This window comes from Bufo gargarizans, chromosome 10, assembly GCF_014858855.1.
Source record: "Bufo gargarizans isolate SCDJY-AF-19 chromosome 10, ASM1485885v1, whole genome shotgun sequence".
NCBI classification, from domain to species: Eukaryota; Metazoa; Chordata; class Amphibia; order Anura; family Bufonidae; genus Bufo; species Bufo gargarizans.
The window spans coordinates 109,889,423-110,033,601 of NC_058089.1; the positions used below are offsets into that span (position 1 = coordinate 109,889,423).

Here is a 144,179-nt window from a genome sequence, read left to right on the forward strand (position 1 = left end):
CAGCAATAATGTCCCCCATAGTGGCCCCCAGCAGCAATAATGTCCACCATAGCGGCACCCAGCAGTAATATTGCCCCCCATTGTGGCCCCAGCAGTAATAATGCCCCCAATAGTGGCCCCCAGCAGTAATAATGTCCCCAATAGTGGCCCCCAGCAGTAATAATGTTCCACATAGTGGCACCCAGCAGTAATAATGTCCCCCATAGTGGCACCCAGCAGTAATAATGTCCCCAATAGTGGCCCCCAGCAGTAATAATGTCCCCCATAGTGGCACCCAGCAGTAATAATGTCCCCAATAGTGGCCCCAGTAGTAATAATGTCCCCCATAGTGGTACCCAGCAGTAATAATGTCCCCAATAGTGGCCCCCAGCAGTAATAATGTCCCCCATAGTGGTACCCAGCAGTAATAATGTCCCCCAATAGTGGCCCCCCAGCAGTAATAATGTCCTCCATAGTGGCACCCAGCAGTAATAATGTCCCCAATAGTGGCACCCAGCAGTAATAATGTCCCCAATAGTGGCCCCCAGCAGTAATAATGTCCCCCATAGTGGCACCCAGCAGTAATAATGCCCCCCATAGTGGCCCCCAGCAGTAATAATGTCTCCCATAGTGGCTCCCAGCAGTAATAATGCCCCCCATAGTGGCCCCCAGCAGTAATAATGTGTCCCATAGTGGCCCCCAACAGCAATATTGTCCTCCATAGTGACTCCCAACAGTATTAATGTCCCCCATAGTTGCCCCCTGCTGTAATAACTTCCCCCATATTAGTGGCCCCTGCAGTAATGTCCCCTATAGTGGCCCCCTGCTGTAATAACTTCCCCTATATTAGTGGCCCCTGCAGTAATGTCCCCATAGTGGACCTCATCCACTTGCACGCACAGAGGCAGTCACTCCTCTCTTGATGCTCTTGTGAGGACGCTTACACGCAGGTCCTTCAGCATCAAGAGAGGAGCGACCACCTCTGCGCGTGCAAGTGGATGAGGTGTTTCATTTTTTGTTTAACCCCTAAAAGGCCTATTTTGCACTAGTGTTCTCATTTTTAACCGCCATTAGACTGGTGCATTCCCATTGAGTCCCTTTGATGACGTTTCTCACTGTCCTGTGAATGTAACCTAAGTGGAAATGGAGACAATAGTCCATTCTGGATGTCACTGAGAGGACCTTCAGCCACATCGTAAAGTCTGGAGCCGATAACCATCACTGTGCCACATCCTGACAGGCGAAAGGATGAAGACCCTGATGATGACTCAGAATATCTTGTGCCATCGGTGTGACATCGACAGGGATGTGCCGATGATTCAGCCGCAATCTGCTGGAGAGGAGGAAACAGGCCTGGAGAGGAAACGTCTGATGACCAGGCACCGGCTGATTAGACGGCGCTGCCCGAAAACCTCCACTTGTAATCAGTATATTTAGCCGAGTGATGTCTTGTTTAGAAATGACATTGGGCACACGTCACTCCTCCCCATCATCTTAAGAACTGTCCGTGCTATAGGAATGCCATGCCACGCAGTCACTGACGTCTTACCGCACATCCATGAGAAGTAGGGCCAGGACACGGTATTTTGGTGCACTTGGCACAGTAGGCAAATTGCACAAAAAATATAAATAAAAAATGTAACCCCTTAGGGACCGGGCTCATTTTCACCTTAAAGTGCCCTTACTTTCTACTGAAGATATTTAAACACATTTTAAAAGAAGTTGTCATGGTCATAACAACAAATGTAAATCCAGTGACTTACAGGTGACTTCTTTTTTTCTGTTCTCCATATGGTCCAGACCATCATGTACAGAGGCATCTTCGCCCTGGGGTTTCTGCTATAGAAGACACCAGTATTAATGACTTTACATTAGGGCCCTGGTTTCACCTCTCACTTTGACTTATTCTTCTGCAGTCTGTCCCCACCCTTTATAATAAACAAATCCCCTTTCTAGCTGCCCCTTATAACACTGCCATCTTGTAGCCGTCACCAATACCGTGCCCGCTGCTGCCCAATGTGCCCACATTACTGTACTGACATTGCTCCCCAATGACCCCAAGTACTGTACTGCCAAAATGAAGGTGCATGGACATGCGGATACAGAATTAGAAAATGATGGGCCCTAAAGCAAATATTAAGGCAACAAACCCCCAGACCAGAACCCAATACAGATTCAAACCCCCAGGTCAGAATTCAAAATTAACAGGGTTGTTCTGCTATGTATTATTATTATTTTTTTAACTGCTTAGAAAGTTATAAAATAATAAAAGTAGTGATACCTTACTGATCCTGCCTCTTGCTTCCGAATCACCGGCCGCAGCAGTCCCATGTCCAGGAGGAGAGGGACCTAGAAGTACAGAGACCAGAGGAGACATGGGAATCAGCAGCAGGAGAGCGGTGGGAGATCAGAAAGAGATCACTACTCTTATTAGTTTATGATATTCCAATCAGTTTTCTAAATAAAGTTTACATGGCTGGACAAACCCTTCCTACTTAAGATGCCCAGATGAGACCCAAAAATCAATACAGACCCCATAATTAATACAGACTCCCAGACCCCATAATTAATACAGACTCCCAGATGAGACCCCCAAATCAATACAGACCCCCACACCAGACTGCAGAATTAATACAGACCCCAGAATACAGACTCCCATAAATGACCCCAGGAATAATACAGACTCTCAGACCAGATCCTAGAATACAGACTCCCACACCAGACCCAAGATTATAGTGTGCCACACCAGACCCCAGAAATAACACAGACAACCAGACAACACCCCAGAATTAATACAGACCCCTAGACCAGAACCAAGATTATAGTGTGCCACACCAGACCCCAGAAATAATACAGACTCCCACACCAGACCCCAGAAATAATACAGACAACCAGACAACACCCCAGAATTAATACAGACCCCTAGACCAGACCCCAGAATATAGTGTGCCACACCAGACCCCAGGAATAATACAGACTCCCAGAAAACACCCCAGAATTAATACAGACTCCCAGACCAGACCCCAGAATATAGTGTGCCACACCAGACCCCAGGAATAATACAGACAACCAGACAACACCCCAGAATTAATACAGACTCCCAGACCAGACCCCAGAATATAGTGTGCCACACCAGACCCCAGGAATAATACAGACTCCCAGACCAGACCCCAGAATTAATAGACTCCCACACCAGACCCCAGAATTAATAGACTCCCAGACCAGACCCCAGAATTAATAGACTCCCACACCAGCCTCCAAATTTGTACAGATGCCAGATGAGCCCCTAAATTCATGCAGACCCCAGATCAGACCTTAGATCCAAAGGATTAACTGGAAGGACTGAGATCAATTTACTTTTAATAATATGATCATTTTACTGCCTGAAAAAATAAAGTTTAAAATCAATCACTTTATTGAAAAAAATACTCAAAGTCTCGTGATGTGGCTTGTCCACACTAATTATGTATCATTCTGGGCAGGAGCACTGGGGTATAAAAGGTAATCAGGTGTATGTGTTCTTCCGGGGGATTATCTAGATACAGTAACCATTTCAGTACACACTAGTGAAAAGTACGGCACCATACACCACAGTGTAACATACAATGCAGCGAGTACTGTATCTAGATAATCCCCTGGAGGAACACATACACTGATTACCCTTTATACCCCAGTGCTCCTGCCCAGAATGATACATAAGAAATTAATATGGACAAGCCACATGACTTTTCTTCAATTATTTTCTTCAATAAAGTGATTCATTTTCATTTATTTTGTGCATGTAGTAAAAAGGACCCCAGATTTGGCCCCATTTAAACCATGTTGCCCCTAACTCCCACCAATAAACCTCAGACCAGACAAAAAATAAAATAAATACTCACCTCTTGTCCTGTGGTCCACTACGCGCTTCCTCCAGGCTCCGGGGCCCTGAGAAGAAGAACAGGGAGAGGTGAGTAGTGCTACACTCACCTCTCCCTGGGTCTTCCATCCTAATGACCGCTTCCACAATGGAAGCACTCAATAGTTACAATTAGCAAGTTGTTGGTTTTTTTGGTTTTTTTATGAAAAAAAAGTGCCCCCCCCCTTCCCCTTGTGGGTAGCGGGGTGGTGCCCTAGGCGGGCGCCTATCCGTGCCTGTCTGTCATCTCGGCCCTGATGAGAAGCCTCCAACTGAACGGTATGGCAGCAGGCTGTGATATGAAGTCCATACAGGAGCCTATATTCTGCTGATGGGTCCGCGGGGTAGACCAAGCCTTTATATATTGGATATTTCCTAAGGGCTCATGCACATGGCCATTGCTGTGGTCCGCAAACTGCAGATTTGCAAAATACAGATACCGGCCGCGTGCGTTATGCATGTTTGTAGAACGGAACGTCCTGCTTTCTATAGAACTATCCTATCCTTGTCCATAAAATGGACAAGAAAAGGACATGTTCTATTTTTTGGGCGTAGTCCCATTGAAGTGAATGGGACCGCATCCAACCAGCAAAAAATGCATGGTTGTTCGGCCTTGAAGCCGACAATAGGTTGCGCAAATATCTCTGCAATGTACCAAAACATGACAGGCTTAGGCCTGTGATGGGCCGCAGCGTTCACATGACCAAGTCTCTTTCTGATCCTGTGGGGGCACCATGAAGCGGCTGGGAACAGAGCAGCGGCAGGACCGAGGACACATGAGTGGGGGTTTTATGTTCAGAGGCAAGGGTTACAGTCCCAGGGGCTGTCGCTCCAAAGAAGGACAACCTCTTTAAACTATTTTTTAGAATATACCATCATATATCTGAAATCTCAAGCTTTTGAACCTCATCTCTGGTATTGCAGGCCAGCTGCTTTAAAGTGAATGGCCTGACCTGAAGTACCACATACAACCTGTGGACAGGTGTGGCACTGTTTTTGGAAGAAAACATCCATGTTTTTCTAATCCTGGACAACCCAAAGAGGCATTTTTTGTCTTTGTATATTCAGATTTGTGTCTCACTTTCTAAGGTGTGTGCAGAATTCCTGGTGAAATTGTGGCAGACCTGAAAAACATAGTTTCAGTGGAAACTGGGGGGAAACAGACCTGCAACTGGTAGCAAACCTAAAGTTTGGGAATTAAAGGGTTTTTTCAAGATTCTGATATTAATGAATTATCCTGAGGTTCGGCCACAGTCTGACACCTGGAACCCCTGTCAATCATCTGAGGAGGCTGTAGCCTCCTTGCGGCTTACCAAGCACAGCGCCGTACATTGCATAGTGGCTGTGCTTGGTATTGCAGCTGAGACTGAGCTGCGCCTATGCCACCTGACCGATGGACCTGACGTCACTGGCCTAAGAAGAGGCTAAGTCTCTCACTGGAGTCACTGCCACCTCTTCAAATAGCTGATCACCTCTTCAGGAGTCGGACCCCCGCCAATTTCATAATGATGCCCTATCCTGAGGATAAATCATCAATATCAAAATCTCTAAAACCTAAGGGTCATACAAACACCAGACCCTTCTGTCTTGGGAGCAAGACTCTTCTCTTTTATGTATGGCAATGCCCCAATGCCCAGTGGCCTCCATATAATGACTCCAGCCTTCATCCTATTTCGGATCCCATTTCTTACATTTCTGCAGCAGAAAACAGTAAATACGACGATAGGAAATGAATGCACAGCAGAGAGAATTTTTAACTATAAAACCTGCTAAAGTGTTTGGTCCACACACGTCACCATGCCCCTGCAGGCATCCAGCCATATTTAATGTGACAGCGATCATCCTCCCAAGAGATGGCTTTGAAAAAAAAAAAACTCAACCGCACTGAATAATTAATTAAACAAGCTGTTTTTTTTTCTGCCTTGGCCTAGGCAAAGAAATTCCGGTCTGACATTACTCGCTACCTCTGCAGTAGAGCGCCCGTCTCCTGTAAGATTAGCTCCTCGTTCTCCGTATTCTCCTGCCCAGTTTTTGGGACAGGAAGTAGATGTATGACAGTTATCATTGCCAGCCATATTGGCCCTCCTGGGGCTGGGTTCTCTGTCACAGGGTCAACCCCCAGTTCACCCGGGCTGTCAATACCAGGCTCTAATCACAACTCATTTTTGGATTCATTGGAGGTCCCAACGTAGCTCAGACATGTCCAAAAGTCTCCATGCACCGAGTGTATGGCATAAGAGTGTCCCTTTGGCATATGGTAGGCTGGCATGCATTGGCATCAACTCTTTTTAATTCTTTTTTCACTGTATAGAAACAGATCTAGGAGTAGAAAATACATATATCAGGCAGTAACGTTGGGAGCCAATGGCCTATATATGTGCCTTTATGTTGGAGGCCTCCATTAGAGGTATATGTTAGAGAATACCACCCATAAATACCCCCGCTATGCCAAAAAAACTGAACTTTCCCCCTTCTATCCATCTGTACAGAGACATGCTTGACTGAATATACCTGTACAAGCTGATGGTATAAAATATACATAGCCTTCAATATCGCTGTAGTGGCTAGTCACTGAGATGCTGGTGGCTGAAAAATGATGTACTGGCTTGATGAGCCCAATTTTCTGTGGTGACATTGGGTTGCAACGTACTTGAGCGCCTCTCTCTGGACATGTTCAAGATTGGTATTCCTCGATGGTAGCCAAGATTAATGCTACTATGGACTGCAGGTTGGCCATAGGCTTGTGAAGTGGTTGAACACAACTATTTAGATAGAACAGGGCTGTGCTACAAGATCACCACAGCGGAACGTAGGCCATTGGAACTTTCCACGGAGTCTCTATGCACGTTTTAAACACGTGGACAGAGGTTTCCTTGCATATACAGAGACTGCATGGTCTGGTCAGCAGGTGGAGTTGTCAGGGAGTCCCCTCACAATGTGGAAATGACTTCACATGGAGCCAGGGCCAAGAGGGAGTGCGGTCCTTAGTAGAAGTTGTGTTGGACATGATCAGAGGTAACCTTGCACTATGTATGAACTGTGAGAAGGAGAGCCACCATAGCCTACATTGCCATCTGTGAGTTGGCCCTTGGACCCTGTATTATAGTTGTTTAACATTGAAGAACTCTGCTTTTCGTTGGAGAAGACTGAAATCATGGATGGCGCGTGGGTGATGTCTACTCTCTTGACTAGTGTTGAAGTCATAATGTACATAGGTCAGATTTTCATGCCAGATTCAACAAGTTTGAGCCACAACACCCAGCATCTCAACGTACCAGATGTGTTCTCTTGGATTAGTTACCGTTATGTGTTTATGTTGATTTTAGGAGTGTTTTATATTTTAAAATAAAATGTGTTTGTGAAACATATAAAGCCGGCCATTAATTGAATACTTTAATACTGCGGCTAGGTGGCATAGCAGGCTGTGCTATTTTTTGGTGAGAGCTTCATAACAATTGTATGCATAGTTACCTTTTGGCTTGGGTTGGCCTCCAGTGCCTTCCGGCCCATGCCCCTGACTCTTAAACGCATAAGCTGAACTAACCATCATTAAATTAACTAGACATCCATACTGCTGTACAGTCTTCATGGGATGGCATTGCAGAGGAACATCCGTTACATTCTTGACCCCTTCTTTTATAAATGTACCCTCTATTCCAAATAGAGTATCTGAAGATACATTATAAAGGTAATGTTGTCTAGACAGCCCAGTGCTCATCCAATGCCCTCAGCAACGTGCATGGAAAAATTTGACGCGGCCTTCAGAAGTGTGCAGCTGGAATAATGAATAAAGAATTTGGACAGAGAGCTCCATGGGGCTGCCGTCTAAGCGATTTCTGAAGATATAACCCATTATTTTCAGATTCAAAGTGTCACGTCCCTCCCGCTGAAGTTTAATGTACAAAACTGGCATGGAGAGACGCTGCCCGTCTGCTTCACACTGTGACCTACCTGATCTGGGTCACCTCGTATGGAGAAGGTAGCCTGTGGGACAGAAAGAAATAAGTAATTAAGATGTATCTAGGACAACGTGTACTAAACAAGCAAAAAAAGGACAAACTTTTACAAGCAACATTTGACGTCGGCATATGGTTTGTGTAATTCTGCTGGAAATAGTCACAGATTATTTTGGTTTTGTCTCGGCAAGATTATATTTTGAGTATATATTCATGGAGGCCAAGATATGTATATTGAGATCTATATGGGTTTATAAGAACAAGGGGTATATGGCTTTATAAGGGAAAGAAATATAAGTTCTTAGGAATAGAAGGTACATGGCGGCATGGACCAAGAGGAAAAGATAGAGATAATAAGAATAACATGAATATGGTTTTGTAGGAATAAGACATATGGGACTTGACGAGAGGAAGAAATATATGACGATAACAAGGTATACAGAGTTGCCAACGATCCTACATTTTCAGAGACAATCCTGGCCAACTCGAAAATAGAAGGAGTTTCCATAAAACCTGCCCAGAAGTAGGTGTTCCAGTGCAGGTTTGGAGTAAGGCTTAAAGGTCCTGAATTAACCTACAAAAATTTGAGTAAGAATGAATATTTGTTTTAAAGGGTTTTCTGTGAGTATAATATTCTTGGGATAGGTCATAAATTTCTGATCGGTGGGAGTCCGACTCCTGGCACACCCATCAATCAGCCGTTTGAAGAGGCTGTGGTACTCTGTGAGCGCTGCGGCCTTTTCCTAGGTGTAGGGGCAGCTCAGTTCCATTCAAGTAAATGGGGCTGACCTGCAATACCAAGCACAGCCACTATCTAATGTACAGCGCTGAGCTTGGTATGTTTTGAGGAGGTTGCAGCCATCACCGGAGCACTGCAGCCTCTTCAAACAGATAATCAGCTGGGGTGGCAGGAGTCACACACCCACAGATAAGATATTGAAGACCAATACTGGTTCTGCCGCACAGGGACCTGGGGGAAGGGGGCCCTTTCCAGTTGTAGAGCAGCAGTGGAAGTATCCTAAGATTTGGGCTTAAAGCTTAGTGGTGTGCCAGGAAGGAGTTTATCACTACATGGGGGGGCCGCAGACATAACCGTGCTTGGGGCCCTAGAAATGCCAAATCCATCGCTTGATATATCTGCTGTTATAGGAACAATGGTTGTATAAAACTAGAAGGGTATAGGGCATTCATCCAGTGAATATAGCCTTAGGATTTGTTCACAAATACCCCAGTGGCTTCCATTTATAACCAAATCCATGGCGGCATGATAGGCCCCTCATATGGACTTCAGGTGACCAGTGAATGTTATAATATGTGGTTTTACCATAGCCCTGAATGACATTACACGCCATGTCACATGCCAACGGGTGATAACAGACAACTTCAAAAAAGATTAACTTTTTATTTTTCCTCGATTTAAAATTCACTGGCCCGAACCAAGGCGATCAATAGCTAATTTCTATTTCCATAACAGAGCTGTACATAATGGACGTGTCGTATGTTTCTACATTTATTTTCAGAAGTAATTACTAGAAGGACATCCATCTCAAAGATCAGATTGGGGAGAAGAAACCAAACCGCTCTGACAGGTTGTTCATCAAAGTCAAATACAACATGCTTATGGCAAAGTGACGAGGCACAGAATAATAATAACCTATTCCAGCTGATATTTACATTGTGCCGAGCCTGGGAAGAAAAGTCCCGAGCAGGAAATATTCACATTTCATTAAAAAGAACAGACAAATGCTGAAAACCAAGACCCTTCTTCTTCACTGCTGCCTGCTGGGGGGGATGAGTAGAATAAATGTTCCAAGGGGTTACTGAGACGTACGACAATATTTCACAGTTCAGTAAGATTAGCTTTCCTCAACTAAAATCACTGAGATATCACTGAGACATATAAGAGAATATCATCGGAGGTGATTGGACCTTCTACCCATGGTCAAGATGGGATCAAACCACAGCCATCCAGAGATGTCTACAACTTGGACTTTACTATTCTAGAAAGACCACTGATTTTAAGTTTGTTACGGGAGTTCTGGCTTTTCCAAAAATCTGGCAACCTTCTGACCTGTGGAGGCAAGATGGTTTTCTCAGCACTTATCCCTCCGTCCTGCCACCAATTCCACCTTCTCCTCTGTGCTCATTTGACCACCAGCACTGGGTGTGGGCTGTTCCGTTCAGGTCCCGACCAGATGTGTTCCTGAATCTTCTTGTTCAGCTGAATTTACAGTATGCAGCGGAACAGGAACACATGTAGTCGGGGCCTGGGAGGCCGCATTCAGTCCCAGTAGTCACATGAGTGCAGCTGAGACTGTGGAATTCACAACACAACTGAGAGGTAAGTACTGACGAAACCATCTTACCTCCACAAGTCAGAAGTTTGTCTAATTTTTAGAAAAGCCCAGAGAACAACTTTAAGGTTGCCCCATACATTAATTGTCGGTAAATCACTAATTCAGCCCAACCCTCCATGCACATGACATGTTGGGCATGTTGAAATCTAACATCTGCCATCAGATGAGAATCAGGTGGCCCGATAAACAAAAAGCTGTCGCCCATGTAGGTTTCATATAATGTGAATGGGCACAGGCTATAAAGGGCAGTCATGAGACCCTTACCAACCACTATCGGCTTGATAAACTTGATTTAGTTTAATACAATGCATTAGCGGAACATGTCAACTTTAGGTGGTATTCAAAAGCAGAACATACACATTGGGTCATACACCAGTTCGCTGTACTCAATTTTGTATCAGAATCAGCCAAAAATCAAATGTGTTTAAAGGCCTCCAAACTTCCCCTGATGACAGCTGTCACAGGAAAGAGGAATCGGGCATGCTGGGTTTATATATGGCAAATCCTACGTTCTTGAATTATCTCTTTCCTTCAACAGTTTCTTAGCTATAATTTCTTCTCAGTTTCCAAAAAGTGACTTCAGGATATGCCAGTTATTAAATCTTCCACAGCTTGTTTACAAAAAATGGTGCACTACAATGGTAAATGCAATTGACAATATATGGCTAAACCCTCACACTGATATTAAAATGAGACTTTCGCCAATATAATCTTATATCAAGAACATACTGGAGCCCGCGCATCCCGTCAAGGTATCTCAAAGTTGCACGGGACCTAACGCTAACCTACCTGTGCCATATGGGCAATTACAGGGGCATAAGGTCCAACACACAGCGAACAACTCCCAGTTACCTCCAGCATGAAATCACACATTCAATGGGAGGAAGGAGGAGGCTGTGAGTCCTACCTACCACTGACTCATTTTAATATCAGTGTGAGGGTTAAGCCATACAGTATATTGTCAGTTGCATTTATCAGTGTAGTGCACCATTTTTTGTAAATCTCTGTTTTATATAGCCAATTACATCCACACATTTGGCTATCCTGTGTAGGATGTCTTTGTGGTACATGTGGTCCGCTGCGGGCATCCTTCATTGTATGCATGTTTGCCGGGGATTGCCGCTATCAACGGACCACATGTGCAGGATTTGCTCCCCCGGTTAGAAATGTGCAACAGAATATGGGGTTTTGAGCTTTTTCCACCTTTTGAGATCACTTTATTCTGTTATTCTGCTTCCACAGCTTGTTACCTATTTTTCCAGATTTGTGGAAGGTAAAATGTGTCTGGTTATGCACAGATTTTCCATTTAGGAGTCTAAGAAAATACGAGATGAACCTTTTAGGAGCTGCTGTTTCCTGGAGTCATTTTTGGAAAACACAAAAGGAAGAGAGTTAAGAACCAATACAACTAAGAAATGGATGGAATAAAAAAAAAAAAAAAGATTAAATGAAGAACTCAACACAAGGGATTTTCCATGAATAGACATTGCAGGTCTTTCGTAAGGAAGAGCCAAACATGTATGATCAATGAGGGCTTGATCCTTGGGGCTCCCATTTCTCAACAGAATGAAAAGTCCCAAAAGCTCTGATGGGCTATGTGGCCTTTTCCATATTGTGTATACATCTGTGTTTGGTAATACAGCTCAGCCCCACACAACTTCTACTCATACTGGGAGACCACATGGTTAGACAGATATTGGTCAAATATTGATGGCTTAGTCTATGGATAGACGATCAATGGAGATATTTAATGCAAATAGCTCTAATTGATACATATATATATCTTGGTCCTGGTGGCCTCAGTTACCCCAAAGTCCATGATTGTAGATATTTCACTGAGTATTGCGAAAATGACCAAAAAGTTTGATAGACTTCTACTTCCTTGTAAGTCACAGTCACGTAGTGCTCAATTCTAGGCAACAGGGACAAAAAAAAAAAAAAATCTGAAATAAAGTTATCTGGTTTCCTCCATGAAACCCATAGGCTTGAAGCCTCGGTAATGTGAAGAACAATCAAAGGAAGGAAGTGTACTGGGTGGGATCAGGCTTGTTCCAAAGAGGAGTACGCTTGATATTTTGGAATTCTCAAACTCCTGAGCTGACCTGTGTCTTTTGTTCCTTCGTGGTCCTGTGACTGGTGGATTATTTTCTCTATTTTTAACATTTCAAGTGGATCTTTTTGGGATTGTGTATATCCCACAGGTAAGTGGTCTGGTTTTAGTTGGATTCTATAGATTTTTTTTCTTAATCATCTCTGTGCTTACTGTATGTGTACAATGGTTTGAAACAGCTGTAGGATCAAGTGGGGTGCTTGTTGTTGGCACTGTACCGTCAAGACAACTCCTCTTTTGAGCCCCTCTTTCAGTATCCATTTTAAAGGGGGTTGGTCCTCATTCTGATGGCTGGGTCTTTGCTCTGGTTTCTGTTCTGAATGATAGTAGCTGCTAATTGGGGTCTTGTCTTGAGAATTACCATGATCAGATTTTTGGGAAAGGGGGAGACCACAATGTAAATGCAGTACTAGAGGAAAACTAAGCATCGAGTGTCATTCAAATCTGATGACATTCATTGTTTTAATGGATATCTGTAGAGATTCAGAGCAAGGATCTGTGATGGACCCAAATCTCAGCTTTAGTTATTAGACAGCAGGCATCACAGAGCATAGGAGAAAGGGCTGCCCCAGGGAGAAAAACCTCTCATTTTTGGTTAGTACATTTGACTGAATTTTTACTGGACTTTGTAGAAGACACAGGCATGTGGTTCTCCAAGAGTTGTGGCACTACAAATCACATCATATCCTATCTACCCGAGATGGACTTACACTGTTTAATCAGAACCTGTGCTAAGAACCTCAAAGTTAAGGGTACTTTCACACTAGCGTTTTTCTTTTCCGGTATTGAGTTCCGTCCTAGGGGCTCAATACCGGAAAAAAACTTATCAGTTTTATCCTAATACATTTTGAATGGAGAGCATTAGCTTTAGGATGCATCAGGATGTCTTCAGTTCAGTCACTGTACGTTTTTTGGACGTAGAAAATACTGCAGCATGCGGGATGCCGAAGATGCAGACCTTTAAAAATGTGAAAAAGATAAATACCGGATCCATTTTTACGGATGACAACCGAAGAGACGGATCCGGTATTGCAATACATTTGTGCATCCGGATCGGTCTACAAATGGTATCCGTTTGCATACAGATTGGTTCAGTGCAGAACATACAAAAATAAAGGACAATTTATAAATATAGATAGAAATACAAATAACTGGCACCCCCCATAGAACTGCCTGTTCTTGTCCGCAATTGCAGACAAGAATAGGACATGTTCTATTTTTTTCCGGAGCCGCGGACCGGAAGATCGGGGGTGCGCTGCGGAAATTCACATCCATTCCTGCCCCATAGAGAATGAATGGGTCCGCACCTATTCCGCAGAATTGCAGAACGGGTGCGGACACATTCACGGACATGTGAATTGTCCCTAAGAGTAATGGGTTGAGCCTGGTGTAACATCTATGGGCTTCAAAGGGATGTATTGTTCTCTCCATTGTAATGTAACTGGACAACCCACCATGACCTTGAGTGCCATAATAATTTGGAGTTTTTAGTCCTACAGGGTCACACATACATTCACCATGTACCTGTAATCCTATGTCATGTCACTGCATTAATAGTACAGTCACCAATCACATTTATATATAAGCAGTAAGTGACCAGACCTGGAAAACCCGGTAGGTAGGCAAATTGTCCCAATGGCAGGAGAAGCACATAAAACCCTAAAATAATCATAGGACTCCCAACTGAGTAAGCAATTTACTTTTACATTATCTTTAAAATTCTCCTGGTTGCCATGGGAAACAGACAGCACTTTAGCTTCACCTTTTTGTCAGACATGTGACCCAACCGCTTACTGGCAACTGAATACCCACAATGCACTGCTCTCCGAGAACAGGAAATGATCATTCTCAATTGACTCTTGAGGTGGGCATACATGTAGATAAAAATCAGCTGAACCCGCCAACTCTCTCATATGTATTGGGCAGGGTCGGACCGGCGCACCAGAGTTCATGAGGATTCTCCGGTGAGCCAAAGATCTGATCTTATAATGGGCCTCCAAGATCCAGGAGAAGAAATACATTTGGATTCCTTTGGATTCAATCACTTGCCAACTGGGTCTCTTTTTTTTATTCAAAACCTATTAAACTTTATTGATTCTATAGGGGTTGGGCCTTGAGAATAATTTCCTCTGGTGGCCCCAAGGAACCCTACTTCCTCTGGTGGCCCCAAGGAACCCCAGTCCGACACTACTTCCCGGACGGGAGAAAAGAAGGGTTGGATATGTTGTCTTTCAAAATGGCTGATGTTTACTTCCTACAACATATGGAGTCAGGCATTAGCTCGGTTCCCTCCCCGGCACGCTCAGCCGAGTATGCATGTGTATAGTGGAAATGGGAAGATTCGCTGTCAGCCTAAAAGAGTTCAACCGACAGGTATTGATGGCGTCTGACCCCCTTTTGCCAAGCTGTGAATCTAAATTTCAACAAGATCAGTCAAGCAAAGTAATTCCAAAGATTGTGATTTTTTGAAAGTTATTTAAAAATAGATTTTTTTTTCCTCTTTCAATTTCCTGGGGGAGCCTTAAAATTACCGACATTGCAGGGATTGTTAGAAGAGAACGCAGCATTGTGACGTCTCCGGGTGCAGGTTACACAAGGCCGGAGACATATCCTGCTTTTGTTTGAATAGGAAACAGGATGCTTAATATAACGGAGCTTCAACGGATGGAGAATCAGAGAAAATGATCTTCACTCCTGAAAAAAAAAAAAAACAACTGAGAATTAATTATCTAGAAAAACAGACAATTAGGGCGTGTTCGCATTCGTGTTATGGAATTCAATTATAGGGTTCCGTTATGACAGGGTCATAACCGAATATAACGGAATTTTAGGACAGAATGCAAAACTGAGCCCTTTAAGAGGCATCCTGTTTTGCTCTGTCCTAATACATGTCTATGGGGACAAATAACGGTTCCGTTTGGTTCCATTATACATGACAGAAAAAATAGTCCTGTCGGCCCCATAGACATGTATTAGGACGGAGTAAAACAGAATGCCTCTTAAAGACTTCCGTTTTGCATTCTGTCCTAAAATTCCAATATATTCCGTTATAACTCTGCTATAACGGAACCCTATAACTGAATTCCATAACACGAATGCGAACCCGCCCTAACTGATATACAGTATATACACTCTATGGGGGACATTTTTGAAGACGGGCGTTTTCCACACCTGCCTGAAGTCCCTCTTTGCTGCCAGAGGAAGCGGCAAAGTAATGTAGAGGCGCAGGCCTCTACATAATGCCTCATTCACACCCCAGTGATTTACAGACGTGTGCTGTGCGTATTCTCCACAGACAGCACACATACCGGCTCATTGTAATGTGTGTATTGACATATCCGTGTTTTAGCACGGTCAGTGGTTTTAGCACGGAAGCACGCTCAATTTTGTCCGCGTTCACGGATCCATCACACCTATTATAGTCTATGGGTACGTGATGCCATCCGTGTTTTATGGACCATTAGGAGGAGATGCTATGGTAATAAATTTTCAGCTGTGCAGTGTCCGTAAAATGCAGATAGCAAACAGAGAGCAAAAACCGGCACGCGGACAAAACACGGATCCTTCACGGATGAACCACTGACCATCTTATAACGGATTTCATCATGGACACAGATGTGTGAATGAGGCATAAGTTTGGCACTTGGTCCAGCCGGTCATGCAACAGACGTAACTCTATGCCAGCCCTCTTCATGGTGTAATTTTAAGCCATTTTCCATGCCAAAAACCGTCATGGAAAATTATGGGTGCGACTCCCGCCTTCAGTTTGTCCCAGTCCCAGAGGTGGGAGCATGTGCGGCCGCCCTCCATTCTTTTATCTGGGAGTGACGAAAATAGCCCCATAGAAGTCAATGGAGCTGTGGCCGCATTCATTTCCAGCACTCTCTCAGCTATTTTCAGCACTCTCATAGAACTGAATGGAGGGTCGCTGCGCATGCGCAGTGTGCTCGCCTTCATTTTGCAGTGTCCGTTCTAACAATAGGTGGGACCTGCTCCTATCAGACATTGGGAGCATATTCTATAGATGTGTCCCCAATGCAGGGCCGGTTTTAGACAAAGTGTGGCCCTGGGCAAAATTTTAAGTGGGGCCCCAAAATAAGTATTGCACAAACAACACATTCACACATAGCCTGCACTGATTGCGGATTACACATGGTTAATCCACACAGATTCTCATACAGAGAAACTGCAGTGTAAGGCTACATGCACACGACCGTATTTTGTTTCAGTGTCCGATCCGTTTTTTTTGCGGATAGGATGCGGACCCATTCATTTCAATGGGTCCGCAAAAAACAAGGACAGCACACAGTGTGCTGTCCGCATCAGTATGTCCGTTCCGTTGCTCCGCTAAAAAAATAGTGCATGTCCTATTTTTTTCTAGTTTGCGGACAAGGATAGGCATTATTACAATGGATCCGCAAAAAAAACGGATGCCATAAGTAACATCATCCGTTTTTTTTGCGGATCCGCAATTTGCGGACCGCAAAACACATACGGTCGTGTGCATGTAGCCTAATACAGTACCCGCAAGGTGTATAAGATTATCTTTAGGATAGGTCATCAATATCAGATCGGCTGGAGTCCTTCTCCCGGGACACCTGCCGATCAACTGTTGGGAGGCCAGTGATGTCACTGTATATCAGTCACATGGCCTAGTTGCAGTTCAGTCCCATTCAAGTGAATGTAGATGAGCTGCAATACCAAGCATCGCTGCTGTCTAATGTACGGCGCTGGGCTTGGTGAACTAGAAAGAGACCGCAGTACTCACCGGAGTTCTGGTCAGCGCCGTGGCCTCTTCAAACAGCCGATCAGCAGGGGTGTCAGGAGTCCGGTCCCCACTGATCTGGTACTGATGACCTATCCTGAGGATAGACCATCCATATCAAATTCCCAGGTAAACCTTTTAACTGATAAAAACAAGAAGCAGGTTGGAAAGATAAACAAATATAGCCTTTTAAGTGTAACTCTCCTTTAAAAACACTTTCTACATGTCATAGTGACCACATACCTCTTGCATCCAGGGACATCTCCTGTCATGTAGGCATTCCCTTTCCTCTTCTCCTCCGTTTGACCCAGACCGCCATGACAAATTCTTTCAGTCGCATCTCGTCTCTACAGAGTTTGTTACACAGACATGTTAGATTTCTCAATTTTTCCATCAACCCCCCATCCTAGTGTCCCCACAGTGTCACCCTGCTGCCACCCCCAATACTGTGCCCGTTGTGCCCCCCAATGCCCCAGGTACTATACTGCTGAAAAAATAGTGACCCTAATAGACATAATTGGGGTCATTTATCAAACTGGTGTAAAGTAGAACTGGATTTCCAAAAGAGCTGTCAAAAATGAAAGGTGAGATCTGCTTGGTTGCTATGGGCAACTAAGCCAGTTCTACTTTACACCAGTTTGATCATTTACGCCAAATGTCTCTATAGTGTCTACAGCAGCTATAATGTCCCCTAGAGTGCCCCCAGTAATAATAACACCCTATATTGTGCTCCAGACAATAATCCCTGTATAGTGTCCTCAGAAATAATAGAATTGCCCCTACAGTACCTCCCCAATAGCAACGCCCCCCCACGCTGCCCAATATAGTAATCCCCCCACAGTAATTTGCCCCCACACACAGTAATTTCCCCACATAGTAATTTGCCCCACACTGCCCCACACAGTAATTTCCACCATACTGCCCCCATATAGTAGTTTGCCCCCACACAGTAGTTTACCCCACACTGCCCCCATGCAGTAGTTTACCCCACACTGCCCCCACACAGTAGTTTACCCCACACTGCCCCCATGCAGTAGTTTACCCCACACTGCCCCATGCAGTAGTTTACCCCACACTGCCCCCATACAGTAGTTTCCCCCACACTGCCCCCACGCAGTAGTTTACTCCACACTGCCCCCACGCAGTAGTTTACCCCACACTGCCCCCACACAGTAGTTTACCCCACACTGCCCCCACGCAGTAGTTTACCCCACATTGCCCCCACACAGTAGTTTCCCCCACACAGTAGTTTCCCCCACATTGCCCCCACACAGTAGTTTACCCCACACTGCCCCCACGCAGTAGTTTACCCCACATTGTCCCCACGCAGTAGTTTACCCCACACTGCCCCCACACAGTAGTTTACCCCACACTGCCCCCACACAGTAGTTTACCCACACTGCCCCCACGCAGTAGTTTACCCCACATTGCCCCCACGCAGTAGTTTCCCCCACACAGTAGTTTCCCCCACACTGCCCCCACTTAGTAATTTCCACCAAACTGCCCCCACACAGTAATTTACCCCACACTGTAGTTTTCCCCCACATTGCCCCATATAGTAATTTGCCCCCACATAGTAATCCCTCCTATAATACTTTGCCCCCACATATTAATTCCTCCCATAATAATTTGTCCCCACACAGTAATCCCACCATAATATTTTTCCCCCACATAGTAATTTTCCCCCATACTGCAATTTCCTCCCCCAATGTACTGTCTCTACATGTCCTCCTGTGTGTCCCCCCATGTCCCCCAAAGTTGGCACATAAAAAAATATAAAATAAATAAATAAAAGCTAAATACTCACCTATGTGCCAGGCGCGCTATGGCAGGCGCGCACACTTCACTGTGCTGCGTTCCGGCACAGGTGCGTGCGATTACGTCATCACGCATGCCTGTGCCAGGATTTCACTACCACATAGGCCTCAGGCCTACTAGGCCTAAAGCCTATGGCGGTGATCGGCAGCGGGGCAGGGACCTATGTGCTCTCGTGCCCCACCGCAGTATGTGGGCGTTCGGGTCAGCGTTGGGCCCCCCAGAGGTGCTGGGCCTGGGGCTGCCAACCCGAACGTCATCCACCACTGACTGGAAGGGGGTCCCTTTGGTGACGGGGGCTAAGGGCAATTGTCCAACTTTCCCCCCTAACGTCGGCCCTGCCCCAATGAATGAGATGATACAACCCCTTTAATAATATATTTGGCTTAAGTGCAATGTGGTTTACACCTAAATGTATAAAAGTAGACAGAGGGTTACCTGGTTTAGATTGCGACTTTTTTGAAACTTTAGCAAAAGTCACACATAATAAATGAGCGATTATCCTGGTCAAAGCTCACCTTTAGCTCTTTAACATAGACCACTTTGAAATGTCCCAAAAGTTGACCAAATGTCATAGAAAATGCCACAATCGGCATGACTTACGACTAGTGTTGCGCGAACTTGGGTTTTAAGTTCGGCGTCTAAAGTTCAGGTTCGGGTTATCGAAGAATCGCATTATGGAATTTAGAATCCATAACGCAATTCTTCGATAACCCGAAACCGAACTTTAGACGCCCTATAGCCAAATTTTCATCCCTGTTCATACCATTGGACCAAAGAATTGCCAAATATATTCCCAGGTAAGGATAGAATAATGGATCCTGATATTTATTTGTTAGCTCTTGCAAACCTCCACCCAAGTGCCATGTCATCCTATGAGTACATGTTCATCAAAGACATTTTTGAAATATCACAACATGAAAGACGTCTCCAATAATGTAAACCCAGCCCAAAGAGAATGTGGGCTAACAATATCAGAGTCTTCGGGAACCTATATTGTACAAAGACAATGAACCTTTGGATACAGAATTCTGCTGAACCTAAACAATAAGGCCGGATGTCATGGAAGGTAAAGGCTGCTCCAGAGTATCCTGTTTTTCTTCAATAGAGGAAAATTAAAACAGGATGCGGCCTAATGACTGTGGGCACTGAACTTTTACCAGCACCTGGTGTAGGGGGCATATGGGGGCAGGAGAGCATGATATCATATAACAGCATCTACAGACAAAAATGAAAGACTAGTCAAGTTCCGGCATGGCTGGTGAGATCATCATTGTGTTGGAAAACTGCAACTGACCTTACCATAAATGATTCATGACTAGTGTTTAGTGACCTATCACTTGTGAGGTAACAATGGAAAAGGTTTTACATAGGGAACTTTCCAATGTAATCTGATTGTAGCAGACAATGTGAGGCAGGAACACATATTGAAGAGGCAGAGCTCCAAAGCTAAATCAAAATGGCCGTCCTTCCTCATGCATGTCTTCCACCATTAAGAAGCCAAGTTTCTTCTCAATGTAAGACAGGAGAATACAATGAGGAGAAAGGACTTCACAACAAGGTCATCCTTTCTTGTACATGTCTTAAGTTATCCTCAAGCAAGCCTTCTTACTCTATGTGCTGGGACTACCCCCCTATGCCGCTCTGCAGAGCTTTGTGATCTAGAATGATCCAGGACTATGTCTTCTACATTGTATTCCTTTCCCTGGTAGCTATAAGTGATGAAGGTGCATATGAATGCAAGAAGTTGCTGAGGGTGTAGCTATAGAGAAGGCACTCGTAACAGTTGTCTTCAGCTCCTGGTGCCAGGGGGACCCAAAGACCGCTATGCCCCATAAGAAGACCCCAGTATTTTAAGGGGCACATGAGGGGTGCTGTTGCATGTTTTGCTTAGTTACACCTCTACTTCAGGTCTTGACACTTCCAGGCTGTGTCTTCTGTTCCTTTACAGTGACCAAAACATATTTGTCCCACTGATTCACAAACAGGAAGGCTTAAAAGTGATTCCCTAAGGAATCTGAAAGACGCCCTTAAAGGGGTATACCACGAAAAATGATTTATCACCTAGCCGTAGGATAGACAGTGCTCCATCAGTGGATGAAGCATCCCCCTGAAATTCCTTGATTTCATGCTGCATTATATCACATTGCTTCGAGTTTGATCTCGGCCATTCGTTTATAGCTCTAGTCAGACACGTTCAACATGTACAAAATGTACTGAAACTAAGAAATGCTGAACAGTAGAAAAGTTTGAAGAATTCTGGAGCCTGAAAGTTTCTGCAAACTTAATACACAGTTGTAGGAGCCAAATGTTCCTAAATCAGCTAATCAGCGGCAGACACTGAGGAAGTTAGTCTGGGGAACAGAGTGTGAGGACTTTCAGTTTTTGTATTGTTGTGTTATCTCATGAGAGTCTTATCCAGTGTGAAGCAGTGGACAACGTTTGAGATGAATCTGGGTTGTTACAGATATCTATGGCTGTTTATTAGGCCAAGTTACATGTTGTAGCAGGTAAAAAAGAACAAACCTATGAGACCAGGTTTGCAAATTTTGGTAGGTTTTGAACACCATGGGGGTCATTTATTAAGACCAGCGTTTTAGACACCGGTCTTAATACCCCTTTAGCTGGCGATGGATGTGCAGAATTTATGTAGAGGCGCAGGCCTCTACATAACTACAGCATATCCAAAGCCTGTCTAAATCTATGACACCTCCCTTGCTGGCGTAGATTTAGACCATTTTCTACGCCTAAAACAGGAGTAGAGAATGATAAATTAGACGGGTCTGCCGGCATGCCCCCTTCCCCGCCCACTCTATGCCTCCTTTTTTAGACCTGGGAAAAGTTGCAGATTGCAGCGCAAATAACCTTTGAGACAGTCGCATATATCTGTTTGTAAATGACCCCCATGTGTTTGAGGATCATGTACCAAGCTGACCAGAACATTTGACTGTAGATGTAGTCTTGTAGAATGAGATGGAATGCATATTAGCTGATTCAGGCCCGGTTTGCAGGTTAGGAACAAGGGCCCCTTTGTTGTTTTCAAGGGTCAGCCATAGTCAAAAATTCACAATTATAGTCACCTTAAAGGGTCCCTCATCAATTGTCTGATCAAAAATTATCACTGCTGCTGCGACCTGCAGTGATCAGCTGTTGACTGTTGGGAACCTTGGCCAGGGGTTCACCTAGCCTTTCTGCTGCGTGAGGCAAAAACTGAAACGGCGCCACCCCAATGCCAATTTCTTAACCTAACCCCTTTGCCACAATGAAAGTGCTCATTGCCCATGGCCCTTCCACTGCCGCCCTTTTGACCCTACCTGGTGCTGCCTCACCTGGCCTCATTGATGGTTCACCCTGATCCCTGGCAATAAGTTTTCAATTTTCCTGCAGCACCACCACAGGGTATAGTAAGCATTACAGAGTACCCATTCAAACCAATGGGTTGTCTGTGTAATACAGGACAGGACTGGTGCTCCAGAGTGAGAGATGCTCTTTGTAATTGCTTACCTCTCTGGTCAATAGATGATGATCCTCAATATAGGGCCCTCTACTATTAAAAATCAACTGGGTGAATGAAAACTGCTTTTCTAAACTGGACAACTCCATTATAGGCTTATTATCTTCCAACCACATAAATAGCCTAAGTGTAGCTAGAACTGACCTAACCATATATTGAGATGAACATTGAGATTAACTAAAGCAAGGATGTATATAACATAGAGGCAACCAATTTAACTGATATAAGAAGGGGAATGGTTTGGAGTGTGGGATGTGTAAGTCTACTCAATGCTTTTCCTTTCAATATGAACATTGAAAGATGGGATGGGGTTGTGGAGATGCTGAGATGGAGATATAGTGAGATGTGTTGGCATGAGACAGCATCACTGGGTGGTGGGCAGCCAATTTTAATGTTTGCTGGATCTAATTCAAAATTATGACCTTGGTGGCTATACACCTAGTAGCCTTTTGAAATGTTAGCAAGTCTGCCAGAAGTAGAACTCCACCAATAATCCAAGTCATCGCCATGGCAAAACATATTAGCTCACGGCCATGCTAGTAGCTTCAGGTATGACTTCAATTTATCAGTAGGTAAACATTAGGCCATCACATAATAATTAATATTTTGGTGGGTTTGATTTCATTTCACTGTTTGGAGAAAGATGTAGTCAGACTTTGACAGGTTGTATGATCTCTCTTTGAGTGCCGTTTCTGTTTTCAAATCAAAAATAACTTGGCAAACAAAGTATCTGCTTCCGGACCACACTGTTTCCCATCCTCCTTATCTCATTGCACTGACTTTCCTTGACTCATATCCTCAAGTAGGAATTTCTATGATGTCATGCTTAAGGAAATTATTCAAGACCCCACGTAATGTACTGATTTTCAGCCTTACCTATTTCCCAAGTGATTCACCGAACCCTTATCTACTAGAAGGATTGGTGGTGCCCACCCTTCAGGCACCCTTCAAAGCATTATGATGATATGCTTCGAAACATATTGCCTAACTGAGCAAGATGTCACCTTTAAATGTTTAGTTGATGTGATTAATTTCTGTACAAATCTTTCGTAAAACCACAGCTTCTTCCTGCCATCCTATCTTCAGGACAATCCAAGTTCTTGAACCTTGGATTGGTGGAAACTTGCAGTATACTGATATGACAACCCATTTTCATAAACCCTGTTAGGGCATTGTGAGTTTATCAGGGGAGGTCCTCAGTTCAGGATCCTCATGTCTTGGCCAAAGTGAAGAGCAGTTAGAAAAAAGTATCTCTTACTCTAGAGACATGCCCGAGGTGGAAAAGCCCTTTAAGTTGAGTTATGACATGGCTGAGAATGGCCTAAGCAGGTTGGTGGTGAGGGGGTCTATGTCCATCAAGTTTCATACTGTGGGAGAAAGTAGCGAAAGTAGTGGAAGGTATGGTATCAAGCCATAGTTAAAACATTAATCCATATGCCTCTGTTATTTGGGTTAGTCTAGGGTAAAGTCTCAAAAATACAGAGTGTATTATTACCAATGTACAATCTTCAAGTTTATTGAGATGTAATAAAGAAGCCATAGACTTCTATGGACCCCTACTGTACAGTACTGTGACATGCTTGCTATAAGGACACATGGTAACGTACTATCCGTAGAGCCAATACAGTGTCCCACAGAGCTCCTTTTGATCCATAGTGCAGACCGATGGCAACCCTTTGTGCTGCTGTAGATGCCTCCACGAGAATACCTCCATAATATGGCATGCAAAGGAGCCACTCAAAGGCACAATATTGGCTCATAGAATACTATGGGCACAATATTACAGATATATCAGGAAGGAGGTCCAACACCTGGCAACACCACCGATACCACGGCCTCCTCACAACATACCAAGCACAGCACCATATGTTGTATATTGTCTCTACATGGTATTGCTTGAATGGGCCATGTGAGCTATGGACGTGATGTCACTGGCCCAGGAAGAGGCCACAGAGCTTACCGGAGCACAGTGGTCTCTTCAACCAGCTGATCGGCTTGGGTGCTGGGAGTCAGACACCCATCGATCTGATATTGATGACCTATCCTGAGGAAAACCCCTTTAATATGCTTTCTATGATTTGTAAGGGTTTGGGGGGGATGGGGTTGTGCCACATCCTAAAATTATGTAAAGTGGAACCTGCGCCCTCTGCGGTACATGATGGGCATACAGAAGGATATAATTTGGACCGACCTCATTATGCAGCCGCCCTCTAATAGCATGTGTGAGTGTCTGCCTCCTGAGACAGATGGCATTCTGAGTTCCCATAAAATTAGTCGTATGGCTTACAAGCCATGCCGGTTCCCTCGTATAATATTCAGATAGGCGCGTGCTTTTATCTGAAATTGCGTGCGCTAATTGATTCATGGGTTCTCGGAGATTAGTCTTGTTGTGCTTGTTCAAGTGATTTAGAATGGCCGTCTACGTTATTTCCCATTGCACTTCTGCAAATAATAATATTCATAAAATAATGCAACCCTGCAATCACTTAAAGCAGATGTCCCTTTAGAAAATAACTCGGCGGTTACATTAGGCATTTGTTTTCCAACTGATAAAATTAGGACTGCTTTTAGTTTTCCTTCCATGTACAAATAACCATTTATCCTGGTTTTCTGTGCTGTTGCCTAGCAACCCTTTATAGTGAAGACAACTTTTATTGCTTATCTGGATTGGAGGCAGCGGGGTCAGGATTTGGCCATACCTATAGGCATGAGCCCAGGCTATTCATGTTGATTTTAGGTTATTATGTGGTATAAAACACATTCAACATCCATAATGAAGACTATAATACATGGTTTTGTCCATGTTGTTTCTGTTGTTCTTCCAGGCTTTGTTCTTCTTCACTTTCTTGGGTACATTCCGAATCATTATTTCACGCCTACCGATCCCCTGAGCCATTCTGATGCTGCCCTGGTCCCTGCTCTTCTTCACTTCCTGGTCCTGGCTCCACAAGCCATATATGGCAGTAAAGACCCTCTAAAGCAATCACTTTCTGAGGGCAGACTCGCCTCAGCCTGTGATTGGTTGTCCCCAGAATGTCGAGCCAGAACCATGAAGTGAAGAGCAGTGGGAATCGGATGGAGCTGGCCAAACCTAGGCAGATGCCAGGGTCCATTGGCTCTGGGGGGGCCCATGGTGATCTGAATGGGTCACGTACGGCATGGGTGACAGGTCACCACTGTGACTAGTGATTGGCTGCAGTGGTTACAGGTCACAAGACCTCTGTCAACAAGATGTTGATTCCGAGGGACTTGGGACCTGTGGAGGTAGCTATGGAGCGATGGAGCAGGAAACCAGCGGCAGGGACCAGCTAAGTATAAGCACCATCACAGGTCAGACCACTTGGTGAGATCTGTTATAAAAAACTTTTGCACAACGCCTTCAGGAGCCCCGGCAAATGGCTACATTTGCAAGGGAAAGTTGGCATTGGCTGATAATTTCCCTTGCAACACTCGGGTACAACCTGGCGGCCATTCAGGAGAATCGCTTTTGCCAGTGCGTTGTGTGTTTGTGGCTCATATAGAGATGTCCCTCTATCATGTCGTTAACATGTCTTCTTAGCGCCACTGGTGAAGATCGGGAAGCCAATTATGGTTATTTTATTGTGACACTTGGTTTTATCCTTTATTAAAGTTGTGGTTCTCTCCTTGGGTCAGTCATTGTAAGACATGGTGATTTTTGGTGCAGTTGGCTGTGCCCAACCAATATGGCGATGGGGGAGTCCAGTACCAGATGCCATTTATTGGTGGGTAGGGCAGTAACATGGTAATTGGCCCAAAGAAACATCAGAATGAATATGCGTATGGACGCAACGTTCCTCATGTGAACCCTGTGACAGGAACTCTATTTAAGGCCTCATGCACACGACCGTTTTTTTTTTAAGGTCCGCAAAAACTGGGTCCGTAGGTCCGTGATCCGTGACCGTTTTTTCGTCCGTGGGTCTTCCTTGTTTTTTGGAGGATCCACGGACATGAAAAATGAAAGAAAAATCTAACTCAAGTTTGCCATTGAAATTATAGGAAAAAACGGACACGGATCACGGACACGGATCACGGACACGGATGACAATCTTGTGTGCATCCGTGATTTTTCACGGACCCATTGACTTGAATGGGTCCGTGAACCGTTGGCCGTGAAAAAAATAGGACAGGTCATATTTTTTTCACGGCCAGGAAACACGGATCACGGATGCGGCTGCCAAACGGTGCATTTTCCGATTTTTCCACGGACCCATTGAAAGTCAATGGGTCCGTGAAAAAAAACGGAAAACGGCACAACGGCCATGGATGCACACAACGGTCGTGTGCATGAGGCCTTAGGGACAGTCTTCCTGCCAAAGGGTTGGTTGGATGAACAATAACCATGTCAGTCCACTGTATTAGATGGAGCTGGTGTCTCGACTCAACACCTGGGTGTCACAGACGCCCCTCCTGGGTGTTGTATTGGGAAGTGATGAGGAAAGACTCTCTTAAGGACCTGCAGAGACAACTGCCTCATCAACCTGTATATCTGGGAAGCGAGTCAGCTGTACTTATCCGCCATAAGGAGACACCACCATGAAAAGGAGCACATTGTCTGCCATTCCACACATATAATTAGGGATTCTGATAGCGCACTTAGATTATTGTAATAAGATGCAAATGATAGAAAATAGGAAATAGAAATGATAATGTGAAATTTAAAACGTGTACTCCCAGTCCAATACCTCAACTACATGGATCTTAATCATAGCACCCGACCCCCTCTGACTGTCCTTTTAATTAGTAGGGCTTTATTTTAATTAATCTGCATATTCCACACCTTTCATTAGCATCTTATTAAGCAGGCAGTGCAATATTAGACCGCGCACGTAACAGTATGTAAAACAGGAGATGAAATGTGATAGCGAGTAATTTGGAAAATTGAATTTCAAGATCAGATATCTCAGCACATTATACACTGATGAATCCACTCGGGATGGTCAGACATGCATCGCTTTATTACCGGCAAAGCAGATAGTAGATTTACACCCTTAAAGGGATTGTCCACCTTCTATTAAGAGATCACTAGCTGATTCGGCAAGGGTCCGACACCCCGCGTCCTGACTGATCAGCTGTTCTACAATAACTCCAGTGCTGGAAGCAGACAGCAGCTCTGACTACTTTGCAGTGGACGGAGCTCATCACTGCACCAGTGCTCCCATTGACTTTAATTACTTCAATGGGAGCAGTGCCGCAGTGACCAGCTCAGTCCACCACAAAGTAAACATAGCTGTCGGCTTCCGCTGCCCCTGCCGGGTGTTGCCGGGTGTTGGACTCGACCAACGACCAGCTAGTGATAGGCTATCACTTCTTAAAAGGTGGACAGCCCCTTTAAAGGGGTCATCCCATCAAAAAATTTCAACAGTTTTCAAAACAGCAACTGGATCTGAAAACTTTTGTCGTTGCATGAAATTAAAAATGTAGTATCGCCACTGAGTTATTCAATAAAATGCATCTGTATAGCGCCACCTGCTGTTTTTTTTTTTCTTTTTTCTTTGTCCGGCTCACTGAGATGGCCGCACATGCTCAGTTTCTTTAGGATGCTTCCTTTGGATGATTGGGGGTCCGGCTCTCAGCCCATCGTAGTTGAAGAGTAGCACTGTACTTTTAGGATTGAGTGTCTGGTATTACAAGTTGCTACAGTTTGAGTCCATAGCTGTAATACCGAGCACAACCACTACCAAAAGTATGGAGTACAATGAGTACAATGAGGGGGAGCGGGGCTCCGTGGAGCGCCACAGCCCCTTTAATCAGCCGATCGGTGATCTAATTTTGAGGTCTATAGGCCATTTATTTTAAAGAACCAGATAACCACTTACACGTTGGTCCTTTGTCTGTACTCAGAGGCCTTAATGAAGGGCATTTGCAAACAGTGACTCTCTGGAGGACCTGCCCTGTCCTGCATTAAAAAGACAACAACTTTATTTGAATGGCCAATGTGTAATGCGTAATTTTCCCAGTGGCGGCGCTGCAGGCAAACTGAACACTTACTGCTAGGTTTCCTAATTACTGCTGATCGCTGTGATCAAATTGGACAAACCTTTAATAAACCCTGTCCATTATCCTATAGAACTGCATCTGGCGACCATAAATAAGGAGTTTTTTTTAAAGGGGTTTTGATGTAAAAAATGAAAATCCGATATCACATAGCACATGACAATATCTTTCTAACAAAGCAAGAACCAGCCCTTTACCTCACATGGTTCCAGAGATCTCCCCAATTGCTCTGCTAGATTATCTTCAGCCCGGCAGCTGAGAGGGGCGAGTCCTTTCTGCTGCAGTTCTCTCTATGTAACTGTCAGAGCTCCTAACAGAACATATGTAGGGGCAGTTTTAAACTGAGCACGTTCGACCAGCTCAGTGAGGCGGACAAGAAATAAGAAAAAGAACAAACAGCAGGTGGCGCTGTATAGATAGATTTTATCGTATTGTATTACATGCAATTACAGAAGTATTCAGATAAAGGTGCTGGTTTAAAAAATGTAGAATATTTTCCGTGACTCAACCCCTTTAACGGGGGGTCTGAAAAAGACAAAATGAGCACCCTGTTGTTGCAAGGGCTCGTTTTGGCTAAGAACCCTTAGTTTATATTGGCCATAATATAAAAAGGGAGACTCTTTTCGTTATGCAAGTGCTACGGTATTAAGTACGCCTCGACCGCCACACTATTAAAAAGCCGCCTCTCCGTGCCGAAGCCGTAGCCACTTGGCAGTTTGCTGAATTGATTGATAACTCTGCATCATATTTAACATTTCAGGTTCAGAACAGTAATTAAAAGGTGAATCCTATTAAGCACAGACTGTATAATAGCTAAGAGAGAATAATTTCTTCGGAGAATTATCTTCGCCGTTGAAATTAGCAGTCACACCGAAGGAGACGTCTTGGATTACCTAATGCTCGTAGGAAAATTTCACTTAGCGTAATTATAAAGAGCTGAAATCCTCCCACTCCCTTCTAAGAAGAACAACGGCAATTTGAAAGACGTGGGCGTCACCTCTCCAGTTACTCCCCAGAGCGGGAGTACCGCCGTGCACACTCTCGATATAAAACAGCCCATTACTGGCAGAAGAACTCATAAAATCCCAACACTTTTAAATATGCTTTGTTGACCTTTTAGCACATTTTTATTGAAGAGCCGAACGTTGTGTTTTTTTTGCATCGTATAATTGCGCCAACCTTTACCTATAAAGGTCTCGCCACTTGTATTATGTGAAAGCAGAGACAGGACGCTGAAAACTGATCAACTTTAGAAGCAATGTAGCAGATTTACTAATATTATCTGCTGAATTATTACACTGGCTGATCCATCTGGTGCACCTTTAGACTGTCTATAACGCCTATTAATTGGCTTACTTTACACCACAATCATACGCCATATTGTTGGCACAATTTTTTGACCCATCTTAAGACTCTCCCAATTTATGGCAGGTCATGCCCTTTTCCCTCTAAGCAGGGGCAGACTGGGAACTTACAGTGGCCCTGGAAACAGGGCCACTTTCTGCTGCCTGAGGTGAACACTGAAACGGCGCCCCCCGCCCTTCCCAATGCCAATTTCTTAACTTAACCCCTTTCCTTCAGCCCATGGTCCTTCGGCGCTCCCCTCTTGCCCCTACCTGGCACCTCACCTGGCCTCATTGGTGGTGAACCCCTGCCTGGAAAAAAAAAACGAAAAGTGGCCCTATTTTATAGCGGGGCCCAAACTGACGGAAGGCAGGGTAAACACAAATAGGTGGGGCCAGCAATACCCTATTGCAGCACATTATACCACCCCAGCAGAGCCGAATACTGGGGTGCATCACATAATACTGCCCAGGAAGTGCAAAATACCTCCCCAAAAACTGGGGGGCCAAGTAAAGCCTTAGTCTTACCCCAAATTATAGGCCCATAAAAGCTGCAGGAGTCATTAAATAATCATTAAATATATTCAACGCCTACCAGTACAGTATATCACAATTGTCTTTCTTGCACAATTCTTGGCATGAACCACTCTGGATAAGGCTCCATTCACACGTCCGCAAATGGGTCCGCATCCGTTCCGCAATTTTGCGGAACGGGTGCGGACCCATTCATTTACTATGGGGACCGAATGGATGCTGACAGCACACAGTGTGCTGTCCGCATCCGCATTTGCAGAGCGTGGCCCCGATCTTCCGGTCCGCAGCTCCGCAAAAGATAGAACATGTCCTATTCTTGTCCGCAGCTTGCGGACAAGAATAGGCATTTCTATAGGGGTGCCGGGCGGGTGTGTTGCGGATCCGCAATTTGCGGGTCCGCAACACACCATGGACGTGTGAATGGAGCCTAAAACTGCTCTTCTAAAACAATGTACTTGGATCTCCTGCAAGACACCTGAATCAGCATGGCCACCTACTGCTGAGCGTGCAGAGTCTCGGCCCAGGTATTATCTCTGATAACGCGGACGCCGTATCGCATTATTTCCAGTGTCTGCCGGTGGAACTTAAAACATTGTTTTTGGTAGATTAAAAGCTCACGTTAAAGCAGCTGTAATATCATCTCTCCCCGATCAAACCAATTTGCAGCCTTCAATCTGTAAATGTCTCCGGGCTGCTGACTCATGAATCACACAATTAATGAAAGCAGCCAACGCTTGACAAACCATTTGTTTTTAAGGCACAAAATCAGATTTAGGTCTATAGACGTCAATACTGAGAAGTTAATGTATGTAGCGCCAGTGATTTATGTTATTATACCAGTCATAGTGGGCTCCCTGTCTACCCCAATCGTGGCCCTACACGTACACCCAGATTATAATGCCCCCCCACCAGCTCTATACTGGTCCACGTGGATGCCAGAGACCACAAAATAAACAGTTCGGCACTCATAATGGGTTATTTCAGGGAGAACTAATAAAGAGTCACAAGTCAAAGTTGGGATAAGCCTGATTTTCCTTACTTTTTCCAATGACAGTTATGGTTATACTCCTGAACTGCAAAGACTCCTTTACAGTTAAAGATATATTCACTTTAGTGAACTGCAAAGACTCCTTTCCAATAAATTAAATAGCCACACTGCTGAACTGCAAAGAATCCTTTCCAATTAAAGAAATATCCATACTACTGAACTGCACAGACTCCTTTCCAATTAAAGAAATATCCATACTACTGAACTGCAAAGACTTCTTTCCAATAAATAAAATAGCCACACTGCTGAACTGCAAAGAATCCTTTCCAATTAAAGAAATATCCATACTACTGAACTGCACAGACTCCTTTACAGTTAAAGATATATTCACTTTAGTGATCTGCAAAGACTCCTTTCCAATAAATTAAATAGCCACACTGCTGAACTGCAAAGAATCCTTTCCAATTAAAGAAATATCCGTACTACTGAACTGCAAAGACTCCTTTCCAATTAAAGAAATATCCATACTACTGAACTGCAAAGACTCCTTTACAGTTAAAGATATATTCACTTTAGTGATCTGCAAAGACTCCACTCCGGTGTCAGAAGTAGTCACACTACTGAACTGCACAGACTCCTTTCCAATTAAAGAAATATTCATACTACTACTAAACTGCGAAGATTCCTTTCCAATAAATAAAATAGCCACACTGCTGAACTGCAAATAATCCTCTCCAATGAACGTAACAGTCACACTTCTGAACTGCAAAGACTCTATTTCAGTGTCAAAAGTAGTCACACTACAGAACTGCAAAGACACCTTTCCAATGAAAGAAAGAGTCACACACTTGAGCTGCGAAGGCTCATTTCCAGTGTCAAAAGTAGTCAAACTGCGGAACTGCAAAGACTAATTTCCAATTAAATAATTAGTCACACTCCTGAACTGCAAAGAGTCATTTTCAATTAAAGAAATAATCTCACTTCTGAACTGCAAAGACTCCTTTCCAAGACTTATGAAGTCGGCCTTCAGTTCATACAATTATCTCAATGTTCAAACTAACCTGCTAGAAAATATATTTTTAAACCACATTAGACTTTTCTCCTTCTTCACAATATTAATATTCCTCCTCTCCAAACTTCCCTAGAGTGAATTAATAAAATCCCAGAGCCACAATGAGAAATCGTAAAGAATAAATATTCTCACAGAGGAGAAAAAAGGATTACTGCCAGATTGAATAAATATTAGAAATATTATCTTTATTTTCTGCAAAATACTCCCAGGAAATCGAAGAAATCCTGAAAACTAAGATAAAAAAAAATATCCACCTGTAAAGAGGGAAAAAAAATGTCTGCATTTTCTAAAGTTTTCTAAATTGCGTATCCCAGCTCTCACCTCTGGAAATGGCAGATTTATTAATTGACTGGTTACTCCGGGCACACAGTAATACGACTAATAAAACCGTACTGTCTGCCGCCACCAATTTTTTCCCATTGACTGCAATAAGCGGTCAATATTAGAGCTCGTTTAACCTTCCATTAACCTTGCGTGGAAAAATCTAGAAGCCAATACTTTCCGTTTTATGAGGATGGGTTTATTATGAACGAGTTGGGTTTATTCAGCTTAATAGCCTCCGCTGGGAATTGTAAATGAAATGTCTTTCAACAAAAATTTCATGGCCTCTCCAGCCATCGTTTTTGTAAATACTCTACAGGGATTTACGGTATCACAAAGTTAAATCGATTGTACTCCAAGAGCTCGCAATAGATAGTTCATCATGTTCATCGGTGGCCCCCTAAAAATCTTATCCCACTGTTTCCCAGTGATATCTGATTCTAGGAAAGCTGGGTGACAATCTATATGACATAACAGCGCACATAGGGCTAACCCTGTGGCCATCCACCTTGGTTGTCACAATGCTGTCCCATAAAAGGGAAGTATTCCTAAATGTGCAGAGGTAGCAGTCACATCTAACTTAGCTGAGCATACTGTATGTTAAAATAAATTATGTACAGCACTGAGTGCAGCACTTACCACATTGCATCTCAATATCTATACCTGACGTCAGGTCTCACACCCCATAATGATACACATGCACATTTGGTTCAGCCGAGCATGCATCTGTTCTCTGGTGGTGGTTTATTCCCGGTGAGCATTAAAGGATTGAGCATGTTGGATTTCAAACCTTCTTTCGCCTTCCATTGGGAAAGAGCTAAGACACATTAGATTGTCGGCCTATCACTCTGAGATTTGACAGTCCCTGAGATATCAGAGGTGGTAGCAATGACGTAGTAGAAGCCAGGGACACCAAGTGAAGTAGCCCCACCCATGGTGCACCGAAAACCTTATTTGCATAGATATAAAAAAGAAACCTTTCACATGGATTTAGTGGACCAGATTTACACACTAACTCCTACCATACATTGTGGTAGGCTTACTTAGAAACTGATTTTGGATGTAAAAGACTCCCTTGATGCTGCAAACCTCCCATAACAGGGTACGCCAGTCAAAAATCACCCAATATGTTCCTCTATTACAGGTGTGCCCCCTTCAGTGTCTGCCATAAATGCTAAACTAAATGAAGTATTTTGTGACTGCCAATGATCAATCTCCCCAGGGTTGCCACCAAAGGCATAATGCTTTTAAGACTACAGGGGGCAGCACTTTTCCATCTAGAATTCGGAGATCGACCCCTTAAGTTTATGTCATAGGTTTGTCCACCTAATAGATCCATCCAAGCACTTGCTTTGGATTCTAGCTACAACATTTGTAGAAAACAGGTATGGACATTAAGATGTCCAAATCTCCCCAACGTCCCTTCTCACTAGACTGAAGTGGCTGATAAGAAAGGACAACAGACTGCAGGCACTCGTACAGAGCTCCTATATAATATACAAATGCATAAAACTTATCTCTCTTTTACAGGCTGCTGGAAATCCAGCTATGATGAAGTTGCCTTTGCTTCATCTGCTGGTTAGCATCAACATCTTCCATCATATGGTCCTGTGTACTAAAAACGGCGCACACCAACAGGGTCAACTCGAGTCCAAGCAACGTGTGAAGAGGGCCTGGGTGTGGAATCAGATCACTACTCTTGAGGAACAAACTAATATTCCATATTTGATAGGAACGGTAAGAGAATATTTTGGGGAAGGGGGGTAGATGATAAATAGTCCCTGAACTGAGACTTCTAATAGTCCGATCCACCATCAACTTCAGACCACATAGGTCATAGCACGCCAGCCAAGCTATAATTAGGTCTTGGTGGGAAACCATGCTGAACCCATGAAAACATGGGGAGAACAGTCAAACTCCATGCAGACATTGCCCTAGGTAAGTCAAGGCCATGGTGCTTTGTCAAGTCTGCCCATTTGTAAGTGAAGGCTATCAAGAGCTGGGGAAGAGTTAAGAAGAGTAAGTGGCCACCTAGGGCAACACTGGGCAGGGGTAGGCCTACAATTGGAGATCAATTAAATGAATATCCCATCCTACAGCGACCCTTGGAAAAAGGTTTTGGGGAAACAAATTCTGAGACCCTGAAAGCTTGTCCCTCCCAGCTTTCAGCTTTTTGATGCAAATAAGCACTATTGAGTCATGCATTTTTTTATTTTAGCTTCACTCCACCAAGCTACGCAACAATGCAATGTACATACTTCAGGGAGAGTTCGTTAACACCCTCTTCAAAGTAAAGGAGAACACAGGAGACATCTATGGCTACGAGAAGCTGGATCGTGAGGAGAAAGCGCAGTATAACTTGACAGCCCTGCTTGTAGATAAAAACACCCTGAAAACTTTAGAGCCTCCTGAAATCTTTTCGATTAGACTCATCGATATCAATGACAATGCTCCCGCGTTTACACAAGAATCGTACAATGGCTCAGTGCCGGAGATGTCTGCAACAGGTATGTACTATGATGCTATGTACTATGATTAATAGTATAATAAACATATCAACTTAGATGCACCCAAACTTGACCAAACAACATGCAAATCCACCTATAGTAGATCCAAAGGTCCTGTAGATCCACCTACCTTTTTGTCTTGATCTCCCTCTTCATGTTCCTCAGACTTACTGAGATAAGCAGCAGTAGACTTGTCTGGTCATACACATTAGCTCTAAGTGGACCATGCTCACTGATTTTGGAAGGATAATGTGAGTTTGGGAGGCAAAAGTCAGCAAAGGTAGATCTTGAAGCCAGGCCCTAATACAAGACAATGGCCCTAACTATGGTACATCACAAAGTGACCTCTAGGCCCCTCTTAGGCTTAAGGGGATGGATGCAATCACAACCTCTGCACTGTACGCCTTGGATATCAATGTCAAAATTTGATCAGGTTGGACTCGGACTTGGACATGCCTGATTCTTTGTCTCTGTTGAAGACAATCTGCTTCCAGAGGGGTCAATGAACTGATTATATTTTTGTGATGTCTAATGCATTATTTGCACTGCATTTACATTGTAGCATATCCTAAAGTATTTTAATTTGCCTAATACAGATGTCTTGGTGACGACGGTTACTGCAGTAGATCCAGATGATCCCACAGTGGCTGGTCATGCCAAAGTAACATATAAAATCCTTCAGGGATATGAACACTTCAAGATCAATGAAAATACAGGTGAGTCAATGCTTAAAGGGGTTTTCCGTCTCTGGTGGATATTGCTTTATGACCTCTAGGACCCCCACTAATATCCCAGCCCCCAGCTTTATAGCGTACAGTCGGTGGCCAGGGTGCTGCAGTAAAGGAAAAACATTGAAGAGGACACAATGCTAAACCAATGCTGCTGCCTCTTCATTCACATGCTTGATGGTGGTTACACGCCTATCGATCATACAGTCCTATTGCTTTGTATTTTATATATCTTTCTTCTATATTTTCCATAGGTGAAATCTTAACGCTGAGTTCCTACCTAGACAGAGAGACAAAAGCCAGTTATGAAGTCATAGTGCAAGCCAAGGATTCTCCGGGTCTGACTGGAGGATTTTCAAGCTCAGCTACAGTTACCATCCATTTGACCGATATCAATGACAACTTTCCAACTTTTACAAAAAGTAAGTATTGCCCCTTGAGACTGTGCTGAGACATATTAAAGGGAACCTGTCATCAACTTTATGCTGTCCATACTAACAGCAGAAAAAAGTAGAGACAGGTGAGATAAATTCCAGACCGCTGTAATTAAAAGTTGAAAGTATGTTGGTTGCTGAGAACAAACATCACAATCATTGCAGACTGGGCCTCGAAAAGAGTCCCGGCCACCAGAGAGGAGTTATGGTTATTCATAAATCCCTGGTTTTCTCCATTTCTCTCTAGGAGAGAACTGCCAATCATCAGCAGATGGGTGAGAGAGCAGGAGATTAGGAATAACCAGGACTCTTCTCAGGTAGATTTGACTCTTTTCAAGACCCGGGCTGCAATGATTATGATGCTGGTTCTCAGCAACCACTGACTTTTAGCTCATGAGTGACACAAGGCTGAAATCAGTGTTTCTGTCGGTACTTTATAGTGCCCCCAGTGAGTTCAGCATAAAGTTGATGACAGGTTCCCTGTAAGATTTTAAAGCATAAAAAACACATCAGTTATTATGTCAACCTACTCACTGATGAGGATACTTATGGTCTAGGAAGATCTTCTGCATGCCTTAAGAAAGTTATATTCCCACCTCATTAATGCCTGAAGAGTTTTTTCCTATTGAGACAGTTTCTCCTTACCAGGACCATTCCATAATTCCCCATCAGGACATTTGCAGACTGCTTTCATTGACCCCATACCACACATTATTAGGTGGGCTACTATCAGATAGCCATCTACACCTTTAGGGTACCGCCACACAGTCAGGTTTTCTGATGCAGTTTTGAAAGTCAAAAAAAGAGAAGTAGGATCTGTCCTGAATACGTTCTCTCCTTTTATTATCAATTCCTGTTTTCATCTTCCAAACATCCCAAAGCCTGAATGTGTGTCCGTACCCTAAAAGTGGTGGCTCTTAGGACACTTTTACACAAGCCAATGATTGGGCGGATGAGCATTCATAAGAACACTTGTTACCGATCAGTTTAAGCTTTTGTTGGATGATCAGATCTTTAATGTGGGTTTCAAAATGCTCGTTCATTCACGACACATCTCCCCATATTGTAAACTGCATAGGGGACAAACAGTCATATAGTCATTTGTCCCTATGTAGTTGCCATCAGCTAGTTTGAAGCCTCTTTAAATGAGCCCAGTTGACTCTTTATAGCCCAAACCATCTATAAGGAGCCTCACGCCTTCTCTAAGCCCATGTAATAAGCAAAAATAGTAAAAATCCCATTAGGTAAGATCTGTACATTATGCCACTGCCCTGTTTCTTGAAACAGTATGTCCACAATTGGAAAAACATGGCTGCCTTCTTCCAAATACAGCACAACACTTGTCCGATGCATCTGGTATGGCATCTCACCTCTATGGATGTGAATGGGGTAGAGCTGCAATACCACTTACCACCGGTGTGACGTTTTTTAAGAAACAGTCATTTTTTTAAAATAATACTGCACAGTCCCTTAAGCATGATTAACTGGACCTCCAGAAGCTCTAAACAATCTTGGTAACATGCTTTTGGCACTTTCAGATCCTGTTCAGGTCAATAGTAGACAGGTTGTCACTTGGATGTCACTGATGGAAGCAGTTATGGCATACGTACATTTTTGAAAGTATGAGTCCAAGAAAATGTTCTTCGAGATGTTGACATCTTGTAGACCTTCCAGAATCTTGTACTTTCTATCTTATTCTGATGTCTTCAAATTCACAGAACAGTACACATTTGATGTCCATGAGGATCTGAGAGTTGGAGAAGTGGTTGGAAGGATTTTGGTAGAAGACATTGACGAACCACAGAACAGACTCGCAAAGTACACTTTTATGAAAGGAAGGTATGAACAGTGGTTTCAGATCAAAAGCAACCCACAGACCAATGAAGGGATAATCATTCTGAAAAAGGTATGAAAGGAACCCTCTGGACATCTCTTTGCCTATCTCTGCTCATTGCTTTGGTTAAAACACATGTCTTTAATTCCAGCCACTGGACTATGAGAGTATCGATAAAGTATTCCGAATGAGCATTGAAGTCACCGACCCCTCCATTGACCTACGAGTGGCAAAGCAGCAAAGGCCAAGCAGCACCACAGAGGTGGTCGTGAACGTCTTAGATGTGGACGAGCCCCCTGAATTCAGCCAACCCTTCTACCTGTTCAAGGTGAAAGAGGATGAGAAAAATAAAAATATCGGTTTTGTACTGGCTACAGACCCCGATTCTCCCAAAAGAGCTGTGCGGTAAGACTAGTCATGTAACGTCAATGGTATTATATAGTATGAAATAATGCAGGAGTAATTTTACTTTAGTTCTAAAAAAAAAGTTGAACTTCTTGGATATCTGTGTTGCAAGCACAGGTCATGGACTCTGTATGCCATGATCAGATTGGTGAAGGAACTCTTGTCTTCAACCTTAGAAAAACATGGCTGCTCTCTTTCCGGAGAGAATGCTACACTCGTCCACAGGTTGTATGTGATATTGCAGCTCAGACCCAATCACTTCAATGTAACCCAGTTTGCAACTGTTTCTGGGTGAAAGCAGACATGTTTTCTGTTAACATGAACATTCCCTTTAACCCCCTTACCATCAGTTGCCATAAAGATAATTCAAAGGTGATAACCAATATGGCTGAACTTCCTGTTGTCACGACTGCTAAAAACGGTCACCACAACTGAATGGAAAAATGCCAATATCTCTTACTGTAGCTCATAATTAATTACCAATCCTTGGAGTACCTTTCATAAGCAGCTCTTTCCTGGAGGAGTTGACTACAAACAGTATTGTTTGTAGTCTGTAACCATGGAGACACATAAGTCTGCATATGAGCATTTACAGAACATAGTAGGAAATGTTTAATTAAAGTTATTTGCAAAGTGACCTCATTGTGGGGGCGTATTATGTGCCATTTAACTATAATGATGTCTTCCTCTGTGGCAGGGGGCCCCCTCAGGCACCATGTCTGAATGAAACCGCTACCCCTGTACCCCATATATATTTATACGCTTCTGCACAATGGCAAAGGTGGACATACACTTTACTTTACAGGGGCCTTACATCTGTACTTAGTCATTGCCGGCTGCTGGTGATCGCGTTTAGATAGATAAATAGATAGATCGTTAGACAGACAGATATTTGTGTGCGTGTCTTGGCTCTGTTTTCGTCTAAACTCTAGACCTGCTCATTTTCCCTCTGTGTAATGACCATGGCTAGCTTCTGAATTAACCCGTAGGCTACTGGAGGTTTTTTCATATTTGCGTTTTCATTTTTCTTCCCTATTTTCCTTGAGTCATAACTTTTCTATATTTCCAGTCCTATAGCTGTTTGAGGGCTTATGTTTTGCGGGACAGGTTGTACTTTCTAATGCCACCATTAATTATGGCATAAAGTATAGTGGAAAGCGGTAAAAAAAAATCCAAATGGGGTGGAATGGGGAAAAAAAAACACAATTCCTCCATCGTTTTACGGGGTTTGTTCCCACAGCGTTTCGTTTACCGCAAAACTGACCCAAGCCCTTTATTCTCTGGGTCAGTATGATTACAAAAATACCCCATATGTATAGGTTCTTTATGTCTAAATAGTGTAAAACTAAATGTAAACTTTAATGATTTTTTTTTTTACATCAACATATTCTGACCCCCATAACTGGAGGTTTTTTGGAGGTTTTTTCATATTTGCGTTTTCATTTTTCTTCCCTATTTTCCTTGAGTCATAACTTTTCTATATTTCCAGTCACATAGCTGTATGAGGGCTTATGTTTTGCGGGACAGGTTGTACTTTCTAATGCCACCATTAATTATGGCATAAAGTATAGTGGAAAGCGGTAAAAAAAAATCCAAATGGGGTGGAATGGGAAAAAAAAAACACAATTCCTCCATCGTTTTACGGGGTTTGTTCCCACAGCGTTTCGTTTACCGCAAAACTGACCCAAGCCCTTTATTCTCTGGGTCAGTATGATTACAAAAATACCCCATATGTATAGGTTCTTTATGTCTAAATAGTGTAAAACTAAATGTAAACTTTAATGATTTTTTTTTTTACATCAACATATTCTGACCCCCATAACTTTTTTATACTTATGTCTACTGAGCTGTTTAGGGGCTCATGTTTTGCGGAACAATCTGTAGCTTTTATTGATACCATTTTGGAGTAAGCGTGACTTTTTGATCACATTTTATTACATTTTTTGGGTAAGAGAAGCAATGAAAAACTGGCAAATCAGCCATTTTTGACCCTTTTTTCCGTTATGCAATTCGCCGTATTGGATTTTATTTTCTATTTTAATAGTATGGGCGTTTTCAGTCGCAGTGATACCCATGATGTTTCTATTTATTGTATTTAGGTATTTATTTTTTTATTATACGGAAAGGGGGTGATTTAAACTTTTAGATTTTTTTATATCTATTTCTTAACATTTATTTTTTTTACTCTTTTGTGATGATTTTGTGGCTCATATATGAGCCTATAAATAATGTTTTTTTAAATTTTTTTTTGTTCTATCAGGGATTTTTAAAATGCCATTTAAACTCAATATTGCTCATTTCTTATCCTGGCCTGCCATCTGGTGGCCAAAATAAGAATTGCAGCATGAACACTTGCAGCCTCGTCAGCAAGGCTGAAAGTGTTCAGTGCAACTACCGATGCCCCAACTGGGCACACGGGGCATCGGTAAGATCACGGCATCTAAAGCCTTTAATTACTGAGATCGGCATTATTGCCGGTCAAGGTTTGAAACAGCAGAGACTTTCTGGCCATGGCGCCCGCTGCACGTGCGAGCGGGCGCCATGCTCGTACATCGCTCCAGAGCCGTACGCCTACGGCGCTGGTAACGAAGGGGTTAACCTCTCGTCTGTGGAATTAGCTTCCAATGAGCTGCTGACCATGGCTACTTTCTGGATTAACCCTTTGTCTGCTGTTTGGGCTTTGTCTCTTCTGGTTCTGACCCTGCTTGTTTACTACTCTTTGCACCCAGGCCATTCTGGTAGGTCTTCTTCTAGAAGGTAGATCTCGCACCAGTGGTAGGTGGTAGGTCTCGCACCAGTTTTCTGCTACCTTCCTCTGCAGACATAACGTGAGTCCCTAGCAGCCAAGTCCATCCTGCCTTGCAGCAGTCTCTGGTGCAGAGCGGTTAAGGAAGACTGGTAGCAGTTTCTGAGTTTGCTGGTTGCGGTTTGGGATGGTGACCAAAGTATTTCCTTAAAGTCTCCTTGGCAAATAATTGTAATCACCCTAAATAATGACCCAATGCATTTCTCCGTGCACTAATAACAGCTCATCAAAGAATTTCTCATTACGGACTGGACAAGGCAGTGGTTACAATAATTTTGAGAAATATATCTTCTCTCTGCATAGGTATTCTGACAAAAGTGGCAAAGACGACTCTGTGATAGTGACAAGTAATGGAAGTATTCACATCAAGTCGCTCGACAGAGAGACCAGAGCTTGGCACAATATAACTGTAACAGCTGAGGAAATAGGTAAAGATAAATGAATTATATTATAATATCATATAATATTCTATATTTTGTTATTGCATATTTTACCGTAGTATGAAGATTATGGTATATGGGTTATTTTTTTTACAAATTATGGTTTCCCTCCATAGAACGAAAAGCAGTCTTGATCTTACTCGACCAACATAGGTGCATGGATCACATCAGTCTCTAGATGTACATAAGGATGTTCAATTCACTGTCAGCTAGTAGAGATCTTGAAAACAGCGAAGACTTGATTCACACAGTATAATAGAAAGTTGTAGAACATTTCAGAATGCAGTCATTGAAGGGTTAATCCCATCACGACATGTATGGGATATGCATTTATGGGACCCACACTCATCTTGAGAACTGGGCCCCATCTCGTGGCTGCTATGAATGGAGATGTGGCCCCCACGTGCATGGCTCTCTCCGTTTACTACTATGAGACTTAGAAATAGCCAAGCAGGTTTAGTTGGCCATTTTCATAAGTCCCATGGAGGTGAATGGCGAGAAGTCACCTCTCCATTCACAGCAGCCACAAGATGGGCCCCATTCCGCAGATATGGCATAAATGTTGAGATGAGAATCCCCCCTTTAGGCTTTAGTAATCTAAAAATGATTGACCTGTTTGTGGCTTCACGACCTCCCGCTGTGTAAATCCATAGCCTTACATTTCATAGTGTTATATGGCAAATGATTGCACAACCATGTAATACATAAATAAGCCAGGTCCGTAGGGTCATAGAGAGGAGACCCCCGCTCCATATCATCCATATGCCATAATAGGGCGATGTAAAGGGGTTGAGGAAAGAAAATGTCATTATTTGTCAGATATTTTATTATAATAAACCTTCATTCTAGACTATTCGACTAAGAAATCGTCAGACTCTCCAACCATGAAATCATCATCAGTAAGCGTTTACATACAGGTGCTGGACGTCAATGACAACGCTCCCGAATTTGCAGAGCCCTATGCTCCAAGAGTGTGCGAGAATACGGCCAATAACCTCGTAAGTGTTGGTGATCTACTTGTGCACAGATATTCATAAGCTGTAGAGAGCTGTTTCATGGTCATTGTCAATGGTAATTCAGTGTTAGATACCTTGGTCCAACCTGAGGACATGGTTCTGATGCTCCCTCCCCATATAGAGGTGGCCCACAGAGGTGTAACCTGAAGATCCTGCAAAATTTGTAACAGGCATCCCAACCATCACACGCCATGTATAGCACTGCTCTCCCTATATGGGACAGCCCTCTGTAGGATCTAGTGCCTGGGTGCACCTCCTTTAGGAATGTCCCAGTTGGCCTTCAGAGCCATTTCTTTTGGAGAGTCCAAGGTCCTCCAATCCATTTTTTGTTATGAGTGGTCTATTCTATGACCCATAAATGTTCTTTATCTTGGGTTGGGTGTTTTAAGCATTTGCTTACCTAGGGTGCAAATACCATATTTTATTGTATATTATTACTTTGTATGTCCCACAAGTGAGTCCAGACCTGGTGATGAAGTTGAATTGCAGCTTTACTTTGCATAAACATTCTCCAAAATGGTTTGCAGGCTTTGTCTTGGTTCCACCAGGCTTTAGCATTAAAACTCTGGCAGGCAAACTCAACTCTGCTACATCTGTTGCTCTCTGGCTCTGCTGTGCTGACAGGCTTGCTGGATAACTTAGCTTCTTTTTTATGCTGCAACTTCTCTCTTTGTAGTCTGACTCTAGATAATACCAGGGAACTTTTCCTCCTGGCTCCTGAGGCTCTAAGCTGTGGCCTCCATATACATCAGAACTGAAGGTGCTCTAGCTGGCTTGGCTTGGGCTCGTCCAACAGCGACGAGCCCAGCACTTGATTCCTTCCCTTAGCAGGGGGTAAGCTAGACTGCAACTAAACCGGTCCCCACCCTACCTGCAGGAGGTGGGACTCGCCCACTCCTCCACAGAGGGGGGGTAGAATGGAATGGAAAGCTCCATTCTACCTAACTGTAGCTCTGCCACCTGCTGGTGAACCAGGCACATTACAATTGAACATAACAGTTGCAAAATAGGAAATGCACAGTGTTTGGACCTGAAATAAATACACATGATGACATGAGGTTAACCAATAAAGACAGTAGCGGGGTGCAAAGGTGGTAATGCCACTCTGGGGCGTTACACAGGTCTTTCCATTACACAGCCCATTGCCACCAAACCACTCTATTATCAATTCCTCTCTGCCCTACATCATAGTCTATTCCTTGGCCTATGCTTATGTTGGCATCATCCTGGGAAACAAATCATTCTTGGTGCCAGCTACTCTGACTGGGCATGGTGGTATCAGTGCCATTCAAGTACAAGCAACCTAGGACCTCAAGGTGCACAGTCATGACCATAGTAGAACCTGCATATGTACACTCCTGCCACCCCACATTGATCACCCTTTTGAAGAGGCCACGGCGCTCCGATGAGCACTGTGGCCTTCTCACAGCAAACCAAGCACTGCGCCATACATTCTACAGTGGCTGTGCTTGGTATTGCCACCTAGACCTATTCACTTGAAGAGGACTGAGCTGCGCATAGGCCATGTAACCGATGAACAAGACATCACTGGCCTAAGAAGAGGCCATAACGCTTAAGAGCCTCTTCAAACAGCTGATCGGTAGGAGTAGCAGGAGTCAGATCCCCACCAATCCAGGATTGATGACCTATCCCATTAATATTGAACTCCAGGAAAATCCCCTTTAATTGGAAGCATAATATGTAATCTTAGGGGAGGCCCAATCTCTGATTCTTCTCAGTGTCCTATAGGGTAGGGGATCTGACAAATCAGTATTTTTATTTTATTAATTTTTTTGCATTATTGCCGCATTAGGCCTTCTAAAAAACTGTAATAATTGAGCAAAAAACGTAACTCCATTTCTTGGTGTCCTCGTAGGCCATCTTAACGATCTCTGCAACCGATAAGGATGAAATGGTGCCGGGAACGAAGTTTACATATTATTCAGCGGAAAAAGAAACCAATTTCACAGTGGTGGATAATCACGGTATTGTACTATTCTTCCCAGCTAGGCTTCAGTGCGCGCACGCAGAAAACTCAGGATGTGGGGTTGTAAATGTAGAATTTTTGATTCTTATACTTTGGTCAATGGAATCTCAACAGGGGGTCTGAGGAACCGCTGGTGACTTCCATCCGCCGTGGTACAGCAAGCATTTCCCTTTGTAATCTGTTTGCCCCATGCTCCACTAGAACAGAACTCAGCAGATGGTGAATTTGTAAACTACTCTCTTAAAATATGAGGCGGAAACAACAGGGAGAAGAATGAGAACTTATTACCGAGCACAAGATGAGTAATGTGATGGTATCATCAGCTTCACATTTGTATGGCACCAACACGTTCCTCACCGCAACTGTGCAATGAAAATATTTTGTCAACGCGCGATATCAATCCTGGCTAAGCCAAAAAACACAGTGTCCTTAAAGGGTTTGTCTGGGATTAGAAAAACATGGCGGCAGAGATGAGAGAATTTCTTCGTCTCCAATCTCTTCGATTGATTTGATTCAAGACAAATGAATTCACAAATTGCTCTCATTGCCTGGAAAAGTAACTCTCTCTTTCTCTCTGCTTCCCTCTCCCTGGGTTGCGTAGAACTTTTTGGGTCAATCTTTTGAATTTTAGAGTAGATGCGTTCATCTCTTTCTTCCTAAAACAGTGCCCCACCTTCCCACAGGTTGTGTGTGGTATTGCAGCTCAATCCTCAGTGGAACTGACATGCAATACCTGGCACAACCCATGGACAGGTGTGGTGAAGTTTCTGGAAGAAAACAGCCATGTTTTTCTAATCCTCCCCAAGCATGGGCGTAGCTATAGGGGGTGCAGAGGTAGCAGTCACTACCGGGCCCAGGAGCCTGAGGGGGCCCAAAGACCCTTGTGCCACATAAGAAGATACACAACGCACTGAGGGAAGGGGTGCTCAAGCTGAACTCTTGCACCAGGGCCCATGAGCCGTTAGCTACGCCCCTGTCCCCAAGTCTATGCGGACATGGTAGAATTTACAAAAGAATAGTGATCAAGGCAAACCAGGAAGCCTCCGCCACACACAGTAAGATAGTCACTACTATGACTGGCGACTTAAAGTGGCCCTGGAAAAAAAAACTAAATGTGGCCCATCCTAATTGACAGAAGATGGGGGTAACACAAGTAGGCAGGCTCAGCCATACCATCTGTAGTGCAAGCCACAGGCCTCTTCCAGCCTGGAGCCCGAGATGCCTGCATTCCAGGCCATTTGTCCACTGCCTCTTAGGCTTCAAGTCTAGTGGCCTGTGCGACGGGCCGCCACCCCCTGGAGCCCTATTTGAGATTGCACAGAGTCTCGTGACGCCAGTTGCAGCGTTCTCCGCGACCCAAGGCCCTATTTTCAAGGTAATGGAATGGCTGAGTGGTATAGGGTGGCCTAATATGTCCCTTTAAGTAATGTGTCACGGTGCTCCTACCTGGATACGTTGGCTCTGAAGCAGAAAAAGGGGAAAAGTTAACCTGGGGATGAAGAATACATTGAGTCCAGACCTTGTGATGAAGTTGAAAAGCAGCTTTACTTTGCATAAACGTTTCTCCCAGTAGGCTTTGGCATTAAAATTCTGGCAGGCAAACTCGTCTCTGCTACATCGGTTGCTCTCTGACTCTGCTGTACTGACAGGCTTAAATAGAATATTCTTCTCTATGCTGCAACTTCTCTCTGTAGTCTGACTGTAGATTATACCAGGGAACTGTTCCTCCTGGCTCCTGAGGCTCTAAGCTGTGGCCTCCATGTCCAGCAGAGCTGAAGGTGCTCTAGCTGGCTTGGCTTGGGCATAGGCACGTCCAACAGCGCGTGCCCAGCACTTGCTTCCTTTCCCTAGCAGGGGGTAAGGGTTCTTTCACACTTGCGTTGTCCGGATCCGGCGTGTACTCCATTTGCCGGAATTACACGCCAGATCCGGAAAAACGCAAGTGTACTGAAAGCATTTGAAGACAGATCCGTCTTCAAAATGCTTTCAGTGTTACTATGGCAGCCAGGACGCTATTAAAGTCCTGGATGCCATAGTAGTAGTGGGGAGCGGGGGAGCGGTATACTTACAGTCCGCGCGGCTCCTGGGGCGCTCCAGAATGACGTCAGAGCGCCCCATGCACATGGATGACGTGCCATGCGATCACGTCATCCATGCGCGTGGGGCGCCCTGACGTCACTCTGGAGCGCCCCGGGAGCCGCACGGACGGTAAGTATACTGCTCCCCCGCTCCCCACTACACTTTACCATGGCAAACAGGACTTTAGCGTCCCGGCAGCCATGGTAACCATTCAGAAAAAGCTAAACATCGGATCTGGTAATGCGCCGAAACGACGTTTAGCTTAAGGCCGGATCCGGATTAATGCCTTTCAATGGGCATTAATTCCAGATCCGGCCTTACGGCAAGTCTTCAGGACTTTTGGCCGGAGCAAAAAGCGCAGCAAGCTGCGGTATTTTCTCCGGCCAAAAAACGTTCCGGTCCTTAACTGAAGACATCCTGATTAGTGTTGAGCGAACTTCTGTTTTAAGTTCGGCGTCTAAAGTTCGGCTTCTGGTTAGCGGAGAATCCCGATATGGATTCCGAATTCCGTTGTGGTCCGTGGTAGCGGAATCAATAATGGACGATTATTGATTCCGCTACCACGGACCACAACGGTATTCGGAATCCATATCGGGATTCTCCGCTAACCAGAAGCCGAACTTTAGACGCCGAACTTAAAACAGAAGTTCGCTCAACACTAATCCTGATGCATCCTGAACGGATTTCTCTCTATTCAGAATGCATTAGGATAAACCTGATCAGGATTCTTCCGGCATAGAGCCCCGACGACGGAACTCTATGCCGAAAGACAAAAACGCAAGTGTGAAAGAGCACTAAGCTAGACTGCTCACTAACTGGTCCCCACCCTTCCTGCAGGAAGTGGGTCTCGCCCACCACTCCACAGAGGGGGGGGGGGGTGTTAGAATGGAATGGAAAGCTCCATTCTCTCTAAGTGTAGCTTTGCCATACTTGCTGCCACCTGCTGGCGAACCAGGCACATTACACGTGAACATAAACAGTTGCAAAATAGGAAATGCACAGTGTTTGGACTTGAACTAAACAATTCCAAAAGCCTGAGGCTATCTCATTCCTGTTTCTGGTCATTTATCATATTGATTATAAGACTTTGTGAAAACCAATTACCCAAAAAAAGCTAACGTTAATAAAAATTATAAGTGGCCATCTGAGTGTGTTTTTTCTTTTTCAGTAATTATTTTAACAGCTGTGAGGGATCCACTGGGATACTATCTTCATATCCCTTATAGTCACTATGCTATGACTTTATCCACTTTGTATTTACTTTGTAACAATTAGTGTCAATATTAGTTGCTAATGTTGCAGCCAAAGTAGCAACATAATCTATCTAATTGCTCCCAGCGCTTTTATGCTCAGTCACAGGTTGTATGATGTCATTCCTAGCGCTGTTCTCTCCCATTGACCTGATCTTGTATTTGTGACTATCTGTCCCTCATCGCTATATTTACTTTCTCATTCAATTGTATGTGTGAGCAATCAGGGGGTCTGCAGTACACCCCTTCACACACAGTCATTCATCTGGTAAAATACTAAACACGCTGTCCCCCCAACAAGTTTCACCGCACCCGCGGCTTCCTCAGGGGGAAATGGAGCTCCATAGCATAGTGACTATAAGGGATATGAAGATAGTATCCCAGTGGATCCCTCACAGCTGGTAAAATAATTACTGAAAAAGAAAAAACACACTCAGATGGGCACTTATAATTTTTATTAACGTTAGCTTTTTTGGGGTAATTGGTTTTAACAAATACATATTAAATGTTAGGTCTTATCATCAATATGATAAATGACCAGAAACAGGAATGAGATAGCCTCAGGCTTTTGGAATTGTGAAATTGAATAGATCCTGGGTCCCGCATAGGGTCCATTTTTGGAACAGACTTGAAATAAATAGACATGATGATATGAGGTTAACCAATAAAGACAGTAGCTGGGTGCAAAGGTGGTAATGCCACTCTGGGGCGTTACACCTTTTTCCTAGTAGGGTGACTGGCGGGGCAGCATGCCATGAGTAATGGTGATACAGTTGAATTCAGGGTGGTACCTGGCTAGGTACATAAGTACCTGAGGGTCATATCGCTAATGTTGAGAGTGACAGATTGTTATGTACCCGGTGGCCTGAGGAGGGCTCAAGCGGTCCCCCTGGGCAGCAGCCGACCTGGAAATTTCCCTGTACGGTCTATGACCCTGTGAGTGGTCATTTTCTTGCACAAAACATGAGCTATAAAACTTCTGGATATGATACCCAGCTGTGGCCCCCCTACTCCTGACTGACCTGCACGGACCAGCACCAAGTCTATATATTAGTAAAGTAAATGGACATGAAGATATAGGTCATATTTGAGAGACTCCAGACTACAAAAACATCCAGGAAGACATCTTGGCCTTGAAGCATCCAACAATACAAGCTGTGCCTTCAAAGACTGGAGAACCCACTCTATCTATTACTGCCCATGCAGAAGATAATTCAATTGCTCAATCTAAAGGTGCCCCTTTTCAAAGCTGTCAGCCAAATGCTCATTCAGAGAGAGGAGAAAGCCGCTGCCACGCAACTATGGTGGCTTATCCCCTGGGAGAACATAAGGATTGAGCTTTGAAATTCAGTTCACCAGACTCTTGTCTCCTCCGACATCATGCGCTGTAGGAGAGTCAGGAGCTCTTCCTATACATTACATTGTGGTCCAACCTCCCTGAAAATTGTGGGTTCGACGGCAATATTCTAATATGTATGGGGGCATTAAGGATCACACCATGTTGAGGAGAACATAATCTGTGTCATTTATAGTACAGGTGTCATCTCATGTGGCACATGGGTCACTGCGCCCCGTCAGGCACCAGGGCCAGCTGTGACTACTACCATTGCAGCCTCATAGCCAGTAATTACCACTCAGAGGTTTCCAGGACTCATACACCGATGCTTGATAAAGACCCCTCGCATGGGACATGTAAATAAATCGGCGGGGGGTTTTCTCACTTTTGGGTGCTTTTTTTTTTCTCATAGAGCTGTGATTTAAGATCTTGTCGATGGCCATCCTTACCATCTGGTGTAACGTTACCTTTTGCAGATAATACAGCAAGCATCGTCGTCAAGAATGGAGCCTTTAACCGTGATGTGACCAAGTTCTACTACCTGCCCATTGTCATCTCTGACAATGGAATGCCATCCCTGAGCAGCACCAATACTCTGACCATCAATGTCTGCAAGTGCAATGAAGAAGGGGAATTCACATTCTGTGAGGAGGCTCTAAAGTATGCGGCGGTATCGGCATCAACCATCATTATCATCCTATGCAGTCTCGCCCTAATTCTTCTGATTGGTAAGTTTTCATGCCACCTTCGAATGCTTTTTGATGGCATCCATCCCCTCATGGGCTCCATAGAAGCACTGAATCTTCCTCAGGGGATCCTTCAGTGGGCCCATGCTCCTACACAAAAGTAAACATCTTGGGTCCAGCAGAAGACAACCCAAGATGGACCCAATTGGAACAAATCACTAGCCACTGGGTTTATTTCTTATAGCATGATTCTGAAACATATCTATATCTCACGATAAAGCCTGTTGGCTCTTTAGAGAGTTTCCATCTTGACCTTGGTTTTATGTTTCATTATTACAGTCCTCGCATCATTTCTGATACTGAGAAGAATGCGTAGTCATCATCCTATGATACTAGTCAAGAACCCTGCGGAAATCCACGAGCAGCTGGTGACCTACGACGAGGAAGGAGGAGGAGAAATGGACACCAATGGCTATGATGTCTCTGTGCTCAACTCTGTGCGTAGAAACGTAGTGAGATCAAAGCCTGACATGGAGGCTTATCCCAGCCTGTACGCCCAGGTCCAGAAACCTTCCAGAAATGGAGACATGTTCTCCGTGATTGAAGCAAAGAAAGAGGACGCAGACAACGACGGAGAATGCCTCCCCTATGACACTCTGCACATATTCGGCTATGAAGGCTCAGAATCCATTGTGGAATCTCTCAGTTCCCTGGAATCTGGATCATCGGATTCTGAAATTGACTATGATGTGTTAAATGACTGGGGTCCCAGGTTCAAGATGCTGGCTGACCTGTACGGCCTAGAACACCTGGAAGATTTTCCTTATTAACATGGCTGCCCGGTAAACACTCAATAAACACATCCATCCATACACTCCAGTTAGTAGAACATCTACCCATTCTGATATTCAGACTCTGGATGGGAGCCACCAATGAGATGGAGAACCATTGGGTCACCCTTTGAGGCCTCCATTAAAATGATGTATTAAAGCACACCTTTTGTTACAAGCAAAAAAAAATAATCACAAATAGGAAGCTATATGAGATATTTTATTCTGTCTAATCTGCATTTTCGGCTCTTGGTGTGGAGCTGGAGAGCGGTGCTGTGTGCTCTGACCAATCAGATGTGTCCTTTCCTGCTGCTCCCTCTCCCCTCTCACAGCATGCTGTCTCAGACACTGAGGAGGGGATACTGCAGCTACATCTCCCTCCTCCATGCCTAGTACTTACAGGTTCATACTAGATGGATTTTGAGGGGAAGGAGGAGGATTCTGAACATTTACAGGTAATGGGGAATTACATCCATTTTTCTTTAAGGGGTATTCCCTTCTCAGACATTGATGGCACATGTCAGATAGGTACAGATCCTACATCTGGGACCGACTCCGATTTTCAGAACAGACCCCCGTAGTGAAGGATAGGGCAGCCACTCTCCATTCATTGCTCTGGGAGCTTCTAAAATAGGCGAGCTCTAGTCCAGCTATTTCCAGTAGTCTCATAGCCGTGAAAGGAGAGATGCCATGCTTAGACAGTGCGCTCTCCATTCACAGCTATCGGGCTCCCGAAAATAGCTGAGAGTGCTCACTCAGTTATTTTCGGACTGTAGAAGTTAATATAAAGCATGCTGCGCATGCGTTGCGTGCTCTTTTTCACTTCAGGGTCACCGTTCTGGAGACAGGAGTGGGTTCCAGAGCTGAAACCCGCACCTACGGTATCTAACACCGATGGCATACTCTAGCAACATGCCACCAATTTCTCAGATGGGCCTGCCCCTTTAATGAGATATATTACAAACTTTCATATTTTTACATGTGCTATTGACTTATTTATGCCTAAGAATATAAAGATGAGTACACTTTAGTATGAATTAAGTACTTGCTGGGTTCAGTTTGTAAAGATTTGGAGGTACATAGAGTAATTTTTTAGGAAATATCAGAAATCATAGCAAATGGGGGGTATGTATAGAAATGTGGTGCAACTCAACCATGATTGAAAGGTCCATCTCTATTTGCCTATATAAACTCTCTCCAAAGGCTCCTTCCCAAGAACACAGCTTAGTATGTGCTTCTCCAGCGAGATTCATCTTTCAGGTGTATAGTTCCTTGAGCTATGTTCTTACTGTATGCTTCCTGACACCAGAGTGGGAACACCTAACACATGCGATATCTTCTCGCAGTGGACATTGCATGACCACTTCATTCAATGTAGCCAGCGTGTCCGTGAAATGGTGGTCACCCAGACAGAAAGTTGAAGGATTGCTAGGCAAGCATGAAATATCGAAGCCTATAAAATCCAAAAAGATGATGCCGATAGTATAGCAATAAACATAGGTTCTGCAAAGATATGTCATACTACTTATGATATGTCTCTATAATTACTGCAGTGGAGTTAGGCCTTAAAGGGGATGTCCAGCTATTTAAAAACAGTTGTGACTGGTGGAATAAAATAAAAGAAGCTATATCGTACCAATCCTGACACGCTTGTGGCAACGCTTCCTAGGTCCTCTGCCAGTCTGGTCCCTCTCGACATAGAAATATGCCGAGGCGGGTCACCGCTACGACCAGTGATCACATTTTCAAGTTGAGTGGGGAGCAGAAGGTGAGGAGACTTGTGGAGGACTCGAGAAGCATCAGAACCGACGCAGCAAGGGATCAGTAAGGTGGGAATTACTACTTCTATTAACTATTCTCAGCCATTAAAAAAAATAAAAATAATGAAATTTCTGGACAATTCCTTTAAGCCAAAGTAACAAATGCAAGAATTAACATAAAGAGGACTTTTTATGTGACATACCTGCAGGTGGAGGAATTCTGACCCATTACCAACATATGGCGTGAAGCAAGCAAGAACGATATATATGCTGACATCACTGACGCCGACGCGTTTTGTGGTCTAGATGACTATGGAAAGGAGTGCGGTATTTTAAGCAAATGCCTATGAAACGCTGACTAAAGACAACGGACAACATTTGAATTTGTAGTTTTTTTGTGTATATAAACTGTATTTTTTTTATCATTAGAAGCAATATATACGGCTTCATTCTTCTAATCTACTTTATTATAGATATCCTGATCATCTCGACGGGAAATAGAAGCGCCACCTGAGCAGCCAACAGGAGGTGGTGACTAGTCTATGGCACCATCTGCTGGCTATGGCAGGTCACTGCACTGCAAACATTTTATATCTTCTAATAATAGTGTAATAAACAAAGCAAATGATATAAAACAGAAGCCGAGGCGTTCCTGATTGTATAGGCATGGTCTGTAGGGAACAGAACCCAGGATCCATTGTAATCTGAGAAACGGATTAAACCGGAGAAGGTGTCACAAGGACGGGGCCAGCCTTAGGGGAGCGCAACCTGCTAAGCGCTGTCAGGCAAGGCTTATGACCATCAAAAACTTTAATATGGATTGTATAGCAGTATTATTTAGGTTTTATTTACTCACCATATGGTGGCACTGTATTTGGGCCCCGTATGGCGGCATTGTGTGGCCCTGCCTTTAATTGGCACCATTTTGCGGTGCATTGTGTTAGCAGTCATTTTACTGTATGAAAGTGTTATTTGGCCAACATATGGCAATATTCGGGCACCATATTGTACTGAATGCTGTTAAAGGGGTTTCCCGTGATTGCGATATTGATAACCTATCCTCAGGACGGGTCATCAACACCTGATAGGCGGGGGTCCGAGTCATGGCACCCCCACCGATCAAAATCGCATCTCCATTTGACCTGGACCGCCTGTTATGAACCCTTGATAAGGGGGTGGGCCGCAAGTGGCCGAAATGCGTTTCAGCATGCGGCCTCTGCAGGAGAAACTGCTGTTTCCTGGCAAAATCAGGGTGGCCACGATATTACAAGAAAATGTTGAGATTTTGTTTTAACCCATTGAGATCCATTTTGCTTTCTAATTATTCGTCTGTCTATCACCGGAACCAAGACTGTGAAATGTGGCTGATACCAAGCACACAGAATAAGGCCCCATGCACACCACCGTATCTGCATCTTTTGGCGGATTGGATGCGGACCCGTGTGCTGTCCGCATCCGTATGCCCGTCCCGCAGCCAAAAAAGATTGAACATGTCTTATTCTTGTCTGTTTTGTGGGTAAGGATAGGACATTTCTACAGGAGTTATAAAAAAAATATGGTGGCATTCACACAGCCGGGGATCCGTGTTTTTGCGGATCGGTGATTTACGGACCGCAAAATGAATATGGTTGTGTGCATGAGGTGTAAGCAGGGGCGCACCACCAATGAGCCTCAGGCAGCACCAGGTAGGGGCAAGAGGGCGGCAGCGGAAGGGCCACGGGCAATGAGCGCTTTCATTGTGGCAATGGGGTTAGGTTAAGAAATTGGCGCTTTCTATAGGTGCTGTAGGCCATGTTCTTATGCACATTTTGGCAGTAATAGCTGTAAATCCCTGCACTTGGCTGGAGGGTGAGACGCGCCTATTGGGGTCTCGATTTACAATACACCGAAGGACCTCATTAAGTGGAAATCTCGCCCAGTTTACTGGCACTTTTATTAAATCCTTGCAAAGTTAATGACCTGCACAGCCATATTTCCCCCCGTTTTATATCCACCCTTTCGCTGAGAATTGTCTGCTGGAGACCATTAACACCATATATTCATCTCTTCTTCCTCAGGGATACTTATGTGATTAATTACTTGAATATCGCTTCCGCTAACCATGTTCCCCTGACATTTAACCACTGCTGGAGACCGAGGCACAGACATAATGAGGTATCTTGTCCATTGCGATGACATACCGTATAGTGCCGCACTCTCTATACATAAGACGGAGACCTCTCTAATGATTTATATTATATAGTAGTGGAATTGTGTTTAGATACTAACCGTTATCATCTCCCCATATTAATGTGTTTTATTGTATTACATTCACTTATTGTACTATATCTGTACAGGAGGAGGAAGGGGGGACGGTATTTTGGTGTTTTCTTTTGCCTTTTTTTTAATATTATTTGTATAAAATGAATAAAATAAAATATGCAAAATTCACCGTCTACTAGATGAAATGTACTGAGAATGCACTTTATAGAATTCGAAACAAGAAGTTGATGTGTTGGAAGCAGGAAAAACAGGCAAAAGGAATGGGAAGGGACTTTGACAAGGGTCAAACCACGATGGCTAGAAGATTGGACCACCAGTGGTCTACATACCGCGGAGGTAGACCAAATGGCTGCTATGTGGCCTGGGATGAGAAGAGTCTAAACTCATTCTGCTTCCAGACAGCATTTTCCTGAAGCCGCCACTAGATGGAGCTCATTGCAAACAGATTTTTACCATTAAGTGGTAGCTGTATGCATTCCTATGCCCTGAGCTCCCCCTAGTGGTTGCTGCAGGCAGACAGTTTTATAACGTACTGTGCGAAGGGAAGCAGACATATAGAGGGGATTTATCAAAACTGGCTTAGTTGCCCATAGCAGCCAATCAGATTCCACCTTTCATTTTGGTACAGCTCCTTCGGAAAATGAAAGGTGGAATCTGATTAGTTGCTATGGACAACCAAGCCAGTTCTACTTTACACCAGTTTTGATAAATCTCCCCCATAGAGTTGTATGGGAGAGATTTATCAATGTATTGATACCACACATTGAGAAATGTGGGGTTCAGAACTAACGCCATATTAATGAACGTTGGTGAGGCAAGGGCATTATTTTTTTATACAAAAATTCCTCCACCAAAAAAAAAAATTTAAATTCCTTGGAAATCTCATAGAGAGGGAGGGCCTCTTACTAGGTTTTGTTATGGTGCCCTCCCTATGATATCTATGTTCGCCCTTGATCTTAGCTACAAAACCACAGGTCTTGGGGGCTGTTCTCAGGTTCATTGATTGCGTGGAGGATGAAGGCTAGCCACTGAAAAAGTTTAAGGGATTGTCCAACTTTTTTAAAAATAAAAAATTACCCCAAGCCAACAATTGTCAAAAATTGTCTACTGATCTATTACATCCCCCGCCACTTCCAGCACTGTCACCCCGATCCTATCCGCTTGCTTTGTCACTGGCCTTAATGTCTCATGTCATATACTGCTGAGGTCAGTGATTGACTGCAGCAGTGTCCGGTGTAGCCAAATGTTCATTGCAACCAAGGAGATGACATCATGGCTTAGTCGGAGGGAAGGATCGAGTGCCCCCTGTACCTATCTCCATAGCAGACCCCCCCAAAGTGAAGGAGAGCAAACCGCGCGCGCACGGCATGCTCTCCATTTATTTCAATGGAATGTCCCATAGAAATGAATGGAGAGCACACACCGCGACGAATGGCCGCCGCTCCGTTCATTTCTGCGGCCAGCACTCGGCTATTTTTGTCAGTCCTTAGAAATGAATGGAGGGCGGCTGCGTATGCGCCGCTATTCTTGATCCCGTTCTGGAGATAGGTGTGGGTCCCAGAGGTGACACCCTAGTGATGGGCCACCAATGTCTCAGAAGAAACAACCCCTTTCATCGCAGTCCATCTTCAGGAGTCATGTGGAGTCCATTACTTGACGGGTCCGAGCTGTTTTTGTGTCACAAAGGGACCCTATACAATATTAGACAGGTTATGTTATGGCTGATTGGAGTCTGTATGTGATACGGTCAGAACCGGAAGGTCTTCTGGCTCCGTCTGTGTTCACCATCGCTGTAATACTGAGAATAACACGGATGAATGTGTGCGTTTTTTACAGTCCTGGTACCAGCGTAGCATCTCCATACAGAGCAATATGTGGACAAGATCTGCACTGAAACTGAAAAGGAATTTTGGGAAATTTCTGAGAATGAGCACCACTGTATCTGAGCTGCAATACCAGACACAGCCTAAAGAGCGGCGCTGCTTCTGGATCGCATGCAAATAAACTTTGCACCCACCTACAGCCGCAGTTCCTGATATCTCCAGAGTCAATCGTGGAATTAATTCCAAACCCCTGGTGCTAATTTCTTCTTAAGAACCCCTTTTAGAAATGACAAGAAGGACGGTTTTATACGGCAGGACGTCCCTTGTCCTTATGAACTGAAGTCGATAACAGCAAGATTTCATATTTTTCTGCAGTGTGTTATCCCGACAGTACAGTCAGGCAAGGTAAAGCCATTAACATAGGCTGCATTTCCACTGATTGACATGTAAATCAAGCCTGACGGGCAGCTGTCATCATTTCATCATGTCATGCCCATAAATCAACACTTGGTGGCAGTGTTCTCTATGTCTCCTGCCTATGCTGCTGTTCAGAGGTGATTGAAATATGACAGGAGCCCGTCTAATCAATCAGCGCGGCAGAGCGGCCATTAACTACCGCACGACGACTAACCGTTTTACATTGATGCTCCCTGCATACTGATATAATGACATCTTCCCGGCACTCATTTAAATACAGTCTGCGCCAAAGTGACATTTCGTCTGAGGCTCTGTCATCGTGCAGCAGCTTTATACTTCATAATAATATGGCGGACACCGCATGGCTCGCCACCGGTGTCCATCGTGAGACCGTGGGTTCTGTGTATAATGGAGAACACTATGCAGATGTGAACAGAACGCTTGAGACTGGAAACCATTGTTTTCCGCAGGGTGTGATGGCTAAAGTGCAATTGTTTCTTCTTATAATACTGAGTATATACAGTAAATGTCAGATCTGTCAACAACAACAACTTGCTGACAGTTTCCAGATAACAGATCTCTAACCAAAAAGAAAACTTGCCAAAAAGTTTTTTTTCCGCTAGGATATGTCCCCATTGTCTTATAGGTGCAGGTCCGCATTTACACTAGTAATGGAGCCCCAAAAGTTATGGAGGGCGCACTGCGCATGTACAGCCACCCTCCATTAATTTCTATGGGGCCGCCGAATATAGCCGAGTGCTGGCTCGGCTATTTCCGTCGGCCCCATAGAAATGAATGGGAGCGGTGGGCGCACAAGCGTGGTGCATTCCCATTCACTTGTATGGGGAGAGCACTTGGCGCTGGCCAGACCTCAGGAACAGGGCCGGCGTCAGCACCCGGCCTACCCGGGCAAGTGCCGGAGCCCACTGCTCCTGGGGGGGGGGCCCACTGAGCTGCTATGAGCACTTCCATCAATGACACTGCTGTCATTTCACTTACACAGTGCCCCTCTGGTGGGCCCTCTGATAGTCACATGAGGCCCTCACCCCGTACTGTGCCCCCTTATACCCTGGATTGTGCCCTCTTACCACACCCTGTGCAGTGCCCCTAGTCATTCCCTGTACTGTACCCTCTTATACAGGGGTGTCAAACTCAAATGCATCGGGGGCCGCATCAGCAGTTTGGTCACCCTCAAAGGGCCGGTTGTATCTGTAGGACTATGTGTCCACTCACTGTATAATCGTATCTCTAATAGTTAATGGTTACCGTATGTATATAATCGCATAAGGAGCGCTGACAGTGGCGTTGCTAGGGCTGGTGTCACCCGGTGCAGTAGAAAATGGTGTCACCCCCCAAGCCCCCCCCCCTAGTAGTTATTAACCCCTTTTAGCAGTCCCCTGCTGGGACTGCTGAAAGGGGTTAATTATAACTACTGTGGGAGCAAAAGAGGGAATAATTAGCTACACTGAAGAGGGGACTGAAAGGGGTTAATAAATACTGTTAAGGAGGGACTGCTGAAAGAGATTAATAACTACTGTGAAGGGGCTTCACAGTAGTTATTAACCCCTTTCAGCAGCCCCCTTCACAGTAGTTATTAACCCCTTTCTGCAGTCCCCCTTCACAGTAGTTATTAACCCTTTCAGCAGCCCCCTTCACAGTAGTTATTAACCCCTTTCAGCAGTCCCCCTTCACAGTAGTTATTAACCCCTTTCAGCAGCCCCCTCTTCATAGTTATTTCCCCCTTTCAGCAGTCCCCCTTCACAGTAGTTATTAACCCCTTTCAGCAGCCCCCTCTTCATAGTTATTTCCCCCTTTCAGCAGTCCCCCTTCACAGTAGTTATTAACCCCAGCAGTCCCCCCTTCACTGAAGGGGGACTGCTGAGTTTAATAAATACTGTGAAGACTGCTGAAAGGGGTTAACTACTGTGAAGGGGCTTCACAGTAGTTATTAACCCCTTTTTCAGCAGTCCCCCATTCACAGTATTTATTAACCCCTTTCAGTCCCCTCTTCAGTGTAGCTAATTATTCCCCCCTTTGCTCCCACAGTAGTTATAATTAACCCCTTTCAGCAGCGCCAGCCCAGTAGCCATTCACATACGGTCTTTCCCCCCTTTCAAGTTTCACAATCACCAGCCTTCACCTTTTTATTATCATTATCACTTACACCCGATACAGGAGCCGGGAGGATCAGCTGTGAGGGAGGCGGTACTTACATCTACAAGCGCTCGCCGAGAGGAGGGAGGAGGCAGGCCGGGAGGACAGGCGCTGGCAGTGTGAGTCATACAACATGCGCCCACGCCGCCTGCTTCATTCATAAAGTGGGCGGCGCAGGCGCGTGACGTATGACTCACACTGCCAGCGCCCATCCTCCCAGCCTGCCTCCTCCCTCCTCTCGGCGAGCGCTTGTAGATGTAAGTACCGCCTCCCTCACAGCTGATCCTCCCGGCTCCTGTATCGGGTGTAAGTGATAATGATAATAAAAAGGTGAAGGCTGGCGGCCGGCGGCGGCTACGCGGGCCACATGACAAGGTCTGGCGGGCCGGATTCGGCCCGCGGGCCTTGTGTTTGACACCCGTGCTCTTATACCCTTTTATCCGGTCACGGTATGGCGGTGTTATCCGGTCACTGTACAGAGATGTTATCCGGTCACTGTATGGCGGTGTTATCCGGTCACCATACAGAGGTGTTATCCGGTCACGGTATGGCAGTGTTATCCGGTCACTGTACAGAGATGTTATCCGGTCACGGTATGGCAGTGTTATCCGGTCACTGTACAGAGATGTTATCCGGTCACGGTATGGCGGTGTTATCCGGTCACTATACAGAGGTGTTATCCGGTCACGGTATGGCAGTGTTATCCGGTCACTGTACAGAGATGTTATCCGGTCACTGTACAGAGGTATTATCCGGTCAATGTATGGCGGTGGTATCCAATAACTGGATGGCCATAACTGTATCCCTTTCCTCGCCCACACCATCCTTTTTTAGACCTGGCATGAGCGGGAAAAATATGCAGATTGCGGTGCTAAGGACTTTTTGCGCCACAATCTGTGTCAGAAATACGCCTAACATAGACAGATCTCTATATAATAAATGACCATCTAATTGTATTATTATTCGGGGGTAGGGCTAATATCGTTATATTATATAGACTCTAGTGTATTATACTGGGCCCTGTATTTCCCAGTAGAAAATTGTCCTTGGGAAACACAGTCCTCATCCCTGACCACCAGGACCGGGTAGCGCTCTGTCAGTACATGGAGGCCTCCCCTCTCCGCCACGCTGCTCCGCTGTGTACTGGTGCTTATTCTGACACTAGGGCCGGGTTCACATCCTATTTTTGCCATCCATTTAATGTATACCAAAAATGTATACATTACCAGATGCCTCAGACTGATGCCGCACAGTGGCGTCCGTTCTCCATACAGTTTTATGGTAGAAAAACATATACGTTAATGTATGCATTTTTTACTGGACTCTTCAGGATACAAAAACGTGGAGTGCTGCACATTTCATACATACATCAAACCGATAGGAAAAACGTGATGAGAACCCACGGGGGGGCATTGGACGTACAAAAATTTGCTGTGGGGCCCAGTCAGTTCTAGCTACATCACTGCACAGGAGAGAAGGAGCGCAGGGAGCTGCGGCTAGTGAATGACAGGACTGCCGGCTCCCCTGCGCTCCAGCAATGATAGGTATGTGAGGGGGCCACTGGGGGGTCATTACACTGTGAGGGCGCCTTACACAGTATAATGACACCCAGTGCCCCCCCCCCATTTAGTATAATGACCCCCAGTGAGCACCGTACAGTATAATGACCCCCAGTGCCCCTTCATACAATATAACCCCCAGTATGGGGGCCACTGGGGGTCATTATTCTAAATGGGGGGGGCCACTGGGGGTTATTATTCTGAATTGAGGTCCACTGTAGGGTCATTATACTGTGTGTGGGGCCACTGGGGGTCATTATACTGTGTGGGGGCCACTATTAGTCATTATACTGTGTGAAGGGCCACTAGTGGTCATTATACTCAGGGCCGTCTTTAATATTGATTGGACCCTTGGCAAAGATTTACTTGGGCCCCCTGGATCCCGCCTTCCCACACCTTAGCATGCAATCACGCCCTCCACCACAACACACACACCAAAAATCCACACATCTGGTAGAGTCCAGTGAATGACTGTAAATACTTCCAGTTCTGAAGAGTCCAGCAGCTCAGGATCAGTGCTCTGGGCAGCTGGGCTCAGGCTGGAAGTGAGCACCGCTCTGCAGGAAGGAGACCAGGGCTCGGCTCACCCTAGTGTTACAGTGCACCCCAGCACCCACAGTATGCAGTATAGCACCCTATAGTATACAGCACCACACAGTATGCAGTATAGCACCCCACACTATACAGTACCCCACAGTATATAGTAGAGCAGTATAGCAGCCCACAGTATACAGCACCCCACAGTATACAGTAGAGCAGTATAGCACCTCACCGTATACAGCACCCCAAACTATACACGATACAGCACCCCACACTATACAGTACAGCAGTATAGCACTCCACACTATACAGCACCCACAGTATACAGTATACAGCCCCCCACAGTATACAGTACAGCAGTAAAACACTCCAGGCCCCCCCACAGTATACAGGCCCCCCCACAGTATACAGGCCCCCACACAGTATACAGGCCCCCACACAGTATACAGCCCCCCACACACAGTATACAGCCCCCCCACACAGTATACAGCCCCCCCACACAGTATACAGCCCCCCCCACACAGTATACAGTCCCCCCACACACACAGTATACAGCCCCCCACAGTATACAGGCCCCCCCCCACACTATACAGGCCCCCCACACTATACAGCCCCCCCACACAGTATACAGCCCCCCTACAGTATACAGCCCCTCCACAGTATACAGCCCCCCCCCCCACAGTATACAGCGCCCCCCCCCCCCCCCCCCCACAGTAGACAGGACCCCCCACAGTATACAGGCCCCCCACAGTATACAGGCTCTCCACAGTATACAGGCCCTCCACAGTATACAGCCCCCCCACAGTATACAGGCCCCCACAGTATACAGCCCCACACAGTATACAGCACCCCACTATACAGTAGTTTACAGTATATTAGCATAACAGCCCCTGACACCTTTTCCTGATGTAATCTTCACAAAAAAAGCTCCACAGTTAAGGCAAACTTCTCCTGCAATACTCCTGGTAGGACCTGTGATGACCTCATAGCCATGTGACCAGTAATATTGCTAGGTTACTGGTCACATGGTGATGATGTCATTAAGGTCCTAGAGCACAGCTCTCACAGACACAGTACGCTGCCTGGACTCAGTGCCGGCAGGCATGGCATGGCAGCACCCCCTGTGTAGCTGACAGCCTGACACCCGGGGCTGTGGCTAGCAGGGCTCAAGAGGCAGCTGCCCCTTTTGCCCCTTGGTAAAGATGGCCCTGATTATACTGTATAGGGGCCACTGGGGGTCATTATACCATGTGGGAGCCATAGGGGGATTTATCGCCCAAGGGCCCACACAAACCTGGGGCCGAGCCTGTCCGGCTCCGCTCTCGGCACAGGTGTAGGTCTCAGAGGTAGGACTCGCACCTATCCGACATTGTCTGTGATGGGAAAACCCCTTTAACATTACAAATGAAAATTGTCAGGCGCTAGTGTTGGATTTATCATGAAGTGAGACAGTTGTGTACAAGCGCATGTGTACAGCTGCCTACAAGAATTAGGTCTCATGCACACGACCGTGTCCGTATTAAGGTCCGCAAAAAATGGACCCGCAAAATGTGGATACTTTCTGCGTGCAATCTGTATTTTTTTCACTCCCATCACTTGATATGACTACTCTCGTCCACAATCTATATGCTGTCTGTTCTTTTTGCCGATCCATAGAAATGAATAGGTCTCTGTGCTATCCGCCCCAAAAAAAATTATGGATTGGACGCGGATGTAAAATATAGTCGTGTGCATGAGCCCCCAGGTTGTTCTGAGATCTCCGGGTCTCAGAACGGTGTCTTGGCACTCTAAAGGCTTCACTTCCCTTTCTTGGTCTATTCAGACACTAGGGTTAGGGTGTAACCCCAACCCTTTCACCCGTCTATAACCTGGATACTGGTGTGCATTATAGCACAGGGGCATTCATATAAAAAAGGGGGACCCCATTATTTACTATTTAATTAACTTTAATTATCATTATATTGGACCTGTGACAGGTTCCAGGTTCCTATATGTAAGAGACGTGATGATACAATGTAATCCTTCATGTTATGAAAATAACTCTTTATCGAATATGTTATATGTATCCTACAAGGGTAAATAATCCTGCAGCGTTGGATTATGTGCATTACTCCACAATTACCAATAGGTGGCACTGCACACAATGTAAAATTAGGGAACTTCTGTCGTTCTCTTGCTTTATTATAAATTAATGATTTATTGCTCAGGAGATGTAAGTGGAGCTTGAACCTCCACGCTGTGTCAGATATTAAGGATGTGGACCTGAATGTCCTAATACCTGGGTTTTAGGCATGATTTTGCAGTGACCAGGAACGGGTACGCGCTGACGCCACTTATTCAGTGGGTCAGGATATGGGTGGTTAATAGTCTACAGTTTGTTCGTGACGCCAATTGCAGCGCGCACAGGTTGCTACCACAGGGCCCTTGGTGTTATAAATCACGTTCCAGTTTAGGAATGCCAGAGTGGTGTAATGTCTCTGTATGGTAATTGTGTCAACGGTGTCTCCTACCTGGATACGGCCGGACTCCTGGCTCACTTGCAATAAAATGGAGTGTAGTGATAGGAGGAGTAATAGAGGGATTTTGCAGCAGAAACTGATATCCAGACTTTTGGTAAAGTTCCAACTCGTCTTTACTGAGAGTAACTTTCATCCAAGCAAAATACAGCTTTTCGTCTTAGGTCCCAGCAGGTATTGGCAATGTTTGGCAGGAATTTATCTTCTGCTCTATCAACCTGGAGCTTGCAGGAAAGGACTTTTTTGTAGCTCTAAACATGTGGCAGGAATTTGGCTTCTGCACTACTTTATATCTTCTGCTGTATGGGGACTGACTAGCTGAGGAGGAATATGACTTCTCCTGGGTCTCTGGACTTTACTCACAGTTATAGTCTCAAAGAATGCTTTCTTCCTGGAACTGGAGGTTGTCTGCTTGCTTCTTCCAGCTGAGGCTGCAGGGCTCAGGCAGGGGATTTGATCAGCCTCAGCCGAGACAAGATCCTGGCTTTCTTCCCTATATCTGGGAGACTCCTGAACTCTATCACACAGCCTTCCCCAACAGGGGTGGCTGGCACACTGCCTCTAACTTCCTTCTCCACCCAAGGTGCATGATGTGCGCACAGCCCACTCTGCTCACAGAGGGCGAGATAAGCTGGAATGAACTATTCCACCTTAGAAATACTAAACTGAACTTAAAGAGGACCTTTCACCAGAAAAAAACTTCTAAACTAACTATACAGACATGTAGAGCGGTGCCCAGGGACCCCCCTGCACTTACTGTTATACCTGGGCGCCGCTCCGTTCTCCCGTTATAGCCTCGGGTATCTTCATAATTAGGCTCCACCCAGGGGAACCTGCCGGCGCCTCCTTCTCCCATGCTGCAGCGCTGGCCAATCACAGCGCTCCGCTCATAGCCTGAGAGGCTTTTTTCTCTCTCAGGCTATGAGCTGAGCGCTGTGATTGGCTAGCGCTACAGCATGGGAGAATGAGTCGACGGCAGGTTCCCCTGGGTGGAGCCTAACTATGAAGATACCCGAGGCTATAACGGGAGAACGGAGCGGCGCCCAGGTATAACAGTAAGTGCAGGGAGATCCCTGGGCGCCGCTCTCCATGTCTGTATAGTTAGTTTAGAAGTTTTATTCTGGTGAAAGGTCCTCTTTAAAGAGGACCTTTCACTCGTATACAGACTAAAAACTAACTAGATCAGTGGGCAGAGCGGCGCCCAGGGGTCCCCCTGCACTTACTAGTATGCCTGCCTGGGCGCCGCTCCGTTCGCCCGGTATAGGCTCCGGTGTCTCAGCTCCGTCTGTTGTACTGGACTGATTTTTTGTAGGAGGCGTGTCCCTTGCTGCAGTGCTGGCCAATCGCAGCACACAGCTCATAGACTGGCTATGAGCTGTGCGCTGCGATTGGCCAGTGCTGCAGCAAGGGACACGCCTCCTACAAAAAATCAGTCCAGTACAACAGACGGAGCTGAGACACCGGAGCCTATACCGGGCGAACGGAGCGGCGCCCAGGCATACTAGTAAGTGCAGGGGGACCCCTGGGCGCCGCTCTGCCCACAGATAGAGTTAGTTTTTAGTCTGTATACGAGTGAAAGGTCCTCTTTAAGTCCTTACTAACACATTGCTGCCACCTGCTGGTGAACATGGAAATTGCAACAATATACACTTAACATGGTTTATAATGCACAGTTGTGAAGACATAATGTAAAATCATATGAGATGACAAGGTTAAGGCTCTTAGGAGATTATAGCGGGGTAGAAGAGTTTCGTAACACAACTCTGGGGTGTTACAATTTCACTTTTATTAAGAGGATGCAAAACTGAAAGCTAGATATATGATAGATAGATAGATAGATATGAAATAGGGGCATAACTACCATAGCAGCAGACCATGCGACTGCCATGTGGCCCAGGGCAAGAGGGGGCCCAGTCTTAGTTGGGATCATCCCCTCTTCTACTGGGGGTGAAAACTTGGTCTGGACTCTACCCTCTAAAGGAACAACTTTTAGCAAATGAGGCAGTGAAAAAATTGAAAAGGGTTTAGAAACCCTTCTGTCCTGTGTGGGGGCCTGGTTTGATCCTTGCTATGGGCCCCTTACTTCTCTATGTACTCCACTGCATAGTGTGGGGTTTCGCTCTGGTAGGCAGGATTAGCGGACACAATATAGAGGCAACAACAAGTTCTTTGGATCAAACAGTTCAGTGTTTTATTCACACTTTAGGCAAGTGACAAAACAAGCAGTCATAATCAAACAAAAAGTCACCTTGCGGTGTTGGTGGTGATTTACACCATGCTGCAATTCTGCCTCAAAGAGTCCTTGACCATAGCAGCACCAACCTGTTTTCCCACCAAACAGGTAGCAAGCCTTCATCCAGACACAAGGCTCCCAGATCCCAATACAGAGACATGGCTTCTGAGCCCAGCTGCCTATTTAAGGACAGCCAGGTGCTCTCAAAACTTGGACCAGCACTTAAAATCCGGTCCGGTATTTGACCTCACCTGGCTGAAAATCAGCCCAGCAGCACATGCTGGGAGGAAAGTACCTGTTTTCCCAGACAAAACCTCTCACTGTGTCACAATAGATAGATATGAAATAGATAGATAGATAGATAGATAGATAGCTATAGGGGTCACAGCCGTTGCGACCGGGCCCCCCTTGCCAGGGGCGCTGCATTTTTCGCTTTATAAGACATAGTGCATCTTATAAAGTGAATACATTATGGAAGCACTCACTAGTCTGCGGGAGGCGGGGGGGCCTGGTACAGTGTCAGAATGTAGTGCATGCACTATGACCTGATTCTGCAGGGAGGTCTGATCTGAGGTCTGATCATTATTTCTATTGGTGGAACTTTGTGTGCCCTATTACTGTAGGGGGCACCCTGACACAGTATCAATTTAGCACAATTATTTTGGGGGGACATTATTAGTGTCATGGACACTATTTGTTGGGTGCAGTTATTTTTTAGGGCACTCTGTACCAATATTTATTGGAATGGCACTGTCTGTGTGGTACCAGTATTTTCAGGGGTACTGTTTCTGCAGTATAGTTTTAGGGAGCATCGCGCGCACAGTATTGGGGGTGGCAGGATGGGGTGTTGAGAAGGTGAGAAGATGAGGGAAAAGTAGGAACTAAGATGTCTGCTTGTCAAACTCTGCAGAGACGAGAAATGGCTGAAAGAAATCATCATGGCGGTCTGGTCTGAAAGGAGAAGAGAAGGAAAGACTGGATGTAAGAGATATGTGGCGCTGTATTACCCTGTATGTTTTGTAGCGGTGTATGTAATGTTTTATAAGTCAGTCTTTAACAGTAGGGCTGGAGGGAAGGGGTTAGGTTAAGAATTTGGTATTGGGGGGGAAAGGGGGGGGGGGTCTGTTTCAATTGTTAAAAAGAAGACATGCCCCTTGCCACAAAGCACTGAGGGAAGAGGAGGCCCAAGCTGAACTCTTGCACCAGGGCCCATGAGCCTTTAGGTACACACCTAGATAGATAGATGATAGATAGATAGATAGATAGATAATAGATAGATGATAGATAGATAGATAGATAGATAGATAGATAGATAGATAGTAGATAGATAGATAGATAATAGACATGTATGAGAGAGAGAGAGAGAGAGAGAGAGAGATAGATAATAGATAGATAGATAGATAGATAGATAGATGATAGATAGATAGATAATAGATAGATAGATAGATAGATAGATAGATAATATATTCCGTCTCCCTTTTGAACACGCCCATCATATATATATATCTATGTATTTCGGCTAACGCACCAGATATCCACTTTCCTCCATATTACATCCTTTCTCTGCAGTTTTGGAGGGGAGAACCAGGTGCCGGATCTCATGGATAATACATGCTGCCTCCTCTTTCATCTCCAGACTTCCTATTGATTTCACATGTAAGCTGTGTTTTACGGGGAGCGGCGGCAGATCCTTTGTCACGTCGCCCCCTCCTTCTGCCTTAATCATTCCCCGCAGACGCTCCACACATCCAGCCTCAGTCTATGTGCTCCGTACACTCTGCCCCCCACACATCACAGACATGATAGGTTTGCTGTGATCCAGTATCCAGGAGGGTAGTGTCCATATTGAATTTCCGGTGGGGTGGGGGGGGGGGAGGAATTAGTCTCGTACATTTCCACAGAGGAGAACAGGGAACACCTTCTTCACATCTGCTATTCTCATTTACTTCTATGGCAAATGCTGCTCCTTCCTTCTACAGCCTTGGACTGATCTTCATGGGGACAAGAAATCCTCTGCTCTTCACGGCTGGTAAGCAAGATGCTGGTTTTGCATAGAGATTATATATTGCAGGCCTTAAAGGGGTTCTGCAGTTTTTTTAAACTGATGATCTATCCCCTGCATAGACCATCAGCATCTGATCGTCGGGGGTCCGACACCCGGGACCTCCGCCTATCAGCTGTTTGAGAAGGCAGCGGCGCTCCAGCAGCGGCGCGTCCTTCTCACTGTTTACCGCGGGCCCAGTGATGTCATGACTAGTATCACTGGCCTGGGCGGGGCTAAGCTCCATTCAAGTGAACAAAGCTTAGCCCCGCCCAGGCCATTGATACTAGTCGTGACATCACTGGGCCTGCGGTAAACAGCGAGAAGGCCGCGGCGCTACTGCCAGCGCCGCTGCCTTCTCAAACAGCTGATCGGCAGGGGTCCCGGCTGTCGGACCCCCGCCGATCGATGCAGATGATCTATCCAGGGGATAGATCATCAGTTTAAAAAATACTGCAGAACCCCTTTAAGATTTCAGGATTTGGTCAGTTAACTCTTATAAGGCCTTTGTATCTAGCGACACCCTCTTTTGTAGAGGCAGAGATGGCTGTAGACATATATAAACCATATATACAATGAAATGCATGTATACGACCTTTATATCAGAGTACTGGATGACCTAGATCAGGGATCAGCAACCTTCAGCACTCCAGCTGTGGTAAAACTACAACTCCCAGCATGCACACTTGCTTGGCTGTCCAATTGAAGGGTGGGGGGGGGGGAGTCTGGTTTTATACAAATAAAGCTCAAGATTTTTATAATGTCTTGCAACTTTTTAACATATTTGAAATTTTAATTCCTGTCAATTTTCAAGATCTCTGCTTGCTGATAGTGAATTGGAATATTTTTTTCATTATATCCAAAGGCTCTTGCTCCCCAAACACTGCATATTTACGCTCCAAGTACCTGTTTTTCATGTCAGCACTTTCCTTCCCCTGTTCTAAAGTTCATCGCATCCTGACATGTTTACAAGCAAAACTTCCTGTTTTCATCAGCTTCCTGCTGGCTTATCTAACCAATCCCAGCATGCTTTGCTCTATAATGTTTCCCAGGGCTTGATCCCGAATCACTGCATATTTATGCCCCAGGTCCTTGTTTTTCATGTCAGCACTTTCCTTCCCATGTTCTGAGCATCATAACCTACTGGCAGAAAGTTTACTTGGCTAACTTCCTGTTTTCATCAGCTTCCTGCTGGCTTTTCTAACCAATCCCAGCATGCTTTGCAATGTGTAGTAGAGCATAACACGGCACTTACCCGGGAGTAATAATCTTCTTGCTTTATTGCTTTCTGCAGGTTACATAAACATGGACATCTTGGCGACGGCCGTTTCGTGCCTACCTGCACGGACCCAACGCCCCCAACTTGATATATTGTACATATGGATTCCTTATATCATAAATCTTGTCATCTTCAAATTCCGCCAGGAACAGGTTAGCGAAAGTGGGCCCCCATCGCAGTCCCTGCCCTCTGGTAGAACCATGACCCCCCAAACTGAATAGCATTATGTTCCAACACAAATAGCAGCAATTCCTGAATATATTTGCTAAATCCCAGATCTGTACCAGATTCCAGCAATCGATAGTAGGGATGTAAGCGAACAGGCTCCCGACATCACTGCTGGCTCATTGGTATCCCTCCTGCCAGTGGAAAGACAGTGAGGTATCCAAAATCTGTGACGTATCCGGCAAATAGGAAACCACTCCCTCCAATAGAGGTCCTTATAACCAATCCACGTGCCTGGAGATAAGCTCGGTCACCGAACCTCTCCCCGACACTATTGGGCGACCTGGGGGGCAGTCCCTATTTTTGTAAATTTTAGGGATCATATACAAATATAGTTTTTGTGGAAAATCATAAAATAATTTAGGAGCAAATTGTTTAGAAAAAAACGGACACTCTACTCCCTGTCTCAACTTGGTACGCAGTAAGTTTTGGTGGAGTAAAGTTGGATCTTTACTTAGGGTCTCATACACTTACAAGTCTCCTAATTGCCTCCTTGCCTCTGTTTTATAGGCTGACCCTGGACCAGAGGACGATATTTCCCCCTTTAAACGGCTGGATTCACCACTACCTCTTTAAGACAGGTTAACCATTTCAATGCCTTTTTCCCCACCTTGATTTAGATTAGAGCCCGCCATTGGATATATTTGGGCCCGTATATCTTCCATAACCATTTTATTAAAAATATCAAGCGAGGAGACAAGGGGGGATTCACCGTAGATTTTCTACCACTAAAAAAGATATTTCCTTATCCTCCATATTTGCAACGTGTTCAGCAGGTATATCCATCGATTCACATAACAATAAGAGTACTTTCACAATAGCGTTGTTCGGATCCGGCGAAAAACGTATGCAAACGGAAATATGTTTTTACCATATCCGTCTTATCCGGAGTAACGGATCCGGTATTTAAAGATCAAAAGCAAAAATAGCTCCTCCTATGTCCTGGCGCATGCACAGACTGGAAAACCGGATCCGGCGATGCGGCAATTTCTGGAACACTTGGTACCGGATCCGGCATTAATACATCTCCATGGAAATTAATGCCGGTATTGTTCCTGGATTTTGTCTGGAAAAAATACCGCAGCATGCTGCGGTATTTTGTCCGGTCAAGTACCGTACAAGAGACGGAACGAAAGACATCCTGATCCATACTGAACGGATTGCTTTCCATTCAGAATGCATTAGGACAAAACTTTTTTTCCGGTATTGAGACCCTTTGGCGGATTTCATTACCGAAAAAGAATAACGCTAGTGTGAAAGTGCCCTAACCTGTCCTCATGTGAGAAGTGTGTGATCATACTAAACCCTAGCGGGCCGATTTTTACCTTAATTTCCCCGACTGGTCTTGTTTCCAGGGTTTCTTGATTTTTATTACCATATATTTAAATAAATTCATTTTTCTTACAGCCTTAAATAAACAAATTCATTATTTACACAGTAAGGGCTCATTTAGACGGTCGTATGCTGTCCGCAAAAATGCGGATCCGTTTTATTGCAGACAGTTCAGCATGTCCGCAAAAAAACGGATTGCATTCCCTTTTTTGCTGATCCATAGACTTTAATAGGGCCATGTCCTGATTTTCACTGACAAGTATAGGACATGTGTCATTTTTTTGCTGAGCCGTGGAATGGAAGAAAAGGTCCCCCTAGAAATGAATGAGACAACATCTAATCCGCCAAAAAACAGATCCACATTTTTGCGGACAGCATACAGCCGTCTGACTGAGCCCTAATTCAGACCTTTTGATAGTAAAGACACACAATCATCTGACAATTCTACGTCCGTCCAATTAATTATCATAACGTCTTGTCCATCTTGGAGTTTTTTACCTGTAAGACTAGTTGTGTAGTCTATGCTATTATATGCACATGCGCTTTATACTATGTAGGGAAAACAATCAGGGCGATGCAGGTTCGCTTTGGCGAGCATGTACGCTCACTTAGAACTAAGGTGGGAGCAACGAGATTGATCGACTACATGTGCGAGCAACAAGGAGGCGATATTGGCCAAATTCTGTGGTTCTGTGGTTTATTCCGCCTACAACAGGTAACAAAAGGAGGAGATAGCGAGAAAATGCTATTGCAAAAAGAGGCCGAAATTATCATAAAAACCGGGGCGTTGGGCCCTCTAGGGTTAACCGACAGGAATGACCTTAGTGTGTAGGCCTTAGAATGACCTTAGTAGGCACGAAACGGCCGTCGCCTAGATGTCCATGTTTATGTAACCTGCAGAAAGCAGTAAAGCAAGAAGATTTTTACTCCCGGGTGAGTGCCGTGTTGTGCTCTACTTCACATTGTATATGGATTCTTTAAGACACAAAGCTCCACTAAGGAGTATGTGGGATTAGAGATCCTTGTCACCTCGGAGTGACAAGATCACAAGTTCCGCATAATGTGTGTGCACCCCTCTGACGGTAAGTGTTCAATTTCCATGCAGCGCCCCCACAGAGGAAAAGGAGTATTACATGGTGCCCATTGAAGTCCATTCACTGTCCTTGTAATGCACAGCTGTCCTGGGTCATCCAAGGTGAGGGATGTTCTTTGTAGCCTCTCTTTCCACTGGCTAATAATTGAGGGCCTTGAATGGGAGAATCCCCCCCCCCCCCTTTCCCTATTGACCCAGAATTTTCTAAAAGAGTATTTGAAGATGGAGTTTCTTAATCTTCTTTATCATTGCATGATGACATGACTTGCTCTGATGTCTCATCTTATATTTGCTTTTTTCCCAGCTCTCCCCAGCAGCAGAGAAAACCAACCAGACAGAACTGAGGAGGCTAATATCACTGAGCTGCCGACCTCAAGTCAACTCACCGCTCTTCCAGACAGGTTACATGTCAATCAAGGTGACATGCACAAGTAAGTGCTCCGATTCTAGACATACCTAGAGTGATGGTCATGTAGGTAGCATAACCTAGGCACAAGTGTCCTGGAGGTGGTCCTTTCATCTTCAGTGTCCTGGGGGTGGTCCTTTCAGCTTCAGTGTCCTGGGGGTGGTCCTTTCAGCTTCAGTGTCCTGGGGGTGGTCCTTTCAGCTTCAGTGTCCTGGGGGTGGTCCTTTCAGCTTCAGTGTCCTGGAGGTGGCCCTTTCATCTTCAGTGTCCTGGAGGTGGCCCTTTCATCTTCAGTGTCCTGGAGGTGGTCCTTTTATCTTCAGTGTCCTGGAAGTGGTCCTTTTATCTTCAGTGTCCTGGAGGCGGCCCTTTTATCTTCAGTGTCCTGGAGGCGGTCCTTTTATCTTCAGTGTCCTGGAGGCGGTACTTTCATCTTCAGTGTCCTGGAGGCGGTCCTTTTATCTTCAGTGTCCTGGAGGCGGTACTTTCATCTTCAGTGTCCTGGACTCATTGAATGCTCCCTGACCCTCCCCTCTGCTCTGAGTGACAGGTCTAGTGGCCTCCTGATTGGACACTAGAGCCGTCACTCAGCATGATGACTAGAATATGCCATTGGATGCCCAGGCTGCAGAGAGAACTTCACTCCCTTCATCAGTTTTTTTGGCATGTATCCATGTATTAGGGCATACAACCTGAGATACATGCCCAGTAGAGGACCATGATGTAGGATATACTTAACGCCTTAAGGACTCAGCCCTATTTCACCTTAGGGACTTGGCCATTTTTTGCAAATCTGACCAGTGTCACTTTAAGTGCTGATAACGTTAAAACGCTTTGACTTATCCAGGCCATTCTGAGATTGTTCTTTTCGTCACATATTGTACTTCATGACAGTGGTAAAATGAAGTAAAAAAAAACAAAACATTTTTATTTATAAAAAAATACAAAATTTACCAAAAATTTTAAAAAAAATTGCAAATTTCCAAGTTTCAATTTCTCTACTTTTATAATACATAGTAATACCTCCAAAATTAGTTATTACTTTACATTCCCCATATGTCTACTTCATGTTTGGATCATTTTGGGAATGATATTTTATTTTTTGGGGATGTTACAAGGCTTAGAAGTTTAGAAGCAAATCTTGAAATTTTTCTTGAAATCTTGAAAAATTGTTTATTTAGCACAGTTTTTATTTTTAATTTTTACGGTGTTCATCTAAGGGGTTAGGTGATGTGATATTTTTATTGAGCCGGTCGATACGGACGCAGCGATACCTAATATGTATATTTTTTTAATGTAAGTTTTACACAATAATATCATTTTTGAAACAAAAAAAAATAATCATGTTTTAGTGTCTCCATATTCAGAGAGCCATCGTTTTTTCAGTTTTTGGGCGATTATCTTAGGTAGGGTCTCATTTTTTGCAGGATGAGATGACGGTTTGATTGGCACTATTTTGGGGTGCATATGACTTTTTTTATCACTTGCTATTATACTTTTTGTGATGCAAGGTGACAAAAAATGGTTTATTTAGTACAGTTTTTATTTTTATTTTTTTACGGTGTTTATCTGAGGGGTTAGGTCATGTGATATTTTTATAGAGTCGGTTGATACGGACCCGGCTATACCTAATATGTATACTTTATTTTTCCCTATTTTTTAGCAATTTTTTTTTACTTTATTTGGGGAAAATGACGTTTTTGTTTATTTTTACTTAAAATTTTTTTAACTTTTTTTAATTTTTGGGGGGGAAAACTTTTTTTTAACTTTATTTGTACTTTATTTTTTGTCCCACTTTGTGACTTTAACTTTTGGGGGTCTAATCCCTTTTACAATGCATTCCAATACTTCTGTATTGAAATGCATTTGCTGTATGAGTAATACTGTCACAGGCTCGTCACCGGAAGGCAGCGCGATGCCTTCCTTAGACATCGTGCTGCCTTCCATGCCATCGGGTCCCCCCTACAGCCGCATGGGGACCCGATGGCACCGCCGCCCGCTGGATAAGGTAAAAGCCGCAAACCGCAGGTCCGAATTGACCTGCGGTTTGCGGCAATCACCGACACCGAACCCTCGCCCCCCCCCCCCCCCCCCCGGCGTTTCGACAGGATGCTCGCTGAATGATTTCAGCGGACATCCTGTTACGATTAACCCCCGCCGCACAGCAATCGCGATTTAAAGTCCTTAAGGGGTTGAAGAGGTTGTCCGGTCCCAAAATAAATAAAAAATTATGTGCTCCTAACACCCCTCACCATCCATACATAAGCCCCCAATACCCGTTTTTCATGCCCGAGCTTTCCTTCCCCCCTGGAAGACATCACATTATCCTGGCAGATCTGTTTAGTTTCTCCCCTTCTTTTGTTGAATACATAACTTTATTGATACACAAGCCTGGCTGCACTGCACAGAGATGAGTCACAGGCTGGCCACGCCCCCACACTGCTCCGCCTGCAGCAGCCACACCCACTACAACTCCTGTGTCCATGTTACTACACCCAGACAGGAATCTACTTCTCACCCAGTGTCCACAGGCTCTGCCCTCATGTGTATCTAATCCTATCCTGTGTGATACAGCCTGCTGAGCTGTGTATCTAAACTCATCACTGACCGTCCACAGGCTCTGTCCTCACCATCTCCAGAGTGTAATAAACAGCTGGAATCAGCAAGCGCATCTAAACACATCTGTATCTAATCCTAACATCTATGTGTGCCTGATACAGAGCCTGCTGAAGTGTGTATCTAATCCCATCTTCTATGATACAGCCAGCTGAACCCTTATGCACACGACCGTATCCATTTTGCGATCCACAATTTTTGCAGTCCCATTGAGTTCTATGGATTTGAGGTCCTCATTTTGAAGACCAGAATAGGACATGCTCTGACGTCCATGTGCTTTCCACATCCGTCTGTCAGTTCTGCGAAAGATAGAACATGTCCTATTCTGGTCCTCATAATGCAGATCTAAAACCCGTAGAACTCAATGGGGACTGCAAAAAATGTGAATCGCACACAAACAGTAACCATATTTAGTGGATCGGCGACTTGCAGACCGCAAAACAGATACGGTTCTGTGCACGAGCCCTAACACTTATACTCAGCGCCCATAAGAAATGACATCCACAGTGCCCCCATAACAGTGACGTCCACAGTGCCCCCATAACAGTGACGTCCACAGTGCCCCCATAACAGTGACGTCCACAGTGCCCCCATAACAGTGACGTCCACAGTGCCCCCATAACAGTGAGGTCCACAGTGCCCCCATAACAGTGACATCCACAGTGCCCCCATAACAGTGACATCCACAGCGCCCCTATAACAGTGACGTCCACAGTGCCCCCATAACAGTGATGTCCACAGTGCCCCCATAACAGTGACGTCCACAGTTCCCCCATAACAGTGACATCCACAGTGCCCCCATAACAGTGACGTCCACAGTGCGTCCATAACAGTGACATCCACAGTGCGTCCATAACAGTGACATCCACAGTGCTCCCATAACAGTGACATCCACAGCGCCCCCATAACAGTGACGTCCACAGTGCGTCCATAACAGTGACATCCACAGCGCCCCCATAACAGTGACGTCCACAGTGCGTCCATAACAGTGACATCCACAGTGCCCCCATAACAGTGACAACCACAGCGCCCCCATAACAGTGACATCTACAGCGCCCCCATAACAGTGACATCCACAGTGCATCCATAACAGTGACGTCCACAGTGCGTCCATAACAGTGACATCCACAGTGCCCCCATAACAGTGACATCCACAGAGCCCCCATAACAGTGACATCCACAGTGCCCCCATAACAGTTATGTCCACAGTGCCCCCATAACAGTGACATCCACAGTGCCCCCATAACAGTGACGTCCACAGTGCGTCCATAACAGTGACATCCACAGTGCCCCCATAACAGTGACATCCACAGTGCGTCCATAACAGTGACATCCACAGTGCCCCCATAACAGTGACATCCATAGTGCCCCCATAACAGTGACGTCCACAATGCCCCCATAACAGTGACGTCCACAGTGCCCCCATAATAGTGACGTCCACAGTGCCCTCATAACAGTGACATCCACAGTGCCCCCATAACAGTGACATCCACAGTGCCCCCATAACAGTGACATCCACAGTGCCCCCATAACAGTGACATCCACAGTGCCCCCATAACAGTGACGTCCACAGTGCCCCCATAAGGGTCCATTCACACGTCCATGAATGTGTCCGCACCCGTTCCGCAAATTGTGGAATGGGTGCGGACCCATTCATTCTCTATGGGGCAGGAATGGATGCGGACAGCACACAGTGTGCTGTCCGCATCCGCATTTCCAGAGCGCGCCCCCGATCTTCCGGTCCACAGCCCGGAAAATTGCGGACAAGAATAGGCAGTTCTATGGGGGTGTCGGCCGGGTGTATTGCGGATCCGCAAAACACTACGGATGTGTGAATGGACCCTAACAGTGACGTCCACAATACCCCATAACAGTGACGTCCACAATGCCCCCCTAACAGTGACATCCACAGTGACCCAATAACAGTGCGATCCAGTGCCCCTAGTGCCATCCAATGCCCCTATTTCTCAGCCAGTGCCTCTAGTACCATCCAGTACCCTCACTATGCCATGCAGTGCCCCTGTTTGCCATCAATTGCCCCCTTGTGCCATCCAGTACCCCCATTGTGCCATACATTGCCCCATTGTGCCATCTAGTGCCCCCTTGCTTGCCCTCCAGTGCCCCTGTTTGCCATGCATTGCCCCCTTGTGCCATCCAGTGTCCCCATTCATTGCCGACTTGTGCCATCCAATGCAATGATTGTGCCATGCAGTGCCCCGTTTGCCATCCAGTTCCCCCATTGTGCCATCCATTGCCCCATTGTGCCATCCAGTGCCTCCTTGTTTGCCATCCAGTGCCCCTGTTTGCCATGCATTGCCTCCTTGTGCCATCCAGTGTCCCCATTGTGCCATTCATTGCCCCCTTGTGCCATCCATTGCCCCCTTGTGCCATGCAGTGCCCCCTTGTTTGTCATGCATTGCCCCCTTGTGCCATCTATTGCCCCACTTGTGCCATCCATTGCATCCATGTGTCATCCACTGTGCCCCAGTGACATCCAGTGCCCCCATGTGCCATCCTCATTTCCCCAAAGTGCCATCCACAGTTCCATTTCCCCCCCCCCCCATGTGCCAGTCAGTGCCCCCAGTGAGACCCACAGCATAGCAATCAGCCACTGTACACTGCAGAGAGCGGCCGGCAATCCCGCGCATGCGCACTAGCATTCAGCATAGTGCGCTTATGTGGTGAGCGAAGACGGCCGCCCGGCGCTTTCTTCAGCAGGAGGCGGTGACGTCACTCGTGATCCGTCTCCTGCTCAAGAAAGGAAGAGAAGACAGGAAGACAAGAAGACGGACTTCGGCCGGAAGCAAAGAAAAGCCATCTGGAGGGACCACGTGACCGGGAGGCAGATCTCAAGAACGGCTGCACTGTGGAAGGTAAGTATGTGATCAATAATCTTTCCTCCACAGGTTAGCTTTTAATACCCCAAAAAAGGTTAAGCCCGGAGAACCCCTTTTAGTCCCGCTCTTTCCTACAGCTCTGGACGTCATTGGCACATGCGCAGTAGGGATCTGCAGTGCTTAGACAACCAAAGCAGAAGCTCCGTGCATGCGCCAATCCTGCGCACAGACGCTAGATTACAGGACCAGACCCTGTCAATCAATGGGAAAAGAGGAGTGACAGGAGGAGCAGGGCGTTGAAAGTCTGGTGCTCAGTGGGGCTCCGGCTGCCCCTCAGTGCTCCCATAAGCTCATTTACATAGAAATAAAAATGAGTTTTTATTTAGCAAGGTGTCCACTTACCTCCAGGCTACAGCCTTATCATAATAAGGTGTTTTTTCTGTACTTACAAAGCTAACGCTATTACTGGTTTCATTATAATCATATACTGTGCCTGCAAATAAAGCAATAATATGTATATTAGGTTTCTAAGCATAGAAATCCACTCTGCTCATTATGGTAAGGCTATAGTATGTGGTATATATGATATGTACATGCTAGCACACATGTCTAGGACACAGCTCTGCTCTCAGCATGCTGATATTTAGCCCTGTCAATCAAGGGGAGTGTGCAGAGCACAAGGGGTGTTACAAAAGCAGTGCTCCAAGGACTCATCCCAGGCCCCCTGGTGCTCCAAGTTGCTAATTTGTATAGGAATAAAAAAGCAAATACCTCTGCAGCTTTTTAGCATACAGACAAAAAAAGGTATTGTATGAATCAGCCTGATCAACCCCTACCTGGGAGTATGTCTCTTTAGCTGTATGAACAGGCTGGTCCATACCGGGGGATCTAAGAGCAGGGGACCCTCCCTAGGATGTGTATATGCCCCAATGTGAGGCCAGACTGGAAAATTTGCATTATGAGTACAAGTTTTTCTGTTCTTTATAATCACTCCCTAATTATGTCAAGGGGAACGAGAAGTGAGCGAGAAAAATTGGTCACAGAGAAGAATACCCATTACTAGGAAAAGACGAGCACACAATAAGCAAGATAGATTCTCCTCCATCTCGACCCGCACAGCCCCCTCCTTCATCCCCTTGAATCAGCATTGGTTTCATGCTAAAACTTGTTTTGGAGCTTAATGTGATAATTCCCAGGGTGCAGAAGACAGCAAAAGACAGCAGATGCCAACTCATCCCTCTGAGTATTTCTAGCAAGAAAAGCTTTTTTTTCCCGTAATTAGTAGGGTAATTTTATAATGGAATTAATTAATGGCGGCGCTTAGCAGCTGGCATGAAAAAATTACAAGTGTAAGGATTTGCGTTATCTATGACTCGTAATGTCCAAATGGGCTTATAAAATGAGAAGAAATTGCCGTACAAGAAAAATAATTGCAGAGACATCCCAGTCAAAGGGGCAAGTCGCTGTGAAGAAAGACCAAAAAGACTTCTCGGTGACAACATGAATGTCTCAAACACCGGGATGACCCTTGGTCCCAAAAATTGTTGCTCTCTGCAACTTTTTAAAGGGTTTGTGCCAAGTTTTTAAGTTATAAATAAGTAGCTAATCATTCTGGGTCTGACCACTGGGGCACCCACCAATACTGAGAACGTGGGTCCCGTTCCCCCGTTCTAATGGAACAGCGGGTCAAGCAAGCGCTCTGCACCTCTATTCATTCTCTGTGACCCAGTGATAGCCAAGCTGCTGTACTTGGTTAGCTCCGGGGCTCCCATAAGGAAGGAATAGAGAGGCTGTGCACATGCACGACCTGCCACTCCATCATAACAGGAAAATTTACCCCCGTTCTCAGGATCAGCGAAGGTCCCAGTATGTTCAGCTAGTTATCCCCAATACTGTGACTAGGGGATAACTTACTACAACATAACTTGGTACAACGGCTTTAAGCCTTATTCCCAGGACATTCACAGGTCCAGGATGCTGAGATGTTTAACTTTCGAGAACTGTTGACCTTATTTTTTCCCAAAATAAGGACAATCTGGTTTGTGTGAGGGTCTTCTGACTGCTCCTTCTGCCATGGCTGATATCATGGTAAATAATCATGGTGGATTCAGGGTCAGACTAGGGTTCCTTGGGCATATCAGAGGAAATTATTTTTGAGGTCCGACCCTAAATCATCAATAAAGTTCAATAGGTTTGGAATCAAATAGGCCATAGTGGCAAGTGAATGGCTTCAAAGGCAACTCCAAATGGTTTATTTTCTCCTGGTTCAAAGCCAGGCCCAGAGGATCCTCTGGTATTCTGGTGGGCCAGTCCAACCGTGGGTGGATTTCTGTATGTCCAAAACTTTTTTTTTGTTGTTGTGGGGAGATGAGCTGATGGAGTTTGGCCATGGTTTGAAAAAGGGGCCTGCTCAGGTTTACTGAATATTATTTATTGGGATTCTCATGCCCAACGTTACAGGAGCATAAGGAGTTAAAGGGGTTTTCCAGGATTGTTAAATTAAAGCTATAAAGATAGGCTATCAATATGAGATCAGTGGGGGGTCCAACTCTCAGCACCCCCGCCGATCAACTGTTTGAGGAAGCTGCGGCACTCACCACAGAGCTCCTATGAGCGCCATGGCCTCTTCGCACCTCACCACCAAGCACAGCGTTATCCATTTGATGTGCTTGGTATCACAGCTCAGCCCCATTCACTTCGATGGGACTGAGCTGCACCTAGGCCATGTGACCAATGAACGTGATATCACCTGGGCGAGGAAGAGGCCTAAGCGCTCCAGGAGTGCTACAACCTCCTTGAACAGCTGATCCTGAGGATAGTCCATCAATATGAAAATCCAGGAAAACCTCTTCAACCGAATGGCAGTGGTAACCAGTACCAGAAGTACCAGTTAATTTTGAGGGTCCTCCTCACGTCTATACTCACCACTACCGAGCACACATGTTTATGAGGTCTGGACAGGTAGCTCTTGCAAAAAAAAGACATATCCATCAAGTTCAGCCTTTCACACAGGGCTATGGAGTCATCAAACTTCTGCCACATGCTGCCCTGGTGCAGACATCAGTCTCCCATGGTAGATTTTGCATTGAGGTCCAGGAGCTGCAAGTTACAGCTCTGTATTGGGGACCTAATTGCTATAGGTGGGACATTAAAAAATGTTCTGTGCTCATATCTATCAACACAAAACCCCTTAAAAAGGGATTTATTATTAATTAGTAGATATCTTGACCTTGTTGTTGCATCAGCAGCTTTACCACTTTTGGTTCCACCAGACTTGATTTCAGGAAGCTGATTTAGAAGTTGGGCTTCCTCTCTCGTGATCATCTCCAGCTTGAGGCCCCTCTTTAAACATCACTATCTTCAGGAATGAATAGTTTCAGATAATAACGAGGAAAGGGGTTATCACCGTGCTGGAAGGAGCAATTAAAAATATCAACCTCTGGTCAAAACTGAACTCTCAAGGTTCCTTCTAATCTCGATGTACCTGTCACTCAAATATTTGATGGACACATTTCTAAATCAGGAACCATCAGGAATCTTTCTATCATGCCTGAAGACTCTGCTCTGTCTGAAAGGAAAGCCAAAAAGACGTGTATAACAGAATCGTAGAAAGTAGAGACTTAGAAAGGATTATTGAAAATGTGTCCAGGAAGATGAGGAATAAAATATACAGGTTTCCACATTCGTTTCTGGAGGGGTTTTGGGTCTGTGTAGGGATACAAATTTGTAGGTATTGTCAAGGGAACATTTGGCATTTCTGGGGAACCATGCAAAGTTATGTCTGGTGGCCCTAGTCACACCACAAAGCTCTGCTCCATCACACTGCTTAGCCCCACTCTCAGCTTAGCAGTACAGCCTGGGCGCTTCTGATACAACTCTACTGCTGGTAAGGGATTGTCTCCTACATTGGGCCCCTTTGCAGCTGAACTGGCTACACAGATGGTACGTCTAACCCTGGTTTATTTATTTATTTATTTATTTTTTTTCCGCCAACTGCTTGCGGCCAGCAGGGGGCCCCTGATCTCTACAGTACCAAGCATTAGCTTGGTTGGCATGGTGGTACATCCACCTCTGGGTATTGTAGGTGTGACGGGGTTTGCCAGGACTGTAATATCTGATCTGTTGAGGTTAAATTCCCCACACCCCCACCAGCTGAATGAAGAGCGGCTCGTCCCCTTCATGGTTTACGTTGCACAGGGCTGTACAGATGGTGATTGTTGTGCCTGATCCTACAACTCACTTCTCTTTCATGTACAGCATTGTGCCTGGTGAAGACTGAATGGGACACACCACTCACTAGAGTGTCATGGCCAGGGGGTTGCACAGTTTCACCTCCTTCACATGCCTGCACAAAGCATGCAGGACGTTGTAGTGTTGAACCACCTGGAAAGCCATACATTGGGATCACTGTCGCCATCAGACAAGGACCTGGTGGAGTTCTATTAATATGTAGGACATATTATTTGCCATAGGTTTCATACACCAGGGAGTTATCTTTATTCTAAGTTCAGGACCTAAGGATCTTGCAGCCAAGGGGGTACACTCGTCTGTAGGTGGTACTTGCACATGTATTGCATTTAATTGGCAGCATAGTGTATGATCATAGCTTTGGGGGTAAATAGCTCAGGGGCTTTGTCCTTTTTCCTTTGGCCTTTCTCCTTATCACAGCTCAGGCGGCGTATCCTTTCTACTGCAGCTCTCTCCCTGACAAAGCTCAGGAGGCATGTCCATTCTGCTGCAGCTCTCTCCCTGTCCAAGCTCAGGAGGCGTGTCCATTCTGCTGCAGCTCTCTCCCTGTCAAAGCTCAGGAGGCGTGTCCATTCTGCTGCAGCTCTCTCCCTGTCAAAGCTCAGGAAGCGTGTCCATTCTGCTGCAGCTCTCTCCCTGTCAAAGCTCAGGAGGCGTGTCCATTCTGCTGCAGCTCTCTCCCTATCACAGCTCAGGAGGCGTGTCCATTCTGCTGCAGCTCTCTCCCTGTCAAAGCTCAGGAGGCGTGTCCTTTCAACTGCAGCTCTCTCCCTGTCAAAGCTCAGGAGGCGTATCCATTCTGCTTCAGCTCTCTTCCCAAAACTGTCAGTGCTCCTAAGAGTAGATAGAGCAGGTGGCAGTTGAAGGATGGAACTGAGCATGTGAGGCCAACTCAGTGTTGTTACTGAGGTGGACAGAGATATAAGAAAGAGAACAAACAGCAGGTGGCGCTATACAGAAACATTTTATTGACTAGCTCAATGGTTATACAACATTTTTAATTACATGCAATGACAAAGGTATTCAGATCAAGGTGCTGGTTTGAAAGATGTAAAATGTTTTTTGTGGGACAATCCCTTTTAGAGTCGTTTACAATAATCACCCAAATGAACAGTTGTTCATCACTGTCCCATGTAAACAAGTCCAGCGATCAAAGAGCAAACAATCAAATACACGTTTGTCGTTGATCCCATCTTGATCATCGTTTGTCGTGATCTCCTCATGTAAACAGATGTTCTGCTGACCACAATGCAAACTGAATGGGAAGGAACTATGGTTTGAAGGATTATTTGTCCCAACATAGCACATAAGACATCTAGCACTTGCACTTGGGTGCACTTTGTAAGCGGTAATCCCGGAGACAGTATTTTGACCTACATATATACCTGGAGACCTGACCAACACCTCTGAGGCTTCAGGACATCCCTCTGGTTAGGACAAAAGGGGCTGGTTGCTCAATATAAACTTCAACCACCTTCATCTTTCCCTACAGAAATCCACCTAAACCACAGTAACCCTCTTCCGGAGTATTTTGGTTACATCCGAAGCAGCCATGACCCAGCTCTTCTAGTCTCCCCACTGGTTGTGGCTGGGATTGTAATTGGACTGGTTCTTTTTCTTTCCTGTGTTACCATCATCATTGGAAGCCTAAGGAAGGATGGAGGAGACAGAAACTGGCGTCTTGAGAATCCAAGTTATGGTAAGCTAAAACATATACATTTTATAAAGTGTATTGTGGAGGTATACAGTATGTAAGGATTACCTGATATCTCACCTAACTGATAATGGGCAGGTCATCGGTCATCGGTTGGCATTGCGCCTCCACAAGGTGACATAGCTACTGTTTAGTTTGATGTCTCAGACTGGGCCAAGTGGACATCTATAGTCACTACTTCTTATGCCATGTTTTACAGATGGGATCTCCTATGCAACATCTTCCTTCGGAGACTTGAGGTCTGTTTGTACAGAGGACATGTCTCCAGCCTTAGAGCATGGCTCATACCTAGAGCTTAGCACTTCCTATCCAGATTATCCACCATGGTAAGGAAAAGTAGTCTCCTTAAATAAACCATCAAATATCATTTGCCAAGAGCATTATCAAGAACCATATCAGCAGCCCCTCTAATAATCCTGAGCAAGTCCAACCTGCACAGCTATTAATGATGGCAATTATGTATTTAATATCTGTCATTAATTCTATGGGTAGACCATCGTATGATATGGACAACCTCTGGAATACAAATCCATATCAAATAAGGTGCCACATCTGGTAGATGGATGTTCTCCAGCCACCCTCTAGCAGGAGCTTTCAAAGCTACGGACACCTTTGCACTGCTTTTTACTTATTGCACATTTGCCTCTTGAATGCAAAATTAAACAACTTTGTAAAGGATCTTCATCCAAAATGTTCCACCAGTTTACTTCTACATTCTCCTCCTGCAAATCGCCTTGTGCATGCTTTCTTCCTTGTCTACAGACCATGTGAGCTGGCCTCCATGGATCCTTTCCTCCTTTTCACCCACATCTGCAGTGCGCACACTCCTCCCCCTCCCTCCTGCTATCTCTAAGGCCTCTTTCACACGGGCGCCACGTTTTGACTCAGGATGCGTCCCGGGTGCATCGCGGCAAACCAGTGCGAGTAGGTACTCAATTGTAGTCAGTTTTGACTGCGATTGCGTTCCGATGTTCAGTTTTTATCGTGCAGGTGCTATGCGTTTTGCACGGGCGTGATAAAAAAACTGAATGTGGTACCCAGACCCGAACTTCTTCACTGAAGTTCAGGTTTGGGTTCAAGGTTGTGTAGATGTAATTATTTTCCCTTATAACATGGGTATAAGGGAAAATAATAGCATTCTTAATACAGAATGCTTAGTAAAATAGGGCTGGAGGGGTTAAAAAATAATAATAATAATAATAATTTAACTCATCTTATTCCACTTGTTTGCGCTGCCCGGCTTCTCTTCTTTCTTCAGGACCTGGGTAAAGGACCTTTGATGACATCACTGCGCTCATCACATGGTCCATCACATGATCCATCACCATGGTAAAGGATCATGTGACGGACCATGTGATGAGCGCAGTGACGTCACCACAGGTCCTTTTTCTTTAAAGAAGAAGAAAGAACAGAAGCCGGGCTGCGCAAACAAGTGGATTAAGGTGAGTTAAATTATAAAAAAAAATTTTTTTTTTAACCCCTCCAGCCCTATTTTAATAAGCATTCTGTATTAAGAATGCTATTATTTTGCCTTATAACCATGTTATAAGGGAATATAATAATGATCGTCTCCTAGCAACCTTGCGTGAAAATCGCACCGCATCCGCACTTGCTTGCGGATGCTTGCGATTTTCACGCAGCCCCATTCACTTCTATGGGGCCTGCTTTACGTGAAAAACGCACAATATAGAGCTTGCTGCGATTTTCATGCAATGCACAAGTGATGCGTGAAAATCACCGCTCATGTGCACAGCCCAATAGAAATTAATGGGTCCGGATTTAGTGCGGGTGCAATGCGTTCACCTCAAGCATTGCACCCGTGTGGAAATCTCGCCCGTGTGAAAGAGGCCTAAGACTTTCACCGAGCTGCTGGTGTTTCTGAATCTCTGGCTGTAGACAGGGAGGAAGACACACACAAGGCAGTTTACACGAGGAAAATCTCATAGGTTTTGTACAAGAGTAATGAGAAAGCAGAGTACCCACTTCTCAGCATCAGCAACTGTCAGCAGTGAGAGGAGCTCATAGAATAGGACTGCAGTATAGGAATGAAGCTGTGCTGATACATAAGAGCTAATGAAGACAGCAGCACCCTGGACACACTGACCCTACATCCAGCATGTTTTACAGCGAGGGCACCCAACATGGGAACTAGGAGCAAGGTACAAACTGGATCTGAAAATGAAATTGAAAGAAGGAATCAAGATTGCAGACTAAAAATCTAGGGCCAGCTTTTCACTTAAGGTAACGACTAACATAAAAAGTTGTGCCATTTTTTTTTCTTGTCAAAGGTGTCCCTAGCCTTTAAGGTGCTATAGTGGATTTATGACCATAATGTCTTAGTGGGGCCAGTTGCAGCCATAGAGTTTAAAGGATGTCATATGTCTTAGCATTGTTACTGCATTCAGACTCCCTTGCCATGCCAGTAATATAAATTGCATTCGGTAGATGGGGGAGCACCAACAGTCTCAGGCTAAAGTTTCTGGGGCCAACCGGAGGAAATTATTCTTGAGGCCCAACCCCTGTATCCTTAATAAAGTTTAATGGATATTGAATCACAGAAATAGACCCTAGTGGCAAGTGATTGGCTCCAAAGACAGCAAAATGTTTTTTTTTCCCCTAGATCTTTAGGGCCTATTATGGTATCAGAGCCTGGGCCCACCAGAGGATCCTCTGATTCTCTAAGTACATTCACTGACAAAAAAAAAAAAATCAGGCACCAAAAAGGAGTTGATGGAATGGAAAGAAATTTTCTGTGTATGAATGTAAAGGTGATCAATGTAAGTGAATACAATATTAGAGCGAAAGGATACTACAATTGTATTGAAAGGGCACCTCTAGCCTGGATACAAGATGAGATACGACCTCTAGCCTGGATACAAGATGAGATACGACCTCTAGCCTGGATACAAGATGAGATCCGGCCTCTAGCCTGGATACAAGAAAAGATACGGCCTCTAGCCTGGATACAAGAAAAGATACGGCCTCTAGCCTGGATACAAGATGGGATAGGACCTCTAGCCTGGATACAAGATGAGATACGACCTCTAGCCTGGATGCAAGATGAGATCCGGCCTCTAGCCTGGATACAAGATGAGATATGGCCTCTAGCCTGGATACAAGATGAGATACGGCCTCTATCCTGGCTACAAGATGAGATATGGCCTCTAGCCTGGATACAAGAGGAGATACGGCCTCTAGCCTGGATACAAGAGGAGATACGGCCTCTAACTTGGATACAAGATGAGACACAGCCTCTATTCTGGACACAAGAAGAGATATGGCCTCTAGCCTGGATACAAGAAAAGATACGGCCTCTAGCCTGGATACAAGATGGGATAGGACCTCTAGCCTGGATACAAGAGGAGATATGGCCTGTAGCTTGGATACAAAATAAGATACGGCCTCTAGCCTGGATAAAAAATGAGATATGGCCTCTAGCCTGGATACAAGAGGAGATATGGCCTCTATCCTGGATACAAGATGAGATATGGCCTCTAGACTGGATACAAGAGGAGATACGGCCTCTAGCCTGTATACAAGATGAGATACGGCCTCTAGCATGCATAAAACATAAGATATGGCCTCTAGACTGGATACAAGAGGAGATACGGCCTCTAGCCTGGATACAAGAGGAGATACGGCCTCTAGCATGCATAAAACATAAGATATGGCCTCTAGCCTGGATACAAGATGAGATCCGGCCTCTAGCCTGGGTAAAAGATGAGATATGGCCTCTAGCTTGGATACAAGATGAGATACGGCTGCTAGCCTGGATACAAGATGAGATACGACATCTAGCCTGGAAACAAGAGGAGATACGGCCTCTAGCCTAGATAATAGATGAGATATGGCCTCTAGCCTGGATACAAGATGGGATACGACCTCTAGCTTGGATAGAAGAAAGGATACGGCCTGTAGCCTGGGTACAAGATGAGATCAGGTCTCTAGCCTGGATAGAAGATGGGATACGACCTCTAGCCTGGATACAAAATGAGATACGGCCTCTAGCCTGGATAAAAGATGAGATATGGCCTCTAGCCTGGATAAAAGATGAGATACGGCCTATAGCCTGGATACAAGATGAGATATGGCCTATAGCCTGTATACAAGATTAGATACGGCGACTAGCTTGGATACAAGATGAGATACAGTTGGACATGGAGGCATACAGGTTCTGTATGATATCCTTCGTCAAATTCTCTCACAGATGTTGCAGCTGGGCCTGTAGTTCCCGCACACTTGTAGGTTGGTGAAGCTTGCAACCCAGCTGGTCCCATAAAATCTTGATTGGCGATAAATCTGGCGACCGAGCAGCCAGGAAGTGTAATCTGGAGGACACATTCCTGGAAAACCCCTGCTATGTGAGCGAGCATTATCCTGTACGATTTTTTTTCATCGTTCAATGAGTCGGAGAAGGAGCTTATAAGTAAATTACAGCTGACAGGCAGGATAAATGGACATCATGCTAATACGTCCTATTAAGAGAATGAATGAAATCCCGGTGTGGTTGGTATTCCGCTTTATTTAATGTGAAATGGACAGGGGAAGATGAGACGCTCAGACACGATAGTTCTTGTTGACCTTCACGGTGAATTTAGCTTCAGTTAGGAGGTCACAGGATTTATTATAGGAGGGAGTTTGACGGTTGAGTACAGCCAGTTACATTAACCTAATGATAGGGTGAATGGAAAAATGGTAGGTACAATGACCTTAATAGAGATAATCATCTCCGCAGTGAAGCCTTCAAAGTAGAAGAGGAACAGGTACAAAGGATGGAACTGTGATCAATGGCTCAGTAACTTAGGGACCCCTGTCAGATGGAGGTCCATTCACAGCGTCCGGTTGAGGAAGATAACAGGGATTCCTACTGATAAGTTTTGTCCCTCAGCTTGAACATCTGACCTCATTGATGTCACTAGGATTGAACTGGGGTTCTTTGGGCCCACCAGAGAAAATTATTCCTGGGGCCCAACCCCCATATCATCAATAAAGTCTAATAAGTATTGATTCAAAGAAATAGACCCAAGTGGTAATTTATTGTCTCCAATGGCAGCTCCAAATGTTTTTTTTTCTCTGGACCTTTGGAGCCCACTATGGTATCAGAACCTGGTTCTACGTGAGGAACCTCTGGTAATCTGCTGGGCCAGTCCAAGGCTGGATGTCACTGGTGACATCACCGGTCTTGGTCCAGGCCTCAAAGAACATAGGAGTCAGATGGTTAGCAGCTTTATATATAGACATACAGTAGTCATTGGGCCTCCCAGGATGGGCCACTTTCTCATGTGATGACTGAACTTAACCCCTATCGCCAAAAGAGGTCCCTGCTCCCCGTTTTAATTGAGTGGCAGATGGAGAATGTGTGCTGCCGCTCCATTAATTCTCTATGCATTCTTGCCAACATTTTTGTTAGTAAATTTGGGCCATTAAAGCCTGGGGAAGCCTAAATTTGGTAGGTCTATAAAAGACAGTCCCTTGAGACCATTAGTTATAGCTGAGTACAGAGCGATGACCAAAGTGATTGATCACCTCCTCCTCATTCTTCATGCACAGTTGGATTCTTGCCTCATTGTTGGTTGCATTTCCAGCATTAGGTCTCTTGTATTTGTATATGACCATGTTGTATGGATCTATAATATGGCGCCTATAGCCTACTGTAGGCCGCAATTGTTCTTACACCAGCAGTCCATGCACGCCTCCGCCCTGCCGGCATAGACGCCACACTTCACACCTCCATCTCCCTGCTGTGTTCCACTCTTTTGCTGCCGGCGCTCCCGGACACTAGCATCCTGCTTGGTTCTGCAGGCTTTGCCTACGTATGTCTGATGAGGTCTTCTAGGCTCTTGGCTTCTTAAAGGGCCAGAACACTGGTATAGAGGGCAGCCTCCCCAAGACAAGGGTGACTAAGCTTAGGTATCTAGTTCCTAGTCTACCAGCAAAAGTACTGTGTAATTTGTTACTCTGACCTTGTACTGAACCCCTTCCCTGACTGACTATTCTGAATCTCCGGTGCCTGCCCTGACCTGACCATGCATGTTCTCCATTCTGACTAATTGTTGCCTGCCCAAACCTTGGATCTGTTTTACGGATTTGCTCATACTTTGCCTGCCCTGACTTCGGCCTGTTTCCTGATTGTGAGTATTGCCTTAACCTTTGGTGCTTCGCACTGGTGTCTCTGACCTCTGTGGGTCAGCTGCCAACTACCCCAGGACTACTCCAGGAGGTAGCGGCCTGGTTGGCTCCCTTCAGCGAAGTCCAGATTCCCGTATAAAGGTTAAAGGTTGAATACTAGGGGATCGCCAGGATAATGCCCTTAGGTTTAGCCCAAAGTCAAACTGGTTAGTTGCATATACTGTAGAAGCCATAAGAAAATATCACTACTTGATATAGTACAGATATTGTGTCATAGCTGCTGTAAAGACTGTCCCTCCTGAGTCCCGTCAGCTGACAGCTCATGTGAAGCCTTATGGCTGATCTCCTAACGCTCATTTAAAGAGCTTGTCTAGGATTAGAAGAATATGGCCACTTTCTTCCAAAAAACAGTACTACTTCTGGCCACAGGTTTTGTGTGTTATTGCAGCTGTGCCCTATTGACTCTAATAGAGCCGAGCTGCAATACCAGATACAACGCATGGACAAGGGTGGTGCTGTTTTTGGAAGAAATCAGCCAAGTTTTTCTTATCCTGGACCTAAACCCTTTAAGCCATATTCTGAATAGTTTTATAAGCTTAGCTATAATGAGTGTTTATGAGGTCAGGAGATCAGAAATAAGGCTTCACAAAAAAGTCCAACTGAAAAAATTATTTTAGCCTCAAATGAGTAAAATACAATCATAAAAAATTGTCCCAAAGATGTCCATAGGTTTGGGGAGCTTTTGGGGACAATCTTATTTTATCTTTGGGGTTCTAGGACATGTTCATCCTTCCATTTTTCAGTAGAGGGAGGAGCTGCATTTCCTAAACCCATTAAGAACATCTCGCCATGTCATTGATGGAGACAGATGTGTTCTCCTTCCTGCCTCCGGCAGTCATGGTCCTCAGTTCATCAGTCTGACGTGAAGAGCTGTTTGTTCAGCAGACATTTACTCACTGAGAAACAGGCATCTTTATTAGTTTCGCAGAATCTGTGGAGCATCTGCCGACACAAAGTAATCAGCTCCCGTATTATCCTGCAGCATATTTCAGACACACAACATCCTAATTGCTTTTAGATGCCTGTCCTGGATAGCTTCAGCTCTGAATTTACTGTCCATCTGCTGGAGGCTGCAGACAGAGATCTGCAGCAGGATCATCAGCAGAAAGGCGAGGGCTGCATCTCTGCCATACAGAGGGCTCTAATATACCTTACGTATCAATTCTTCATGGTTTTAAACATCTCTGTCTTGGGCGTGTTATAATATAGGTATCCGACCTAAATCTCCCACTTCTCTCCCCATGTCAGATATTTATGGGACCTAATGTGATCTACTGTATGTTGACCCTTCTTTCAAATGATGAGGTGGAGAAAGACTGGAAAGATGGCCATGCATGGTCACACACCCCATTCACTTCTTTGGGGGTTACAGAAACAGCCGGGAATACTTATGGATGTGCCATAAATGTCTGAGATGGGAATACCCTTTTAAAACTTTATTTTGGCCACCTTCAGCCACCACGTTGAAAGTTGATTTATACAGCTTTACTGAACTTAGTTATAGCTTCTTAGTTATAACTTAGCTTCTTCTGCAGTGTCGCAAGCTCCACCTAGTGGTGGCTGCTGGCAGCCAGTATATAATTTAAAGGGTATCTTTAAATTATATACTGAAGTTTTGACCAGTGGGGGTCCAGGTGCTCTGACCCTCATCGATCACTACAACAAAGGGACAGAAGCCCTCAGCACTGTGACCCTTTCACCATGATAAGCTCTGCTTGAGGGATTCATAAGTAGACTATGAGCTTGTACACCACTCACTCCACTCTCCGAGTAGAGCTAAGCAGGGCTGATCAGAACCAAAGGGGCAAAGAGCACTTCTGCCCCTTGGTATTAGTGATCCATGGGGTCTCAACACGTGTACTCCCATTGGTCAAAACGTTTGACATGTCACTATGATCATTATACTTTAATTCTGGTGGCACATGGCTTAGTAGGCCCCTCACATGGCTAGGCGCCTGAAGGCAGTACCACCTGTACTTCCCTAATGGCAGCCTTGACAACAGTCTAGTTCAGATCATGCTCTACCTCCTGACAACCAAACGAGTTATCACTTTTCTTACTTGATCCACTTTTGCCTTTTCAAACTCTACTGAGTGGTCAATAAATCTGAAGAACCGTCCTAAGAACATCATGTTCCAATGTGTCAATCTTTTCCTCTAGCTATGAAGACTGTGTTGGGCCAGGAACCTCAGAAGTATACCTCCCAGAAGATGATCCTCCACCGTACTCCTTAGAAGACCCACATCTTAGACTGGCATTATCACTTGGTGAAGAGATGCCGCTGAGTTCACAAAGTAGCACAGAACATGCCCAGGTCTCCTTGCCCTTGTCTACCATTGACCTACAACCTTTTGTACCAGTCCAAACTATGGCCAAGAGAAGTCTTCACCTCCCTATAATACCAATGGACATACTTAAAGACGTCTCGTCTCCAGGCATCCTTGTGTCAGAAGGAAACGTGACCTGGCAATATGCTTAGTAGCGTTCTATCTTGTCTGTTCCATTGGGAGCAAGAAATTGTCTTAAGTATCAACTATATGTCAGTGTGACCTTGTGTTTGATTGGAGAAGTGCAATTAGTTTATATCTAGCAATAAGCAAGTGCAATAGTTTTATAAGGAAATGTTATTACACCTTAATGAGGGCTAATAAGAACCGTATCTGTCTCCTACTGCACCTACCACATATTCATTGCATACACCTATACAGGCAACATATATTCGTATATGGTCATCTTATAGTCATACACAGCCATCGTGTACACGTACAGTCCTCCTATACACCTACACAACCGTCATATACATACAAAAAATCATCCCATACAGTCATCATATACATATATAGTCATCCCATACACTCATACAGTCATCATATACTGTACATATATGGTCATCCTATACATATATAGTCATCCTATACACCTACACAACCATCATATACAGTACATACAAAAAATAATTCTATACAGTCATTCTAAACATATATAGTCATCCTATACACTCATACAGTTATCATATACTGTACATATATGGTCATCCTATATACATATATAGTCATCCTATACACCTACTCAACCATCATATACAGTACATACAAAAAATAATTCTATACAGTCATTCTAAACATATATAGTCATCCTATACACCCATACAGTCATCATATACTGTACATATACAGTCATCTGATGTCATATATCATATGCATAGTCATCCTATACACCTACACAGCCATCATATACATATATAGTCATCCAATACACTTAGACAACCCTCATGTACACATATAAAATCATCTTTCAGGAGCATAACTATGATTCACAGGGCCCCATAGCAAAATAAGATGGGGCCCCCACCAACTAGTGTAAGACAATTAAAACAGTGACATACGTAGAAATAATTAAAGGTATGTATAATAGCACCATATATAATAAAAAACACATTATAGCAAAAAGCCACCATATTGTTATTCCCTACAAAAAGGTACAATGTTCCTGCACCCGATAGGGCCCCCCAACCTCTGTCTCCCAAAGCAAGTGCTATGATTAATGTTGTTGTAGTTATGCCCATGTACTTACAGTCATTGTATACACCTACACAGCCACCTTATACACATACACAGTCATCATTGTAAGAAGGTAATCATCGTGGATGGAAGGTAAGTGTCACCGAGGTTCCTGGCCTCGGTGAAGTAAGAGCCGGTATTTTATGTGTCAGCAGCAGCTATTGCTAATTGACACCTAAAGATTTAGCATGGCTGTTAGAGCTGATCCGGGATGGCTCTTACTGGGAGTAGTCAAAGTGCTGGGTGGGTGACTACTCCCCATGTTCCAGGCCAGGTTTTGCCAGGCATAAACACCAGACAGCACTGCCAGGTGTGGTGGATTTACCTCCGTCTGACAGTGGAGCTCAGGAGTCTGTGTGCTGTGAACTGTGGGCTGTGCTGGGATTTGAGGTTTGAGCCGGGCTGGAGGACTCAGGCTCCTCTAAAGGCGAACAGGCCGCCTATGGACTTGATGAGGCTGAACAGCTAACAGGGTGTGAATTAACACCCAGGAGAAAAGGTTACTTTTATTGTTTATGGACTTTCCTTGTGTGTGAACAAACACCAAGCCACCTGCGTTTTGTGATACACCTGATCTGCATTTTGTTATACACCAATGTGTGAATAAACACCACTGTTTGATTCAAGAGCTGTGTACTTTGCCTCTTTACTGCATCCGCTAGTACTAACTACCAGAGCGAATCCCCACAATTGGTGGAGGACGCGGGCAAGCGCAGTGAGGCTGGCGTGAACGCCGATATATTTTTGGGGTTTGCATTTTTAGGCACAGTTGTATGTCGTACATCAAACCAGCTGTATTTCAACCCATGCCCTACGACAAAATGGAGGCTGTTGTGAAGGCCCTCATGGAGGCAAATTTGCAGCAGCGAGACACCAACCTGCACCAACGGGAGGAGAATGTGGTAATACTTGATGGTGTACCCCAACAACATGGGGCTCAGTCGATGTTTCCCTGTTTTGTGGTCCACCAGAATATGCTATATCGGGTAAACCAGCTGTGGGGTGAACCTGTTAAACAGTTGGTGGTGCCCAGGGCCTATCAAAAACTCGTGTTAGAGTTAGCCCACCAACATGTTCATCTGGGACTGCAGAAGACACAGGCGTGGGAGCAACAACCCACACCATAAGTGTTGTTGAATACGTCATCCAGATGCAGGAACGTATGGAAACCGTGTTGCCCCTGGTTAAAGAACATATAGAGGCAGCTCAGCAAGCTCAAAGTCTTTATGCCGGGAGATCGGGTTTTGGTTCTGGTACCGACAGTGGACAGTAAGTTACTGGCTAGGTGGCAGGGACCCTACGAGGTACTCAAAAAGGTTGGAGAAGTAAACTACAAGGTACACCAGCCAGGGCGGTGGAAGCCGGAGCAGGTTTACCATGTGAATTTACTCAAACCTTGGAAGGATAGGGAGACCAGTACTGACAATAGCCCGCAGCCGAGTTTTCTAGGGGGAGAGGTTCCGGACCCTAAGTCTGATGTGAGGGAAGTGGTTGCCACAGTGAAGATTGCTGACAGCCTCTTCTCTAAACAGACTCAGGAGGCCAGGAAGTTCGTTAGTCGGAACATGGATGTGTTCTCAGACCTCCCTGGGCACACATCCATAATCCAGCATGACATTGTCACTGAGCCTCAGGCCAAAATCCTGTTGAAACCATACCCAAGGTTTGGCGACAGGCCATCTCTGCTGCAACTAATGCTGCAACTAGATGTCATCGAGGAGTCTAGAAGTGAGTAGGCCAGCCCTATAGTACTGATACCCAAACCGGACGGGACGTTGCGGCTTTGTAACGATTTTCGAAAAATTAAAAGAGGTATTTAAGTTCTACGCATATCCCATGCCCCGGGTAGATGAGCTGATTGAGAGGTTAGGACAAGCCCGTTATTTTTCTGTTTTGGACCTCACCAAAGGGTACTGTCAGGTACCCTTAACGGAGGCTGCCAAAGAGAAAACTGCCTTCATCACACTGGAGGGGATGTACCAGTATAAGGTGTTACCCTTTGGTCTGCATGGCGCCCCTGCCACTTCCAAAGGCTAATGGACATTGTCCTGCGACCACATCGTCGGTATGCTTCGGCTTAAGTGGACTCCCTTCGAACAGCTGGACTAACTGCTAACCCAAAAAAATGCGGGATAGGGTTAGAGGAGACTAAATACCTGGGGTATGTCATTGGGCGCGGAGTGATCAAACCCCAAGTAAACAAAATAGAGGCGATACAGAATTGGCCCTGACCTGTCACTACTAGGCAAGTAAATTCGTTCCTAGGAATGGTGGGCTATTACATGAGATTTGTTCCACACTTTACCACTATTGCCGCGCCCTTGACAGAGCTCTTGAAGGGACGAAAATCAGTGATGGTTCTCTGGGATGAGCGGGCGGAAGAGGCTTTTTCAACTTTGAAGTCGGCCCTGTGCGGGTCACCGCTTTTGGTGACGCCCGACTTTAATAGGGAGTTTGTGGTACAGACAGATGCCTCCGAAGTAGGCCTCGGTGCTGTACTTTCTCAGGAAGTCAACGGGGAGGAGCATCACGTTGTCTTTTTAAGCCGCAAGCTCACCCCAGCCGAAACCAGGTATAGCATAGTGGAGAGAGAGTGCCTGGCAATCAAGTGGGCACTCGAGTCTCTCCACTACTATTTGTTGGGGAGAAAGCTCTTCCTGGTGACGACCACTCCCCTCTCAAGTGGATGAGCCAGGCCAAAGAGAGGAATGCCTGGGTCACCAGGTGGTTCCTGTCCTTACAGAACTTTAAGTTCTCCGTGGAACACAGGGCAGGCCGGTTGCAGGGAAACGCGGATGCCCTGTCCCGAGTATACTGTATGGCAGGTGTTCCCAAAGAGGTGGAGGAGGGTATGTAAGAAGGTACCTGGAATCATCGTGGATTGAAAGTATGTGTCACCGAGGTTCCTGGCCTCGGTGAAGTAAGAGCCGGGATTTTATGTGTCAGCAGCAGGGCCATCTTTAACGCGGGGCAAATGATCCAGCTGCCCCGGGCCCAGTTGCTTCTGGGGGGCCCAAGGCAGCTGCCTCTTGAGCCCGGCTGGACACTGATGACGTGGGGGGCTGCAGCAGAGCACATTGTGGAAGCGCTCATCTCCATAGTCATCTGTATCACTGTCCTATATACCTGTACCATCATATACTACACATATACAGCCATCCTATATACATACTGTCTTACACACCTATATAGTCATCTTCTTCACATATACAGTCATCTCATATGCATATAGTATTGGGTCATACTGGTCTGGCTGCAGCCAGTACAAATACAAAATGCAAACTGGTATTACTGGTACTGGAAACTAATTCACAATGACTGTTCTTGCCCCACAGACAACACGTTTCAGGGCCACACAGATCTTTTCACTACAGCCTAATACCGTACATGTTTTTTGCTGTGAGGGTGGAGTCACACGTGGCTTTCTGTGGCATTTTTGGTGCAGATTTTTTAGCCAAACCAGAACTGGATCCAGCAGGATGGAGAAGTCTATCCCTTATATTTCATTTCTCATTCCCTTTCAACCCACTTCTGGCCTCGGCTCAAAAAACTGTGGCACCAGTCTAAAGAGGACCCTCATAAAGTGCATGTATTGTGTTCAATACAAAGGGGGAAATGGTGACGGTCAGCGGACAGGAAGCATTACAGCAGAGGGTCCGGTGACCTGTCACTTGCATGCACCAATTTACCCTCTAAGTCTCTAAGATCATAAGGAGGATAAAGGCTCGTGCACATGACCGTATATTGTTTCCATATCCGATCCACGCTTTTTGCAGCTTGGATGCGGACCCATTCATTTCAATGGGGTCCAAAAAGATGCGGACAGCACATGGTGTGCCAGCCGCGTCTGTATGTCCCTTCTGGGGCCCGGCAAAACAGATAGAACATGTCATATTCCTGGCAAAAGGCCTCCGATCCCTGATCTAGGAGCATGTTCTCACTCTCCGGATCGTCATTACTAAGAGTTGCTACAAAGTAACCACATAAATAAAAATCTATAACGTTTATTAGAACTGTTACATTGTATAACTAATGGACCCTTCAACTATGTTGCAATTCAAACCAAAGCTCAGTATATCCTGTACAGATGTTAGGCCACTTTCACACTTGCGGCAGAGTGATCCGGCAGGCTATGCCAAACTATGCCAACTGATGGCATTTGTAAGACTGATCAGGATCCTGATCAGTCAGAAAAATGCATTGAAATGCCGGATCCGTCTTTCCGGTGTCATCTGAAAAAACAAATCCAGCATTTATTTTTTTCCCCCTTTTTTTCAGTTTGCGCATGCGCAGGCCGGAAGGATGGATCCGGCATTCGTGCAAGTGTTCCGTTTTTTTGGCCGGAGATAAAACCGTAGCATGCTTCGGTATTAGCTCCGTCCTGATCTGTCAAAAAGACTGAACTGAAGACATCCTGATGCATCCTGAACGGATTGCTCTCCATTCAGAATACATGGGGATATGCCTGATCAGTTATTTTCCGGTATTGAGCCCCTAGGACGGAACTCAGTGCTGGAAAAGAAAAACGCTAGTGTGAAAGTAGCCTTAGGGTACTTTCACACTAGCGTTATTAGAATCTGGCAGGTAGTTTCAGCAACGGAACTGCCTGCCAGGTCCGTCAAACCTTATACAAACTGAGAACCTTGTTTTCCGTATCCGTTAGACGGATCTGTCTCATCTCATATCATCCTGAATAACGGATCCAGTATTAAAATGTTTCCAAAGATCCAAAGCAAAAATAGCTCCTCCTATGTCCCGGCGCATGCGCAGACCGGAAAGCCGGATCCGGCGATGCAGAAATTTCCACAACACTTGGTACCAGATCCGGCATTAATACATCTCTATGGAAATGAATGCCGGATCCGGCAAGTGCGGTATTTTGTCCGGTCAAATACAGTAAAAAGGGACGGAACAGAAGACATCCTAATTAGTGTTGAGCGAACTTGTGTTTTAAGTTCGGCGTCTTAAGTTCGGGTTATCGAAGAATCGCGTTATGGATTCCGCTACCACGGACCATAACTTGGTCCGGGGTAGCGGAATCCATAACGCGATTCTTCGATAACCTGATCCCGAACTTTAGACGCCGAACTTAAAACACAAGTTCGCTCAACACTAATCCTGATGCAAACTGAACAGATTGCTCTCCATTCAGAATGCATTAGGACAAAACTAATGCGTTTTTTTTTTTCCCGGTATTGAGACCCTTTACCGGATTTCAATACCGGAAAAGAAGAACGCTAGTGTGAAAGTGCCCTAACAGAGCCGAGTTTGTCATTTGGCACAACAGGGCGCATTCTTTAGTTTACATTGGAATTAAACCGGATTATCCTAGTGCAGGCTCTGCTACATCTGTATGGATCCGAAAAGGGACCAAGCGCTTTCACTTTTGCTTCGGACTTCCCGGCCCCTTGCAGTTTTGACTGACACACAACATGTCCTATCTGGCTGTGCACAGTGCACACACCCAGGGGCTGGAGGCAGAGCCTGAGAGCTGCAACTTCCTCATAGAGAACTTAGCAGGAAGGGGAAGAAGCCACAGGCTGAGATCTAATACCATGAAGAGCCCTGCAGACAGACAGAAGCTCTACCAGGACTACATCTCCCACTATGAAGCCTGCAGCCATGAAGGCAGCGTCACCTTGTGTGATGAGAAGGTGGAGTGCAGGGGGGACACCCAGCTGTGGGACGTCTGCTGCCAGCTGATCAGACACCACTTGCAGAGCAGAGCCCAGGAGGGCAGGGTGGAGGCGCTGAAGCAGATGATGAAGGGGTTTGCAATCCTGGAGCTTATCTGTGTCAATTTATTTCTGTTCCCATGGAGGAAAGAGATCAGGACACTAAAGGTAGGAAAACCGCAAAGAGCGACCAGCGGCTATGGGGGGCGCACAAGGGGGATCTCTAAACCAGGCATGCTCAACCTGCGGCCCTCCAGCTGTTGCAAAACTACAACTCCCAGCATGCCCGAACAGCCTACAGCAGGCATGCCCAACCTGCGGCCCTACAGCTGTTGTAAAACTAAAACTACAACTCCCACAATGCGCTGCTGTAGGCTGTTCAGGCATGCTGGGAGTTGTAGTTTTGCAACAGCTGGATCTAAGGCTACTTTCACACTGGCGTTTTGGCTTTCCGTTTGCGAGATCCGTTCAGGGCTCTCACAAGTGGTGTTGAGCATGAATATTCGAATATCGATTTATTTATTTTTTTGCGAATATCGGCACTTCGCTAATTCGCGAATATTTCGAATATTCGTTGTTTTTTTGTTATATTTATTTCTTTCCGACTTCCCTAAAGTAGTTCTTACCTGTCCTTAGGACTCCTGGCTGCTCCAGTCAGTGCCCGTTGCCGCTTCTGCCAACTTCCGTGCTCATGGAGCGGCCCCATCACCATGGGAACGTCTCCATAAACTAGAATGTACTGTCAGATTTGAGAATTACGTTGAAATCGCAATTCAATTAATTCAAGTTATAATAATCGAATTGCGATTTCAACTTTGACCTGGTTTACTATGGTTGGCTTGGTAGAATTAGCGAATATGATGAATGTATTCGTTATATTCCACAAAACGAAGATAACGAAGTATTCGCCATCTTCGTTTTAGCTCCATATTCGTCAACTTCGCTAATTCTAGCAATCAAATAGGAAGGTTGACTATAGAGACAGCTGTGTTTAATTCGCTATGCGATTATATTACTTTGCTTTTTTTTTATAAATAGAATAATTATAATACTTGATAATTATAATTATTCTATTTATAAAAAAAAAAAAGCTAAGTAATATAATCGCATAGCGAATTAAACACAGCTGTCTCTATAGTCAACCTTCCTATTTGATTGCTAGAATTAGCGAAGTTGACGAATATGGAGCTAAAACGAAGATGGAGAATACTTAGTTATCTTCGTTTTGTGGAATATAACGAATACATTCATCATATTCGCTAGATATCAAAACAATAGGAAAGTAGCCTTAAGTTACAATCGCAATACACGATTATTTAAATCGCATATTAATCGCGAAAACTATAAAAATGACGAATATTCGATTTCGACGAATATGAAACGAATATTCGCGAATTTCGTCGAAATTGAATATGGCACCTCCCGCTCATCACTACTCACAAGCGGTCCAAAACGGGTCAGTTTTGCCCTAATGCATTCTGAATTGAAAAGGATCCGCTCAGAATGCATCAGTTTGCGTCCATTCCGTCTCCATTCCGCTCTGGAGGTGGACACCAAAACGCTGCCTGCAGACGAAACTGAGCCAAACAATGCAAGTCAATGGGGACGGATCCGTTTTCTATGACACAATCTGGCCCAAGTGAAAACGGATCCGTCCTCCATTGACTTTTAATGGTGTTCATGACGGATCCGTCTTGGCAATGTTAAAGATAATACAAACGGATCCGTTCTGAACGGATGCAGACGGTTGTATTATCTGAACGGATCCGTCTGTGCAGATCCATGACGGATCCGCACCAAACGCGAGTGTGAAAGTAGGCCAAGTATAAACTATGGGATTTAATTTGAGAGCCATGAATTTCCATCATGAATCTATGGCAGGGGTCCCCGACTGGTGGCTCTTCGGTAGTTGCAAAACGACCACCCCCAGCATGCTCTGACAGCTGAAGGGTGTTGCAAAACTACATCCCATAGCATGGCCAGGTTGGGGACCACTAACCCGAAATGTAAAAAACTGGGTTGTACAAGATTAGAAAAACATGGCTGCCTTATTCCAAAAACAGCAGCCCTTCGATACATTGGTTGTACCTGGCATTGCAGCTTGGTTTTTTTTAAGCGAATTATGCAGAGCTGCAGTACCACCACCAACCTGTGTGCAGGTGTGGTGCTGTTGGAAAAATCATATTTTGGATGGGTTATCCATGAGATGGAGCATCCGTATTGCCGTACCCAGGATTCACGTGCCGTCAGGTAAATGAAACGCCTGGGTCTACGCTGCAGACAAGCGGGGGTGTAAGCTTCGCTGGAGATAGTAACGATCTGAACTGATGCAACAGTCCGTTTTTGTTTTTTTTTTTTTTGCCAATATCCATTTTCGCTCTACTCTTCTCTCTTCCAAGAGCCGCCTCACACGAACATTTTTCTTCTGTGCCGTTCATTTATTTTTTTTGCAAAAAACAACTGACATGTTCACTCCGTGTGCACTGTTTCCCATAGTCCCCATTCTTTCCGTAAAAAAAAAAACGTCCATTGTGCCAACAGACAAGGACGTCTTTAGGGGCCGGCTGTTCCGTTCTGCAAAATACGGACTGGACACGGACGTCATCTGAACTTTTTTTTCCGGATCTGTGTTTTGCAGACCGCAAAATACATCCGGTCATGTGTATGAGCCCTTCGTCTGACGGATCAGAAGAATGGAAAGCTCATGCACACGAACACGTGTATTTTGCTGTCTGCAAAACACGGATCCGCAAATAATACGGAGGACATCCATGTGACATTCCGTATTGCATCCGTTTTTTTTTTTTTTTTTTTTACGGATCCATAGTAACAATGACTGTCCTTGTTCGCAGAATGGACAAGAATAGGACATGTTCGCTCTTTTTTGTGAAACAGACATGCGGACAGACAGAAACGGAATGCACACGGAGTCATTTCCGTTTTTTTCAGACCCATTGAAGTGAATGGTTCCACATACAGGCCGCAGAAAGAAAAAAAAAAACAACGCAATGGAACCGAAAGAAAAATCTATTTGTGTGCATGAGCCCTTAGGCCAAGTTCACACTTCAGTTCTTTCCATCAGCTATTGTGAGCCGAACCCAGTAATTAAGCCTTCAGAGACCGGGTGAAAGGTAAGGATTTGCGGACCAAGACAACGGTCGTATGCATGAGGCCTTAGGCTACATGCACACGACCGTATGTGTTTTGCGGTCCGCAAAAAAAATTTAACGTATGCCATCCGTTTTGTTTTTTTTGTGTGGATCCACTGTAACAATTCCTAAAGCCTCTTTCACACGACCACATGGCTGTTTCAGTATTTTGCAGTCTGTTTTTCACGGATCAGTTGTTCCGTTTTTTGTTTCCGTTCCGTTTTTTCCTTATGGCATATACAGTAATTACATAGAAAAAATTGGGCTGGGTATAAAATTTTCAGTGGATGGTTCCACAAAAACAGAACGGATACGGAAGACATACGGAGTATACGGAACGCAAAAAACGGCCCGCAAATGGAAAAAAAAACCTCTCGTGTGAAAGAGGCCTAAAATGGACAAGAATAGGACATGTTCCGTTTTTTTTTGCAGAGCTACAGAACGGACATACTGATGCGGACAGCAGACGGGTGCTGTCTGCATTTTTTGCGGACCCACTGAAATGAATAGGTCCGCATCCTATCCACAAAAAAAACGTAACGGACACGGAAACAAACGTTTGTTTGCATGTAGCCTAAGGCTAACACCTTGTGCTATCCGCATCCGTATGTCCGTTCCATAGCCCCGCAAAAAAAAAAATAGAGCATGTCCTATTCTAGTCCGTTTTGCGGACAAGGCTAGGCATTGTTACAATGGATCTGCAAAAAAAAAAACGGATGCCATACGGACGTCATCCTTTCAATTTGCGATCATGTGACTGTAGCCCTAACTGATAGAAATAACTGAAAAGTCAAATAAATAGGCCTGAGCTGCAATTCCAGACATAGGCCAGAGAGTGGCGCCGTTACTGCGCAGTTTCTTTAAATGGCCGGTTATGAAGAGATGACTAAATACAAAAAATAAAATCTGGTCGGCGTATTCTCTAACACGTATTCTCTGTTAATTTCTTTGTTAAACCGGAATATCTCTGACATCTGAACCCCACGTGCCTCGCTCTACATGTACCGGTAAAAATCCAAACCGATGACGAATATCTGAGGCATCGTGCGTGTCTAATGTTTGAAACCGAAATATATCTATTAAAAGGGGAACTCCGCAGGAAATGAATTTTTCTTTTTTAATCATATTTAGGATGTCAGTACTGTAAGGCCTCATGCACACGACCGTTGCAGTTTTTGCGGTACTGCAAACCGTGGATTTGCAAAAAACGGAAGCCACGCGTGTGCCTTCCGCAATTAACGGAACGAGCGGCCCGTTGTAGACATGCCTATTCCTGTCTGCATCACGGACAAGAATAGGACATGCTATATTTTTTTGCCACGGAACGGAGCAAAGGATGTGGACTGCACACAGAGTTCTGTCCGTATCTTTTGCGGCCCCATTGACGTGAATGGGTCCGCACCCGAGCTGCCAAAATTGCGGCTCGGATTCGGACCACAACTACGGTCGTGTGCATGAGGCCTAAGGGGCGAGAAAACTGTTCTCTCACCCGTACATACAGGTCATAATGACTGCACGTTACCCCTCATGAGTGCCCCCTAGTGGAAGCATTAATACCTCCCTTTACACAGTCCTAGATTTCAATGGTAAAATTCTGTCTCCCTGCAGGGACAACCTTTCTCCGTTTGAAGCAGTGATCAGATGCCTGATTTAGATGAATTGTTATATATATATTTTTTCTATAATATGACAACTACATTATTTTCTTGCAGAAATTTACTGGAAATTTTGTCTATTATGTTGAACCCGTGATTCCAGAAGATACCATCAGGCAGATCCTCCAACGAGTAGGTTACTCTATAGCATCGGACATCGAATATACTATCGGGGGCAAAATAAACAGTGAAGAGGCCAAGCAGACCGCCTTCGAGTTGTACCTGTCTAGAATTCAATGCGAAAAGCTGCTTCGGCTCATGGATGAAGATAGGTCCATCTGTATAAGTCTGCTGGTCAACAGGCCCTGACACTGAAGCAGACAATGGAGGTGACCATACTGGTCCTGCCGGTACAAATATCAGCAGAACCACTGGTGTCCATGAAATTGATGGAGCAAATAGTTTAGATTTGAAAAGCAACCTCACGAGTAGTAATAACGACACTACATATGCTGACCTGAACATGACTGAGACGAGCGGCCAAGATGTCCTCTCTGATACTTCCAAGAAGCACCAACCACGTTATTACATCAATCACATGGACAGCGATGAGTTCCTTAACAACTACAGTGACCTCAACTTGGCCCAACAGCCAATTTTCCCTTTACACATCAAACAAAAGACCAAAGAGTGGACAGCGCTAGGTCTCCGAAGAACCAAACTTTGCCAAAGAGTCCTTTGCAAGAGAATCTGGATCATCCAAACTTGCCGGCAGAGACTTTGCTGAGAAGGTTATTTGTAGCCTACAAGTTGACAACGTTGACATAAGGACTTTTACGGATAATCTGGAACCCCCAAAATCCCTTATCTTTAATGAACCTCCTGCCGAAGTCATTGTGCCAGCTAAGCAAGAGCGCGTGGTGATGAAACTGAAGATGCAGAACGTGGCCGAAGACTCCTTGGCTTACCCAGTTGAGGAAACATTACCACCAGATTCAGGCAAAGTTTTCCGACAGCAGCGATTTGGCCAAAAAGGAGACAAAGTGGGCATTCCTGAAGACTAAGGAGGGCACAGAGAGCTTCTCCAGCTCAATGTCAAAGTCTTCTGATTTCTCCATGTTAAATATCTCCAATAAGCCACCAATGTGGACTTCAGGTGCAGATCATAGAGTCCGAGAGCCACCCAACTCCACATACATTCCTCCAATGGCACCCAAAAGTGAGCGCATGAGATTGACAAATATGAAACCAGAGGATAATCACTTCCAGGCCCCTTCTCCACCGGGAGAGAACCTCCTGGTTAATGAGTTTAAAATGCATGAGGATACCAAGGAGGACTATGTGATGATCACTAGAAAAGATAATCTCCAAAACTGAGTTCCATCACATTTCTTGTTTTGATCATTTTGGGTTGAGATGATAATTCAAAGACCTAGTCCGAGCAGTAAGCGCTGAACTGCAATTTACATGAGGTGGGGGACATTCCGTAACCTCTAGGTGGCGATGTGTAGGTTATTCTGTTGATTACAATATGCCTTTAAAGAAGAACACCTGCAGATCTGATACCTTAGTGCATGGGCTGAGAGGGTGGAGCATGACTCAAGAGTTCAAAGTGCACCAGAAAGAGAATGTATGTGTCATGCTCCACCCCCTCAAGACCTGCATTGAGTATAACACACAGTTTTCAGGTTTGTCTGGACGGTTCCTTTAAAATTTTATTAGCAGGAACTTCTGGTAAGTAAATAGAAAAAAATTTAAAATTTGCTTTCCATATTTTATATGGAAATTATATGTTTTCATTTTATTTCACATGCAACTGTTCACTTTTTCAACAAAAAAAAAAAATCACCTTAAATGCCGCTCCATCGGTCGCCCTCTTCTATCAAAGTGGTAAAAATGTAATTCAGCCTTTTCTTAGTTATATCTGTTTTTGGCAAAGCTACAGCTGGCAATCAACAAGGCCTACATTACAGCTCCAGGGTTGTAAAATTTAAAGGGATTGTCCATCGTTTTTTTTTTTTTTTTTTTTTTTGTGGTGGCCTATCCTCAGAACAGCTAGCTGATTGATGACAACTTGCTCTCACCGATTAGCTGTTCTGTATAGCTCAGTCGCCAGAGGTCTACACTGCACCATCAGCATTGTAGTGCACATCGCTCGTTACCATAGAAGTCAATGGGAGAAGCGATGCTGTGGCGAGTACTGTCCCCAACAATGTTTCTATAGCTTTTGTGCCAGCTTCCAGCGATGGAGCTACACTGAACAGCTGATTGGCAGGGGGAGGATAGGTCATCACTTAAAAAAGGCTGGACAACCCCTTGTATATTCTGGTTTTCAGCAGCCACCACTAGGGGGAGCTGAAGGGTTTACTGCATACTGTGTATACATTGGGCAGGGGCAAACATGGGATTTCCAAAAGCATACTTTTTAAACTAAGTTACACAACTAGCTAGACTAGTGCACATGCATGGCACGATATATACCGAATACACTGCACTTCTGAAATGGTGCCCTGTATTCCCACTGTATGCACTACCATATGCTATACTAACCCTGTGCTATAAACTCTGGTGTTGCCTGGTGCTTAAAGGGATTGTCCATTTTCAGGAGGAAAATGGCAGCACATGAGATCCGACTGCAATTAAGAATAGATGAAGAGTTGGTCGGCACTATATAGTCGTGCTCAGTGGTAAATATTTCTGTAGAGCAAGTATATCGATACCACGGCACTCCAAGGGTTAGTTTATATATCGGTTATTCCATCCAAAGTAGCGCATAAACAATGGCCAACGTTTCGGTCTAACCCAGACCTTGTTCACGGCCTTAGGGCTTGTTCATACGAACATCAGGGCTCCGTGCCTGTGCTGTGGGCAGCAAAGCATGGGCACCGACCGTGGGGCAGCCTCATGCGGATCGCAGACCCATTCACTTGAATGGGGTCCGCGATCTGTCTATTACGCAAAAAGATAGAACATGTTCTATCGTTTTGCAGAACGGAAGCACGGAACGAAGCCCCACAGAAGCTTCCGTTCTGCACCGCATCTCCGGATTTGCGGACCCATCCAAGTGAATGGGTCCGCATCTGTGATGCGGAATGCACACGGCTGGTGACCCGTGTATTGCGGAACTGCCGTATGCGGCCCGCAGCACGGGCACGGAGCCCATAATGTCATGAATGAGATGATAGGATGGCGTATAGGATGTATAGTCCTAAAGAGGAAATGAGACTGCGGCCCAAAAAGCCCTCGAAGGTCCATATTTGCTGTAATTCCTCGTGCAAAGGGGGGTGTAAATCTTATCAACTCCCATCTTGTGTCTAATGAGCTCTATAGAAGAAGGGAGACATGCAGCGCCGATGCCGCTGATCACAATAGGAACAGAGGATCAGATAGGAAACCTTAGAGGACACAATGTCATGAACTCTCCAGGAACCTCCTCAGTTCTCCAAAATGTAGTCTTGTGTAAAAAGTGACTAGAAGACGAGGTGGAGGGGAGAGGAAGGGTATGCTGCTGCAGGTTCTCGCCCTGTCTGTAGGACTGCATGTGGAGCAGGGGTGGGGATACATCCGAATGGCTCAGATACCGCTCCATGAAGAGGTATAGGTAGCTGTAGATACACTTTGACCTATAAGCCCAAGAAGGGCCTACAGTATACAGAGACTGTAAGGGTCGTGATCTGAAGCTATGAAATAATGGAATGTGACTGCTTTTAAACCAGCGCCTCTCCTGGGCACTGGCTGTGTCTGGTACTGCGGCTCATCTTTATTCATATAGATGAATGAGCTGTAATACACAACAACGGACAAGAGTGGCGCTATTCCACCAATAAGCACGAAGTGTGAGCTTGCTCACCTCTTTTACGCTGGTTGCACCTTAGATGGCGGTTGGCCAAATCCACCAATTTTGCGGCATGTCAATGGACACAAGGATCAGGCGTGTTGAATTTCAAATGAGAACACAGGCATGCTCAGCCGAGCCACGAGTAGGCATTTGTATGGCAGGGTCGGGGGTGATAGCTGTGGGCTGATGTGGGCCATGTTAGGTGTATGGTCAGTCTTACAATCTATCTAAGGGTGACCCCCGTCATCACTACGTCAATGTTCAGCTCTTTAACTAAGCCTTGAGACATGACTTGGATATTAAGTAAGCCAGCATCTCATCTGCAGACAGCTGTTTCAGGGTGATTGCCCCTCATCAGTGCAGAGCAGAGTGTCCTGGCTTGCTGGGTGAGAGGCCTGTCAGGGTTAGGGGGTCACTATCTTTCCTTAGGGAGAGAGCACCTTAATCAGCGTGAGGAGACTTATAGGCCATACATGCTCCTCTGGAATTCTGGGAGGAAAGGGATGCAAATGAGCTCTTAACAAGCTGTGTTAATAGCTTCATGCATTCCCCATGTAATACCAATTCTGGAGCATCTAGTCTTATGACTCTATGTTGTGCCGTTCCTTTATTATTTCTACTAGAAGTTATGACTGAATTGCCATTAGCCTTCAGTAAGGGTACAGAGGGAGGTAACCAGTTGGGGGCGTGTACCTCAAAAGTCTGAAAATGGCTGTACTGATTGGCTAGAGTGAGTCTGTGCGGGGACACACCCCCAACTGGTTACCTCCCTCTGTACCCTTACTGCAGACTGCTAGCAATTCATTCATAACTTCTAGTGCAAATAATAAAGCAACGGCACAACATAGAGACATAAGAATAGATGCTCCAGAACTGTTATTATGTGGGGAATGCATTAAGCTATTAAACCAGACATGTCAGGAGCGGTGAAAGGTCCCCCTTAATGATCGCAGCAGTGATCATTCATCCCTATACAGAAGTGATGATTGCTGCCTGTAAATGCAGCTGAAGGAGCGGACAAGGATCAGGACTGAACAGTTTGACTCCAATCACTGCCCTGTGTCCCAGACAGTGAAACAGGACCATTAGGCCTCATGCACACGGCCGTGTGTATTTTCCAAAAAATCCGGATGGCGTTCGTGTGCATTCTGTATTTTGCGGAACGGAACAGACGGCCCCTAATAGAACAGTCTTATCCTTACCCGTAATGCGGACAATAATAGGACATCTTCTATTTTATTTATTTTTTTGCAGAACGGAAATATGGATTTACGCACAACATACCGCTGCAATTTATTACATAGGAATTTAACTTTTTTAATGCATCAACACTGTACAACGTGTACAAACAATCTCAATGGAAAGTGATCGGTTTAAAATAAAGTAAAAAAAAAAAGGAATAAATAAAACCGAGAAGTCCGATGAATAACAATAGATAAATAACAATATGGTGATTACACTGTATCCTCTATTAGGATCATAAGATGCTAAAGCAACGAGGGGGGTTAAACATTGGTCCACAGAGAGAGCACCTTCGAGAGAAAATAATTGGTCCCCCAATAACGGCCCAATCGAGGGGTTCGGTTTAGATCGTGTCTGTTGCCTACGTCGTGAGGAGCAGCATCTTTATTCGTGCATCCAGCTGGCGGTGTTGTTGGATCATGAACTGGCACGTACCTTTCTTTTTGAAGGGGTTGTCCGGCCTTTGGGCCTTAGGTTGGTGACGTCCAACACCCCATACCCCGGCGATCAGCTGTTTGAGTGCAGCTCCGTCGCTGGAAGTTGCTTCCGGAACTACGCAGTGCTGTCAACTGGACAGTGGCCAGAGCTTGTCACTGCAGCGCTGTAGTAGCGCGCCCACTCCACCACAAGGTTGACGGAGCTACACCCGAACAGCTTATTGGCGGGGGTGCGGGGTATCGGACCAAGTGATGGCCTATCGCTTAGTAAGGCCTGGACAACTCCTTTTAATATATATTATTATTTTTTTATCCCATCCAAAATGGATGCTAGTGTCCTATATCAGCTAGAAACGCACTGTAACGGTAAACCAGCTCCACGAGGCACGACGTTCTTGCGCTAAGCTGCAAGGATCTTCCCGCGATGCTCTTCATAATGCTGAATCATCTCCTCCATGTTCTTATCTGCATCTATCACCTGCAAGACCGAGAGAGAAGAGAAGGACTGCATGAGATGATCTCGCCGACTTAAAGCAGTGGTGTACTTAAACGTTAGACGGAATATGCCTAATGTAGATCGGGGTCGGTCTGACCAGTGGGGGGGGATTTAGTGTGGAGATTTCAGCGACTACACGTCAGTTGCATCCATTTGAATTAGGGTTGTTTTGGCGGCACCTGGATGTCTGCAAGCCCCATTCAGGTGAATGGAAATTAGGTGCAACGAAATCTGCCGCGTGTGAAGGCAGCCCTAAGAATGAAGAGGCCAATGGAGTTGATGCAATGACTCTGATCAGACGCTGTGCTGCTCTCGTCCTCTAACCTAGTGTCCTTGCCCCTAATTTAAAAGTGTTTTCCCACAAAAAAAATAGCTACATTTTTCAAACCAGAACCTGGATCTGAATATACTACAAAAATGCTATAAATCTGTATAGCCAGTGAGCTATTCAGTGAACTCTGTGTGTACAGCGCCACCTGCTGTTTGTTCTTTTTCTAAAGTCTCTGTCCAGCTCACTAAGCTGCACGCACATGTTCAGTTCCATCCTTCAACTGCCACCAGCTGCAGCAGAAAGGGCACACCCCTGAGCTGTAACAGAAAGGGCACACCCCTGAGCTGTAACAGAAAGGGCACACCCCTGAGCTGTAACAGAAAGGGCACACCCCTGAGCTGTAACAGAAAGGGCACACCCCTGAGCTGTAGCAGAAAGGGCACACCCCTGAGCTGTAGCAGAAAGGGCACACCCCTGAGCTGTAACAGAAAGGGCACACCCCTGAGCTGTAACAGAGAGGGCACACCCCTGAGCTGTAACAGAGAGGGCACACCCCTGAGCTGTAACAGAGAGGGCACACCCCTGAGCTGTAACAGAGAGGGCACACCCCTGAGCTGTAACAGAGAGGGCACACCCCTGAGCTGTAACAGAGAGGGCACACCCCTGAGCTGTAACAGAGAGGGCACACCCCTGAGCTGTAACAGAGAGGGCACACCCCTGAGCTGTAACAGAGAGGGCACACCTCTGAGCTGCCAGATTGAAATAAATCTAGCAGAGCAATAAATAGGGAGATCTCTGGGTCCATGTGAGGGACACGTCTGTTGGAGATAACAATATATTATATGAGGTCTGATTTTCATTTTTTACATAAATCATGAGAACCCCTTTAATGGTCACAAGCAGAGATCTCAAAATGGCGAATTAAAAGCAAAGTACATTAGAAAGTTGCAGAACTTTATATTGATTATTTTTTGACATTTCTGATCTTTTCTTTTAAGGAGTTTTTCCTATTAAGACAACTTGCCTCCTATGCACATGACAGGGAATAGGTGTCTGATCAGCGGGGGGCCCCCGGGGTCTGACAAGAACGGGGGGGCCATGCTCCCAGCGTGCGTACTAGCGCTCGCATATCTCCAGCAGCCCCATGGAGCTGAATGGGGTGACCACCAGTCTAAACAGGAGAGCAAGAGCCCCCAGCGGCGGACCCCTGCCAATCAGACTTATCACCTATCCTGTGGATAGGGGAGAAATTGTCTCAATGCGACAACCCCTTTAAGAGGTTATGGTTTTACTTTTACAATGAAGAGTTAAACAATTTTCCAACTTACTTTCTGTATCAATTCCTCACCATTCAAGACCACTGCTTGCTGTTATTCAGTAGGGGAAGTTCACCGCTTACTTCCAGGGTATACAACTGAAGGTTTCTACTGAATAACATGCAAGCTGAGATCTTAAAGGGTCACTCACTTTCGATATATATATAAGTTGTGATTGGTAGGAGTCTGTGGGCCCATCATGATTTCGTGCTCAGCAGCGAGTAGGGAGAGCGCCATACGTGCACGCTTCTCTCCTCTTTTTTTGGTCTCCGCACTCAGACCTCCACTGATCACAGCTTTTATAAAAGTGACGCTTAAAAAAAAAAACACACACAAGGAACTGATACATTTACGATACAGAGTGAATAGAAGCTTCCTTTGCCGAAACCGTTCTACCCCTTCGAGCAATCGGCAGGATCGGGCTCACAGAAGCGCCTGGAAGAGAACATAAACCTCTGATGAAGGCCAGTGTAATGGCACGGAATAACTTACAAGAACCGGAGCCGGCACTGGAAGCGAGCTCTGCTTAACGAGCCACTCTTCATAGAGCTCATGTATGGCGCGCAGGTAGTCCTAGAAGAAAAAGGGAAAAAAAATATAAAATGAACGCCTCGGGCCGGGACTTTCAATTTTGCTAGTATTCCCATCCATATTTAATAGCAGCCGCCTCTCATCTGTTCACACTTGAACGTTCGCTCCGTGACCACACAATTCCCGGCAGCCCCCTCGCTGAGTTTCCCCCCCACTGGTCCTCATTAGCTCCTGCCATACAATTCCCTATTATTAGGTATGGTGGAGCGTAGCGCGGTCTGTCACTCTGATCTGCGTAACACGGCGACTACCTGCTCCATTACGGCTCTCAAAAGAGCTACTGACCCCTTTTATTCAAGGCGCAGTTACCGCGCCGGCTTCTGCAGAATAATAGGACGCCTGAATTGCAGGTGCAGACCTTCCACACGCCTTTTCTAAAGAGGTTGTTCACTTTTCCCAATCGCTTCCAGGGGGGGGAACTGGGATTCAGCTAATACTGCTGTCGGTGCTGCTCCTGGCGCGGATATAGGCGATAGTCTGCAGGGACCTCTGTGGGGAAATGAAGCTGCAGATGATCAATCGTTTTGAAGGTATACCTCCGACCTAAGGCCCATACACTTAAAGGGGTTCTACAGTTCTTTTAAACTGATGATTTATCCTCTGGATAGATCATCAGCATCCGATCGGCGGGGGTCCGACACCCGGGACCCCCGCCAATCAGCTGTTTGAGAAGGCAGTGGCGCTCCAGGAGCACCGCGGCCCTCTCTCCGTTTCCCTCAGGCCCAGTGACGTCGCAACTAGTATCACTGGCCTGAGTGGGGCTAAGCTCTGTTTACTTGAATGGAGCTTAGCCGCGCCCAAGCCAGTGATACTAGTCGTGACATCCCTGGGCCTGCGGTAAACAGCGAGAAGGCCAGAGGATAGGTCATCAGTTTAAAACGGGCATCCTCAAACTGCGGCCCTCCAGCTGTTGCAAAACTACAACTCCCAGCATGCCCGAACAGCCTACAGGTATCAGCGTACAGCAGGGCATTGTGGGAGTTGAAGTTTTACAACAGCTGGAGGGCCGCAGTTTGAGGATGCCTGGTTTAAAAGAACTGCAGAGCCCCTTTGAAGAGGTATTCTGGTTACACTAAGTCAGGGATGCCAAACCTGCGGCCCTCCAGCTGTTGCAAAACTGAAACTCCCAACATGCCCTGATATTAAAGGGGTATTCTAATCCTAAAAAGAGATGCCAAAAAAAAATATATATATATATATATATATTATACAGCTCTTGGGGAGGGGGGATACATTTAAACTTTGTATATCACGTGCTGTCATGTCCGCTATACCCAAAGTACCATTCTCCTGAAACAAGACTAAGCTGCATAAAGGGTCAGCATGCTATATGGCGGTTGATGCTTCCATGCGCCATGTAATAAGATAGTGGTCACCTAGACAGGAAGTGGTACTTCCTACAGAAGACCTATAAAGAGAGATTCTATAATGGGATGTGATACTAATTAAACTATGTGCATGCAAAGTCTGGTAATTTCTTCCCCCCCCGACATACGCATTCAGCTCGGCCAAGCATGCATGTGTTCGGAAGGTGGAGAAGGGAGTAAGTCACTGCCAGATATCTCCGCCCGCAGCTCCCTAGGATTGGGCACGCGATATACAGATCAGACGCTTGGCCGGAACCCGCCAGCATCCCTGGGTTAGGGCGAAATTAAAGGGGTTGTCAGCAAATGGTATTTATCATGTAGATACAAGGCACTTACTAATGTGTTGCCTCCTTTGCTGGCTGCGTTCACTTTTCCATTACGTTATACACGGCTCGTGACCACCCTGCAATCCATCAGCGGCGGTCATGCTTGCCCACTATAGGAGAAAGCTCCGGACTATGGGAGCACGCATGACCACCCTGCAATCCGTCAGCGGTGGTCATGCTTGCCCACTATAGGAGAAAGCTCCGGACTATGGGAGCATGCATGACCACCCTGCAATCCGTCAGCGGTGGTCATGCTTGCCCACTATAGGAGAAAGCTCCGGACTATGGGAGCATGCATGACCACCCTGCAATCCATCAGCGGTGGTCATGCTTGCCCACTATAGGAGAAAGCTCCGGACTATGGGAGCACGCATGACCACCCTGCAATCCATCAGCGGTGGTCATGCTTGCCCACTATAGGAGAAAGCTCCGGACTATGGGAGCATGCATGACCACCCTGCAATCCGTCAGCGGTGGTCATGCTTGCCCACTATAGGAGAAAGCTCCGGACTATGGGAGCACGCATGACCACCCTGCAATCCGTCAGCGGTGGTCATGCTTGCCCACTATAGGAGAAAGCTCCGGACTATGGGAGCACGCATGACCACCCTGCAATCCATCAGCGGTGGTCATGCTTGCCCACTATAGGAGAAAGCTCCGGACTATGGGAGCACGCATGCGCAGCAGCTCCCGTCCCGGCCATCTCGTATCTGCCCTGCAGTGGTGGTCGTAACCCCTGGAAAGGAGTATGAGAATGTCTTACCAGTGGTATCACCCGCTCTTCCTCTCTACACCTCATCTTTAGTCTCTGGTAACAGGTTTCAGGAGATGTGCGCAGATAAACTGTAAAGGAAAGCATGGATGACAGGGTTATTAACTATTTACAGTCCCTGTTGACACATGGTGTCTGCGTGCTTCCTGCAGCGCCTGGCGGACGCACACCGACTGCAAGATGCAGAGCAAAGTTCAGCAGTTTATTTGCATACCAGGAATGCAGGACTGACGGGTTACTGTAACCTGGATGGCCTCCCGATGAGCTCCTGATCACTAAAGCGCAGTTTTACCTCCCATTGCAACTGCCCACAAGGCCTCATGCACACAAACGTATTTTGTTTCCGTGTCCGTTCCGTTTTTTTGGGGGCGGATAGGATGCGGACCCCATTCATTTCAATGGGACAGCACACCGTATGCTATCTGTAGCCTCGCAAAAAAAGATAGAACATGTCCTAATCTTGTCCATTTTGCGGCCAAGGATAGACATTGTTACAATAGCTCCGCAAAAAAAAACGGATGCCATGTGGACGTCATCTGTTCGTTTTGCAGATCCGCAATTTGCGGACCGCAAAACGCATACGGTCGTGTGCATGTAGCCTAATCAGAAGAGCAGGGGCCCCAAACCCTGCAGGCTAATGCAAAGCAGCTGCACCGCTTCACCAGAGAGGCGAGAGCCAAGCACAAGCGCCGCCACCTCTCTCCCTTGAAGTCAATGCAACAAGGAGCTGCTCTGCTTCGGTACACGGTGGTCAAGGCGTCTGTTCTCTCAAGCGGGGGTCATAAAGGTCCTTTACGGTTATTTGCTTCAGTATACCAGCACTAATGCAACCGCAGAGGCGCCGGATTATCAAATATTCTGGATTACTCACTTGGAAAGGTAGAGAACCTCTAGGACAGGGATCAGCAACCTTCGGCACTGCAGGTGTTGTGAAACTACATCTCCCATTGTGCACACTTGCTTGGCTGTTCTCTGAACTCCCACAGAAGTGAAAGGAGCCTGCTGGGAGTTGTAGTTTAACAACAGCTGGAGTGCCGAAGGTTGCTGATCCCTGCTCTAGGATAAGGGATCACCAACCTCCGGCACTCCAGCTGTTCTGAAACTACAACTCCCAGAATCCTCCCTTCACTTCTATCAGAGTTGAACAGGCGAGTAAGTGTGCATGCTGGGTGTTGTAGTTTCACAGCAGCTGAAGATGTTAAGCCATTTTCTACACACCACTGGTTGTCTCCTGTGCTTTGCTTTCTACCGCGGTTCTGTGCTGGATTACCGGATACCGGAGCTATGTGAAGAGGTGCACCAGAATGTCCGGCGTGACCCTTGACTTACCTATTAGGTCAACAGAAAGGTCGATATTCTTTGTGATCCAATTAAACCACTCGCTTAACACCACGTAATCCACTTCAGGCATCTTTCCACTGTAAAACACAGGGGGGAGGACAAGACAATGGAGAGGTCACAGGGTGAGAAGCATCAAGAGACGAGGGATTACATCAGGCATCCTCAAACCGCGGCCCTCCAGCTGTTGTAAAACTACAACTCCCACAATGCCCTGCTGTAGGCTGATACCTGTAGGCTGTTCGGGCATGCTGGGAGTTGTAGTTTTGGAACAGCTGGAGGGCCGCAGTTTGAGAATGCCTGGATTACATTCTGGCAACGCTTCACGTGACATGATACATACAGCCCCAGGGTGGATCTTCCTCTATATACTGACCGCCATGTACTTACCCTCCACCTCCCCCATTGAGCTAGTAAGGGGCAAGTAATGGATGTCTATATCTCATAAATCACCTTCCCGTCACCCCAGGACATGCAGACTTCTACAGAAGTGACTACTGAACTATTGCACTATCCTTTTAACACCAAAGACCCCTCGTGTTGCACACCCATTCATGGGTGACCTGTAGACAACCGTTCATTTTGTCCAGAATGGTCTCACGTCTATTCTGAAAGTGTCATGGTCATTGCCTCAGATGAGTGTGAAATTAATGACGCAACCCTACAAATGTCTTTACCGTTTTCTGTCTACAGCGACTATACAGACCTATGCGTCTCCATGGTAACAGACTACAAACAAACCCTGTGTAGTCTGATTCTGAAGTCGCACTTCCTTCCACCTGCCCCGCCCCCCCCCCCCCTTTGGGGCCCAAACTCAGAAGATTTTATTATCAGGGCCCCTCAACTATATTACAAAATTACATTATATACAAACCCTGTAGGAAATGGACTGAGAGCGCGATCTTAACTAACCACAGGAGCGGTAGTTGCGAAGACGTTGCTGAGGGCCCCGTTCAAAAATTTGCTGTGGGGCCCATTCCTTTCTATCCACGCCACTGGCTTCTACTATGGATTTATGCAAAGTTTGTTAAAACTACACTTCCTGCGTAAAAGGTAAAAAATACCCCAATGAGACTAGAAAAGAAGGTGTTAAAACCAATGTGACTATAACGACGTGAGCCTTTCACCCATCCATAGCGTATACCGCAACAGAAGCGATTGAGAAATACTGGAAATCCCCACGTGAAGGTTACTCAGACACTGATCACTTTGTAAAGGAACTTGCTAAATAAAAACAGAACAAAAAGATTCCTTCCATTAGAAGGAAAAGCTTGCCCTTAAAGGGGATGTCCAAGACTCACCCACCCACCCATTCAATCCCCAGCTCCATGTATGCTATTCCCATGACTGCTGCAATCAACCACTGGCCTCAGCGGCCACATTTGGTGCATGTACGCATCACCACTGAGGCCAGTGACTGGCTGCAGCGGTGATGGGAATTATCGACATGCCACCATGGCTGCAGGGATTGAACGGGTGAGTATTACTGGGCTTCTTCATGATTTAATCACTACTTTAGTCACATTTTTTTTTAAATAACCCCTTTAAAGGGACAGTTTTAGATAATACAATTCAGTTCCAGCGAATACTAGTACGGATGTAGTAGAGAAATCAATTTTTTTTTTTTTTTATGTTGGACGTAGTTTTTTTTATAAATTTTTTTAAAAAAATTCCTTGGAGGGGGGCAGCCATATTGGAGGCACGCACTTTTCTCCTGCACCGTCTATATAGACAGAGCAGCAAGGTGTGTCTGCTTTATGGCGGCTGAAAAGTCACGGTCAGAGAAGTCTGCAGGGTAATCCAATCTCCTTGTCCTCCCCCCTGGGACACCAGGAAGTGGCAAGACATCTGCATCCAGAACCTTACTTGTGTGCACACTGTCACTATCCTGCCTTACCGAGGCCTCCTGTCACCTGTCATAGAATCCTCACGATAATGAGATGACTCTGCTGGTTCTGTTCCAGTCTACACAACAAAGCTTACAAGTGAGCTACAGGAAATGACAGCCTATTGAGTGGCCATAAATTTCAGGATATGTTTTATGTGGATCGTCACATGAAAAAAAGCACATAATGAAAACCTGGTTTAAGTAATATGTTGTCTTACGGTGATACATTCCCTTTAAAGGGCATCTCTCAGTACCTATGACACTGGCTGACCTGTTACATGTGCGCTTGGCAGCTGAAGGCACCTGTGTTGGTCCCATGTTCATATGTGTCCGTATTGCTGAGAAAAATGAGGTTTTAATATATGCAAATGAGTCTCTGGGAGCAACGGGGGCGTTACCATTACACCTAGAAGCTCTGCTCTCTCTGCAACTGCCGCACCCTCTGCACAGGCCAGGCAGTGAAATCATCATCAGCGGTTGCAGAGAGAGCTGGGCCTCTCGGTGCAACGGCAACACATAATTTTTGCGGACACATATGAACACGGGACCAACACGGATGCCTTCAGCTGCCAAGCACACATGTAACAGGTCAGCCAGTGTCACAGGTACAAAACTGCTGACAGATGCCCTTTAAATGTATCTGCATGGGCTTACATTGTACTGAATGCTTTTTAACCCTACGAGGAGAGACAACGTCCATAAGACAGAAGGTAATTCATGTTCTCTATGGGTACGTATTAAGTAAATAGAGAGTTACATAGCACCCCCTGCTGGTCATTACATTCACCTTCCATTCAAAGAAGGAAAGACATGAAGATATCCGTCAGCCTGTCTCATAGACTGAATCTCTCCCTGACGAAAATCTGGGGGATGTCCTCCAGCAGGGGGTGCTCTAAAGGTGACACAGGTGCACGGCTTCTTACAGTGCACCATAGCTCTTATCAGGCACTGGCAGCAAGCAGAGATCTTGAAAATGCAAAAGAACTGAAAGACAGGGTACCGTATATCAGAAATGTGCTTTGTTTGTAGAAAGGCGGATGACCCCTTTAAGTCTATGCACAAGGAAAAAGATACTCTACCTTTTATAAAGATTTTCCACAAATATGTACTTTGCACTATGAATGGACCTCTCCATCATTTTAACCGGGGCGAGCTGCAAGGAATCACACAGGTAAGAGTCAGAGAGAGTCAGTAAACTATGATATATACCCTGCTGATAGGAAGAGTCCCCCTTTAAAAAGCAATATGCAGCATGTCTGATACCATGAGACTATGGGCTGGGTGCAGAAAGCTTCAAACTTCCATGTTTGCCCTGGGAGTCCATTATAGCAGGTTTTAAAGGGATTCTGTCACCAATCCAACAGTCTGACTAGACACATACGTAGTTGAAGTTCACCGGATTCACGCCGTTTTTATTTTGTTGATCCGCGGCATGACATTTTTATTTAATATACAAATTAGGCCTTTGGTGCAATTAAGGTGTCACCATTGCTCTTGTTGCACCTAAGCTCCAGCCCCTCCCTGGCTGCTTTGATGGACAGGGCCAAGCAGTGGCAAAGCCGAGAGGGAGGGTCTGACCAAAGAAAGGTGCAGAGCTTGGGTGCAACAAGAGCAATGGCAATGCCCTCATTGCACCAAATACCTAATATGCATCTTGGGAAAAAAAGTGTCACAACTCAGGGACGGAACCTGGGATCAAGAAAAGAAAAATAGGTTTTTAATCAGGTGAACCACAGCTATGTGTCCAGGCAAACGGCTGGATAGTGACAGATTCCCTTTAAGGGATCTATAGGCTCCGAGAATGAAGAAAACCAGCAGTGCCATCAGTGGGCAGCGCCATGCCAAGGACACTGTGAATATATCCTGTAAAGCGTCCTAATAAGGGGGATTTCACTAACAATACATCCACAGGATAGGGGATAAGCATCGGATCGCAGGGGTCTGTCTACTGGGATCTCTGGAAACCATGAAAACGAAGGTTGTGAAGTTCCCCAATAGAATGGAGTGATGGTAAGTGACCACCGCTCCACTTACCTCCGTGCAACTGCCGGAGACAGGGCGAGCGCTGCAATCTGCAGTCCTGTCCCCTCCGCTTCCGCCCAGCAGCGTTGCCGATCATGTCACCAGCCCTGTTGGGCCGCTTTAGCCGTTTTACAGCCCACCCTTTAGTGCCGGTGACGCAAAAGGGCTCACTGCTGGGCGTAAGCCGTACATCACCGGATCTCTAAAAAATGCCTTTGCCCTGCGCGATTCAGCACAAGGCAAAGGAGAGCTGCTGCGGTGCTCCTATTAGGGGGACTGCCTGGGTGAAGATGTGGGTACGTCCGGGTTCAGACAAACCCTTTAATTGTGGTCATGGGAACAGGTGGGGGAGCGGATATCCTTACCGATGGCCGGGTGTGGACATCCAACATTGTCAGCTGAACGTAGGTCTGCAGCGTTAACCCCCATCTTGTTGGATCGGTGTACATTAGGCCCTAAACAAACAAAATCTAATGAATATGGGCAAGAGTTTCAATCACAGCCAAAGAATCTAAAACAGCGTCATCAAATCAAATCAATCGGATATATATACGGTATATATATATATATACTGTATATGTTTGGCAATGTCTTCAACTTCTAAAGATCTACTGGGACAGTTTGTCAAAAAATGGCTCTTAGGTTCCCTTGAAAGTTGCAGGTTCCCTACATTAAAGTGGTTCTCGGGGCTACAGATATTGATAACCTGTCTCCAGGATAGGTCATTAATATCAGATCAGTGGGGGTCCGACACCCATCACCCCCAACAATCAGCTCTTTAGGACTGCAGCTGAGCCAGAAGCTAACAGTGTTCAAAGCAGAGGCTCCATACACGGTGTAGTTTTCGGCACTGATGTACGGTACTGAAACTCAGCTCCATTCACTTAAAGGGGTTATCCAGGATAGGCCATCAATATCATATACTGGCTAACCCATTTAAAGGGGTTTTCCCATCTCAGCCAATAGAGGGCCTATCGCTAGGATCTGCCCCAATTGTCTGATAGGTGCAGGTCCCAGAGGGACACCGAGGACGGAGCCCCAAAAGTTTGGGAAGGTGGCTATTTCCATCTGCCCCATAGAAATGAATGGGAGCGGTGGCCGTGCAAACGTGGTGCACTCCCATTCACTACTAAGGGGAGAGCGCTTGGAGGCCACCACCGGCCACCACCTTTTCCACTCCGTTCTCAGCGTAGACCGGCACCTATCAGACAATGGGGACATATCCTAGCGATATGCCCCCACTGTCTCAGATGGGAATACCCCTTTTAATGGGAGCTGAGCTGTAGTGACCAAGCACGACCACTACACAGTGCATGGCGCCGTCTTCCTACAGAACTAGTACCTAGTACAGCAGCAGCTTGAAACAGCTGATCAGCGGGGGGTGCTGGGTGTTGTTCCTCCACCGATCCAATATTGATGACCAATCCCGAAGAGAGGTCGGCGATATCTGCAGCCCAGAGAACCACTTTAAGAACAGGGAATTTTTCTAAAATAAAGGTGGGATGTGCATGCCCATGTTGCAGGAGTTGCTTCCATTTTTACCATCCTGGGTCATGTAGAGTAGAAGAACTTGGGACTTCAGCCATCCTTGTAAGGAGGAAGAATGGTGGGAGGCCGTTCACCACTCACTGCTGCCAGGGCCCTGGGGCTTTACGGGGGCAAAGGCCCTTCTGCCGCAGACGAGGCTGGTAATTTATATGGCACATGATAGGTGGGTAGTCCTGTTACAGATTTTGCATTGGGGTCAAGCTATGTGTCAGCTACCGAGCATGAAGGTTGGTCCTTATGTCCCCAGCTCCACTGTCACAATAGCAAACACACAGCTGCCATATTACACACTGGAGTGTTCCTTCTGGGGCCACAGGACCTCATGTCTGCATCCGAATGGAATGACGGACACGCGTGTGCACTGACGCTCCATTCAAATCCTATGGGACTGCCAGGGGTGCCATGTACTGTATGCAGCCTTCTTCGGCAGTCCCATATAATTTTAACAGAGTGGCAGTGCACACACTTGACTGTCAGTCCATTCAAGCGAAAGGTCAGACCCATCTTATGGACTGGAGATAAGTTGTGATTTTAGGACAGCGCCTTTAAAGGGATTGTCCACTGGACAGGAATGGTCATAACATAATTGAAGATCTTAGACAATGGGGGCATATCGCTAGGATATAGTTAAAAGGTTGAACCGGCACTCAGAACAATTGGAGATCGCGTGGAATATTATAAATGGATTTATTAATGTCATAGAATATATGTCTCTACATTAAACATGTATACATTACATAAAAATTACAACAGAGATTATAAAAATATAAAAAAGAGAGAAAGAGTATGGATATACCCAGGACCTGAATTTTGCAATAGTATGAAATCGTTGCGTCCAAGGTTCACTGTATCAAACAACTGCATCCATTTCCTCCTAATAAGGCTACATGCACACGACCGTGCCACAAACCGCGGATCCGCAAAAAACGGAAGCCGCCCGTGTGCCTTCCGCAATTTTCGGAACGGAACGGGCGGCCATTGATATGTTATATTTTTTTGCGGGGCCGCAGAACGGAGCAGTGGATGCGGACAGCCCACGGAGTGCTGTCCGCATCTTTTGCGGCCCCATTGAAGTGAATGGGTCCGCATCCGAGCCGCCAAAACGGAGGCTCAGATGCAGACCCAAACAACGGCCGTGTGCATGAGGCCTAAGGGTGATTCTCGTGGATTACAGTTAATATGGTAGAGTGAAATCCCAATGTCATATACACTGGTGTATTTTAGGTTGCAGTACTTATTACACTAACAGATGATATGGATTCAATACGGTCAAATTCCGTGCGGCGTACTGTTTCTTCAAGATAATTCAATTCATAAGATGCATCAAGTCATGAGTCGCCGTGTGTGAGTATAATTCCACTCTAAACAATGTCAATATTCCTGTTTCAACTCTCTTAAAAATCGAGACACACCATACATGTGATCCCAATAGTATAGTCGGTGAATCAGCCCACTCTGTACTCACGGTATACCTCGCTGGTCCACCTTAATCGGTGTGTGGAACGCCGCCGGAATGTGAAGCTGTGGGACGCCACCGATTAAGGTGGACCAGCGAGGTATACCGTGAGTACAGAGTGGGCTGATTCACCGACTATACTATTGGGATCACATGTATGGTGTGTCTCGATTTTTAAGAGAGTTGAAACAGGAATATTGACATTGTTTAGAGTGGAATTATACTCACACACGGCGACTCATGACTTGATGCATCTTATGAATTGAATTATCTTGAAGAAACAGTACGCCGCACGGAATTTGACCGTATTGAATCCATATCATCTGTTAGTGTAATAAGTACTGCAACCTAAAATACACCGGTGTATATGACATTGGGATTTCACTCTACCATATTAACTGTAATCCACGAGAATCACCCTTAGGCCTCATGCACACGGCCGTTGTTTGGGTCCGCATCCGAGCCCGCCGTTTTGGCGGCTCGGATGCGGACCCATTCACTTCAATGGGGCCGCAAAAGATGCGGACAACACTCCGTGGGCTGTCCGCATCCACTGCTCCGTTCTGCGGCCCCGCAAAAAAAATATAACATGTCCTATCCGGACAAGAATAGGCAGTTATATTAATGGCCGCCCGTTCCATTCCGCAAATTGCGGAAGGCACACGGGCGGCTTCCGTTTTTTGCGGATCCGCGGCACGGTCGTGTGCATGTAGCCTTATTAGGAGGAAATGGATGCAGTTTTTTGATACAGTGAACCTTGGACGCAACGATTTCATACTATTCAGGTCCTGGGTATATCCATACTCTTTCTCTCTTTTTTATATTTTTATAATCTCTGTTGTAATTTTTATTTAATGTATACATGTTTAACCCTTTCACGACTGCAATCTGTATATATACGTGATAGCTGCACATACCCCGTGCAGCTACCACGTATATAAACGTTCTGGCAGCTCTTTAATCCAAGCGCTGCAAAGCGCTTGGATTAAAGCTTCTGCCCCTGCCCTGTATACTGTCACGGACAGCATACAGTGCAGTAATGCCGGCAAGGGACCAATCAGAGTGGCCCCTTGCCGGCAATCGATCCGATTGGTTAGTCTGTGCAGACTAACCAATCGGATCGCGGCAGTGTTAAAATTCCGGTTTCCTGCTCTGATCTGCGCTCTGCAGACCAGAGCATGAAATCAGGTAATGTGTCCTCGAGTAATACACCCCCCCCCCTGCCGATATGTGCCTCCGATCTGTGCCTCCGATCTGTGTCTGTGCCCCCCCTTGTGCCGCCTGCAGCTCAACTCCTACTAGCTGCTGAGATGTGGTCCGCCCCCTCCAGTCATTTTGTAGCCTCCCCGATCCCCTCCCTACCCATGCAGTCATTTTGTAGACTCCCCGATCCCTCCCCCCCCCCACCTTTCCAGCGCTGCCCCCCGATCCCCCTGCTGTGTGCGATGGCGGCAGCTCCATTACTGAGCCGCCGCCATCAGCAGAGAGTGTCAGCTCTATGCTGACACTCTCCTGTAACCCCATAGATGCCGCGGTTGCGGCATCCATGAGGTTAACAGAGGGAGGGAGCTCCCTCTCTCAACCATCGGGGCTGCAGCGCTGTGATTGCAGCACCCGATGGTTGCCATGGCAACCGGACGCTTTGCAAAAGCGTCCTGTTGCCATGGAAAGGTGTCCAGTGCTGCCACCTACAGGACATCTGAAAGTATTATACTTTGGAATACAAGAGCATTGCAAAGTATAGTACAACTATCAGCCCCACTGGATCTTGAAGATCCAAGAGGGAACTGATAAAAAAAAGTGAAAATAATAAAAGTGATAATAAGTAAATAAATAAATAAAAATGTAAATTAAAAAAAGAAATTGCCTTTTCCTATAAAAAAATGAAAAAATAAAATACACATATTAGGTGTCAGCGTGTCCGTAACGACTGCCTCTATAAATATATCACATGATAGACCCCGTCCGATAAACACCATAAAAATAAAATAAAAAAACAAACAGTGCCAAAAAAAGCTATTTTTGTCACCTTACATCACAAAAAGTGCAACAGCAAGCGATCAAAAAGGCTTATGACCCCCAAAATAGTACCAATCAAACCGTCAACTCGTCCCACAAAAAATGATACCCTATTTAAGACAATCACCCAAAAAATAAAAAAGTTATGGCTCTCAGACTATAGAGACACTAAAACATCTTTTTTTGGTTTCAGAAATGCTATTATTGTGTAAAACTTGAATAAATAAGAAAAAGTATACATATTAGGTATTGTCACGTCCGTAACAATCTTCTCTATAAAACTATCACATGACCTAACTCCTCAGATGAACGCTGTAAAAATAAATAAATGAAAACTGTTCCAAAACAGCCAATTTTTGGGTCACCTTGCCCCATAAAGTGTAATAATGAATGATCAAAAAATCCTATGTACCCAAAAATGGTACCAATAAAAACCTCAACACTTTCTGCAAAAAACGAGCCCCTGCACAAGATGATCGGCAGAAAAATAAAAAACATATGGCGTTCAGAAAACCAATCCAGCACAATCTGCCTTCCAAAAACCATATGGCATTTATTTCCTTCTGCGCCCTGCCGTGTGCCCGTACAGCAGTTTACGACCACATGTGGGGTGTTTATGTAAACTGCGGAATTAGGGTAATAAATATTGAGTTTTGTTTGGCTGTTAACTCTCAATGTGTTAAAGAAAAAAAAATTATAAAATGGAAAATCTGCCCAAAAAGTGAAATTTTGAAATTTCATCTCTATTTTCCTTTAATTCTTGTGGAACGCCTAAAGGGTTAACAAAGTTTGTAAAATCAGTTTTGAGTAACTTGAGGGGTGTAGTTTCTACAATGGGGTCATTTATGGGGGTTTCCACTATGTAAGCCCCACAAAGGGACTTCAGACCTGAACTGGTCCTTAAAAAGTGGGTTTTGGAAATTTTCTTAAAAATTGTAAGAATTACTTCTAAACTTCTAAGCCTTCTAACGTCCTAAAAAAATAAAATTACATTTCCAAAATGATGCCAGCATAAAGTAGACATATGGGGAATGTTAAGTAATAAATATTGTATTAGGTATCACTTTCTGTTTTAGAAGCAGAGAAATTGAAATTTGGAAAATTGTGAATTTTTAAAACTTTTTGGTAAATTTGGGATTTTTTCATAAATAAAGGTGAAATATATTGACTCAAATATATGACTATCATGAAGTACAATGTGTCACGAGAAAACAATCTCAGAATGGCTTGGATAAGTAAAAGCATTCCAAAGCTATTACCACATAAAGTGACGCATGTCAGATTTGTAAATTTTGACCTGGACACTGGGGCATCAATGACCCTTGGTCATGAAAGGGTTAATGTAGAGACATATATTTTATGACATTAATAAATCCATTTATAATATTCCACGCGATCTCCAATTGTTCTGAGTGCCGGTTCAACCTTTTAACTATTTACATACTCAAGAACTAGGGGTGTTTCTTTGACCCTGAGCACCAGTTGTGGTTATCCAGAGTGAGCCATCTGTTCAGCGTTTGCAATCGCTAGGATATGCCCCCATTGTCTGATAGGTGCGGGTCCCACCTCTGGGACCCGCACCTACAAGGAGAACGGACACGGGGAGAGTTGTGGCTGGAGGACCCCGGGTTTCCCGGGGTTCGTCCACCACCAGGCGCAGCTCCCCGCCTCTCCCATTGAAGTGAATGGGAGCACACCGCGCATGCACGGCCACCGCTCCCCTTAATTTCTATGGGGCCGACAGAAATAACCGAGCCAGCGCTCGGCTATTTTCGGCGGCTCCATAGAAATGAATGGAGGTGAGACCCGCACCTATCCTAGCGATATGCCCCCATTGTCTAAGATGGGATAACCCCTTTAAGGATCATATACCCACCTCTTTCACCCGCCCCACAACGTCCATGGCCACCCCCCAGATCTTCAGTGCCATTGCAACCATGACATCATCTTCCTGGCTACAGCGTTGATATGCCCAATCACTGGCCCCAGAAGTATATAAAACATGACCATCGAGGCTAGTGATTGGCTGCAGGAGTCAGGTATATGGAGACGTCGCTGCTGCAGCCAAACAAAGCTTGGACAGGGCGGGCGGAGTGGAAGTGGCAGGTAAGCATGTGTTATTTTAAGCCATCCAACCATCAGGACGAGCGTGCCTCCGCAGGACCTCTGCCTCCCATGAAAAGAATATGAGATCGTACAATAACTCACCAGTGGGTTGTGTCCTTGGACATTTCTCCATTTTGCCACCGGCTCTGTTAAAACCTTAAAAATAAATGAATTTATTTAACATTCGGCAAGCAGGATCCCTGCGGACGTCTCCTGGACCTCTACCATCAGTGTCAAATCTGCAACAAATGCGCAGGAAATGCCGCAGAATTTATATAGTGTTCATAATGAGGACCAAAACTGGGTCAAGGTCTATGGAGGCCCCTGGGCAAAACAGTCTCTGCAGCATCCAAATAATACCGCCATACAGTGCACAAAATAACGCCGCTACATTAGCCCAATAACTGAGCTATACAGTGACCTAATTATACCAAGACACTACCAAGCAGCTGCTGCAGCAAATATTGACGAATAGAGACCCTAAGGCAGGCATGTCCAAAGTGCGTCCCTCCAGCTGTTGCAAAACTACAACTCCCAGCATGCCCTAATAGCTGTAAGCTATCCAGGCATGCTGGGAGTTGTAGTTTTGCAACAGCTGGAGGGCCGCACTTTGGACATGCCTGCCCTAAGGCTCCATTCACACGTCCGCAATTGTGGTCCGCATCCGTTCCGCAATTGTGCGGAACGGGTGTGGACCCATTCATTCTCTATGGGGACGGTATGGATGCGGACAGCACACAGTGTGCTGTCCGCATCCGCATTTCTGGAGCGCGCCGTCGATCTTCCGGTCCGCGGCTCCAGAAAAAAATAGAGCATGTCCTATTCTTGTTCGCAATTGCGGACAAGAATAGGCATTTCTATGGGGGTGCCGGCTGGGTGTATTGCGCAATACACTACGGAACTGTAAAGGGACCCTAAGAGGGTGGAAGACCCAGGGCATTTGCTCTTTTCGTTCTTCCTATAAGGGGTTGTCCACCTTTGTTGTTCTTTGTTTCAGACCCCCCCCCCCCCATACCGCCATATAGTGTACAAAATGCATTGCCATCCATTTGGCACTAGCACAATCTCATACAGATTATATCAGCATTGTGCGGGTGCATGTAAACAGGCGTGACCACTTACAAGTCTGTGTGTGAGGATTAGGCTACATGCACACGACCGTTCCGTGTTTTGCGGTCCGCAAACTGCAGATCTGCAAAAACGGAAGCCGCCCATGTGCCTTCCGCAATTTGTGGAACGGAACGGGCGGCCTATTGTAGACATGCCTATTCTTGTCCGCAAAACGGACAAGAATAGGACATGTTATATTTTTTTTGCGGGGCCGCGTAACGGAGCAATGGATGCGGACATCACACGGAGTGCTGTCCGCATCTTTTGCGGCCCCATTGAAGTGGATGGGTCCGCACCCGAGCCGCAAAAACTGCGGCTCAGATGCGGACCCGAACTACTGTCGTGTGCATGAGGCCTTAAACGTTAGGTTCTTAAAGGGACGGTAAACACAGGTGAAAAATAAACTAAAACCCCTATAATACATAACACAAGGCACACTACTGGCCTCTACAGGACCCCCACCACTCCCATGTGTGAGCCCGCTATACGGTACATATGACCTTCCTTACCTCGAGGTTGGCAGTATTGGAGAAATATTCCAGGCAGCTCGTCTTTCCGCTCGCTATGTTGCCCTCTACACAGATCTACAAAGATTAAAAAAAAGGTTAGAGAAGAAGAAATCGGAAAGAATTTTGAGCTACATGGATGGTCGTAGCTACAGGCCCGAAGCCTGAGACGGCACTAGAATGTATATTTCTTTAAACCCCTCAACTGGCGGCGCTGCATACAAGAAAGCAGCGGACGGCAGGTACTTACCGTGCTTTTAGCTTTGTCTTTCAAACTGTTACCTAGAAAGAAGTACAAAAACAATAAGTTTTCCAATATCATAAACAGCCCCCCATGTGCCGGGCCCCTCTCAGGTAATATACTTAGCCCGCTCCCGGTCCCCGCACCACCACTGCGGCTTCTTCCTGTACATGGATGAAAACATCCGGTGTCTTTGAGAGGAGCAGCCAATGGCAGGCAGGGACGGGAATCCCTAACATGGCGGGTGACACTAGGGAGGCTCGTCCCCACCTGCCATTGGCTGTTCCCCACATCGACACCGGATGTTTTCATCCGTGTACAGGGAGAAGCAGCGGCGGCGCGGGGACCCGGAGTGGCGCAGGGAGCGGGAAGCCAGGTAAGTATATTCCCTCTGAGGGGCCCAGCCCATGGGGGGGGGGGGCTGTTTATGATATTGGATAACCCCTTTAAGATTATTTAGAGGTAATTGTGACACTCTCCCTGACCGCAGTATTTTTGCTAACTGGAAACATACTGTATCTGGGAATGAGCCGCGAGTCTGATTAATTAAAGGGGTTGTCCGCTTTTTTTTTTTTAATGTTCCTCAGGATGGGTCATCAATATCAGATCGGCGGAGGGGCGACACATCAGTGGTTTTCACCGACCGTGAGTAAATGGAAAAACCACAGAGACATGCACCACTTTGGTCCAAACACTCCTATTGTAGTCTAGGGGGTCCGCAATGCGGATGGCGTCCATTTTCTGTCAGTGATTTTCAAGGACCACTGGTAGGAGACGCTCTGACAATTTTTAAGTGCAAAAAACGGACACCAGGACCAAACACGGATGAGCCGCTGACCATCTTCTCATAGATGTCATCACAGACATTTGAAATAGGCCTAAGGCCTCATGCACATGACCGTATCCGCTTTGCAGATACGCAAAATGCAGATGCAGGTCATGTGCCGTCCACATTTTTTCTGCGGACCCACTGACTTCAACGGGTGTAAAAATACGCTTCAAACTAAGGCCCCTTTCACATGGGCGAGTATTCCACGCGGGTGCAATGCGTGATGCGAACGCATTGCGCCCGCACCGAATCCTGACTCCATTTCAATGGGTCTGTGTACATGAGCACTGTTTTTCACACATCACTTGTGCGTTGCGTGAAAATCTCAGCATGTTCTATATTCTGCGTTTTTCATGCAACACTGGCCCCATAAAAGTGAATGGGGCTGCATGAAAATCGCATCGCATCTGCAAGCAAGTGCGGGTGCGATGCATTTTTCACGGATAGTTGCTAAGAGATGTTGTTTGTAAACCTTTAATGCGCATTTCACCTGCGCGATAAAAACTGAACAACTGAATGCAATCGCAGACAAAACTGACTGAACTTGCTTGCGAAATCACGCATTTTTAACTGAACGCATCCAGACCTAATCCGTATCACTTGTCTGCAAGGGGCCTAAGGCTCCATTCGTATTGCTGTAATGGAGACTGGATGTGGACTTATTCACTTCAATGGGGCCACAAAAGATGCGGACAGCACACAGTATGCCCAGTCCGTGGCACCGCAAAAAACATAGAACATGTTTTGCAGACAAGAATAGACACTGTTACAACGGGTCCGAAAAAAACGGTTTATTCCACACGGACGTCATCTGTATTTTTTTGCAGATCCACGTTTTACAGACCACAAAAAACATACGTCGTGTGATTGCACCCCAAGCCACCCGATGGTATAGCGTCAGGAAACCAACTGTCTCTGGACCAGATTCATCCGGCCTGAGCCCCTGTGATAAATCTGGTGCCGGGATTTACGCCATCCGATTAATAAATCTGGGCCACAGTGTGCAAATATTGCCAGAAAAATCGGCACAAAAACAATAGGTGGCCAAAATAAAAGTGGTAAAAAAAAAATTGACTAAATTCACATGGAAAATTGGTGATGGACTCTGACGGATAGGACGGGGCGACCTCGTCTGTGACACCCATCCCGTGACCAAGCATTGCTGTGCAAGCGCTGCAGCCATTGAACTGAATGGGTAACTTTCAAGTTGCTATGACCACCACCCCAGCATCCCCAAAAATGTCAACACTGCATTATTCTTTGTGATTCTGGGGTCCATGGCCCTATTCTGTGCAATGGCTGCAATGCTACACCACCATCTTTGATTGGGGCCCACAGCAACCAATCAGATCTCAGCTCTCATTTATCACATGCTTCTTTAAAATTGAAAGCAGCGTTCTTGTTGGTTGCTATAGGCAACGCGGCCTTTCCTTTCCCCTGGCGCTGCCCAGCACTGCAGTCTGGAGCAGCGCACCTGTCGAGGTGTGTGTATAGGGCGTACAGGGGGCTGCGGTATTTTACCTTGACTATCGCTGTGAAATAACAGGCTCATGACGGGACAGACCCGGGCTGGGGGCCGCTGTATCACAAGCCGTAACCTGCCGCACAGCCGAGCCGCTGCTGAGAATGACATGCCCGGTAACGAGGCCTACACATGGCGGAACACATCCGGCTTCTCCTCAGAAACTCCTCCGACATCGTCACAGCCGGCGGGGAGGGGACCTGAGTGTCAGCCCGGCCCCGGTGTGTGACTGCTGGAGTGGGGCTGGGGCCCCTAGTAGGAGCCTGTGGAGGGGGCCAGCTGCTAGAAAGGAGCTGGGGCCCCTAGTAGGAGCCTGTGGAGGGGGCCAGCTGCTAGAATGGGGCTGGGGCCCCTAGTAGGAGCCTGTGGAGGGGGCTAGCTGCTAGAATGAGGCCGGGGCCCCTAGTAGAAGTCTGTGGAGGGGGCTAGCTGCTAGAAAGGAGCTGGGGCCCCTAGTAGGAGCCTGTGGAGGGGGGCAGCTGCTAGAAAGGAGCTGGGGCCCCTAGTAGGAGCCTGTGGAAGGGGGCAGCTGCTAGAAAGGAGCTAGGGTCCCTAGTAGGAGCCTGAGGAGAGGGGCAGCTGCTAGAATGGGGCCCCTAGTAGGAGCCTGTGGAGGGGTCGGCTGCTAGAAAGGAGCTAGGGTCCCTAGTAGGAGCCTGTGGAGGGGGGCAGCTGCTAGAAAGGAGCTGGGGCCCCTAGTAGGAGCCTGTGGAGGGGTCGGCTGCTAGAAAGGAGCTGGGGTCCCGAGTAGGAGCCTGAGGAGAGGGCCAGCTGCTAGAATGGGGCCCCTAGTAGGAGCCTGTGGAGGGGCCAGCTGCTAGAAAGGAGCTGGGGCCCTTAGTAGGAGCCTGAGGAGAGGGGCAGCTGCTAGAAAGGAGCTGGGGTCCCTAGTAAGAGTCTGTGGAGGGGGTCAGCTGCTAGAAAGGAGCTGGGGCCCCTAGTAGGAGCCTGTGGAGGGGGCAGCTGCTGGAATGAGGCTGGGGCCCATGAGTTTGATATCCCAGCCATAGGGGAAAGGAAGAAAGCTCTAGAGGTCAAACACGCTGGGGGTCGTTCACTATTATTTTTTGACGGCTTTTCAGTTACATTTACTCCGGCGTTGCTGACAGAAGATGGGCCTCGCCATCAATTAGGTGCTTCTTTGGTGGTCCGTGCACCTGCCAGAAAATCTCTGTCAACCAGGGGCTTCGTTTTTTGCTGGCGTAAAAACAGCTGTGCAACAAAAATCGCCACAAAAAACACTGAAAAAAAACGCATGCGGTTATTCTCCTGATTTCACGGAAAGAAGTAGTTCTCATGTTGGTAATTTACAGGTGTCGGAACTTTTTATATTATTCTGTCGATGTCCCGCTGGCCGGATTATCTGCTGACCAGGCGCCATTTTTGGGGTGCAGAGAAAAGATTGAAGGTTTTCTGGGTTCAGGACATTGATGGTGTAACCTCAGGATCAGTCGATCAGATCAGTGGGGTCTGACTCCAGGGACCCCCGCCGATCAGCTGTTTGAAGAGTCCGCCTCGCAGGGGCTCACGCAAAGCAAATCCCGATGACCGGCCATGTGCGGAACGGTCCTGGCCTCTATACAGTCGTCCTAGCTTGGACGTGTTCTCTCGGGCCACGGAATGGGCGTACGGATGTGGACCGCACACGGTATCTCTTGCGGCCATGTTGAAGTGAATGTGTCAAAAACTGAGGACCGGATGCGGGAAAAAAAAAAGCCAGCCCTAACTGAGATGAAATGCACCGGACGGACCCTACTGAATATAACTTTGATTGGCAGTATCTCCCATATTTTGTAGGGAATCTGCAACAGAGGCTGACATTTAAAGAAGTTGTCCCATCTCGTACAATGGGGGCATATCGCTAGGTGATAGGTGCGGGTCTGGACCCGCACCTATCAGACATATCCTAGCAGTATGCCCCCATTGTCTCAGATGGGAATAGCGGCCTCCTGCACACGTTGCAGCGTAGTACAGTACCATTATACAAATCTCATGCACACTCCGCAGATTTTTTTTCTGTATGGAAATTGACCTGCGTTGCGTTCTTCTAAATCTGCAGCCTGTCAATAATCGTTTTTAGTTTTAGCGGTGGATTTCAAACCTTTTCAGATGAGGGTGAGTTCTGCAGCAAAACCGCATCTAATCCGCACTTACAAACACGGAAATTGATTTGAATCTTCTGAGCGTTCACTCGCCCCCGTGTACGGGTACCCTCAGGGTATGCTCACAGGGCAGACCTATTAGCCATTTCCACAGGGGGTAATCTAACGTGTGACTGCCCGCCGCGGTTTCCACCACAACAATTAACACGCACAGTTTTGGTTCTTTTTATTCGGTGACGTGCGTTGCCAATCCACATTGTGTGAACTAAGGCCTCGTTCACATTTCCACTTGATTTCAATGTGCTTGTTCACCGAAAATCTGGTTTTCCGCTGACCCATGGAAAATGGCGGAGACATGCTCTACTTTGGTCCAACATGAAGTCTATGGGTCTGTGAAAAACCACAGATAGAACGTGGATGGCACGGAAATAGAGATGCTCTGGAAACTGATTTTCAGCCTAGCAGGGTCTGTGGAATATGGAAAAAAACGGACACACAGGCCAAACATGGATTCTTGACAGACATCTTCATGGATGAAACGCGGACGAATTCTCCATGGCCGTTAGATGGACACGGAAATGTGAACGAGCTCTAAGGCACAGATTCCCCTTTAAAACAATGGGAAGTGCCAAAGTTATGTAGAGGCCTGCACCTCTCGCCCGGCAGGCCGTGCGACTGACTTAGCTCTCCGCCAGCCCTCTTGTTGGAGTACATTTAAGCCTTTTTCCCACGCCAAAAAAACAGCATGAAAAATGATAAATTACCTGGGCCTTCTCGCCCACGCCACGCCCCCCTTTGGTCACCACTTTTGAAAAGGGGTGTGAAGCGGGAAAAGTCACGGATTTTGCTGCAAAAAGGGCGTGCAGCAGAATGTGCAATGTGGGAAAAAAAATTCTTGGGGCGGGGGGGTCATAGAAAAAAAAGTCCCGGTGTGTTTTCTTTTTTTCCACAATGTTCACCCTGTGGTTTAAGTAAGGCTACTCTCACACTTTCCCTTTCCGCTATTGAGATCCGTCATAGGACAAAACTGAACTGAATGAAACTGAGTGCACCACAATGCATTCCGTTCGGCTGCGTCCATATCGCAGACAGAATAATGTGTTTTTTCTTGTCCGCGATGTGGTGTGGAGCAAGACGGATCCGTCCTGACACACAATGTATATCAATGGGCAGGATCCGTTTTTTTCTGACACAATAAAAAACGGATCTGTCCCCCAATGACTTTCAATGGTGTTTATGACGATACCGTCTTGGCTATAGAAGATATAATACAACCGAATCCGTTCATGACTGAGGCATGCGGCTTTATTATGGTAAAGGAAGCGTTTTTGGAGATCCATGACGGATCCAGCAAAAAACACTAATGTGAAAGTAGCCTAAAATGTTAACGTCTTTTTTACAGGTTGTTACAATTGTGTTAATATATTATGTTTTTGTTTTTTTTTATACTGTGAACTTTTTGCTTCTAGAAACTTTGGAAAACTTCACTTGGTTTTTGTTATTCCCACAAGGCGGGGGCTACAGGGTGATCTTGGCCACATTGGGCAACCCAACCAAAGATGAGCGGTGACACAACGGAAATCACAACTTGCCACGACCTTAGAATCTCAAAACTCCAGTAATATTGGATATTTTTGACAACCAGGGGTAGGGCTGAAACGATTACTCGATTGAATCGAGTAATTTGACACAAAAAAAAAATCCTGGATGCAAATTTTCTTGCATCGAGGATTCGTTAGTGTCATGCGACCACGGAGCGGGAGTGAAGCGCTTGCTATTACTCACCGCTCGGTGGTCACCCGCCAGACCGCACTTTCCTCCTGTCACATCGTCAGGACATAGCACACGTACGTGTGCACTATGACCTGACGCTGTGTGACGACCGTGCAGTGTGCGGGGAAGAAGATGGACTAGCTGTGGAGCGGCGCCAATACAGGAGAGGTAAGTATTTTATTTCATTGGCGTGGGGGACATGGCTAGGAAAGGGAGATGGTGGTACTGGGGGGTAAGCTGGTGGCCCTGAGGGGGGGGGGAGCCTGATGGCCCTGGGGGGGGGGGGAGCCTGATGGCCCTGAGGGGGGGGGGGGGGGGAGCCTGATGGCCCTGAGGGGGCAGCTGATGACACTGAGGGGGGAGCTGATGGCACTGAGGGGGCAGCTGATGACCCTGAGGGGGGAGCCTAATGGCACTGAGGGGGCAGCTGATGGCACTGAGGGGGCAGATGAGTTTTTATAAAGTTGAATGTTCTTTAAATTAGTTTTTTGTTATTAGAGTACTCGATTAATTGTTGGATTAATCGATAGAATACTTAATTACAAAAATAGTCAATAGCTGCAGCCCTAATCGGGCGTCACATTCACAGCAACTTGCACTGCGACCCCATTCAGGCTGCTACACAGCGTTCTTGGCATCGCCACCTGTCACACGAGCCCCAGCAGGAGATTTGCTGATTGCCCCCAGGCCGTCTATTCGGCACAGTAATACGCATACAGCCGTGGCAGGTCTGGGGGTCATCGTTGGGCTCCGGCTGCAATGAGAACCCATCGATTCCCAGCATTAATGTCCGTGTCAAGAGGGACCAGAAAGTGACCAGTGACGTCGCGCTCTCCGCCTCCCCCCTCCCGGCTCAGCTGTCTCGCTGCTTGGAACATGTTGGCGTCTCTGTGCCGAACCTTCCCCGCACCCTCTTCATGACCGTGGGTTAATCTACAGCGCTACTCTACTGCCTTTCATCTACGGCCTAAGACGCTGTTGTTACCGGTTGTTGCGCTCGGACGTGGGGCCTGCTTTTCTGCTTATTTCCGATCTGGCTGTTCCTGCCGCTTCTGCCGCTCTCTCCTGTTTTACCTTCCCTGCCGTCGTGAACAGGTCGGTATGTGGAGTTCTTCTGTGGAGTGTGTCTCCGGTCCTCGTTGGTTCGCTGCTCCCCTCCTGTTGTTAGTGTGAGTGGCTCCTCTGTTGGACAAGCTGACAAGCTGAGGATACATATTTGGGACCGCTGCCAAAATCATCCTTGCTTCTTCTCTCCTCACGCTATTGTGCATGATCTGTTCCTTCCCCTGTGTCTGCACCCTCTATCGACTTGCTCTCTCCTCTCCTGGATCCTGTGGTGATTAACCTCCCTGTGTTTGTGAATCTAACTAACCCTGAGTGGAGATCGATAATTTGCTGGACTCTTCGGGGGGGCCTGTATGAAGCCCATGATACAATTAATTCTGTATTGGATCTCTGGTTTTTGTCCAGTATCTTAAAAAAAAAAGAGAAGGGGGGAAAAAAAAAAAAAAAAAAAAAAAAAAGAATTTAAAGGAGGAGAAAGAGTATAAAGAAGAGCGGATATATTTAACAAAAAAGAAAAAAAATAGGGGGACGAAGGGGGAAGAAGGGAAGAAAAAAAGGTGAAGAAAAAAGTTATAAAAAAAGAAAGATAAGAAAATAAGAATAAACAAGAGGGGAGTGGAAGAAAAAGGGAGGAAAAAAAGATAAAAAACAAGAAAAAAAGTGAAAGAGAATTAAAAAAAAAAAGGAAAGGAAAAAAAAAAAAAAAAAAAAAGGAGAAAGAAGGAGAGCAAAGAAGAAAAGATATATATATTAAAAAGGAGAGAAAGAGGCGGAATAAGGCGAAAGAAAAGACAAAAGAGAAATAAATAAAAACTATAAAAAATAAATAAATAAAAAAAGCAGGAAAAAAGTTATGGCCCCAAAAGCTACTAGGCGCTCGACTGATCTCTCAAGCCAGAAACACGGGTCCAAAACTCCTGAACCAACAAAATTGGACCAGTTCCTGAGGTCTCCTAGGGTCAATACCAGGGGCGGACAAAAGGAATTTTTCTCAAAAAAAAAAAATGATGACTCAGAGCTAACTGAGTTAGAAACACAAAAAATCGCTAGATACCCCGAAGAAGAAGACGGTATAATGGGGGAAGTAATCCCTAATGATAACTCTTCTCCGCTAGAAGAAATACTCCTCGCGGTTAAACAGAACGGGGATTTAATACAGGCGGTCACAACCCAATTGGGGTTTATTCAAGTTGATGTGGGTCTAATAAAAGATGATTTGTCCAAAATCCGAGATAGAGTCCACAACCTTGAAAGCTCCGTCACCCTTATACAGAATGAATCCAAAAAAATAAAAACGGAAGTCTCCACATTTAAATCTGAATATAATCTCTTGAAGAAAAAGGTAGTGGACCTTGAAGATAGGTCACGAAGATACAATGTGAGAATAATTGGGATTCCAGAGGGCGCGGAAGAAAAAAATCCAACCCAATTTGTACAGAAATTAATTCTTGAGAACTTTGGGAAAGATTCATTTTCTCCTTTTTTTATGATTGAAAGAGCTCATCGGGTCCCAGGGGGAAAACCAATTCCAGGGAGACAACCTCGGACAGTCCTTGCTAAGTTATTGACGACAGGGGACAGGGACGTCCTCCTGAGAAGGGCGAGGGAATCCCCACCAGTTATGTATAACGGGGTTAGATTGGCTTTTTTTCCCGACTTTTCAAAAGAAATACAAGAAAAGAGACGCACATTTATGATTGTTAAAAAGAGGCTAAGAGAAAGAGATATTAAATATTCGCTTATATTCCCAGCCAAATTGCGGATTGTTTTTAATGACAAAACCCTTTTTTTTGACACCCCGGAAGAAGCTGAGGACTGGCTTGACCGAAATAATCGATAATGTAATTGGGTTATGATCTGGCGGGAATAGTTAGTACTATAAGGGGCCTATACCCCTAAATGTATTTTTCTCTGCTTCCTAATGGGGATGGCTGTGTTGGGGGGAGTGCGGGTGGGTTGGTCATAGGAAAGAAATCTACTACAATATGTGGTGGATTGCTTGTGGGGGGGGGGGGGAGGGGTGGGGGGGGGGGGTTGGGTTGTGGTGCGTCAAAGTAGGTGTGGTTCCCCTTTTTTTTTTTGGTTTACTACTTTTCTTCTTTTTTCTCTTTTCTCCCTCTCTCCTGTTTCTTCACTTAACCATTGTTGATGACGATGATTAGAATTCTTGCTTGGAATATACGGGGTTTGGGGGAAAGAGGTAAGAGACAAGCGGTTTTTGACCTGACTCAGGCCCATCTACCAGCAATAGTATGCTTGTTAGAGACCCACCTTACTGAAGAGACCACTAGAGTGGTCGACAGGGGATGGGCTGCGCATTCGTATCATTCGACCCTCTCCAATTATTCAAGAGGTGTTACGGTGTTGATACATAGACTTATTGATTTCGTCTGTGAGGCATCCTCTGTCGACCAACAGGGGAGATTTATCTTTTTATATTGTAGGTTAGGGGGAAAGCTATGTATTTTGGCCTTTGTCTATATCCCACCGCCATTTTCTTTTTCGGTTCTCAATTCTCTTCTATTATTCATGGATAAATGGCCAGAATGTCCAACATTGATTATTGGCGATTTTAACTGTGTCATCGATCCTATACGTGACAGGGTTTCTATGAGTGCTGGGAGGGACAGTCCGGTCCAGGGGTCTCCCCTTGCACGGTTTTGCCTGGAGGCTGGATTTGAGGACGCTTGGGAAACTCTGGGACAGGGGAAAAGGGTTTTTTCATGCTTTAGTAATGCAGGTAAATCGTTGTCTAGAATAGATCTTGTATTGATAAATAGTAAACATCTGAAATTGATAAAGCGAATGAAATATGAAACAAGGTCAATATCCGATCACTCTCCGCTATTACTTGAACTATGCTTATCTCAGGAAAGATATACACCAAAACCTCCCTTTAGACTAAACCCTTATTGGCTATCAGTTATAAAGACACATGAAATAATTCAAAATGAAATAGGCCGATTTTGGGATATAAACTATGGCTCAGCAAAAATTCAAGTGGTATGGGACACCTTTAAGGCGTATATGAGGGGATTGATGGTTAGTAACATTACGAATCTTAGAAGGGAATATGCTAAAAAACAGAAAAATCTAGAAAAAGATGCAGTGTTGGCGACAGAATCCTTCCATATAAATAAGACGCAGAAGAATAGGGAAAATATGCAAAAAGCCACCCAAATATATGCTAACTTTTTACTGGATAAGGCTCAACAGAGTCTTTTTTTTAAAGGGCAAAAATACTTTACAGAGTCAGGGCGACCTGGTAAACTCCTTTCTAGAGTAATCTCCAATCAACAACCAAAAAAACATATAGATAAGGTTCGAGCGAGTGATGGTAGGATAGTCACTAGACAGGGCCTGGTGGAGAAGGCCTTTCTTGATTATTTCCTTGACCTGTACAAAGCTGATTCCAACATTACAGAGGATAAGATAGATTCCTATCTAGATAGGATCAACTTCTCAACTATTACTGAGACGCAAAAAAAAGCACTAGAATTGGAGGTTTCAATGCAGGAACTTGAGGGAGCTATTAAACTATGCTCAGCTAACTCCACTCCTGGTTCAGACGGGCTTCCATATGAATTCTATACTAAATATGGGGACTGTATTTTTCCCAGATTGTTGGAGGTCTTTGCTGAATCAATGAAGGATGGGATACTACCAGATTCAATGATGGAGGCTATAATAATATTAATCCCAAAAAAAGGCAAGGACCCTCTAGATTTAGAATCTTATAGACCAATTTCTCTGCTCAATGCAGATGTAAAGCTTCTTGCGAGGGTCCTCGCTACAAGGCTTTCTAGGGTCATTTCCTCCATTGTACATCCGGACCAGAGCGGTTTTATTCAAAATAAGGGTACACATCATAATTTACATCGGCTCTTTTCTAATATCCAGGCCCCTGGGGGGACCGCCCGCTCCATCCTGTCATTGGATGCCTCTAAGGCCTTTGACAGGGTGGAGTGGCGCTTCCTCTGGAAGGTTCTTGCTAGGATGGGCTTTGGAGAAAGGTTCATACGCATTCTTAAGTTATTATATAGATCTCCGAGGGCCAAATTGAGCCTTAATGGAATTTTGAGTAGTAGTATTGATTTAAACAGAGGCACCCGTCAGGGTTGCCCATTATCTCCCTTATTATTTGATGTGTATATCGAACCCCTTGCGATTGCTATCAGGCAGGATGATCAGGTCAAAGGATTTGGGACACTAGGAATACAAGACCGTATTTCATTATATGCAGATGATGTTTTGTTCTTTATAGATCATACGGAAACTACTCTCCCTAGGATTATTCAAATGGTTAAACTATTTGGAGAGGTGTCTGGTTTTCTTATAAACTGGGCCAAGACCAGTCTGCTCCCAATAGACCCCCTGCTACAGAAAGAGGTTCCTTTTACACAGTTGGATACTGTTGATACTTTTCAATACTTGGGTTTGACTATATCGCCTCGAGTTGAAAATTTTTTAGAACTTAATTTGATTCCTATAATGGTAAAGATCAGAGCAAAAATAGGAATCTGGCTGAAACTTCCCCTATCTAGAGCTGATCGAGTTTCATTAGTTAAAATGGTGATACTACCACAATTTCTTTATGTGCTTAGGAATACACCTATTTGGATACAAGATAAACATTTTAAACTTATGGAAAGAATAATTAATGATTTAATCTGGGGAAGAAAGCGAGTTCGAATTAAGTTGGAATATTTGTATAAATCTGTGGAGTGCGGGGGCTTAAATCTCCCCTATTTTAAGGGGTATTTTATTGCAGCCCAGTTACTAATGTGTTATGAATCAGAGAACAGTGCACTGCTGGGGAAGTTGGTAACTAGTCACGCTCACAATAATATTTTCACTTTGTTGGAATCTGGGCTATTGAAGATCTATGACCAAGGCTACAGAGAGACTATAAAACTACTCCTGAAAGTGTGGGCCACAATTAGGACATGGTTGAAGGTTAAGGGTTCACTTATATTTACGCCTCTTTGGCATAATTTCTATTTACAAGGGCTAGATGAAATTGCAGCTGACACATTTTGGCAGAATAATAACATTTTATATATTTCACAGGTAGTTAAAGATAGAGAAATTAAACCTTTTATAGAAATGACACACACTATAAAAAATCTTTCATGGTTTAGGTATTTTCAATTGCGATCTGTATTATCTAGTTTGGATGATAAGCGGCTGTTGGATATAGATGATTTACCGTTTTTGAATGATTGGGTAGGGGGTACACCTTCTAGAATAAAAATTTCCAATATATATAAGTTATTACTAAAGACACGGTTTAGTGATATACACTCACCAGGACAAAAAGCGTGGGAGGTGGATTGTCCGAATTTACAAATAGAAGGCTGGGAGAATATTTTTGGGAATTTATCTTTATTATCCCAGAACTTCAACCATGTTCTAATACAATTCTATATTTGTCACAGATTATATATTACTCCCTTGTGGATGAATAAATGTGGGTTAAGAGATTCGTCCAACTGTCCCAAATGTGACACTGTAGGAGCGGACTTTCTCCATATGATATGGACTTGTCCAGAACTTATAAATTATTGGAATAGTATCAATAACTGTATTATGTATAAACTAAAAATTCAAATTCCTTTTGAACCACAAGTATTTGTTCTTAATGATCTTTCCAAACTAAAAAATCACAAGTATCAAAAGATTTTCCTGAGCAGAATACTGATGTTGGCTAGAGTTCTGATCAGTCGGACCTGGTTTGCCCGTTCCGCTCCAGACATAAATACATGGTTAAACTTAACTGATAAGGTAAAGAACTATGAGAAAATTATATATAAACGGAGGGAAACTGAGTACCAGTGGAGTAGGATATGGGACGGTTGGAGGATTTGATTAGCTGAGGTCAGGTTGTTTCATATTTGGGGGTCCTACTTTGACGCACCACATATTGGGGGGGAGGGAGGGGAGGGTTTTCTAATTGCTATGAAAAGACGAGTTGAATATATTTATGTTTATATATAATTAGCTGGGTCACTAAGAATTGAGAGATTGTAAAAATCTTATTTATTGTAAATGTTTTGTATTTTGCCCAATAAATTTTTTGAAACAAAAAAAAAAAAAAAAAAAAAAAAAAAAGAGGGACCAGAAAGTACAGAGACTGGCAGGGGATCAGGGCAGCGACGGAACAAGGGCAGTCAGGGATCAGTAACTTGAGTATGGCTCATTATTTTATGTTATTCAGAGCACCTTTTAAAAAAAAATGTAAGCAGTCTGACGACCCCTTTAAGGCTACTTTCACACTAGCGTTCGGGGCTCCGCTTGTGAGTTCCGTTTGAAGGCTATCACAAGCGGCCCCAAGCGGATCCGTCCAGCCCTAATGCATTCTGAGTGGATGCGGATCCGCTCAGAATGCATCAGTCTGGCACCGTTTGTCCTCCGCTCAGCAGGCGGACACCCGAACGCTGCTTGCAGCGTTCGGGTGTCCGCCTGTCCGTGCGGAGGCAAACGGATCCGTCCAGACTTTCAATGTAAAGTCTGGACGGATCCGTCTGAAGCTACTTTCACACTTCGAATTTTTTCTAAAATATAATGCAGATGGATCCGTTCTGAACGGATCCCATCGTCTGCATTATAGGAGCGGATCCGTCTGTGCAGACACCAGACGGATCCGCTCCGAACGCAAGTGTGAAAGTAGCCTTAGACTTCTGTCCTTATAAAGCTCTAACTACAGATCTTTTACATAGTTTATCCTACAAGAGAGCAGTGCCAGGCCTGGTCCGAGTTGCAGGTAATTCCCACAGCTACAGCTCCCATATTTTCGGAATAGGTGGTGGACCCACAGACCCCCCCGCCCCCCATATCAATATCTGACCATCAGATGTCACATGCTATGGTCTTTGTCTGATTGTAATTCACACTTCCACCACTAGATGTCCTAATAACCAAAAGAATAGTCACAAGTTTTGAAGTTCAGGAAATGCTGAATTGCGTTGTGGATTCCGTTACCATGGACCATAATGCAATTCCATGACGGAATTATGCTTTCCGTCATAATAGAGGTCTATGTATAGATAGCGGGACCGCAGGCTAGCGCAATGACACCTTACACTTGGATGGAGAATAAAGGATCTTGTTCTTTATTGAGTTTTCTTTTATGCCAATTTTTAAAACAACGCGTTTTGGGGGTCTAGAGCCCCCTTCAGGTTAAAAAGCCATTTTAACCTGATGAAGGGGGCTCTAGACCCCCGAAACGCGTTGTTTTAAAAATTGGCATAAAAGAAAACTCAATAAAAAAGAACATCCTTTATTCTCCATCTAAGTGTCCTGGTAAGGTGTCATTGCGCCAACCTGCGGTCCTGCTATCTATACATTGCAAATTTCTTTGGAGAAGACTGGGCCTCATCTCCTAAAGCCTTTGGACACGACGGCTGCATACCTTTTTGCCGGACACGTTATATCTACAAGCGCACGATAGAGTTGTGCCTATTCATAGCACAACTCCATAAGGTGAGCCTCCACTTTTTATTTTTCTACAATTGTCCCATGAACTGTGAACCTACTACCCTACGGTGCGCTCTTCTTTTTTTTATTTTTATTTTGCTTTCTTAGCAAAATTCGCCCGTTCACTGAAATAATGGAAGTCTATGGATCTGTCCGATTTCCGTTATGCCATTAAGAATACGCCCCCTGAAGAAGCGAGGCGAAACGCGCATCGGGCTAGGAGCCATCGTCTTATCCCTTCCTGGTTAGTATAGGCCGCTCCACTGTCAATTGTAATTTGTATTGCTTGTTGCC

At 45.4% G+C, this 144,179-nt stretch overlaps 4 protein-coding genes across 5 annotated transcripts; 3 read left to right on the top strand and 1 right to left on the bottom strand.

Annotated features, from left to right (window-relative positions):
* The first annotated feature begins 12,210 nt into the window (after positions 1-12,210).
* Positions 12,211-53,185, top strand: CDH5 (cadherin 5). The gene is made up of 12 exons (XM_044269446.1): positions 12,211-12,391; positions 34,198-34,404; positions 34,886-35,174; positions 35,771-35,890; positions 36,157-36,324; positions 38,055-38,242; positions 38,322-38,575; positions 41,685-41,809; positions 42,671-42,819; positions 44,714-44,822; positions 49,966-50,217; positions 50,515-53,185. Exons 2-12 carry the CDS (start codon positions 34,216-34,218, stop codon positions 51,003-51,005), a joined length of 2,334 nt encoding a protein of 777 aa, XP_044125381.1. The 5' UTR covers positions 12,211-12,391; positions 34,198-34,215; the 3' UTR covers positions 51,006-53,185.
* A 14,830-nt stretch (positions 53,186-68,015) lies between these two features.
* BEAN1 (brain expressed associated with NEDD4 1) lies at positions 68,016-93,996 on the top strand. 2 transcript variants are annotated; one of them, XM_044270559.1, is made up of 6 exons: positions 68,016-68,298; positions 70,325-70,395; positions 72,544-72,670; positions 83,839-84,045; positions 84,260-84,386; positions 92,410-93,996. In XM_044270559.1, the coding sequence occupies exons 3-6, from the start codon at positions 72,646-72,648 to the stop codon at positions 92,726-92,728; spliced, it is 678 nt and encodes a 225-aa protein (XP_044126494.1). In that variant the 5' UTR covers positions 68,016-68,298; positions 70,325-70,395; positions 72,544-72,645; the 3' UTR covers positions 92,729-93,996. The 2 variants fall into 2 exon arrangements, with proteins under 2 accessions (XP_044126494.1, XP_044126493.1); XM_044270558.1 differs by lacking the exon at positions 70,325-70,395.
* Positions 93,997-99,321: 5,325 nt separating this feature from the next.
* LOC122920580 lies at positions 99,322-106,131 on the top strand. The gene is given in 3 exon segments (XM_044270193.1): positions 99,322-99,652; positions 104,346-104,598; positions 104,600-106,131. Coding segments are annotated over 3 exon segments (957 nt in total). The 5' UTR covers positions 99,322-99,364; the 3' UTR covers positions 105,016-106,131.
* Positions 106,132-109,288: 3,157 nt separating this feature from the next.
* TK2 (thymidine kinase 2) lies at positions 109,289-131,662 on the bottom strand. The gene is made up of 10 exons (XM_044270618.1): positions 131,469-131,662; positions 129,128-129,159; positions 128,881-128,955; positions 127,364-127,417; positions 120,498-120,587; positions 119,190-119,263; positions 116,214-116,302; positions 114,876-114,955; positions 112,321-112,401; positions 109,289-110,223 (listed from the first exon to the last, which is right to left on the bottom strand). Exons 1-10 carry the CDS (start codon positions 131,578-131,580, stop codon positions 110,146-110,148), a joined length of 765 nt encoding a protein of 254 aa, XP_044126553.1. The 5' UTR covers positions 131,581-131,662; the 3' UTR covers positions 109,289-110,145.
* Positions 131,663-144,179: the final 12,517 nt, after the last annotated feature.

Excerpts from the sequence above, each read along its gene's own strand:
- CDH5 (XM_044269446.1), top strand. The coding sequence starts at position 34,216 with ATGATGAAGTTGCCTTTGCTTCATCTGCTGGTTAGCATCAACATCTTC. Across the intron at positions 35,891-36,156 it reads CAAGATCAATGAAAATACAG|GTGAAATCTTAACGCTGAGT; the intron begins GTGAGTCAATGC and ends TATTTTCCATAG. Across the intron at positions 41,810-42,670 it reads TGTAACAGCTGAGGAAATAG|ACTATTCGACTAAGAAATCG; the intron begins GTAAAGATAAAT and ends CCTTCATTCTAG.
- BEAN1 (XM_044270559.1), top strand. The coding sequence starts at position 72,646 with ATGTCAATCAAGGTGACATGCACAA. Across the intron at positions 84,046-84,259 it reads TCTTGAGAATCCAAGTTATG|ATGGGATCTCCTATGCAACA; the intron begins GTAAGCTAAAAC and ends CATGTTTTACAG. Across the intron at positions 84,387-92,409 it reads TATCCAGATTATCCACCATG|CTATGAAGACTGTGTTGGGC; the intron begins GTAAGGAAAAGT and ends CTTTTCCTCTAG.
- TK2 (XM_044270618.1), bottom strand. The coding sequence starts at position 131,580 with ATGTCATTCTCAGCAGCGGCTCGGCTGTGCGGCAGGTTACGGCTTGTG. Across the intron at positions 129,160-131,468 it reads ATTTCACAGCGATAGTCAAG|GTAACAGTTTGAAAGACAAA; the intron begins GTAAAATACCGC and ends ACTTCTTTCTAG. Across the intron at positions 110,224-112,320 it reads CAGTGCCGGCTCCGGTTCTT|GTGATAGATGCAGATAAGAA; the intron begins GTAAGTTATTCC and ends TCGGTCTTGCAG.